Genomic DNA, 144179 nt, shown 5'->3' with positions numbered 1-144179 from the left:
TAATTTATAATAATTTATGTTCACTACTTCCTAAATTTTTCCACTGACTGTAATAATATAGACTCAAAGTCAGCAAGTGCTTAGATTATAAAAAACTTTATACAGGTTGAGTATTGCTTATTTAAAATACTTGGTATTAGCAGTGTTTCACATGTTAGCTTTCTCAGATTTTGGAATATTTGCATATACATAATGAGATAACTTTGAGGTGGGACCCAAGTCTAAACAAAAAAAATTTTCTTGGATGTGTACCATATACATGTAACCTACTAGTAATTTTATATGATATTCTTAACAACTTCATACCTGAAGCAAAGTTTCATGATGTGGAATTTTCTAGTTATTGTTTCATGTTGGTGTCCAAACATTTTCAGACTTTGGATCATTTGAGATTTTAAGTTTTCAAATTAAGTTTGCTAAACTTATAATTTCATTTGGGACTCATTCAATATAATGCCAAATCAACTGATATAGCCAATTGTCCATTCAGATTAATTCTCTGAATCAAAGAGTAGTTTAATCTTACAGAGACACAACTATAACCTTTGAAATTACCATTTGGTGTCATTCCATTGGGCCATGAGGGTTTTTGTAATTATAGAACTAGCAGAGTAGACATTGATTGCCTGTATTTTCAGAAAAGGAAAATAAACTTCTGTGTAGCTTAAGGTATTGTTACTTTTGGTTTTCATTTGTGGATGAATCTAATCTTAACTCTTTTATGAAGGGAAAAGAGAGGGGAAAATACATTGATTTATATTGAGCATTTACTCTTGCTCTAGATGGGTTTATTAGAGTTGATTACTATAGCACTTGGTGTGTTAGCTATTGCTAGCCTTACCCAGAAAGATTAACTATCATTCCCAAATACTTAAATAGGGCATGACCACGCTTAGCTTTGACCCGGTTAACTGACTGCAAACCACATTGTGTAAAACAGCACTGCTTCACAGACACTATTAATAGTTGGTCATTTCCAAGGAATTCAGAGTCATTTCCCTGTCCGCAGTATCTGCAATTTGCTTCATAGCTGACCTTAGCAACTTCAATAGAAAATGTTTTACCACTTAAGAGATTCTTGATTCAGAACAATATTACACTCCAGTCAAAATACACAGCATGTTAATTTAAAAATACTAAATTCTGCATCAAAAATAGGCATGTCTCTTCTTTCAGTCTCTTTTGGAGAATAAACCTGTAGTGAAATTTAGCAGAAAATTTATAACCAAATTTGTCATCTGATTGACAGGTCAAAGTGACTAACTTGTGCTTGTCCAATCATTGTCTTTACCTTTTTGTTAGTGTAAAAGTTTTCTATCCTCAGCGCTTTGGTTCAGGACTATTTCATGTATTTTCTTTTATAGTTGAAGGATTTGTCAAGATTTATTTTAGGTTCTTACCTTCTCTCAGCCTTTAAAAATTATTCCTTTCTATTCCAGCAGTCTCAGATGAATTGCCCAGCACTATTAACATACTATAATAAGAGAGTTAGACTATATTGGGTTACAAGAGAACACCATGAATTCCAAAAGGAGCCTTCAGAAGATAGAGCTACGGAATGATACAGGATGTGCAGGTTATCTTCTGACCCACTGGCCTTTCCATTGATGTTCAGACACCTGGCTTTATGCGATTTGTACTTTGACCTACAAGCATCCAATTATTTTCAATTTAGATGTAGTTATTGGCACCTTTGCTTTTTAACCCCTGAGCACGGGTATCCTAAGTTTGAAAAGAAATGCAATATTGAAAAGGATAAGATGATTGTAGATATTTGACTCCTTTCCTTCAAATTCCACAAATCATAGAAGCTTAAATTCTGTCAGGGTAGATGGAGCATAAAGTTTACTACAGAAGAATAGCAAAGGTACCACAGGTTCATTGAGAATGAGACAGACAATGATGTCATTCACAATCTCTTCCTCTCCCCAATTTTCACATTTCTACCATCAAACACAGACTCTTCATCCCAGAAAGAATTTTTTAATTTTCTTTTTCCTCACCAATGCTGCAACCTTGCTCCAGAAATGTCAATAATAAAATTTTTCAACTCTGGTGGTCAGACTGGTTAGCCGGTATTTGAATAATTAATAATGGTTCAGTTTAGCTGATCATGTGTGTCCAGCCAACATCTGTTTATTGCCCAGTTGAATGAGCTGAAAGTTTCAATTCTTCAGGGTATCATATAAAAAAGTATTGCTAGATATCACATGTGAACTTATTCAAGGAATAGTTCAGATTTTATTGATACCTGAATTTTAATGGTCCAATTAGTCAAAATCATAATATTTTCACATAAGTACTTTGTGTACCGTGGTTCTGTATCTTATGAGTCTTCCCCTAAGGACCATGGGAAAGTTCAAGTGTGCATAAGGGAGATATTTAGAAGTCCTCTACAGAATTGTGTTACTTTCTCCAAAAGCTCTTTGATTTAGAACTGGCAGTTCAAGTGTGATTATAAATTGTTAAGTAAATCATGATGAGAAACGGAAATAAATATTTTACCTAAGGGTTTGCACAATGCTCTCTAGATACTAGAAAACTTTAAATGAGCTCCTCTTACTTATTTTCTGTCCTCTATAGAATGTTGGCCAAAGTTGCAAGGCTTTGATGAAGCATTTCTAAGTATTTATCAAAAATGTCTACATAGCTATGTACAAAAACTACTTATTCTTTTTATATAAATTCAAAGATAAGGATTAGAATCTGTCACCCTTTTACTAAAAAAGAAATCATTACAATTTTAATGAGTTAAAATTAGTTAAGATTATTTTAGAAAAGCCCTTTTTTCAAGCCATTGAAGATATAAATTGCTATTTTTCCATTTATTAATGTTGGAAAAATACGCTGTGCAAAAGAAGATGCCTCAAGTTAAGTCAGGACACAGATGTGACTGACTGCTCCCATGTGGAGTGGTGCCAGAACAGAATGTTTATTGCTGTTGTTGGTTAGGTAGTTCGTAACTGCAGCTAGATTGCACTTGCTTAATGGAAGCCCATCTAAATGAATCTGTGATAAACCACTGTTCCTGCTGCCATTTTCATGAGCCACTAGAGAAGGACAGTGGTGTTTTGGGAGAGAATCTGACTTAAATATGTGAAGCAGGTCATCTAGTTATTAAAACATATTCTGAGGTGTGTGAGTTTTTACATGAATTCACATGGAACACAAATGTCTTCATATATTAAGCCCCAAATGAAAAATAAAACACTTTCCTGACTTACTTTTTACTGTTTACAATCATTCTTATAACACACTGATGATGAATCCAATCCTTAAACTACAGATCATTGTTGATCTGTATCCCTTGTCATTTCTCCTTGCAGAAGAAAATGAACAAAGAGGTGTACTGCTCGATTTTGCCTACCACAAAATATCTCTTTACTACTGATCTTGAGGTCCTCCTCTGAATAAAGTTACAGTTTAAGTTCTGAATTTTTTTCAGGTGGTTCCAACATTTTGTACAAAAATACTTGTAATCAGGTCTGAATATTTTTCTTCCTTAGTTACAAGGAACCCACTTCCCCATGGTGCCACAGGAGAAGTAAGGAGAGAAAAAATGTACTAGAAATAGAAAAATTCTGTGACTGTGTGGATCATACAACACCCAGACTAAAATCAGTATCCCCCAGCTAGTATCTTGGTGACGTCTTGCTCCATAATCATGTATTTTCTCTCTGATAGAGACCAGTAGCAAACAACAGCTGTTTCACAAAAGGAGAATATACAGGAAGAGGCAAAACTTTTAATGAGTTACATTGTGTACCAAATTGTTTACTTTCACCTACAAAAAGTTATCAAAGGCTCTATACAATATCCCTTCTGCCAGTGATCCTTCAAAGCACCACTGGAATACTAAGTCATATGGCCCAAGATCCAGGATATCTTTCACTGTTACTTGAATTTGTTACAAAATTATCTCATACTCTGAGCCCCATTCAAAGCTGATATTACATTTACCAGAAAACTGATAAATGGGTTGGCTCAAAATGCCAAAATTAGTTAATTGTTACCTCAAAACTCCAAAGAATATAACTGGGCTTTTTTTTTTTCTTTCATACCAGTAAAAGGATCCAAATGCACCTATTTTCTGTTACTTTGGGAAGGATAAGTTAACATGCTGAGGATATTAGATCCTTATAAATTTTACCAAGGAAGTACAACTAAAGTTCTGTGGGAGTTAATTCCCACCCTCTGGTACTCTTGTGCCTTACTAAGGTTTCTAGTATAACTGTACCTTCCTACTCATAAAGGCCAAAGAACATATTTTCATCATCCCAGTGATACAGTATGAGATACTATGTAAAAGGTGCCTATGGATAGAACCAGGGGTAACAAACTATGAGCCATGAACTAAATCTGACCTGTCGCTTGCTTTTTATATGACTTACTTTCACATTTTTAAACAGTTTTGAAAGAATTTAAAAAATTAAACAGAGACTATATGGACTATAAATATAAATATGTATTATCTGATTATTTACTTGATAAATAATATTGTAAAGGTCTGCATAGCTAAAATAGGAAAGTATAGGTATACAGTTGGCCCTGCCAGGTGAAGAAAAACTGTATCTGGGAATCATTAATAACACGTATAGAGAAAGAAAATTTCAAAGACCACTAACTTCATATTAGGTGCTCTAAGATATATTGATTTGCTTAATTTATATCATGACCAGCTTACATCTACAGTAATCTCTTATTGTTCTTTAAAATCTGTATTTCTTTTGCATGAGTAAAATAGGAAATTTAATAGGGACTATGACAGGTGTCCTTGATAGTGACTATAAATCTCTGATATTCTTCCATAAATGCAATATAGCTCTTAGATTCCTATTTTGGAAAAGTAAAAGCAATACTGTGACTTTTATGGCCTTTATCCTCACTCCAAAGTTGAAACAATATAAACCATCGGTTATTAAGTGTGTCTATTCATGCTCTTCATTTTGAAAGAGAAAAAATAGCCACAGATCAAGCTAAAGGACCCACTTTGTTCATTGTGAGATCAACATGAATCAAAACTTCATTAATTAATTACTTGGCTTCTATAAATCTCTACTGTGCCTGTGAGACCACGGTGAGATCAGAGACTCCAGAAATAATGTCAGTCAGAGTCAGTGTCCAGTAATCCCTGAAATGTCTGTATAATTCCCCTTTCCCCATACACAGTTATGTTGTTCAATTATCACTGGTCCCTTGTGGCAGTACAAGAAAAAAAATCAAATAAGTTTCCTTCCTCATGGTGGTTGGACAGCTTATCCATTTAGAAGGTAATAGTTGAGGAACCATGATTATTATTGTTAACAAACCTAAGCTCTACTGAATATGTAAGTATGGAAGACTTTTGCAGACTCTTCATTATTTCATTTCTAGAGACACAACAGTTGCCCAAAACCAAAGATCTTGGAAGGTCAAACACTTTTACTTACTTTTTTTTTTTTTGCTGCATAGCAGGGTTACCAGTCCACCTTGTTACTAAGATTTCCTTGCCCCACTTGGCTTCTGTCACTCAATGAACCCATATTCAAGGGTCTGGTTCTATAAGAGTGTTGGCACTTGCAATTTTGGCCTAAAGAGAATAGCTACCTAAGAAGTCTTCAAGACTGACAATGTTCTTCTTAGCAAGTATCTTCTATTAAATTGAGAGAATGGAAACTAGTGTCTTCTGGAACTTCCAAGTATAGCACAGTAACATAGAGACGAATGAGGAAGTCTTATGTAAATATTCACTAATCACCTCTATTAAACTAGGCCTTCAGTAACCTTTCTCATCACTATATAAAAGAAGTTCTAGATTCTTGGCTTCATTCAACATAGGCAACTCAATCAGCTTTCAGTCACAAATTCTGCTAACTGATGGTCACTCTCAGCCTCTTGTGCTACCATATTGAATCTAGGCTTTCTACTTAGTATCTCCCCTTTTTTTGTTGTTTATTTATTCATATGTGCATACATTGTTTGGATTATTTCTCCACCCTTTTCCCCTCCCCTCCTCCCCCCCCCCCCAGTTCCAGGCAGGTCCTGTTCTGCCCTTATCACTAATTTTGTTGAAGAAAAGACATAACTTTTCTCTTGGTTAAACTTTATATATCTTCCACTAGGAAGCAATACTTTGATGGACAAATACCCTAACCCTTTTCCAAGTCTTGGCTAATATAAATTGACACCATTTTACAATTCTGTTCGTATATATACTTTCTAGCCTGGGGTCTCAAAAAGTTGATTATGGTTTTAGGTTCAGAGGCAATGAGAGAAAATGGTTAGGAATAATCCAGAATAAGATCATAAGAACCCTGAAGACAATGAAATGAGAGCAGTTCTCTTATAGATTATTTGGGGGGAAAGCAGGCTTATCTCTTTGGCCAGAGGAAGAATAGATGCTTCTACTGGCAAAGAAGGCTTAGCAGAATTTAAAGTCAAATGACTCAGCTTATTGGAATATGCCCTTGAATTTTTTACTTCCCTCTATTCTTCAAAAATTCCCTGATTTTAACTTGGGACCCTTAAAAGTTGTGAATTCAGTTTGGACTGTTTTTCAGCCCACTTCAAGATTAGCTTTTGGATTTGCTCTCCAGAAATCTTAACCTTAATGAGCCATAAAATTTTATCTTACGGGAATCAGATAAGATTTTTGGTTCCTTCTCTAGACCTTAAGCTGGGAATTTAAAATCCTGAATTTGTTTACTTTATTCAGGTTATCTTTTGCAAGCAAAAGTTCAAATTGGCATATATGCTTTATTTTCATTAAAGAATTCTTTACCAGACACTTTCCCAAAGTCTGGCATCTATGAACCTTGACTCCATCTGGTTATCTATAATAATCTAATTATCTATAATAATCTTTCTTATTCCATGCCATGGACTACCGATGTCCCGTTCATCAGTAACATTAAGTCTTTAATATTTGTTTTTATATCTAGTCAAATCAGAGAAACAATTGCATATTTAAGGTTCTGTTCCCATAGGACCACTTCTAGGAGTTGCATTAGTTAGGGTTCACTCACAGAAGCAAAGTGACATTCCCCTAATATCTGAAATAGCAAGTATGTTCACTCACCAATGAAACCACAAAGAGTAAGGAGGCTCACAAAAGTATTATAGGACAGCTATTGCCTCTAGTACCTACTACCTTTAAAGGCCTGCAGTCAAGCCTATCATGGGAGCCCTCTGGTTACTTTTAAGAAGCAAAGCTTCAGGGCACCAGTGGCTTATGCCTGTAATCCTAGCTATTCAGGAAGCAGAGATCAGGAGGATTGCCATTCAAAGCCAGCTTGGGCAAATAGTTCAAAAGACCCTATCTCAAATAAGACCATCATAAAAAAGAGCTGGTGAAGTGGCTCAAGGTGTAGGTCCTGAGTTCAAACCCCAGTAGCACAAAAACAAAAGAAGCAAAGCCACAGTAAGAAAGATGATCTGAATGCAAAGTAGAGGACAAAAACAAAAGCTAGTACTAGAAATCATACCAACCCTTTGTCTCTTCATCACATGTCCGACTGTGACAACCTTCTGAGAATAATGCCAACTGCTTTACTTCTGTTTCTGTAGCTCAGCAATTTCCTGTTTTGGTCAAGCCAGCTCAGAACCACACAAAGAAAGTCACCATGGGATATATGGTCCCCACCTTTTCCAAGTGGATGATAACACACTCCAGCCCTGGAGGTTCAATAGAAAGAATGAAAAGAACAGCTCTCTTTGGGGGTCTGCAAATTTCTAGCTGCACAGTTTTAAGAAAGACATTTCATTTTCTTGGCTTTACTTTGTTTTTCCATACATTGGAAACAGTTCTATCTCACATGTGTGAATGAACATAAAAATATTATTTGGAAATAAAATTCAAAGTATATCAAGGAAAATATTTTCTTCTTTGTCAACTGTCTTGTATTAATTCTTATACCATGCAAGACCCACCCAAACTACCTGCATCCTAAAACATATTTCATAATTATAGGCTGTACTATAGAGAACAAGCAAAGAAAATAAATAGATTTTTGAGGCTAGATATGAAAATGAGTATTGACTCAAACTTACTAGTCATTTAATCTTGATCAACTTGCCAAATCTCTCTAAGTCTCAGTGCTCTAAAATGTAAAATTGGCTAATAACAACTACCCCTTAATAATATTCTGGGGAATAGAGATGACATATTGGATGTATACCATTAGTTACCTCTGAGACACTCACCCGAGCACTTAGTAAACATTTGAACTTGTCCAGGTGTGTTTGTTTTCAACACCAAGCACTTCTCTCAGAGAATTTATAATTTATTCCCCACATTTTTTATTGTTGTGCTGAGTAGGGGTACATTGTGGCATTTACAAAAGTTCTTACAATATATCAAATACATCATTCTTGAATTCACGTCCTCCACAGATTTGTTTTGCTTTAAATGTCTAGTGCATAATATACGGCTTGACTTATCCTAAACCTTCACTAACAGTCTGTAGAACAGGGCATTTGGATTCTTGACACATATTAGTAAGCTGCCACTTTTCCTACTTTAAAAATCTCTCCATGAGAGATCTCCAATTCAATGTTTGGAAAATCTGCACTCTACTATTTAGAATACAAGGCATGGTACATCTGGTCTATAAGACTTCAAAATGAATAAAGAGTAGCCAAAAGAAATCTGTTCCCTAGTAGCCTAGTTCTATAACTGAGGAAAGAGAGTTTGCTTATGATTATTCATTGTTTTATGTACTTTAATTCTGTAAAGGACAACATCCTCTAAAAGAAATGCACACTACAGCTTAGAAGGCCTTCTCTTTAACCAATATCAAGCCAAAGGACCCATCTCATGAATAGCTGTCTGAGCTTGTCAGGGAATAATATGGAATTGGAGATGGGCATGAATTGAAAAGAGATGCTTTGAATTAAAAACTGGTGGGCTGATTTTTTTTTATTAGAATGAGTTAAGGGGGCTAGGCCACAAATACTGAAAGGCATGGAAACTTTTTCATTTGTCCTTGTAAAGATTTTAAAGAACACTTCTCAAAAGCAAAGTATATTTGCTCAAAGTGTTATCGCTCCAGCATTGCATTTTGCCCAAGATGCCTCTGATTGAGAGCTTAAAGGGTTGAGATGGAGTTATAATTATGGGATGTGCTATATGATTCATTGGACTTCCTTTAAAGGGTTTTTCTTATTTTAAAGATACTTTCTAACATTTAAGAATTGTGTAAGTATCAACTTTGTAAGGATTGCTGTTTGTTTTCATAATGCTTTTAATGATACTATTTATTATACTGCTTCTTCTTTAGAAGAATAGATAAAAATGTTTCTTGGTCTCATCATTAATGATAACTATACTTTTTATTTAAAAAATTTACACTTAAAGGCAAAAGCCAAAATCTGAATTCATTTTTTAATGTTTTATTAGCATATAATAGCTATACAGGCAGTTTTGCTGTGACGTTTTCATGTATGCGTACAGTGTACCACAGTTTGGTTCATCCCTTCCATTATTCTCCATCCTTCCCCTCCCACTTCTTAAAATAATTTAGACAGGTTTTGATGTTCCATATTCATACATGTGTAGAAAGTACATCGACCATATTCACTTTCCTTTACCCTCTTCATTTAGTTCCCTTAACAGGACCTGTTGTACATTCTTGTTCTTCATTGTTCTTCACATTTTACTAGTAAATATATTGTAGTTTAATCTACCTAACAACCTCTACTACTCTTCCTCATGTTTTTTCTTCTACCCCATATTGTTCAACAGTTTTCAGTGCATTTTGTTGTGTCTTCTTGTGATATATTTCAACATTATTCACTCTCTATTGTTCTCCTCTTCTTCCCCTCTTCCCCTAGTCTCCACTTAAAATCTCCTCTAACAGTCCCACTATATTGTTTTCAATATTCTCTCTCTACATATATATGATATATTATAATATATGAATGAATATGTATTTATACATTAAACTTTTATATATGTGATAAGCTTTATCAAAATCTGAATTCTGAGGTTCCTTTTAGGAATGCAAACACTGATACTTGAAGAACAATTAAATTATACTCCTACAAAGTATACTTTTAGTAAGTCACTGCTGTATTTATATTTATCAGTACATTTAATTTTTCACTAACATTTTAAGTAGTATTTTTTCTGTATCTTGTATAAGATAATGCCAGAATGTGCACAGGATAAATAAAATACCCAAGAAAATTTCACTTACTGAAATACCAGTCAGCAAGTGGAAAAGGCAAATAACCAACTACATTTTCTGATTCAAGGAGTATTTAAGCCCTGTCCTAGTATTCCATTCTTAAAAGCATTGAAAATTGTTCACACTAAGTTCTTTGTCTTCCTGGGCATTTAAGTCAGAAACCAAATACTTTAGAAAATGAAATTGTGCATTTATGAAGTGAAAGTTGAGGCTTGTTTGTTCTCCTGCATGGTCCACCCTGATCTCTGCATTATTCTGAGCAGGGTGCTAGAAATTCATTTAAAAGTTTGTGTCTCCAGCAGTCAAAGGTGCATTTACTTTCCCATGTTAACTTAAATCATCTGACCTAGAGGCAACAAACAGGTTAAGTTGTTGACTTGAAAAAATGACCATGATTTTTCTTTCTGGTAGGAACATTATGAGTTGCTAGAACTCCATGTAATGGATGTAAAAGTCAACAAATGAAAGGTCTTAACTAGTAAAGACTCTGATTTCTGCCAAAGCAAATACTATCCCTAATGCAGCATTGAAAGATGCTCTTATCAGACACAAGCCAGACAGATAGAAAATCCAATTACACAAGGAATATATTCTCAACAGGAGAAATTGCAACACTGGTGAGTCATGGTCTCATGAGCTAGATGTGAAATGACAATATGACTCACAGCTGCTGGTACATCATACTCCAAACTAGTTTTAGCATGACCCCCATGTAAGGAACATCCACTGTATGACAGTGGAAGTCAGCATCAATCTGCTCGAATTTCAATACATCTTATAACAAAATCCACCTCTATTTTGTCTTCCTTCCCCACAGTTTTCCACAGTAATCAAAAGCTCACTTAAAAATATTTACATGTCATTCTTCTGTTTGTAATCCCACAATAGCACACTCTGGCTGCCTATGTCCTTACTTCCCTGGTTATACCTTCTACTCCACCCATTACACTATACTACTACACCCCAGATCACTGGTCTTTTTTCTGGTCTGAGAAAGAAGCTTCTTCTTACCTCTTTGGTTATGAAATGAATGTTTTGCCTTCCAGAAATGACCTCTCAAATTTTCCCTACTGCCTATTTTCTCCTTGTATTTCACTCTCAACTTAAATGTCATCTCCCCAGAGAGAACTTCACTAACAATTATATCAAAGCAATCACCAATTCTATGCAATTTACTCAATATAATTTCCTTCAAAGATTTTTATCACTCCAAAATTATTTTATTTATGGACTTGTTTACTGATATACCTACTTATTTTTGTTCTCCATCAGTAGATATAAGTTCTATAAGAAGAAAGAACATATCCTTCTTGTTTATACCTATACTCCCTACACTAAGTAGTAGTTCTTAGTGCCTAGCACTAAGAACAAGATGTGATGAACTATGAAAGGTAGTAAGATGGATAATACATAGTGTAGGAATCTATGGCTTATCAAAAGTTAGAACAATACCTTGGCAGCCTTGATAGCCTCCATACCTCTTTCCCCTGCATAGGACAATTTATTGTGGGCAGTGAACAGGAAGAATCCATTAGAACTTCTACCTCTGATTCTGCTATTCATTAAAAAGTCAATAACTCCCAGGTCACCCATCAAAACCAAAACTAATTCACTGCAAGAACTGACATTATCCAAACTGATTTACCCATCTGCATCTCTCCACACCCAAAATCACTTCTCTGAGCTTTGGGGATATGTGATCCATGGTTAGCAAAATTCCTTTGATCTACATCCATGTGACTGTTTCCTTCATTTTCTTACACTGCTAAAACCTGCTTACCCCTTGAGAACACTTCCTTCCATTAGCCATCTCACTTGGTAGCTGTATTCATTCCTCCATTTGTCTGGAGGAAGAATAGATGTACTCTATTTTTTAGTTGGCTCACTGCCACTTTCTTAAACTCTATTGACATTAAAATTTCTACAATGCTAATGTCAATAGCAATAAACATTGACTTCTTTGTTCCTTGAATAGCTCACCTCTAAGAATTTATATTCTTTAATCTCAGTATCCCATTTATGGGGTTATAATCTAGGCCTTGTTATTACCAACAATTTACACCATCTCCATAATCTCCATCCAATGGCTCGGATCCTTCCTTCTCACTTCTTTAAGAACACAGAGGATCTTACATTGAGTGGATCTTCCTACCTTCCACTGCCCATCATGCATCATTTCTGATTTCCTTATTTGGTCAATCTAGATTATATGATCTAACAGTGTTTCCCAAAATGTATTGTCTGACTTGTAGCTTTAGTATCACCTAAAAACTTATTAGAAATGAAAATTTCACAGGTTCTGTCACCACCAAATATTTATTTTAAACACTTGACTCAGGGCTGGCAGAGTGGCTCAAGTAGTAGAGCACTGCCTGGCAAGTGTGAGGCCCTAAGTTCAAGCCCCATTACCAAAAAAAAAAAAAAAAAAAAAAGAATCAGTTAAACACTTCACTCCATGGTTTAAGAATCTTAAGTAATTCTCCATAGCCAACAACCCCTCTCAAACCTTTGGGAGTAAAGTACTCATTTTTGCCCAAATTAATTCTAGATTGACATTTTTATAAAACATGATTAAAAATAGATGAAAACACAAGAATCTAAAAATAGGGCCCAAGTTTGTTGCTTTATTCAATAGGCACAAAATTATATTTTTGATCATATAATCAGAATAAAAAACTAAAGGAAATGAAAGGAGGGAGGTGGGGCAAGATGACAGATTAGAAGTGTCTACCACTTTAGGTCTTTGAATGAGAAGAGTCAGATAACACAGGACACACTATATTCTGAAGAGAAAGAGAACATCAGGAATAATGAAAGAGGTAACAGGACAGAAGAAAAGCACAAAATTGAGGCAACAGAGAAAAGCAGCAGTTTCAAGTCCATCCCTGGTTTCTTAGAAAAGAAGCTGAAGATGCCATCAAAAGGAGACATCCCTAGCAATGGACTGCATTTTAGCTGCAAGAAAATCCCACACTTCCCACTTTTAAACACAGTGCAGGGATTTATAAGACAATAACTGTTCCAGTCTCAAGGGTCATAGCAAGGCAGCTTCTTGAGAGAAGACCTACTGTTAGGGACTATTTACTCTGAGGGCCAGAAAACAAGGAACAGAGGATCTTAGGACACCTTGCCACAGAGTCTGGGTGGGAAAACAACCAAAAGTGGTAGTTGAGACAGGGAGAGTGTCTGACATGGTCCCATAGAGATGTTCAAATTTCCTGAAATTCCACTAGCAGCAAACAGTGCTGGTAGTTACAGATCCTCCCCTCTCTGGCCAGAAGTAAGTCCAATAGCCTGAGGCTTATGTAGAAATAAAGAACCTAGCCTGAGCCTGTGGCTGGCTTAGTATACAGACTCCTGGTTGTTTGTGTTGATTGCTAGGCACCCAAAGCCTCCAAAGTAACATGATACCTATAGGAACCTACCCTCACAGGGAGATTAATTGTGAGGCAGGACCTGAAAGCACTGAGACCGTCCCTGGGAATGGCATCATGACATGTGTTTTCTGACATCCAGGACTGAGAGTACAGAGTCTGATCTTTCTGAATCACAAAGTCTCCACAGCTTCCACCTCCACACTGGGAATTGAACACTGAATGGGCTCTGCAAGCACTGAGACCATCAGGAAGAGCAAACAGGTCCCTCATCTATCCCCCAGGCAGTGCCAAGCTCAGTGCTCAGTTGCATTTAGGAGACACCCTAAGATTGCACACTTGCTGCCCTTAGGGGTACAAACTGTAAGACATGTGGGAACATGCCCAGCACATATGCTGTAAAACTACCTATAGCCAACAACTACTTCTAGTACACAAAGAAAGGAACCATCTATATTGAAAACAGTATAGAAGTGGACAAGTGAACCTTGTACAGAAGACTACAGATAGTTTACCTTGATCTGAGCAATGCTGGAAATTACACCCAGTAATTTCCATGTAGACAAATGCATGAAGACAAATGCTTAGATTCTGAGCCATACCCCACAATCTAGTGCTAAGAAAAATACTACAATCCAGTCATTATACTGTCTTGCCTGAATATCAAGATTATTTCACCTGAAAGATTAAAGGTAATTAAAACTTCCAACCAAGAAGTTGGCCTCATATGTGTCAATCCCAACAGAAACACATAAATAATATATAGAAACAAGGAAACATATTTCTTCCAAAAGTAAAAAGAAAAAAAAAATCCACAAAAAAGGACATTAATGATTGTGAAGCAGATGACATTTCAAACAATGAACTGGAAAGAATAATAATAAGACTGAAGAGAACATGACAAAACACCTGAATAAATTCAAAGATGATACAAATAAATAGCTGAAGGAACTCAAAGAAAATTCAAATAAATAGCTGAATGGCATTAAGAAAAAAATTCAGGGTATGAAAGAGGAATTCAATAATAATATGAAAATACTGAATAAAAAGAAAACACTGAAATACTGCAAATGAAAATCTAAATGACCCAATAAAAAACTCATTTGAAAACCTTATAGAGAATGGAAGAAGTTGAAAATAGAGTTGCAGGGGTTGAAGATAAAAATATAAAAGCTAGATAAATCATACACAAACAATGAAAAATAGTAAGAAAATATGAACAGAACATATTGATTGTATTGATACAATCAATACACCAAAACTAAGAATCATGGGTATAGAAGAAAGAGATAAGGTACAAGCTAAAAACACAGATAGTATACTCAATAAAATAATAGCACAAAACTTCCCCAGTATTGAGAGAGGGTAATCCAGGCACAGGAGACTTTCAGAACACCAAACAGGCAAAATCAGAAAAGAACACCTCTGGACATATTATAGTTAAAACACTAAATATTCAGGAAAAAAAAGAAATATTGAAAGCTTCAAGACAGAAGCAACACGTCATATATAAAGGCAAATGTATAAACGCTAAAGCAAGAAGGTCATGGACTGACATATTCCAACCCATGAAAGAAAATAACTGTCAGCCTAGACTAATTTATCCAGTAAAGCTATCCTTCATAATTGAAAAAGAGATAAAATTTCCTATGCTAAACAAAAACTAAAGGAATTCATGACAACTAAGCTATTATTGCAGACAATACTTAAAGGAGTTCTTACACAGAAGCAGAAGATACAAGTAACCAAGAAAATTCAAGAAAAAATAAATCCCACTAGACAAATAAATTAGAAAATGAGGATTAGTAAAGAATGAATTATCACCAAAATACCAAAATGAAAAAAAAAATACCCAAAGCCTTTCAATATTAACTCCCAGTTCTCTAATTAAATTACATAAAATGGTGGATTGGATTAAAAAGAAACACCTGACAATTTGTTGCCTACAAGAAATGCATCTCATCAACAAAGACTTGGGTCTTAGGGTGAAAGAATGAAAAAACATTTTCCAAATACATGAAACCATAAAAAGACAGGAATACCTATCCTCATACTTGATAAAACAGACTTCTAACCAAAATTGGAAGAGACAATATTAATAAAGAGAATAATCCATCAAAAGAATATAACAATTATTAACTTACATGCAGCAAATATTGGCATACCCAATTTCATTTAACCATCACTACTAGACTTTCAAGTACAGAGAGACCGCCAACACATTAAAAATGGGGAAATCCAATACTCAATTTTCACCAGTAGATATGTCATCAGATCAAAAATCTTCATGATTAATCAACACTATAAACCAAATACCCTTAACAGACATCAATAGAATTCATCCAGCTGTTGCACAATACAAAGTCTTCCCAAAAGCCCATGAAACTTTTTCCAAAAAGATCAAATTTTAAGACACAAAGCAATTTTTAACAAATATAGCCTGCTGTATTCTATCAGAACAAATGGAATAAAACTAGAGGTCAACAAAAAAAGAAACTTCAGAAAAAATTTAAACACTGAACTATCCATTGATGAAGACCAGTGATTCATCAAATAAATAAGGAAGAAATTTTAAAATTTCTAAAAATCTATTGAAAATGTAAACAAAACTTTCTAGAACCACTGTGACACAGCGATGGCAGTGCTAGATAAAAGTTTATAGCTATGATAGTCCAAAACAAAAAAACAGAAATCACAAATAAATACCTGAATGTTTCACCTCTAGCTCGTAGAAAAATAAGAACAAGCCAAACTCGAAATTAAAAAGTGGAAAGAAAGAAGAAATAATGGAGCAGAAATTTATGAAATTCAGACAAAAAATACAAAGTACCATAAAAAAGTGGGATTTTGAAAAGAAAGATTAGATAAACCTTTAGCCATACTAACCAAAAGAAGGTGGGAAAGTCCCAAATTAATAAAATTAGAGATAAAAAAGGGAGCTGTCACAGCAAATACCAATGAAATCCAGAAAGTCATTAGGAAATACTTTAAAAATTTGTATTCTAATAAACTAGAAAATCTAAAAGAAATTGATAAATTTCTGTATATATGTATATATATATATATATATGCCCTACCAAAATTGAACCAAGAAGATATAAATCACCTACAAAAAACAATAATAGGCAATGAGACTTAAGCTGTAATAGTTTTCCAACAAAAAAGCCCAGGACCCAATGGATTCATTGCTGAATTCAGACCTTTAAAGAAGAACTAACACCAATACTCATCAAACATTTCCATGAAATAGAAAGGGAAGAAATGCTACCAAACTGATTGTATGAAGCCAGTACTAATCTGATACCAAAATCTGATGAGGACATGACTAAAAAAGAAAAGTATAGACCAATTTCCTTGATAAACATAGATGTAAAAATTCTCAATAAAATGCTTGCAAATCAAATTTAGCAATATATTTAAAATTTCATATGCTATAATCAAGTTGTTTTTATTCTAGGGATCCAAGGATGGTTCAATGTATGCAAAGCAATAAATGTAATACTGCATATAGAATCAAGGACACCAAGCATGTTATCATCTCAGTAGATTCAGAAAAAACCTTTGACAAAATGCAACCTCTTTTCCAGGTGAAAGTTCTGAAGAAACTTGGAATAGAAGGAAAGTACATCAACATAATAAGGGCTCTTTGATAAACCTTTAGCCGCCATCATGCTAAATGAGGAAAACTGAAATCATTTCCTCTAAAGTCAGAAACAATACAAGAATGGCCACTCTCCCCACTCTTATGCAATATAGTACTGGAACTCCTAAGCAGAGCAATAAAGCAAGAAAAATAAATGAATGGGATTAAAATAGGGAAGGAAGAAGTCTAATTATCTTTATTTGCATATAATATTATCTTATGACCATAAAGATTCCACCAAGCCCACCCACCCCCAAACAAACACATAGACTCCTAGATCTGATAACCACTTTGGGCAATAGAACAGGACATAACATTAACATATAAATGCAGTAGCCTTTCTATATTCCAACAATGAGCAGGCTAAGAAAGAAATCAGGAAAACAAAATAAAATACCTAGATTAAACATAGTAGGTGAAAGACCTTTAAAATGAAAAATATAAAACCTTGGAGAAAAAAATTGAAGATACCAGAAGATGAAAGACTTCCCATATTTATGGATTCACAGAATTGATGCTATGAAAATAGCTATCTAAAACAGTCTATGTGTTCAATGGAAAGCTCATCAAAATCTCAATTTCATTCTTCACAAAATAGAAAGTCAATTATCAAATTCATGTGGAAACATAAAAGACACTGAATATTCAAAGTAATCCTGAGCAAAAAGACCAATGATGGAGGTATCACAATACCAGATTTTAAATTACAATACAGAGCCATAGGAAAAACAAACAAACAAAAATGGTATTGACTCAAAAACAGACATGAAGACCAATGGAACAGAACTGAAGTCCAGAACATAAACCCACACAGTTATAGTCTTCTGAGTTTTGATAAAGATGTCAAAAACACACATTGGAGAACATACATTCAAATAATGGTGGTGGGGAACTGTTTTATCCACATGGGGGGAGACTGAAACTAAATCCCTGTGTCTTATCCTGTACAAAAATAAATTCAAAATGGACCAAAGACCTGAAACCTTGAAATTATTTTGGGAAAACCCTGAAAGATACAGGCATAGGCAATTATTTTCTCATAAGGATTCCATTTACCCAGGAAATAAGAACAAGAATTGACAAATGGGACAGCATCAAATTAAAAAGCCTCTGCTCATCAAAGGAAACAATTGCCAGAATGGTGAGACAACCCAGAGAAAGGAAGAAAATCTTTGCCAGCTATGCAATAGATAAAGGATTAATTTTTAGAATATAGATAGAGTTCAAAAGTTAAACATCAAAAAACAAATAATCCAATGAATAAATGGATACATGAATTAAATAGACAATTCTCAGAAGTACAAATGGGGGCTGGCAAAGTGGCTCAAGTGGTAGAGCACCTGCCTTGCAAGTGTGAGGCCCTGAGTTCGAATCCCAGTACCAAAAAAGGAAGTACAAATGGTTAATAAATATATGAAGAAATGTTCATCATCTTTAGCTATAAAGTAAATGCAAATCGTGACAACATTGAGATTCCATCTCACTCTAGTCAGAACGGCTATCATCAAGAAAACAGACAATAAATGCTGGAAATGATGTAAGGGATAAAGAGCCCTCATACATTGTTGGTGGCAGTGTTAACTAGAGTACCTGCTATGGAAATCAGTATGGAGGTTCATCAAATAACTAAAAATGACCAACCTATGACCCTGCTATATCACTCTTAGGAATATATCAGAAGTAGTATAAATCAACATACAAGACATTCCTGCACACTCAGGTTTATTACAGCATTACTCACAGTAGCAAAGCTGTGGACTCAGCCTAGGTGCCTACCAACCAATGAATAGATAAGAAAATATGCTGTACATAAACAACACTCAGTCAAACAAGAATAAAATCATGTCATTTGCAGGAAAATGCATGGAACTAGAAATTATCATGTCCAGTGAGATAAACCAAACCCAAAAAGCCCAACTATCATGTGTTCACTCATATGTGGAACCTAAACCTTAAATGATAAGTAATAATAACAACTATAATAATAAAAAGACTTTAAAAGAGACACTACCAGGGAGGATCAGTAGATGGGGAGGAAGAACAGAGAGTATACTGGAAGATGAACAGGATCAAAGTACACACACACATAAGAAGATGGAATAATGAAACCCACAAAATACTATTTGACAATGTTCAAGAAGGAAGAGAATGCATGTTTTTTTTTCAATTATAAATTTTTATTATGATATATTCATTATACAGTTGGGGGATTTTTAGTGACAATTCTGATTAGGATAATATTGTTTTTTTTTATATTGCCCCCATTGTCTCTCCCCCTCAGCCCCTTCCCAACCCCACTTAAAGCAATTGCAAGAGATTTTTTATTTCTCCTTCATATAGGTATATGAAGTCCATCAACCATATACCATATATTCTTCCCTCACCATGCCTCCTCCCACTAATAAACCCCCCCATACACACATATACACATACACACACACACACTGTGCCTATTGCACAGTCCTGGTTTTCATTATTAAAATTTAAGTTGACATTCAAAGGGGAGTCTCAAGGTATGACTACTGTGGATGAGCTTTACTTTGGTCTGTTCAATCCCTTCAAATACTCTCCCTTATCCCTTTAACTCCTACCTCCCATTTTTCAACAACTTTCAACACACATCCTTATAACCTCTACCTTCACATCTTGTGGTATGAAATACTACTTATGCTCTGTCACTCTCATTTCCTTTCCCTCTTTCTCCAAGTTCCACAGAGTAGTTCCACTGTTATAAACATGCTCTATTTTTGAGTTTGTATATGATCATGCTTGTTTCTGTGTATATGTATATCTTTGGATCTATCTTCGGATCTATCTTCCACATATGAGAGAAAACATGTGCCTTTTGTGTTTCTGATCCTGGCTAACTTCACTTAACATGACACCCTCCAATTGTGTCCATTTAACTTCAAACCCCATGTAATTATTCCTTGTAGCTGAACAATACTCCACTGTGCATGTATTTCACAGTTTCATCTTCCATTCATCAGCTGTAGGGCATTTGGGTTGTTTCCAGAACTTAGCTATTGTGAACAGTGCTGCAATGAACATCAGTGTACAGGTGTCTCTACTGTATCCTGCCTTACTTTCTTTTGGGTAGATGCCCGGGAGTGGTATCACTGGATCATATGGCAGTTCTAGCTCTAGTTTTTTGAGGAACTTCCATACTGCTTTCCACAGTGGTTGTACGAATTTGCATTCTCACTAGCATTTTCTAAGGGTTCCTGTTTCGCCATCCTCACCAGCATTTTTGTTGTTATTACCCTTGATTATGGCTATTCTAACTGGGGTGAGATGAAATCTAAGTGTTGTTTTGATTTGCATCTCTTTTATAACCAGGGAAGTTGAACACTTCTTCATGTATTTACTGGCCATTTGAATTTCTTCATTTGAGAATTCCCTGTTTAATTCATGTACCCATTTCTTCTTTGGGATGTTGATTCTTTAGGGGCTGAGATTTTGAGTTCCTTGGATTCTGGAAATTAGTCCCTTATTGGATGAGTAGCTAGCAAAAATTTTCTCCCATTCTGTGGGGTGGGTGACTGTTTCCTTTGCTGTGCAGAAGCTCTTTAGTTTGATGCAGTCCCATTTGTTCATTGTTTCTCTTAGAGCTGAGCCTTTTGAGTTCTGTTTAGGAAGTTGTTCCCTATACCTAGCTGTTCCAGTGTATTTCTTACTGCTTCTTGAAGTTGTTTCAAAGTTTCAGGCTTTATGTTATAGTCTTTGATCCACTTTGAGTTGATTTTGGTACAGGGTGAAAGATAGGGATCTACTTTCAGTCTTCTGCATGTGGATATCCAGTTTTCCCAGGAGCATTTGTTGAAGGGTCTACCTTTTCTCCATTGTGTGTTTTGTGCTCCTTTGTTGAAGATCAGTTGGCTATAGATGCTTGGGTTTATGTCTGGATCTTCTGTCCTGATCCACTGGTCTTCCTGTCTTTTTTTGTGCCAATACCATGCTGTTTTTATTGTTGCAGTTCTATAGTATAGTTTGAGGCTATGTATTGTGATGCCTCTAGCATTGGACTTTTTGCTCAGAATTGCTTTGGCTATTCCAGGATTTTGTGTTTCCATATGTATTTCGCCATTATTTTTCCTATTTCTGTGCAGAATGTCATTGGAATTTTGATAGGGATTGTATTGAACATGCAGATTGCTTTTGATAGTATGGCGATTTCACAATGTTGATGCTACCCATCCATGAGCATGGAAGGTCTTTCCATCTTCTGATCTCTTCTTCATTTTCTCTCTTCATTAGTTTATAGTTTTCATTAAAAAGGTCTTTGGATTTTTCATTAAATTTATTCCAAGGCACTTCATTGTTTTTGAAGCTGTTGTAAATGGGCTGTTTCCCTGACTCCTTTCTCCATCAGTTATGTTGTTGATATTTAGAAAAACTACTGATTTCTGTTTATTAATTTTGTATCCTGCTACTTTGCCAAAAGAGTTTATGATTTCTAGTAGTATTTTGCTAAAGTTTTTGGGGTCTCTTAGGAATAGGATCATGTCATCTGCATATATGGATAGTTTGGCTTTTTCCTTCCCTATTTAAATTCTTTTTATTTCTTGCTCTTGTCTTATTGTTGTGGCTAGGAATTCCAAAACTATATTGAGTAGGAGTGGAGAAAGTGGACAGCCCTGTCTCATTCCTGACATTAAGGGGAATGGTTTCAGTTGTTCTCTATTGGTGACAATGAGTTATTCAGGTCTCCCACTATCACTGTCTTAGTGTCTCTCATTGCTGTTAGGGTCATTAGAGTTGTTTTTTTTTTTTTAATGTAGATGGGTGCCCCTATGTTTGGTGCATATATGTTAATGATTGATATTTCCTCTTGATGAATTATTCCTTTCATTAATGTAATGTGACCTGCATTGCTTCTTCTGATTGATTTTAGTATGAAGTCTACTTTTTCATATATGAGTATAGTTACTCCTGCATTTTTCTGGGGTCCATTTGCCTGGAAAAATTTTTTCCACCCTTTGACTCTAAGCCAGTGTTTATTTTTTTCAGTGAGATGAGTCTCTTGTAAGCAACACATGGTTGGGTCTTGCTTTTTTGTGTGTGTAAGAATGTCTTTTTTTTCTTTTATTCATATGTGCATACAATGTTTGGGTCACTTCTCCCCCCTTCCCCCCACCCCCTCCCTTTCCCTGCTGCTCCCTTCCTCTCTCCCCTACCCCCTTGCTACCAAGTAGAAACTATTTTGCCCTTATCTCTAATTTTGTTGAAGAGAGAGTATAAGCAATAATAGGAAGGACCAAGGGTTTTTGCTAGCTGAGATAAGGATAGCAATACAAGAAATTGACTTACATTGCTTTCCTATACATGTGTGTTACCTTCTAAATTAATTCTTCTCAAACTAACCTTTTCTCTAGTTCCTGGTACCCTTCTCCTATTGGCCTCTGTCACTTTAAAGTATCTGCTTTAGTTCCTCTACATTGAGGGCAACAAATGCTACCTAGTTTTTTGGTGTCTTACCTATCCTCATATCTCCCTGTGTGCTCTCTCTTTATTATATGATCAGAGTCCTGTCCCTTTGTTGTGTTTACCCTTGATCTAATGTCCTCATATGAGGGAGAACATATGATTTTTGGTCTTTTGGGATGGGCTAACCTCACTCAGAATGATGTTCTCCAGTTCCATCCATTTACTTGTGAATGATAAGATTTCATTCTTCTTCATGGCTGCATAAAATTCCATTGTGCATAAATACCACATTTTCTTAATCCATTCATCAGTAGTGGGGCATCTTGGCTGTTCCCATAGCTTGGCTATTGTGAACAGTGCTGCAATAAACATGGGTGTGCAGGTGCCTCTGGAGTAACCTGTGTCAGACTCTTTTGGGTATATCCCCAAGAGTGGGATTGCTAGATCATACAGCAGATCTATGTTTAGATTTTTAAGAAGCCTCCAGATTTTTTTCCAGAGTGGTTGTACTAGTTTGCATTCCCACCAGCAGTGTAAAAGGGTTCCTTCCCCCACCCCCCCACATCCTCGCCAACACATGTTGTTGGTGGTGTTGCTAATGATGGCTATTCTAACAGGGGTGAGGTGGAATCTTAGTGTGGTTTTAATTTGCATTTCCTTTATGGCTAGAGATGGTGAGCATTTTTTCATGTGTTTTTCTGGCCATTTGAATTTCTTCTTTTGAGAAAGTTCTGTTTAGTTCACTTGCCCATTTCTTTATTGGTTCATTAATTTTGGGAGAACTTAGTTTTTTAAGTTCCCTGTATATTCTGGTTATCAGACCTTTGTCTGATGTGTAGCTGGCTAATATTTTCTCCCACTCTGTGGGTGTTCTCTTCAGTTTAGATACCATTTCTTTTGTTGAGCAGAAGCTTTTTAGTTTTATGAAGTCCCATTTATCTATGCTATCTCTTAGTTGCTGAGCTGCTGGGGTTCCATTGAGAAAGTCCTTGCCTATACCTATTAGTTCCAAGGTATTTCCTACTCTTTCCTGTACCAACTTTAGAGTTTGGAGTCTGATATTAAGATCCTTGATCATTTTGAGTTAATATTGGTATAGGGTGATATACATGGATCTATTTTCAGTTTTTTGTAGACAGCTAACCAGTTTTCCCAGCAATTTTTGTTGAAGATGCTGTCTTTTCTCCATCGTATATTTTTAGCACCTTTGTCAAAGACAAGTTGGTTATAGTTGTGTGGCTTCATATCCAGGTCCTCTATTTTGTTCCACTTGTCTTCATGTCTGTTTTTTGCCAATGCCATGCTGTTTTTATTGCTATTGCTTTGTAATATAGTTTGAAGTCGGGTATTGTGGTACCTCCAGTGTTGTTCTTTTTACTGAGTATTGCCTTGGCTATTTGTGGCCTCTTGTGTTTCCAAATAAATTTAATGGTTGATTTTTCAATCTCTTTGATGAATGTCATTGGGATTTTGCTGGGAATTGCATTAAACATATAGATTGCTTTTGGAGTATAGACATTTTTACTATGTTGATTCTACCAATCCATGAGCATGGGAGATCTCTCCACTTTCTATAGTCTTTCTCAATCTCTTTCTTCAGAAGTTTATAGTTTTCCTTGTAGAGGTCATTCACATCCTTTGTTAAGTTTACTAGGTATTTGATTTTTTTTTGAGGCTAAGGTAAATGAAATTGTTTTCATATATTCTTTCTCAGTTTGTTCATTGTTAGTGTATAGAAATGCTAATGATTTTATATCCTGCTACCTTCCTATAGCTGTTGATGGTGTATAGGAGCTTTTGAGTAGAGTTTTTTGGGTCTTTATCATCTACAAATAGGGTTATTTTGACAGTTTCTTTACCTATTTGTATTCCTTTTATTCCTTCATCTTGCCTAGTTGCTCTGGCTAGGAATTCCAGTACTATGTTGAATAAGAGTGGAGATAGTGGGCATCCTTGTCTAGTTCCTGATTTTAGAGGGAATGGTTTCAGTTTTTCTCCATTAAGTATAATGCTGGCTGTAGGTTTGTCATATATAGCTTTTATAATGTTGAGGTACTTCCCTTCTATTCCTAGTTTTCTTACAGCTTTTATCATGAAATGGTGTTGGATCTTATCAAAGGCTTTTTCTGCATCTATTGAGATGCTCAAGTGGTTTTTGTCTTTGCTTCTGTTAATGTGGTTTATTACGTTTATTGATTTTCATATGTTGAACCACCCCTGCATTCCTGGGGTGAAGCCTACTTGGTCGTGGTGAATGATCTTTTTGATGTGATGTTGAATTTGGTTTGCTATTATTTTATTGAGGATTTTTGAATCAATGTTCATTAAGAAGATTGGCCTATAGTTTTCCTTTTTGGAGGTGTCTTTTCCTGGTTTAGGGATAAGTGTAATACTGGCTTTATACAATGTTTTGTTGTTGAGCTCTAGTTTTACTGCATTGTGATCAGATAGAATACATAGTATAATTTCTATTTTTTTATATTTGCTGAGGCTTGCTTTGTGCCCTAGGATATGATCTATTTTGGAGAAGCTTCTGTGGCTACTGAGAAGAATGTATATTGTGTAGAAATTGAATGAAATGTTCTGTAGACATCAACTAGGTCCATTTGATCTATGGTATGTTTTAGATCTAGGATTTATTTAGTGATTTTTGTTTGGATGACCTATCTATTGATGATAGTGAGGTATTAGAGTCTCCCACTACCACTGTATTGGAGTTAACATATGCTTTTAGGTCTTTCTTTGTATGTTTGATGAAATTGGGTGCACTGACATTGGGTGCATATAGAATGATAATTGTTACTTCCTTTTGGTCTATTTCCCTTTTTATTAATATGGGATGTCCTTCTTTTTCTCCTTTGCTCATTGTAGGTTTGAAGTCTACTTTGCCCAAGATAAGTATTGCTACTCCTGTCTGTTTTCGGGGGCCATTGGCTGGGTAAATCTTCTTCCAGCCTTTCATCCCAAGCCTATGCTTATTTCTATCCATGAGATGGGTCTCCTGTAAGCAACAAATTGTTGGACCTTCCTTTTAAATCCAGTTTGTCAAGTAGTGACTTTTGATGGGTGAATTAAGTCCGTTAACATTAAGTGTTAGTACTGATAGGTATGGGGTGATTCCTGTCATTTAGTTGTCTTAGTTGTTTGAGGGTTTGATTGTGTGTAGCTAAATCGATGTTACTCTCTACTGTCTTGCCTTTTCTTCTCCTGTGGTTTTTTACTGCCTGCCCTTTCATGGTTATGTTAGGTTTCACTTTCTGTGTGCAGAATCCCTTGAAGAATCTTTTGTAGTGGTGGCTTTGTGGTCATATATTGTTTTAGTTTCTGCTCATCATGGAAGATTTTTATTGCTCCATCTATTTTGAATGATAATTGTGCTAGGTAGAGTATCCTAGGGTTGAAGTTATTTTCATTCAGTACCCAGAAGACCTCACCCTAAGCTCTTTCTTATTTCTGTTGAGAAGTCTGTTGTGATTTTGCATGTTATTTGTTTTTCTCTCTTACAGTCTTCAATATTCTTTCTCTAGTCTCTGTACTTGTTGTTTTAATGATAATATGTCTTGGGGTAGTTCTATTTTGGTTCAGTCTGTGTGGTGTTCTGGAGGCTTCCTTTACCTGGGTGGGCATAGTTTTCTCTAGATTTGGGAAATTTTCTGTTATTATTTTGTTGAATATATTACACATTCCTTTTGCTTGCATCTCTTCTCTTTCTTCAATGCCCATGATTCTCAAATTTGGTCTTTTGATGGAGTCAGTAAGTTCTTGCATTTTCTTTTTACAGGTCTTGAGTTGTTTAACTGAAAGTTCTTTGTTTTTTCCTTTAGTTACCATTTTACCTTCGAGTTCTGAGATTCTGTCTTCTGCTTGTTCTAGTCTGCTGGATTGGCCTTCCATTTTGTTTTGCATTACTGTTTCATTCTTTTTTCTGAGGTTTTCCATATCCTGAGTCCCTTACTCTTTAATATTGTCTATTTTCACCTTGAGATCATTTATCTCTTTATTTATCATGTTCTTTGTTTCACTTTGGTGTTTACACAGTGCTTCTATAGCTTCTTTTATTGATTCTTGTGCTTTCTCAAATTCTGTATTTTTGTTGTCCTGGAATTTCTTGAGTGTCTCCTGTACATTTTGGTTGACCATATCCAATATCATCTTTATAAAATTCTCATTGATTACTTGCAGGATTTCTTCTTTCGGTTGTTCTTGTGGGCTTCATTGTGTTCTTGGCATAGTTTATCTTCGTTTTGTTGGCATTAGACACAGAAAAAGGAAAAAAAATCCCCAAGTTCAAATGCAATAAAGTTTTGGTCTTAATAATTTTGGTGTTTGTCCTTCAGCCTCCAGTCCTGGTGTTGGTGTCTGTGAAATAGTTCTGTTGTTGTCTCATCAAAAGGGAAAAAACAAATAAACAAAAATCCCAAGTTCAAATGCAATACAGTGTCAGTTAGTCCTTCAGCATCCAGTCCTAGTTCTGTTGTTGCCTCATCAAAGGAAGAGAGAGAGAAAAATAAAAGAGTCTGGAGACAGCTTTGTGAATGTCTATCTGAGGCTGCTGCTCACCTGCCACCTACTGTCAGCCAGCTGCTGTTGCAGGCTTTATTTGTTGTAGATCTCAGGAATGAGCTTTACACTCACCTAGCCCCACAGGCTTTGTTTATTTAGAGTTCTCCTGGACACATGCTCCTTTTGTTTTCTCCAGTATACAGCCCTACTCACAACTGCAGTCTTTTTTTTTTTATTTAGTATTCGTGTGGGGACATGCCCTTTCCCCACTCTCTGGTGGAGCGTGCCACACTCTATCCACTGGTACAAGCCTTCCCCTCTCCAAGCACACTGGGGGAGGTGGTGCCACACCCACCTTCTCTGGATGGCTTATTTATTTACAGTTCACTTAAGGGAGTGCCTCTCCCCCCCACTCTGGTGGTGCTTTCCACACAACAGCCTCTGTTACAAGCTTTCCCCTCTCCAAGGTTTCTGGGTGGTTGCTGCCCCTCCTGCCTTCTCTGGCCGGCTTGTTTATTTACAGTTCGAGTGGGGAGTGCCCCTCCCCATTCCCTGGAGCTCAGGGTGCCCTGCCCTCTTTGCTATGTGTCTTTTTTTTTTCAGCTGCTTGCTTATTATTCAGTTTGGGTTTTTTTCTCTTTTTTCCCTGGGTGGGAGTCAGTCTGTCCAGGGGGCTATGCTGATTTGTTCCAGGGTTGTCTGTGGGAGTACCATGTGCCACTTAGCTCACCTGGTAGTCTACTTCTCCCAAGCAGGATAGGAGCTGGCCTCTGGTGGCATGGGAGCCCTCCTGGTTTCTCCATTTAACGTGGATTGGGGATACCATGCATGGGCTGGTGGTGTGGAGGTGTCAAAGTTTTTTGCCTCTTCTTGATGGTTTTTCCTGCAAAGCCTATTTCCAGCATCTCTCCAAGATTTTACTTTAGGAATCACACTTTCTGCTTCCTCCCTCTAGTCACCATCTTCAAGAATTTCCTGGGTCTTGCTTTTTAACCCAATTTGCTATTCTAAGTCTTTTGATTGGGGCATTGAGGCCATTAACATTCAGTGTTAATATTGACAGGTGCTTATTTTTTCCAGTCATTTTTGTTCCTTTGTTGTTAAGTTTTACCTATTCATTGTTTACTGTTCTGCTTGTGTGAACAGATTTATTATTTCTTGAGTCTTGTCTCACTCCAGTTTCTCCTTCTATAAGTAAAAGTCCTTTAAGTATCTACTGTAGTACTGACTCGGTAGTCACAAATTCCTTTAGTTTTTCTTTGTTGTGGAAGGTTTTAGTTTATCCTTCAGTCAGGAAGGATAGTTTTGTTGGGTAGACTAGTCTAGGTTGACACTTGCTTTCTTTCAGGGCCTGAATTCTGTCTTTTCATGACCTTCTTGCATTTAGAATTTAAGTTGAGAAATCTGTTATTCTAATGGGTTTGCCTTCATATGTGACTTGTCTTTTCTCTTTTGCAGCTTTCAGAAGTCTTTCTTTTTTTCTGTGTACTCAGTAGTTTGATTGTGATGTGCTTGGGGGTGTTTCTCTTTTGGTTCTGATGGTTTGGCATTCTATAAGTTTCCTGAACTTGTAAGAGTCTGTTTTTCTCAAGGTTAGGGAGGTTTTCTGCTATTATTCTATTGACTAGATTGTCAATGTCCTCAGTTTGCATCTTCTGTCCTTCTAAATCATGATTTATAGGTTGGGTCTTTTCATGGTGTCCCAGTTTTCTTACATGTTCCATTTGTATTTTCTTAGCATTCCTTCATGATCTTTTACTGTTTGGTCTAATTCCTCTACTTTGTCTTTTGTTCCTGATACTCTATTTTCAACTTGCTCCACTGTATTCACCAAACTTTGAATTGTGATATTTATTTGAGACATTGAGTTGTTTGTTTCAGATTGATTATTTGTCAGGGTTTCCATATCTTTATTGATTTCCTCTTTCATATTCTGGATAGTCTTCTTAATTTTATTGATCTGTTTGCATTCTCTTTGAGCTTGTTTAATTGTTTATTCACATCCCCTTTGATGTCAAATACTAACTTTTGTGTTTCTTCTTTGAGGTCATTAATCAATTCTACTCTTGTTTTTTGGAATTCATTACTTGATAGCTCTTCCTCTATGCAGGTGTTTGGATCCTTACTGGTGGAACTGGCTTTTGATGGAGAGAGGTTGTCTTGCTGTTTCATTCTGCATTGATATTTATACATCTGTAGTTGTTTTAGGTTAGGGTTTTAACCCCTTGTGTCACTGTAGTTGAGGTTTTGAGGGTTTTTTTTTTCTCTTGGAGCTCCAGCAGTGTTCCTCAGAGAGGAACTTTTCAGGGTTCTTGTTGTGGTGCCAATTACTTCTTTTCTCCCCTTGGTGAGGGGGCTGCTGTTCCTGCCCTTTGGTGGGGGTTCAGGGACTCTCCTGCAGTCACAACAGGGAGTGCTGATCTCTGTGCACTGTGGGGAACAGGCATCCTAGTACCAGCAGAGAAGCAGATTCCCACTTAGTGAAAGCAGCTGGGATTCCAGGTCTTGGACAGGAAACACATAACACTTGTGCAGGGAGGTTCAGTGTCATGTGCCGGGCTTCTGTGTACTTCGGGGAAACTTGGCTTCTGGTGCTGCCTGCAGAGTAACAGGTTATTCTTTTCCTTTTGTCAGTGGGGAATCTGATGTTCTTGCTCTTTGATGGGGAAGTGAGGAGGGCTCTCTTGCTGTCAGGGCCAGTGGGGCCTCTTCTCTTTGTGGGAGAGAAGCACCAGCAGAATAGCAAGGCCTGGAGCCTGGGGTTCACAAAGGTATGTGGCAGGCTACTGGCACTGAGTAGCAAGTTAAGGGTGCCCATGGGGAAGCAAATACAGTGGGTTTGAATCATCTGGTGCCCACAAGGCAGCAGTTGCTGCAGGTGTGAAGGACCCAAGTCTGCATGCAGCAAGAACCCAGCTGGTGCTGGGCAACCTGGAGCCATGGCAGCTGATGGATGCATAGGGGAACCAAATCTTTGGACAGCAGGATTTCTGGGGTCTACTTTCCAGGCGTGGACTCCAGGAGGGTAGTTCAATAGTGCTGCAAACACAGGGGAACCAAGCCTTTGGGTATCAGAGCGCTGGGGCCTGATTTCCCACACAGGCTTTGGGAAGCACAGTTCAGTGGCACTGCTGCTGGTTTGGGAAAACCAAATCTGTGGGCAACAGGAGTGCTGAGGCCTGATTTCCCACATGGCCTTCAGGGAGCACAGGTCAGTGGTCCTGCTGCTGGCTCAGGAGAACCAAGCCTGGGGCAGTGAGAGTTCTGGGACCTGATTGCTGCATGGGCCTCAGGGAGCACAGTACAGTGGTGCTGCTGCCAGTATGGTGGAGCCCATCCTGCTGGCTTGCGCCTTCTGTTACCCAGAGAGCAGCAGGGGCTGTGGGTCATACTTACACAAGGGCGCTGGTTTCCCTGGCATTTCAGGATGAAGGTAGCAGGTCATGTAGTTGGGGGGAGTGTGAAGCATGGAGTTCTTGTGTGTGCTGGGAAGCAGGACTTACCACAGAGTGAGCACCGAGTAATGGAGCCTGGCAACTTCAGGGGTGGAGGATCAGGAATGTTAACCTATGAATTGTTCTTCCCATTCTACCCATGGTTACTTGTTTCTCTTTTTGCAGATTTGGAGAGGGTTTTTCTTCTCACTGGTTATGGAACCCTGTGGGTGTCTTTTCGAGTCCTCTAATCTTCCTTTTTCCAGGGTAATTAGTTGCTGCTGGGATATAGGGATGTCAACAATCTGCCATCTTACACTCCTTCTCAAGAATGGGGTTAAGAGAATGTAATGGAGAGAGTGAATTTGTCCAAAGTACACTGAATGCCTGTGTAGAATTGTCACAATAAAAATCCTGCACTATTAATGTATGCTAATAAAAAATCCAAAAAAAGAAATAAATTTCAATAGCTACATTTCAATCACTGTAATTACTAAGTATAGATACTATATACAGAAAATCTTTATTATATTCATAAACTTCTATTGTTCTCTAATCAAAATAAACAAAGTAAAGGGAATAGCAAGCCCGGTATTGAATGCTTTTAATCAGTACCCATGCATGTCAATATTTGAAGTTGTGCCTGTGATTAAATGTGAGCTTGCTTGTTGCTTGATAATTTTCATCTAATCCAGACTGCACTGTTCTCAACCTTACCTGCAGGAGGAAATATATATCTAAATTATTTTTAAGCTTTGTTTTACCAACAGTTATAAGAGAAAACAGACTTATACTATAGTCACAGGACTTGGAGAAAATATATTAAAGTCATCTAAGAAAATTAAATTTTCTTTCATTCAAAATGAAGCAATAATGAAGTATCATAAACATTCATCTTCAACTCTTTGCCAGGAGCAAATTCTAACAATTTAGCCTACAAAACAACAGACATATTTAAATTTTCTCTTGATGAAGAAAAATTCTGGGCCCATAAATTTTCAATGTATCATTCAAAATGATTTAAAACTTTCCATTGACTTATAAGTTGTGCTGTTGTAACCTTTCATAGATATGAACTATCAAGGCCATTAACTTTTCAGTAGAAATCATTGTTAAATTATGAAACATGTTAAAACATTCTGTAGAAACTCTGTTTTTACAAGCTTCTAGTGTTTGCTCATACCCTTCAATCATACCTTTCATTTGCATGAGACTATTATGATTAATTTAAAATACCGAAGATCTGAGAGAAATAAGCAAGTCTGGTTGTCTGAATAACATCTTTAGAAATGTTGTGGCCAGACTCATTACTTCTTTCCCACAAACTTTAAAAATTCATTTTATAGCTCAAATTTCTGCAACTCAAGAATTTTCTCTTCATATACATCAAACTTCAGTGCACAATACTTGCTCATGATCAATTTCCATATCATCCTGTAATAATGAGAATACTAGTGAAATTGGCTGCACTAACTTTTGTGTTACCCACAATTTTTACTACAGTACTAAGTCACCATTTAGTTCAGCAGACTTTTTTTTCATAGCAGAACATTCTCAATGAAGGAAGTACTGTATCAATTTACTTTCAGACACAAGCTCCTTTGTCTATGTCACACCTCAATAATGTTTTTCTTGCACTGAAATGGTGTCACCAGGTGAAGGTACTATTACACAAAATAAGTACAAAACAGCACTTGCCAATACAAACCACAGACTTGGATGTTGACACAATGTGAGTTGAGGATAAAACTTCATGACTGTTTACCTGCAGTGTCTGTACATACTCATCACAGACTGTGGACCAGAAGTTGAGTTTGCATACACATCTAGAGTATCTCTTAAAAGTCAAGTTTTACATCTTCTCCTTTCCTCTCTACTCCCAACAGTTCACTGTGCTTTTTGTTTTACTTGAAATACTGACACAATCAAAAGAGAATGCCAGTCTTCAACTATTCTGTGTACCAACAACCAGCATCTCCCCTATTGCACACATTGTGCTCATGTACCTCATGCTGTCACATAAGCCAAGAAAAGCTTCTAAACACCTAAGCAGAAAAACTTTACAAATCCTACAGTAAAATAGCCTCCATGACCCTAAATGATCTTTGCTCCCCCCTCTGCACCTTCCTAATCTTGTTTTTCCTTCTACTTTCTTCCTATCTCAAGCACTTTCAGCCCCACAAACCATATATCAGCCATATACTCTCTGTGGGATATTTCCTCTGCTAATTTCTTCATTTTACTTAAGTATTAATTCAAATATTATCTAACCAATTTTTAAAATATTGGCTCTTATTCATCCTCCCCAGGCATTCTATTCACAGTTAACAAATACATCATTTTTTATTTATTATTTATTTGCTTTCTTTCTCCCCAATAGAATTTAACCCTATAAAGGGCAGAGGTTATTCCTATTTTCACTCAGAGATACATTTAATGTGGCTAAAATGGAAATTGTTATATAGTAGGAATCCAAAACTTTTTGACTAGATGAATAAGTGAGTGAACAATTAATGAAGAATTGAATCCCTCACATGACACTTGAAACTGAAAGGACCCACTGAAAGCTTATAAAAATAATAAAATGATTATGCTGGGTATTGAGGGGGTGGGGGGGAGAGGAAGGGGGTGGAGTGGGTGGTAAGGGAGGGGATGGGTGCAGGGGGGAGAAATTACCCAAGCCTTGTATGCACATATGAATAATAAAACAATTAAAATAATAATAATAATAATAATAATAAAATGAGGCTACACCTAGGAAACTTAGAAAATTATTTATATAAGGATAAATACTAGAACTCAACAACATAAACAACAGTAAAAACCATGCAAACAGTTGGAAGCTGAATAACACATTGCTCAATGATAAATGGGTCATTGATGAAATAAAAGAGGAAATTAAAAGGTTCCTGGAAGTTAATGAAAAGGAAAACACTACCCACCAGAACCTATGGGACATAGCAAAGGCAGTTCTGAGAGGAAAGTTTATAACCATGAGTGCATATATTAAAAGGACAGAAAGATCTCAAAACAAAGACTTAATGCTTCATCTCAAACTCCTAGAAAAACAAGAACAAGCAAATCCCAAGACAAGAAGGAGAGAAATAATAAAAATAAGGGTTCAAATCAAAGAAATAGAAACAAAAAAACCCATACAAAGAATCAATGAAACAAAAAGTTGGTTCTTTGAAAAAACAAATAAGATTGACAGACCCCTGGCAAACCTGACTAAAAGGAGGAGAATAAAACCCAAATCAATAAAATCAGAAATGCAAAAGGGAAGATAACAACCAACACCATGGAAATCCAGGAATTCATCAGAGACTACTTTGACAACCTAAATACTAATAAATTTGAAAATCTTGAAGAAATAGACAGATTTATAGATACTTATGATCATCCAAAATTGAACCAAGAGGATATCAATCACCTGAATAGATCTATAACACAAAATAAAATTGAAGCAGCAACAAAGAGTCTCCCAAAAAAGAAAAGTCCGGAACCTGATGGATTCTCTTTCTATCAGACCTTTAAAGAAGAACTAATACCAACCCTCCTTAAATTGTTCCATGAAATAGAAAGGGAAGGAAAACTGCCTAACTCATTTTATGAAGCTAGTATTACATTCATCCCCAAACCAGACAAAGACACCTCCAAAAAGGAGAACTATAGGCCAAACTCCTTAATGAACATCAGTGCAAAAATCCTCAATAAAATAATGGCAAACTGAACCCAACAACACATTAGAAAGATCATTCACCACAACCAAGTATGCTTCATCCCAGGGATGCAGGGGTGGTTTAACATACATAAATCTATAAATGTAATACAGCACATTAATAGAAGCAAAGAAAAAAACCACTTGATCATCTCAAAAGATGCAGAAAAAGCCTTTGACAAGGTCTAACACCTCTTCATGATTAAAGGTCTAAGAAAACTAGAAATAGAAGGAAAGCACCTCAACATTGTAAAGGTTATATATGACAAACCTACAGCCAACAGGTGTTGGCGAGGATGTGGGGGAAAAGGAACCCTCTTACACTTCTGGTGGGAATGCAAGCTAGTGCAACCACCTTGGAAAAAAATTTGGAGGCTTCTTAAAAATCTAAACATAGATCTACCATATGATCCAGCAATCCCACCTCTGAGGATATACCCAAAGGAATGCGACACAGGTTACTCCAGAGGCACCTGCACACCCATGTTTATTATGGCACTATTCACAATTGCCCTGTTATGGAAACAACCAAGGTGCCCCACTACTGATGAATGGATTAAGAAAATGTGGTATCTATACACAATGGAATTCTACTGAGCCATGAAGGAGAATGAAAGCTTATCATTTGCAAGTAAATGGGTGGAACTGGAGAACATCATTCTGAGCAAGGTTAGCCAGGCTCAGAAGACCAAAAGTTGTATCTTCTCCCTCATATGTAGACTTTAGATCTAGGGCAAATACAGTAATGTTGTTGGACTTGGGTCACATGATAAGGGGAGAGCACACACATGAGATATGGGGATAGGTAAGAAACCCAAAATATGAAAGTATTTGATGTCTCCACTGCAGAGGAACTAATACAGAAACCTTGAAGTGACAGAGGTCAATATGAGAAAGGGATCAGGAACTAGTGAAAAGGTCAGTTAGAGATGAATAAGCTTGGGTTGTAACACATTTGTACATGGAAGCAATGCTAGGAATCTTTCTGTATAGCTATCCTTATCTCAACTAGCAAAAACCCTTTGTCTTTCTTATTATTGCTTCTGTTTTCTCTTCAACAAAATTAGAGATAAGGGCAGAACAGATTCTGCCTGAAGCGAGGGGTGTTGGGGGGGAGAGGGAGAGGGTGGGGGTGGAGGGAGGAGAAATGGCCCAAACAATGTATTGCACATGTGAATAAATGAATAAAAAAGGGATAAATATAAAGCTATAATTTGTAGGAAGCAAATAGATATCATGGAGGATGGAGAAACAAAATGTCTTCTGTAAAGAAAGTAGAGACAAATTGACAAGGTGAAGAGTGCCCTCAATGCCTGAGGAGGGTAACTATTGTCTTAAGCAAACTATTATTCAAATATGAGAAAATATATAGATCATTTTAAACAGGATGACATATATTTGTATCCATCACACCATTTCTTGAGAAGTCAATTAAAAGTAGTCTATTATAAATTATAGTGAACAATATCAGAGCAAGATCTATGAATAAACATAGATCTACAGGATAAGGGTGGAAGGAAACCAGAGGAGAGTTTCAGTCCAGGTCAGAGAAGGATGATAGATGGTTCCAGCCAATGAGTTGATCTCCAGGAAACAAAAAGAGTTACATTTGACATGCTTAAAGAAGAGAAGGATGCAAAAGTAGGAAATGATCATTGGAATCTGTAGGAAATACAAACAGAAATATAAAAGAAAAAAAATCAAATAATCACATATTACTTGATTCTACATGGAATAAATTTGTTTCCAAAAATCTTTAAAACTATTATTTAGTTTTTCACTTCTAGTCAGTCTATAGAAGTTGAAGAAAATTTTATTATGAAATTGCACAAGGGATTGTAGAGCTTATCAACAATATTGGCAATACAAAAGCAAAAATTAAATAATAGAGCCTGGAAGGTGCAGGAGCATGACAGGTGCAATAAGAGAGGTACAAATTAAGGAGTCAAGAAATATAAAAAGTAGATAATTTCTATGAAAAGCAGGTCAAACTGAGGGAAGGTAACATACAAGAGAGGGAGGGTAAAAGAAGGAACTTAACAAGGTGAATACGGTTGATGTACTTTCTACACAAGAATGAATACAGAATTTTTAAGCCTGCTGAATCACCATAAGAAAGGGACTAATGTAAAAAAAACAAAAATAGAGGAGATGAAACAATTTGGATTATAATGCATATGTACATGAAAATATCATAAACTCCTTGTGTAGCTATCTTAACAATCAAAAATGTCATCTTTTTTCTTTTACAAAATCAGAGAACAGGAAGGCTAAACATGTCTTGTTGAAGGGGGTTGGTGCCAGTGGGTGGGGGGCAGGAGGTGGGGAAAGGGTGTAGGGGTGAATATGGTATAAATACACAGTATGTATGTAAATGGACAAATGATACCTGATGAACCTATTCCAGGAATGGGGGGAGAGGGAGATAAAAGAGATTAGTGGAGGGGTTGAGTTCAAATATATATTGTAAGAACTTTTCCAAATGCCATAATGTACTCCACCCAGTACAACAAAAAAAAACAAAAGAAATAGACAATTTCATGAGAAATAGATAATGGCAAATCAACAAAAAAGCCCCAAATATTACAACTCAAGAAATAGCCACCAAAATATAACTGAAAGATGTGGCAGTGACCTCTAAAAGAATAACATGGTGAAGAGAAGAAAGGACAACCTCAAAGCACAGAACTGGGGATTGACCCAAGATGTTTGTTTCATTCATGTGCTGTTCTGGAAACATCCATGTGTTAAAGTGCATGTAGCTACTCTTTGCCTCTGGCTGCCGTATGAAATGGCCCTTTGATATTGCTAGAATGAAAAGAAATACAAAACTCCAGCATTCCTGCATTATGTAATTTAATCATCTATCTTTGTTATGAAAATAAACATTTCCAAAATTAAATTTAAAGACTACATAACAATACTTTGAATTATGGGCATTGCACCCAATTGGGTATGTAACCGTCATCTTTACAGAGTCAATTCTTTGTCCCCTGTATGTTTATGGAGCATTATCTGTCTTCCAGAACTTAGTATCCACCTGACAGGACTAGGCACCATTATTAGAATCACTTAGATGCTTGAGAAATATGTACAATAAATGCATTTTTCTAATATGCTATTTTTCCCTTTTCAAGAGTCTCAAAAATTTGTAATTTCTCTATCAAAACACATATGTATCTCTTTGATTTTCAGAATTCTGAGTGTACTATAAACCCTATACTTAGAAATCCTGATTTTCCTTTACTATCTCGCACATAATGAACCCTTGGTAAATATCTGTAGGATGAAACAATGCTAAATAATTTTTGTCTGTGTGTGACAACAGGTTATTTTCTGTAGCTTCCACTGATAAAGCTCACTTGCCTAATGGAGACTGTAAATGACAAAGGCCAATTCCATCCTGATTTAGAAAGAACATGCTTAAAAATTTGAGGAAATGATATCACCAGGACAGCCTGCAGATCATTCTGCCATGATGGTAACTGTAATAAACGATAATGGTGATGGGATCTGTAGCTCACTTTTTGAAAGTGTACACTCTGTGATAGGTGTGATTATGAGCTTTTTCACTCACCTCTCTCACTCATTTGACTCACAAGCACCCAATGAAGTAGAGAAACTTTCTAAATTGTTACAGAAGGGGAAAGTATTAAGTAACTTGCTCAAAGCTATAAGCTAGGATATGGCAGAGAAAGACACAGACCCCAAACAATCTGACCACACTATGTGAAACAAAAGGCTTAAGATAACATAATCCTGGGAAAGTTATCACTGTATTAATCTGTTTCATGCTTCATCCTAGACATGTGAACGGATAGGAATTTCCAAATTGATAATATCCCCAAGAGTGTCTGCTATTTGAAAAGATTCTTTGGCATTGCTATAAACAAAGAAACTGTGGGTCTGCGGAACTTTGGAATCCCACTCCAAAGGGTAGGTGTTAGGTCATCCTAACCACCAGTCCCTTAGTGTCTCTGAGCAGCATATTCATGTTCACGTCCTCAAATGATCTTTTAAAATTTTGGAAACTATGTTTTCACAATCCTCCTAGCCCATTAATACAATAATGAATGTTAATATTCACCTAGCCATGATTTTCCTACATCTACACTTCAGCCCAAATTAAAGACAACTTCTCAAAATTCAGAAACTGCTTGAAAAAAATTAGAAAACAAACAAACTCACCTTAGAAAGATAAACAATAAAGTCAAGTAGCTGACAGCACAAAAATATCAAAATGCACTACATGCAAGTATGGAAATATCACAGTGAAATCCCTTTGTAGAATTAATACATGTTAATAAAACTGTATAATTAATATATGTTAATAAAATAAACAAAATAAAAATATTTCCACATATACTGCTCAATAAAAGATGTACTGAGGGAGGCAGGAGTGCTAAAATTATTAAGTAGAATTAGAGGCTTTATACAATTCAGTGAGAAGAAAATCAATTGATTGAATGAATGACCCAGACATATACCCAGGTAAAATCATTACATTGAAATGTTACGAGGATTTCTTCTATAATTTCTCTTTTACTCTTTTCCTTCTGAATCCCCTCAATCAATAGCCAGAGCTCTGGGATTGTTGATAAATTTTCTACATAGGAAAAATAGGACTACTGAGGTGTCCTTCAAACCCTAGGACTCATTATTAAGGTGACCCAAATCTATGATTTTGTTCTAAGCGTCAGTTATCAAGTGTCATAGGCCTTCTTAAGGGAAGTGTGCATCAGCCACTAAGCACTATCCTGTAGTCCTTTGTGTAAAGTGTCAGCAGTTCATGAGAGGGAACAGAAGTCATCTCTGTCCTGGATCTCATCATGCCTGGTTATCTGAGTGCTTGTGGACAGTGCTCTTTGAGGTACTATAGGTGACAGAAACCTCTGGCCCTTATCTGCTCTCAAAACAAATAACTCATGTCATTATCTTTCTAGCTGATGTGAGAAAATGAGCGAAAAGAAATAAAGAGCTAAAACCTTCTTTAAGAATGTAGAAACTTCATTAACTTGTTTGTTTATTTTCCTTGTTAACATGGAAATGACCATTTTTGGGGGGGGGTTGAAAATATTAAGATGATGGTATTTCTACAAGTTATATGACATCATCAACGATCACTTTCAAGAATTGATCAGATTTTGCTCATGAACAAACTAAATTATTTACTTGTTTCTTGCATAAATGTTTAACTCACTATAAACGTATTCCTGAAATGGTACATCCTATCTAGTTATAGGTAGCAGAGACCTTGTAATATGCACATGCAGTCAGACACAACCCAGTTTTACAATCAAATAGAAAACATGTTTTTAAAATTGTACTGAACATGTACATATTTTTCTTATCATTATTCCCTAAATAATATGGATAATAACTATGTGCATAACATTTGTATTCCATTAGGTATAACAGATCATATAGAGATGACTTTAAGTATATGAAGATATATGTAGTTTCTGTGCAAATACAATGGTATCTTACATAAGGAACTTGTGCATCCAGCATTTTAGCATTCAAGAGGAGTCCTGGAACCAACTCCCCATGGATATCAAGGGATGAATATGTGCAAGGGCTGGAGAATGGTAACCTAGAAGTAAGATCCTAGAGCTTCCCACTGGTGTGGACCCATAGCCTGGGCTTTCTCTTCTTAATGTTAACATGTCAGTCCTCTTCTCTCCCTGCTCCAAGAAAGGTGGTGAGATCACAACTTGTACAGTTTGAGATGATTTATAGCTTCAGCTACTTTACTCTTTGATTTTTCTTTCTTTTTTTTTTTTTTTGGACACCTGACCAAAGGGTCTTTCATTTTTAAGTCATTGTTAGGAGGACAACTCTGTCATAGTTGCTTTTGCATTTTAATTAATTTTGACCAATAGTCAAATTAATCAGAGGTGAAATAGGGCATCTTTACCAGTGAAAAACAATGCAGGGTGAGGACAGCCTCACACTTACATTTAAGGGAGCATATCAGAGCACAAATTGGGTCATCTCAGGAAATATAAAAGCATTATTCCTCTGAGATTTGAAAGGGAAAAAAATGTAATTACTTCTTCCACCAAGCATGATTCTTTTCAATACCCTTCATTTTTTTGTCCCCTGGAAATGAAAAGAGGTTTACATTAAAAAGTTATTTCCTCTGACTCCCTGTCCTTGAGCTGCACAAATGTAAACCATTCCCTCCCTCCTCCTTTTGAAGAAAAAGGGGGCTTCAATCTTTCCTTCTGAACACGGTCCATTTAAATAAGGAGATGGAGTCCCATCTTTTCGATCAGCCCCATTGTTTGACTTGTCAGTAATAACACTTGAGCTGAAATTGTACAGGCGTCCTGCTAATTTAGTAATTATTGACAAGGTGCTGAGCAGGAAATGATAGCAAACAGAAGGAACTGTTAAGGAGAAATGAAATAAAAGATGTTCATATCATTGTTGAATAATGGTTGAGATCATTTTGTGCTTTAAGTAGGCCCAAGACACCTTTTTCCATTTTCCTGACACATTTATAATTTATGCTTTGTAATAGTTCCAAATATTTTTAGGACACTGGACTTTGTTTGAGAATCTTGCTGAACTGAATGAGAATCACGAAACACACACACAGATGAGTGGGTGATGTGACCTGCAGCAGCTTTTCATCTAAGCTACAGCCCCTTTCTCTCTAGTGTGTCTTTCCTCTTAATGCTTTTCTTCCTTCTTTTTCCTTTTTAAATTTGCATTCCTCTTCATCACCATCTGAGCTCTAACTAATATCTCTGTTGCTAGAATAGGCTATGCAATCCATGCAGTACATGAATAGATGGTGATTTCATTGATTTAATAATATTTAAATCTGGAGGCTTTGCTTAGTTATAAGAAGTTCCCCCACAAAGTTTAATAAGTATGGATATGTACAGCTCATTTAAAGGAAGCTGCATAGGTTTGCATTAATATAAATGTAATGGAGTCAAGGACATGTGTATATATTAATGTGCTTGGGTGATGATAGACTGATCATAAAAAAGTTGAGTATACAAGTGTGAAAATTATGATGGAAGAATATAAATATTGACTTTGTAAAAATACACTGCATCTGTTTCTCATCCTGACACTGGGAAATAAGAGTGACACCTTTTGTATAGATCACTATATTATATGCTATTTATTGTTATATAATGATTTCATATCCTAGCATCACAAATGATTAGCATAACAAACACATTGCAGTAACATTATTGTGTTATATTTTCTTTAGTGTACCTATAATCAAATCACCAAAATTTTAAATGGCATTAGCAACTTTTATCTGAAGACACATCAACATTAACTATTAAAACCTTCACCAGAAAGGATGCAGTGTATTCAAAATGTATATTAAAAATAGATACAGCAAGAAAGTTTAGAAAGAAACAAACTAACATCTTACAGAGCTGAATGACTGAAGATTATGATGACAATGACAGCAGTAACATTCGTCCTTACCGAGAGTGCAGTCAGCTATGTTCATCATGCTAGTGTACCAGGTGCCACCCGCACCAATTTAATGGAAAAACTTATTTATTTCTCCCAAGCAAACAAATCATTCATATCTTACCAAGGTATAAACTGAAGATCAGAAGGGAGCTTTCCTTTTTTTCCCCAAGTTCTGATAATGGATTTGTAATTACTGGCTACTGACCTTGGTGATTCCTGAAACAGAGTTTTTAGACATTACATTACCCTATATTGCATCTTTTAATTTTCTTCTCTTCTTACATTTGCTACTTTTGTATAATTAAAATTATTACTGTAATGACTCAACAAATACATGAACAATTTTTAAAAGGCACAGCATGAATTTAGACAACAGGTCACCTGATGTTTTATAAATACATTCTATTGGCCAGTTCTCATATACTAGGAGTATTTCTTTTCTGCAGCCTTCACATTTAAAAAAAAACTCCATTGTATGTCTAAATATTAGCGACAGTGGAAGAATAGTGCAAGTCTGAAAGTGTGAAACCAATGAGAATGTGCCATGGACACACACAGAAAAGATTTGACTGATACGTGAGAAAACAGCTTCCTCTTAGAAACAAAAAAAAAAGTTACAAAATTAAATACTGTTTGAAGAATTGCATCATATATGTGCACAGACAATTTTAAGATATTTACACATTTTATTGAAAAAAACTTAAAAATTCATTATACTAGATTCCGATCAGTTGGTGGGTGATGTAGTCAGTCAGCACAGAAGATTATACAGTGGTTTTCATTTGTCTGTACTGCTAAATAGAGAAGTTTCTCTGCCCAATTTGTGTACCAGTTGTAGTTAGAACACTTTTAAATGCAGGAGCACTCTATTAAGAATTCTAAAATCAACTAGGTATAGTAGATATACACTAATCCCAGATACTTCTGAGATAGATATCAGGAGCATCACAGCTCCAGGCCATCTTGGGTAAAAAAGTTTGAGATGCCCTATGTCAATCAGAAAAGGATGGGCATGGTGGCATACCTGTCATCCTAGCTACATGAGTAGCATAAATAGGACAGTCATGGTCCAGGTTGCCTGGGAGATAAATGCAAGACCCTATTTGAAAAATGATTAAAGAGAAAAGGTCTGGGGAGGGGGTATAACTCAAGTAGTAGAGAGCAGTAAGACCCAACACTTAAACCCCATACTACAGAAATAAAAAAGAAAAGAATCCAAAATCCAATTGGTTAGCCCCATTCATGCTAGCCCAATATTCCTCCTTTCTCTATGAAGTATATTTTATGTGCTGTAGACAAACTATATATACATTGTTAGATGTTACCACTGTTACCATCTGTGTTCACTGAATGAAGATCCATCTGTACCTTTTCGTTAATCTTCATACTCCAGATAAAAACAATAATTTCTTCACCTTCCTACTCTACTTATTTATATCTCATGATATGTGATTTACCTGCAGTGTACTAGAATTGATGAAAAAATAAGCCAAAATATAGTATAATCCCAAGCAATTACTGACATACAATAAGTGGTTTAAGAGACCCATAATACAAGGTCTAATGATAGTCACAAGACAAAACTCATGCAACAAAGCCAATCTAATGATAGTCACAAGACAAAACTCATGCAACAAAGCCAAGGTCAACATTCTACTGGACTAATTGATAATTCCAACCTATTCGTATTAGGAAAAATCCCATCATTTTCATTATTTCTATTTCAGTGGATGTGATTTAATGAAAAATGTTTTAAAATTGTAAGCATTTTCTAAGAGCAAATAAAAATGACTTTCAAATTGTGTCAGGAATTCAAGGATTCTAAAAGAGACCAGTTTTGAAGAAAATCAGTGATCCATGTGAAATCTAGTCTCTTGTTGGGTGGAGCTCATATCCATGTGATTTCTTATTAAAAATTTGATATTCCTGTAATCATTGAAGATAGGTCTGATGTCTCATTCTGCCTACATGTTTTACAGACTCTCTGAACCCTTGTATCCTCTCAGTTATGAGGCAAAATGACCCAAAATCACAGATTCTGAGTAATTATTGCTGTTTGAGTGTGAATTCCATAGAATTTTGTACATATTTCACAGTGTACATGCTATGGGGACACTTGTGAAAAATGAATTATAAATATAAACCATATTTTATGTTTGATTCTCTAAGTCTAGTATCTTGATTAGCTCCTAATGACTCCTCCCTTACTGGGAACTCCTGAAGAACTAAGATCATGTTCTTTGTGTGCAGAAGTGAATCAATAAAGGAACAACTTCATGTGGAAGATGAAGGAGAGCTGTTATTAACAAGAGAAAATAATTTGAGGATGACAGAAGTACTGGTCCATTCATAATTTTAACACATGCAAGTTTTATTCAGAACCCAACTTGAAAAGACAGAAGTGTCTTATAAGCTTGCAGTTAATTGTTTTGACATCATGTCTTATGTTTGGAGCTTTGAAAGACTGGCTTATGCGGGAATCAAAGGAGAGGAATAGAATGCAGGATTTCTCACTGTTACTGCTGCTTCTCTACCCTAGTGCTGTTCTCCTTCCCTGTGGCTTTATATTATCCTCTGACAAGTACCTGTCACCTGCCCAGAATATCTACAGCTGATTGGTCCAAGTGTGGAAAGCAACTATGGCAGATGCATCCACTGGTTAGAAACCTATTCATTGTGTGCACATATGAATAAAAGAAAAAAAACTATTGCCTGAAATCCACAATAAGGACTGTGATAGTCAATTAAATCTGTGAGAGAACGAAGTAGATAGACTGGAGCATAGTGGCAGGCATCAGAAAGTGAAATTGTTACGAAATTCAGGATCATGTATATTAGCCCTCTTTAGACAGGATGCTATGACTGACTCATGAAAACTTAATGTGTCAAACACAAAGGAAGTTAATTTCCACTCATGAAATAGTCTAGTAGATGATTCTGGTTAGTAGATGGTCCAGAACCTCCCTCCTTTGTGGTTCTACTATCCCTTATCAACTTTGACCTTTGTGCTCTGTCCATTCCTTAGAGAGAAAGAGCATACTCGAGAGATATGTGCTCAAAAGCTTCAACCTTGATGCTACAGCTTCCCTTTAGATTGTGTAGGTGAACACAAGCCACATCTAACTGCAAGGTACACTGGGAAATTAGTAAAGACAATCTGACATCTCGTGCAAGGAGACATAAATAGATTGCCCAGTTGCTCAGGAAAGCAAAAAACTGAAACAAAAGTCCTAAGAGAAAGCAAGACCTTGAAACTGCCTTGATTTCTTTTCTCCCTTGTCTTTTTTCCCTAAAATTCTCACATTATTTCCTAGTATGGCCTTACTCTTCACCACCTGTTAATTGAGCTGGCACAAGTGGGTCTCATTTATACTTTTTCTAAGTCTGTTCATGTAATCTGCACTTTTCCTGGATAGGAAAACTGGAATTGAAAATCCAGACTAGGATGCTATACTGAAATGAGAATTCCTTCCATGATCCCCTTAGTAGAATGTAGTGAAATGAAAAACTAGCTGAGAAGATACATGTAATTCATCTTTGATTTCAATCTTTTTCCTCAAAACAATCGCTATGTTTAGGATCTCTGTAATTTACCTACTGTTAGCAGTTTACTTTGGTGGTCTCCTGGGCCAGTGCAGCAGCACTATGTCGTGAATGTGAGCCTAGTTTAAATAGCAAGGGGAGAGATGAGTTCTGAAGCACTTTTCTCCTTCCCTCAAGCTGGAGAGGAATATTTCCACTCCAAGAACAGCTCCACTCGCCTTATTGCATCTCTTACATGCAACGTGAACAGCAGAAAGGACTCAATCACACATCCCCCTGAGGCTGGCAACAATTAAAACTAACTGCTATGAGACAGTATTTACAGATCTTTACAACAAATTGGTGCTTTTCTTTGAGGTAGGCAAAGCATGCTCACATTTCCTAGGACTCAAAGATAACAGCCCCCTTCAATGTCTAATATCTTTGAAATGAGCGAGGCTGTTAATATGAGCAATGTCTTCAATGCCATTCAGTCAGATTCACTATTCACAGCTTTTCATTTTTTCCCTTCTAGGCACTACAAGTCAGCTAGGCCCCTTGATCCATTTAGTAGAAGTTGGGGGATGCACAATGTTTGGGAAGAGAGATCATAATTTAAGGCAAAACCCTCAGAGGAATGAAATACCATGTATTCCCACTTACAAACATTCTCACGCTTGCTCCTTTTGCAGAACCTCCTCTCCCTTTCCTTCCCCTGTTCCTATAACATTGCATCAGATATTCAGAAATGCTTCAGTGCTAAATGTTTTTTCTTTTTTCCTGTATCTGTTTTCTAACCAATCTGATATTTCAAGGCAGCAAATAGGAAATGGCTTTGTTATTGAATTGGGAACAAAAGATACAGCGGAGAAGCATATTAAAATGTTCAGAAAGTCCTAAACTGAAATCTGTTTACTAAGCCACCAGCTGTCACTTCTTCTCCTGGCTGCCACCTATCCGGAATGGCTGCCTGGTACCAATTGTCCCAACTCTATGGTATATCTGCTCTGATGTTTCTAAAATCACATCTAAACATACCATACATGTATTGTCATTCTTAATTAAATTCAATATTAATCAATTTTAAAATGGATGTTTATAAGGAACAGCAGGATTGTCAATCTACTCAATACTAAAAGTCAAAGAATTAAAAACTACCTGCTTCAAATTTGCGGGAGGCATAGGTGAAACTGAGAATGCTGGTTTTGGCATGTACAGTTCAATGGTAATTTTAAAATAGAATGCAGGATTTGAGGTTAAGAATTCTCTTCCAAATGATAAGTAGCTATTTCTGGCATGGAAAATTATTTTCTAATACTGATGCAATTTTAAAATTGAGGTTTTTCAGGAGGAAAAAGTCTTTTTACAAAACCATTAATGGTCCGCATATCTTCACAACCCCACACACCTACTCCACTTCACTGTTGGGACATCTGACACCTTTTTGGTATGCTTGGGAGAGAGGAGACAAAGACTTAAATGGGCCCTGGACACCCAGATTTCTTTTAACCTCTCAACTCACGTCCCAGAAGCAAATGTGCTTTGTGAATTCCTGAGTCTGGCTCTGAGGGACTAGGAGTTGCGATAGGGTTGTTCATAGCTGAACAATGTCCTGCTTCAAAGTGGCGACTTCACTTCTTCCGCTACTACTTGGCTGCATCTATTCCTTGCATATGTGATTCCTATTACAATTTGATTTTCTTAAAGCAATGAGGGTTTCTGCCTAGAGAATAGGAAAGATGACTTTCAGAACCCTGGAGCACTTACTGCTAGATACATTCACTGAATCTTCTACCAGCAAACAGGCCTTCTTGGCAAAGGAGAGAAATGTGCAAACTTCATGCAGCATTAATCAAACCTGAAACGTTATTTTTAAGGTGTCACGAAATCCACATTGACTGACTGGTCCTTTTAATCTTAATTTTGAACAGTTGCTACTCCAATTAAATTCTACCACCTAGCATTTTCAAACAGCTCCTGGTTGTTTCCACAAACTCCGTTAATGGACAGCTGTTTCTGACAGCTCCTCTGATTTGCCAGTGCTGTGTCTGCTGCCAGAGCAGGAGGCCCCGTTCTGTATTCTGCTGCTGGCACCGGGGGATATGCAAATGAACACATGAATCAGTTGTCACCACCAACAGACACCATGCAATCAGGATGTGTGGGGAGCTTCCTTGGCTGCTAGTAAGGGGAGGAAGGGTGGAGGGAGAGAAAAGCTTCAATTTCTTCAAGTGAGTTTTCTTTCCTTTTCTCTTTCTTTTTTCAAGTGTCTCCAATTTATTTTCACTTTGTGGTAATCATTAGATTCCAGTTCAGGAAAATGTAGTCTGTTCCTCACCAAACACAACAGAAACCTGAACATTTCAGAATGATAGAAACATTTTAGATAAACGCCAGTAGAACTGGTATACCACAGCAGTATTATGTACACCGATTTTACAAATACTTTCTCTTCCAAGAGGGGAGGGTAAATGAAACAAAACTTTTGTTGTTCATAGGGAGATGCTTGAGAAACTTTTGCTTAGGTTCCAAGGCCTGATTGTAAGCAAATTATTTCCAAAAAAGAAATTTGAGTTGCTCCACCAGCTGAGTCAAATGCTCAAATACAGAATATAAATAAGTTAAATCAAGAACTCATTGAGTGGACACTGTCCTCAAGACTTTCCTGATACACTAAATATTGAAGAAATATTTTTGCCATTATACTATTAAGGCTTCAATCAGGGAAATCTTGCCACTCTGAGACATTCAGAGTATGGGAGTCATTACGAGATTGGATCGTCTACAATTGTAGTATCTGGTGATTGGATTGGTCACTAATGGAACAGCAGGGTCATTGACTGAGAAGAACATCGATATACAAAATGAGGAGAGGAGGGCAAGTTGAAATTCATGAAGACCAATTGGAACCCATGGAGAATGAAGATATCTCTTCAACCTCCTAATTTTTTATTTATTTTTACACTGAAGGCACAAATTGTCTGTGAGTACAAACTGGTCCAGTTTTGCCCTCTCACTCTCTGAAACCTTGACAGCACAGGTGGTGATGCGAAGAAGGAGCTAACCCCTTTGACCACATATCTGTACATGAACTTGGCTTAAGATTTAACAGACAAAGGGAAGAGATGGGGTCCAGATGCCAACCACCAGAAGCAAAGACAGACAGTGGTCAGGGACAATACAAAGTGAGGTATATTGGGGCTAGGAATGTCACTCCAATTTTCTGAGTATAATGACTGCTATTTCATCTCATTTTCCCAGTCATACACAGATTTCTCTGTGGCCAACTCTAACTCTAACCATAACAGGAAGGCAAAATTTTCAGCTCTACTGAGTCAACCCTAAAAAGCATCACATCTCTATGCCCACTTCCACTCTGCCTTGACTCTGATCTGACATAACTTTCTATGGACTCTATCCATAAGTATTAGTAGAAGACACATTACTCAGAGCATGGGGAAGAGGACAGAAGTGCCAGAGTTAGGATGGAGTCAAGTAGTTAAGTTATAAAATGGTGCGGTATGAAAGAAAAAGTATCACGGCTCAGGGATCAGGAAGCAAATCAATATCATATAATAGTTTTACTTGAATAATCTTAGAAGTCCTACACTGTGGGGAAGGCTCTCCACGATTATCTTCAGTACATGCACATAGAGTAAGAAAGACAAAATATTATGATTTCAATTGCTTCTAGCAAACAGATTTTATATAGGACTTTATTTGCCTTCCATCTAAAAAGAAATAAAGTCAGTAGGTTGAAGAGATATCTTCACTCTCATGATTTTAGCTGCATTATTCCAAGATATAGAATCTATGTAAATATTTATCAACAGATAAATAGGTAAAGGGAATATGGTATATATGTGCAATGCAATACTATTCCACCTTTAAAAAAAAGGAAATCTGTCATTTGGGAAAATATGGATAACATTTTGTTAAGTGACATAAACTAGACACAAAGATAAATACCACATATTTTCACTTACATGTGGAATCTAAGGTCGATCTCATAGAAGTGCGAAAATAGAACAGTGGTTAATAGGGAATGGAGGAAGAAAAGATGAGGATATATCAGTCAAAAGACATCATTACAGTTAGATAGGAAGAAAAAATTTCAAGAGATCTAATGAACAGCCAGGTGATCATAGTGAATGACTATTCTATTCGTGAAAAGCATAAAATAAAAACGTCAATGTTATGTGCTCTCTTGGGAAAAATGACAACTGTGTCACTCAAAATGCCCCTGTACTGCTGTAGTGTGGATTCCCCAAAGGCCTGTATGTAAAAGGCTTTGTTCCAGCCTGTGGCATGAAGAGGTGGTAGAACCTATAGGATGTGGAGCCTGGAGGAAGAAGTTGGGGTCACTAGAGATGTGCCTTCAAAGGGGACATTGGAACCTGAGCCCCTCCTTTTCCACTCTTGTGAGCTAGCTGCCATGAGATAAACAGCCTCCTCTGCCACGGGCTCCCGCCATGACTTACTACCTTGCCACAAGCCCCAAAGCAACAAGGTCAAGAGAGCATAAACTGAAACCTCTTCCTTGAGTGCTACACGGCAGTATCAAATAAGATTTCCCAATTTCAAATATTAAGGATTTCATTCAGGGCCATAAAAGTGCTTCAGAAACAGCTAATTAGGGTAACTGCTTGACACGGACTTCATAATTAGTATTGCTCCACAAAGAAGAATGCTTAGTTCTCTATCTATAAGGAATGCTGTCTTGTATGTATAATGTCTAGATTCTTTATGTGGTCATCCCTTCATGCAAAACTTCCATCTCTCTTGGCTAGAATACTCCTTCCTGAGGAACATCTCACAGAACAATATGAAAGCAGACAAGTTGCAGTCCTCGTCAATCTATTTCTTGCCTGAAGTGAGGAGGTGGATTTGCATTTACTCTCTTTTTACTCTTTTTACTTTGTCATCAGTAAATCTTCCTTCAAATTTTGCACTCTGTTGTGTCCTGGTCATGTTCTAATTGTCGTGTAGAGAATTAGAACTTCAAATCAATCAGGTGCTTAACATAATTCAGCCCAATAACTCTGCTCTGCCTGGGAGATCCAATAACTTGTGTAAGGTGTGTTTTGTTGTGAAAGGCCACACCTCTTGAGTAGTCTCCTTCTTATCAAAACCCAAGGACAACAGAATATGAAAATATGAGACCAATCCAAGTAGTACCTCTAGTATTCAAAAATGAGCCTGTAAATCTTAAGGATGCAACTTGGATTCATGTGACATCTTCTAAACTTCATTATAATGTCATATTTTCATAGTTGCCTATAATTCTGGAACAATAATCTTCATCACGTCTGTGTTGCTGTTGTCTGTCTATATGTCAGTCTGTACTGTAAGCTACTTGCTTATCCCAGACAATGATGAAGGAGAGAAAAGCTGGAAGGAGAAGAAGGAAAGAAGCAAAGAAGGGAGGGAGGGAGGAAAGGAAGGAGGAAAGAAAGCAAAGGCAAAAATGAAGGAAGATTCTTGGAGGCTATAGAAAGTTAAAATTTGAATAGAATCAAAAGAAATTATTTTATGTGCATATAGATGTGTAGATGTATAGGTCTAAATGTACCAATCACTGTAGCATCCTGCAAGCTACTAACATTATTTAGTCCATGCCAAAATACAATGGTTTTACAGAATACTAGGTATGACTCAGAGGACTGAATGGTTTTACCTAAAAATAAGGGTTTTTCATCAGCTCACCTGATGTACTCTTGAAGGGAGCTAACAGACGTGGCTGTTCTTCAATAAGAAGTCACAGATGTGCCCCACTTGAGTGGTCATCTCCTTAACCTAGCACCTAAGCAGTTGCCTTCATCCAGTAGGTTCTCAGTTTGTAAAGAGAATGAATGTGTATCTCAGAAGGAGTCTCACAACTGCCTTTATTAACCAGAGACTTTCTACCTTGTGTTGTTTGCTTTTGTTTGTGTTGTCATTGTTTCTGGGCTAGGGACCAAACCCAAGGCCTTGTACATGCTAGAAGAGTACTCTAACTCGGAGCTCTGCCCTAGACCACTGCCTTGTGTTTTTGCTTGTTTGTTTGTTGGTACTGTGGTTTGAACTTGATACGTAAATGCTGTACCACTTGAATCATGCCCCAGCCCTGCTTGCTTTCACTGTTTCTCTGATAGACTCTCAGAGTACTCGCCAAGGCCTGGCCTTAGACTGCCACCCTTCTACTCTTGCTTCCCTTGTAGATTACACACACTCAACATCATACCTGCCTTGTTCTTTGAGAGAAGATCTTGCTAACTTTTTTCCCAGGCTGGCCTCACACCAAATAGCTGGGATCACAGGCATGAATCCCCCAGTGTCTACTGTTTAAACAATATATGACACTAACAATAAAAATAAAAGAAAATGTAGAAATAGAATATTAGAAACCCTAAATTAAAGAACATCAATATTTCAAAGAAAACTAAAAGAGGGTAAAAAGTGGCATGATACCAACAGAGATGGTCACAGAAACAAACGTAGATAGCCAGGGGAGAATGACATTGGATGAGATGAGAACAGCGTGGTTGCCTGAATTTATTAGCATTTTTTTATTTTACTTTACTCTTCTTAGACTCACTTGCTTTGTTTAATAACCCTGTAGCTTTTCATGTTTTTCTTTAATTTCCTTTAAATTATTAATATATTCTATGAGAGGAATCAAACATGACTTTATCTTTCCATATCCATCTACCACAGGATATGACATAGAGTAGTCACTCTAAAATATGAGATTGTTTATGAATAAATGACTAGTAAATATTACTGACTAATTTGTATAACAGTTGGTGTTTGCACAGCATTGCTTAGAAAATATTCCAATTGATAACATCTAGCTATTCATTTGGTTAAGATGATGTACATGTTGCAGGTTGCTTTATCATTGTAAATGAATGTGTTTCGCAATATGAATTAGTTTGTTATAAGCACACCTATATTTCCTGATAATTTGGAAGGCTATGTAAGGATGAAATAGTGTTTCAGAGTGTTAAAAGACAAGGCTATTTGGCACTTTTTTGTTTTTTGAGTGCAGGGGAGCAGATTCATGCCATTCTGTTTTATTTCCATATCACACTTCATTTTACTCAAAGAAGAATTTGAAAAGGGCTTAGGAACTTGACAAACAGAAAGTATAATGATGGCTCATATTTTCTATGTCACAAATGGTGAGGCTTTGGAGAGCACCCTAGCCGAGTTCTGTTCTTCTTTGTAAGATATAAAACAATAAGATGCAGACATATCAATGGTCCATGAGCACCTGTAAGCCACAATGAAACACTGGAACCAGCAGACACTTACAGGGAATTAGGATCAGGAGGCAGACCTAATGTATGCAGTGGATCCTTCCCTTAATAACTCCAAAATTTAAATAGTAGATTAAATCTTCTGGAATTTAATTTTCCACTGTACACATAGGCATTATAGTATTTTCCTCTTAAGTGTTTATTGTGGTGGTTCTGGGGTTTGAACTCAGGGTCTCACACTTGCTAGGCAGGCACTGTACCACACGAGCCACTCTGCCAGCCCTACTTGTGTTAGGTATTTTCAAGACAAGGTCTCGCAAACTATTTATCCCAGCTGACCTTGAACTGCAATCCTCCTGACCTTTGCCTCCTGAGTAGTTTTTGAAAGCCAGGTCAATGAAGTAGGTCATTTAATGAATAATAACACATGTAATCAGTATGTACTGATCCTGAAGGTATTTATTGACAGAAATTTAAAGGAGGATGAGAACTTCTGATCTCTGACACGTAGACCAGTCCAATGTCAAGACAGGGCAGCTTTCTAAAGCATTATGTTTTCTAAACCAAAAATGAGAAGAAGTAAGGCAATCACTTGGATATCATTATTCTTACTTTACAGATGAGGCAACTGACACCCACAAAGTTTCATGAAACTGTATCAAAATGGGGATGGAGAACAAGGCAGCTCCTATTGCTGTCTCACACTATATGCACTCATCTTCTCATTCTACAGATGAGAAAACCAAGGCCAAGAGCAGTCAGCTAGGATGGGATGAATGAGGAGAGGAATGTCCATCAAGTCAGGGAGGCTTGCGTTTTCCATCCTGCTTCTGCCCTTTGCAGGCAGTGTAAACTCTGACAAAAACAATTAACCTCTCTAAACCTCCATAGATTACAAATGCTATATTTTTAATTGGCTTGTTTAGCGTTTCCTAAAAATACATCCCTTTGGAACACTCATTCCATCAGATGTTTAAAAGTGTTATAAAATTGTTTCAGTGGTCCAATAAGTCTTGGAAATACTAGTTTAAAATAACATTAAACAAATTCCTATATTTCAAAATCCTCAGAGACTCTACAATGCTAATTGCATCAAAATATCCAAGGGAATCAGGGAGCAGATAAGAAAAAATTTTCATAGAAAATAGCTTGGAAAGTCTATTTTCCAAGCTTGTGTTCTATTCCATTGTATTGTTATTTTTTTAAATTGGTCATTATTACAGTTTATATCTGCGGTGTGCCCCAAAGGCACATGTGTTGCAGGCTTAGTCACCCACATAGCACTATTGGGAAGTAATGGGAATTTTAAGAGATCCAACTAGAGGCAGGGTGTTCTGTTGAGAGGAACCCCAGCCTTTTGACTTTTCTTTTTTCTGCTAACAGTCTTGTGACAAGATGACCTTCTTTTCTCTACTACATGTTCCCCTCTACAATATGTTCCCCTGCCACAGGCCCAAAAGCAATGGGGCCAATGGATCACTAAAACCTCTGAAACTGGGAATAACAATAAACTCTTTCTCTTTAAAAGTTGGTGATCTCAGGTATTTGTTATAGTAATGAAAATCTGACCAACACAGATATTTTAAAACTTCCATCAATATTTTTTCATTTAGAACTACTAAATAGATCAAGACTTCGAACAGTCTCCAAAATGTTCCCACCTACCCTCTTCCCGTCAGCTTCCCCAGAGAAACCACTATTCTGACTACAGTCACCTTTGGTTATCTTTGTCTACTCAAGAACTTATATAAGAGTCATAGTGCCCAGATTCCTTAATTCCATGTCTCTTTGTTGTTTGATTTATTACTGTTGTTATTATAGATTTTTGGTGTTTTAACTTCTTTATTGAGAGGTACAATCAACGTACAACAAGCTACATTATTGAAAGTGTACCACTTTATATTTTGACAAATATATACCATACTCAAGTCAATGAACACATCTATACACCAAGAGTTTTCTTCTGTCCTTACCTGCTCTTCTCTTGTATTTTTCCCTGACTAACCCTGATCTCCATTCTGCTATGACAGATTTCATTACATTTTCGAGACTTCCATATAAGTTTAATGATTTCACACACACTCTTTTGTCTGGTTTCTTTCCTTCAGCAAAATTATTTTGAGTTTTATTCTTGTCTCTAAGGTATTATTAATTCATTCATTTTTTGTTCAGTAGTAATCCACTGTATGGCTACCCCATGATTTGTATATTCACTCACCTGTTAATGGATATGTGAAATGTTTCCAATTACATAAACATCCATGTACACATTCCTGAATGGGGGATTTCTTTTATTACTTTGGTTAATATCTAAGAAAGGAATGGTTGAACCATGGTATCTGTATGGTAAATATATGTTTTACTTCTTTAAAATGAACTGTCAATGTGGGGACCATCATGGTGAGGTATGGCTGCAATCCAGCTATGTAGAAAGCATAGGTATGAGATTCACAGTCAAAAGTTGGCCTGAAAATAAGTGGGAGACCCTATACAAAAATTAAATAAAGCAAAAAGGGCTGGACATGTGATTCAAGTGGTAGACTACCTGACTAGCAAACTTAAGGCCCTGAATCCAAACTCCAATGCTGGAAAAAGAAAACAAAACTCTGCAATGAGTTTTACAAAGTGCTTAAACCACTTTACATTCCCACCAGCAATGAATGAGCATGCCAGTATTTCACATCCTCTCTAAGACTTTGAGCAATCAATCTTTTTTAACTTCAGTTTTTCTAACAGATGTGTAGAGGTATATCTTTGTGTGTTTCGTTTGCATTTTCCTAATGACGGTAAGCATCTTTTTGTGTGCCTATTAGCCAAATCTAATCTGGTAAGGTGTCTGTTCAAATTTTCTGCCCATATTTTATTACACTCTTCCTTGTGGTTGAGTTTTGAGGATTCTGTATATATTCTGGATGCAAGTCCTTTATGAGATCTATGAGTTGTGATAATTTTCTTCCAGTCTTTGCTTTATTTCCTCAATCTCTTAATACTGTATTTTGAGAGGCAAACTATTTCCATTCTAATGAAGCCCATTTCATCAATTCATTTTTTTAAAAAAATAGGTCATGCTTTTGATGTTGTAGCTAAGAAATATTTGGGAAACTCAAGGCTATAAATATTTATACTAAGCCAGGCATTGTGGCACATTGCTGTAATCCAAGCTACTCAGGAGACAGAGGCAGCAGGACTAGGCATCAGGACTACAAATTCAAGGCCAGTCTACAAAATATTAGAAAGACCCTGTCTCAAAAACAAAATAAGAACAAACAGGACCAGAGCACGGCTTAATGGCTCAAATGGTAGTGTACTTGGCTCAAGGTTCATCCTCAGTGCCACAAAAGAAAGATTAGAAAGATTTATTTTATATTTTCTTTCAGAAATTTCAAGGTTTTAGGTTGCACATTTAGGTCTATGACTTGTTTTGAGTTAATTCTTATATAGTGCCTGGTATGGATAGGATTTCATTTTTTGCTTATGGATATCCAAAGGTTCTAGTGCTATTTATTAAAAAGATTTCCCTTTCTATATAAAACAAATTGTCTTTGCAACTTTGCCAATGATCATTTATACATATTATTTGGGTAATAATTCCTGAACTTGATTTTCTGCCATTGATTTGTTAGTATTTCTTTATATCAGGAGCATACTGTTTAGATTGCCATGTTCTCCTAAGTTTTGAAGTCAGATATTACTAGTTCTCCAGCTGTGTTCTGCTTCCAATTGTTTTGGCTCTTCTAAGTCTTGAATTTCAATGTGAATTTTAGAACCATGTCAAGTCCTACAAATATCCCATTGAAATGTTGAAAGGAATGGTGATAAACTTATTGACCAATTTTGAAAAACTTGAGATCTTAGAAACATTGAGTCCTTTGCCATATTATCATGATATTTTTCTCCATTTATGCATGCCTTAATTAGTTTATCTCTGCTATATAAATTTTAATTTTCATTGTGTATATTTTTCACATTTTTTTCATTTTTATAACTACTTCATATTTATATTATTGCAAATGATATTGTTAATTTCAATAGAATTGATCTCTGAATATTCCATAATCTTGCTTAACTCACTTGTTATTCTGCTGAATACCACCAGATGTTACACACTGGTACTCATCTTCTGTGAAAAAAGCTGGGTTTATACATTGCTTTCTAAAGACTGACCATTGTTATTTGCAGCAATATGGAAGTGTTTCAAAATTATTATGCTGAAAGAAAGAAGCCAGAACTACAATAATAAAAGAGTATATAGATCCCATTTGTATAAAATTCAAGAAATTGTGAACTTACCTATAATTATTGTGACCAGAGAAGGGTGGTGCAAGAAGAAACAGTGGGCTAGTTGCCTTTCTGTAACAAAACACCTGAGCAATGAACTTATAAAGAGAAAGGTTTATTTTTATTCACAGTTTTGGAATTCTCAGTTTGTGATCAGTTGGTCTTGTTGCCTTTTGGACTGTAGCAAGGCAGCAAACATGGAGTATGCTGCACAGCGAAATCACTCATCTCATGAAAGTGAAAGCGTGGAAGAGGAAGGGGCTGGAGTCCCACTGGGCACACTCACAGTTATCCAGAAACCTTCCACTAGACCCTACCTCTTAAAGTTTTTACCACCTCCCAGTAAGGTCAAGCAGGAGACCATGTCTCTAACACAAGAACCTTTGGGGGAGACCTAAATGCAAAGTATAGCAAACAAGAAAGAGAAATAATTAAGGTCAGAAGGAAACTTTGCCAGTATATACATAAAGCCAAACCTACAAATTTATGTTAAAGGTATATGATTTATTATATGCTAATAAGACTTTTCAAAAGTGAAGTGGTGTGGGAGGGAGCTCATTAGCCCAAAGAGGATTTGTATTTTCTTTCAGGCCTTTGGGAATGCTAAAATTATGGGTCCACTGTACTTTGAAACAGATCTTCAGTTTGATTTGAAAAGCACAGAAATAAATGTAATTCTGCCTTACACACTACTGCTTGAAAATGTTCCCATTTCGTGGTTCCAGCATTCAAGCAGCTTCCTGCCCTGTTTTCTCTGTCTCATTCTTCCACCCTTGTTTCTGAGGCATCAGCTTTGCAAAGCCAAAGAAGCCTATGTGTCTGCTGAGAGAAGATTTCTCCTGAAAGTAGAGCAAGTGATTGTGAAAACTGTGTTGACAGCCGAGCATTGGTATTGATATTTTCTTGGTTTATTTCTTTCTCTTAACATTTTATTGTTGAATAGCAAGTTGAGATAATGGAAATAGCTGGCTACTTAATCTCACTTTTTGAAATAACACTGACTTTGAGGCCCAGTGTACTAATGCAGGAAGACCAGGTTACAAAACTGAGTGAATAGAGGGTGAGGAAAGAAAGAACCCATCGTTTGTATGAGCATTTTTATCACTTTTTAGAAGATGTTCTTTGCTGCTGGGTGTGTTGCCCACACTTGTAATCCTTGCTACTTGGGAGGTAGAGATCAAGAGTATCACAGCTCAAGTCTAGTCTGGGCAAAAAAATTAGTGAGATTCCATCTCAACAATGAAGTTTGTCAGTGGTGGTTCACGTCTGTAAACCCAGTTATGAGCATAGGTAGGTGATTCAAAGTCCAAAGTTTGGCCCAGAAAAAAGCATGAGACCTTATCTGCAAAATGTAAAGCAAAAAGGGGTATGGGTGTGCTCAAATGGTAGAGCACCTACCTACCAAGCTCAAGGCCCTGAGTTCAACACAGTACCACCAAAAAAAATATTCTGCAAAGATCATTGCATCTCTGACTTTAGAACACTTATTACTCCTCAGTCATTTTCATATTAAGAGGTTGTAATTCAAAACAATGATGTACTTCTTATGTATTTCCTTAAAAATAGCAATCTTCATAGGGAATGACAGTGAACAAAAGATATTATATAAGAGTATAGTCTTCTGCCTCATTAAATATATGCAATTTCAATTTTAAGTGAGAATAATAATACATTTGAAATCCAGTCATGAGAATTTGTTTTATCATCCAAAAATATTTTAGTAATATACTGATATTTCAAGTATAAGTTTTGATCAAAACCCATAGAAAATTGCAGTGTTAAGTGTTCAATTAATACTTTTTAAAGAAGGTATGGTAATTTATTGCCTGTAATTCCAGCACTTAGGAGGCTGAGGCAGGAGGATCATGATTTAAGGCCAACATGGGCCACATAGTCAGGGCTACTTTTAAGTTAATGAATTAATAACAACTGTATTAAGACAAATAAAACAGAAAAACTTGATGGTGGAAAGGCCCTTATATGGAACATCTAGGGAAAGACTGAGTAGTCTTTATAGAATTTAATTAAGATTTGTTTCTGTCTTTACAACACATGGTTCTGGGAGACTGGGGATAAGCAGATATGAAAGATGTCCTTAACCTGGAGTTGTCATTTGATAGAACATACAACTCAAATTCACATTTTCTACCTCTGACTTTCCATTCCCCATTGTTTGTCTTTTATTCTTTAAAATTTATGGATTTTTTTCTTTATACATCTTTTATTCCTTGAAATATCATCATATTTCCATATATGATATCATTATCTGTATTTTCCTCGGAAGTTAATAATCAAGTCACAATTTTGTATGGCCCATCAGGAAAACGGGTAGCCAAATCTTGGGAGTGAGATTCATTGGTCTCTTTAATGTGTATGTGGGATTCCCCTAGCAGTTCTTCAAACGACAAGGGGCAGGTATCACCCTTTATGTGCTCCTCACAGACATGCTCTATACTAGCTCTGCTACACCTTCTTTCTATTTCTCTCCTCTACTTTTTTTCAGCTGATTTGTATTTTTTGGCAGTATTTTTATGTGATTTGATTTTAGTTTAACTGTGCATGTGTATTATCTTGATGAAAAAGAAAAGTCCAAACATATAGATAGCACAAGAAAGGATACTCTTACAGAATGAGACCTTTGGAAGCAGATGTGGAACTGACATGAAGCAAAGTATCTCATTCATTCCAGGTTACACATTACCATGGGAGAAGTTTAGAAGGACAGCAGTTTCTTCTATGCAAAACTCAAAGTTTTATATGCCAAGGTGCAATGTGTCAACATGAATAAATGGATTGAAGGACATACAAAGATGGAAGGATGGCAGCAGATTTGAACCTGCCCGTGGTTTCTACCCTGCTCATATTTCCTCCTGATGATCTCCCGTTCACATTTCAGACTTTCTTACACATTCCCCATAATTACACAAGCCAAGTTCTTGAAATTTCCCTACTTATCTATCTATCACCTATCCATCTTGTATCATCTATCTGTCAATCAAATGTCCTTGTAGTTCAAATGCAGAGAATATGTAAAGGGTGGTTGCTTTGCAGAGTGCCTGTTAAATATTAGGTGCTCTACAATGGTATTTACGTGTATTATCTTTTTTTGTCTTAACACTACATATATTATTTTAAAGATAAGTTTTCCAAACTTCAGGATGGTCAAATAACTTCCCAGTCCTCAGAAAATGTTAGGGTCAGAAATATACTGTGAGCCTATGAACCAATGAATCCATGGCAGACTACAAAGTCCATAGTCTATATGCATAGTTGGCACCTTCAAAATTAAGATATTTTGCCAAAGAGATAGCTAAACCACTTGAGATTCTTAGAATTCTTGCTTTGCTCAAGCCATCTTATTCATCAGTCTCTTCTTACATTATATGTATGTTAATCCTTGTAGTTTATATGTCTGCTCACCTTTATGCTGGTAAGATAGACTTTGAGCACAATGGGGCAGAAACATAAAACATAAAACTGTGCTCCTCTTTACTTATAACTGGTCTATATAGATTGGAGATCTATTTTTAAAATTATCTGTTTGGAAAAATGTATCTTAACTAACAGAATAGGTAGGTAACCTTCCTAAACGATGGGTATTAAAAACAAACTGGGAGATATTTATATTTTCTCACTGAGAAACAAAACAGATAAATTTTGTTATGTACTTACCTGTGTCCATCACTGGACTATCAATCACTTCACATGCTTATTCTCACCCAGACTTCACATAAATTCTATAGGATATTTTCCACATCATCTTTGACCTCAGATGCAAACACTAAACACATGCAAGTTCCTGATTTGGAAGACTTACATGATTGATCATTAAGGAAGGCCCAAAGTTGGCTCAGCATCATTGAAGGGAAAGAGGGAATCAAAACATTCCAAGAAAGGATGACTGGAGCAAAGAATTTCCAAATCCTAGACTCTAGGTCATAAATAGAGCACTGTGCACAGCAGTGTCAAGAATATACTTCTTTTTCTGAAAAAGTTAGGGATTTCTAGAAATATCTTCTATCTAATAGTTGTATGATTTTCAAATGATCAACTCTAACTTCCTTTCTTGCATATATTAATTTATTAGGGAAGTTGTAGCAAGATACCACAAACTCAACTACTTCAAGAGGCTAGATGTTCAAAATCAGGTTGTCAGTATTGTTTTCCTCTGAGGACTGTAAAGAAGAATTTATTCTAGCATGTTCCTCTGCTTTCTGACAAACAGTTTTGCCTCCAGAAATTTGTCCTCCATGATTCTGGAAAATCATGGCATCACAATGTCATGTTTGGAGAAGGGCCTAATGAATCAATTAATTCTTTTTTTTTTTAATGTGCTAGGGTTTAGACTTAGGGCTTCACACTTGCTAGGTACTCTACCACTTGAGCCAGTCCACCAGCCCATTTTTTTTTATGTGTTTGGTGTTTTTGAGATAGGATGTCGCCTTTTGCCAGGACTATCCTGGAACTGTAATCCTCCTGATTTGTACTTCCTGAGTAGCTGATATTACAGGTTTGAGCTACAGGCACCTGGCTGGACCAAATAAAACACAAAGTGGATCTTAGAAAAGCACATATTCAAGCAGAAAATCTTTATGATCTAATGACCTATCAAGTTACTTAATTAAATTGGAAAATTAGAATAAAGACTAACCATTGTTTTGACACATGAAGATAGATCATAGCCATCCTTCCCAGGCCAGTGGTAGACATCTACCCAACTTGGGATAATCAGTATCACTCATGTGTTACTGGATTAAAGATTCAAGGTTATATGTGGGGTCTAGTAAACACCTGAATTATAATGTCATATAAAATTAGAACTGGGATGTGCTTAAATGCACAGCATGCAGAACAGATTGGGAAAAGGGGCTATGGAAGTAAAGAAGAAAGTAGGTAGGAAAGAAAAGCAGAGAAAAGAGAGCATATAACCATCCTCATTGGGGAAGAGACTTCATTCCTGATGTTGTCACCAATCCTAGCCTTCATTAGAGCAGCTAGTCCATGTCCTATGTTCCACAGCATCTGTGGTTCCCATAAGTAAATTCCCCTCTTCTGTTCTATTGGTTTGGTGATGTTTGCATGATTTCCAAGTGAAAGAGACCATCAGACACAGACATGTAAATTAAATCCCTAACTTAACTTTACAAAAATATCTATTAAGTGTCTATTGCAAATCAAACATATCCTGTTAGCTAAAGGAGCCTTAGGAGTTTCCAGAACCAATTACACCTATGATCACAGAACCATGGTCAATTCTATGAAGCCATAGAAGGGGCTATGTATGCATAGAGAAGGAACATTTCATTGCATTCAAGACTTGAAATGGGACATCTAAGAAAGCAATGTTTTATTGTAGATCATGGTTTGGGCTTCAAAGATTTTTTATTGGTCTTTTACTTTGAAAATAAGTAGGAAATTGCTCAGTCTTGGCAAAGGAAAACTTAGGAAGAGTAAACTCTCAAAATGAAGGAAAGAACTGCAGGCAGTTCTGAAGGGCACTGTGCAAGGGGGAGAATGACCTGAAAAGAGAAATGGCAATGATGTGAACTCTCTCCCAAAACTAAGGGTGTGCTGGGGATTTCCAATACTTTGTGTTCTACTATGAGATGACCAGATTTGCAATTTAAGAAGGTTATTTTGGCAGTGTGTAGGGGGTCATTTTCAAGGGCCATGCTGGAGGAAATGAGACAAGTTGAGAGGCTGACCCAGTCACCCAGGTGGGAAATGATGCAAGCCTGAACTAAAAGAATGGCAAAAGGAATAGAAAAGGTGATAGATATGAGACAATAAAGAAGACAATTTCTAAGACATGTTGATTGATTATATGTATGGGTTTAGGAAGAGGAAAGAATGTTGAATGATGCCTGGATATCCTCCTTAGATGACACTTCTGAAGATAAAGAAACAGCTACCTCCTCCTTGTCACAACCCCACAAATCCAGATATCCATTCATACTCCTCCACTTACAATGGGGTCCTCAGGCTAAAGAGTAACTTGTGACTGATTTCAAGTCAATCATGGATAACCCATTCTCCAGTAGACAGTGACTTAGGAGTAACCCCTTAATTCAGGTAGTCAGTATGTAACATTGTTATGCTGACAGGACTCTAAAGAAATGAATGTGCCATTATTTTTTTCTTCTTCTTTCCCCTCTACAATTTGTTTCAAGGATGCTTTTGAGTTTGTAATCAGGGCAACCCTTGTTATAAGTTCAGAAATCTATACTATACATACTTAATATTTGTATTGTCAAAGGGACTGAAGTGCTTGTTGCATTGTTTCTAGAGTGAAGGAGAAAAGTTAGTACATCTCATATGGATTCCCTGCTACTTAATATCTAGAAAAGTCTCTTACTGAATGTATCAGTTCTCTCCAGCGGTGACTACTCCTAACAAATATCAGTAGGTTAGATATGTGTTAGGCCAGGAAGGTAGTATGAGAATAATGATGAGGGGGGAATGCGGGGATGGAAATAACCAGGGATCAGCATGTACAAGAAGAAAAAAAGTAAGCAAATTGATTTTTCCTCTCTCTGCTTTTCCTATCTTCCATTGCAATAAAAACAAAAGACATATAGATAAAAAGAATTCTTCCATCAGCTCAAAAGATGCTATTACATTCATAGGAATATACTCTAAATGTCAAGAAAGGTCAAATGAGGGCTACTGGTCCCCATCCTCCTTACATGGAAAAAGAATCAACTGCTTCCACCTAGCCTTGGTAAAAGCAGCAAGCTTTCAATTTTAAAGACTATAAAACACGCAGTACATAATACCCCAGTAAAAATGCATTCTTGTTGTTGTGGATACTTGTTTTGATTGTGTTTATTTATTGCAATCATGAACACCCTCAACCTACCTGCCCTCTGTAGACCATAGCATAGAGAAGCTGCTGTCCCTGAAGATATCTGTGGCACCCAGAACGATGAACAAAATGTGAAATTCAAAGTATTGAAGTTAAAACCACAAAGAGATACAAAGGAATAGGCAGGCATTAAAAAATTCACTGCCGGGAGTTGAAAGCAAGCAAGAAGGGGACAAAAATCTATTACAACAAAATAATAAAGTCTTTTTTAAAGTTTAAGGGGAAAATCATCTTGTTTTGTGAAAAGATGGCGAGACATGTTTATTGATCTTTTTAAGAGACAACAAAAAATTGGCCGTCAACTGAATAAAAGAAAATGAAGTTCCATTAATACAATCTGTCGAAAGACAACTCAGATAAATTGATCAATGCAGTACAAATCATTTCTAACCTTTCCCCCTATTTAGAGAGGATGTTTTTCAAGAGTGTAAACAACATACATCATCAACTTCAAGTGCTTTTTAGATGGCTTTTCCTGCAATAATGGAAATGGAGAATTTCTGGAACTAAGCATGTAATGCTTTTTTTTTTCAGTCTGAAGAATATCAATACATTTGGAGAGATTTGGACATGATTTTTTTTTTTGGTGAGTTTGCGTTATAGTTTCTTCTTTGATTTGTCCTTTAGACTACTGTTTAGAAAATATTAATGTATAGGTCACAGTAGCTCCATTAGCCACATGGTCCAGGATGCACCATTAAAAAGACCATTTGTTTGAAAAGATAATCACATAGTTTATAGGTGTCTGTATTAAAACATTTAAACAAGTTATGTTTTTGTGTCAACACTTTTGCTTCTCAATTTGAAGAAGAAGTAAAGAAAAAGGAAATAGTTTTATTGGTGTCTCTTTCCCCTTTCCAACCAACTAAAAGACAACTTGCATACATCCTCCAATTTAAAACACCCACCCTTATAAGGGTGGGGTATATCTCAATGGTAGAGTGCTTGCCTAGCATGTGTGAAGACCTGAGATCAATCCCCAGCATTGTAAAAAATGGAAGAAAACAAAAGAAGGAAGGAAGGAAAGATGAAAGAAGAAGAAAAGTAATAAGGAAAGAAAATAAAGATAAAATAATTAAAAATAAACTTGTACAAGGCAGGGGATGTACTCGTGGTAGAGTTTGTGCTTAACATGCGTGAGGTGTTGGTTTGATTCCCAGCTTAGATAAGTAAATAAATAAACAAACAAACAAATAGAACAATCTGTACTATATAGACAATAGATAGATAGATAGATAGATAGATAGATAGATAGATAGATAGATAGTCTAAGATACCTTTCTAGTAACTTATGGTAAAATTTACTGATTTATTTTTAACACACAAGTTACTGGGTATTTTTTATTATAAGCTAGAAAATTCAGATAGCTCAATTATTACTTAGATATCTATTTCATACAATGTATTTTGGATGAGTGACTACTTCTTTAAAAAGAAGAATTTCAGAAAACAAACTACACTTACAAAATGCGAATTCATTTTTAAATTATATTTTTATTCTCAAGTTGTCAGATTGGCAGGTAATTAAAGTAATGCTTTCCATATTTCCAAACCAAAATAATAACATTGGCATTGTTTCTAGATGTTAGTTTTCCTATAGACAGAAAAGCCTGTGAAGTACAACTTTAAGTTTTGTGTTTTCTAAATGTGTTCTGGGTGATTTGTGAAGGATCCATTCAGTTTCATATTAAGTGAGCAGACATTTCTTTCCAGAGACTCACTTGCTCCACCCAAACCCCAGAGAATTATCAAAATTAACATATTCATGAGCACATAGGGGAGGGGCAAGGAAGACAGTACTGGGAACTCAGCAGGTGGCATCAACTGTAATGCTGTTCTCCCAGGTCCTAATGAAATTCCTCTATAGGATACAACTCTTATTATTTAGAAAGGAGTTGGAAGTTTCATTGCTACTTTCTAGAATTCAGCATTCTCAGTCTCATAAGCAAGAATTGCTCTAGACACCAAATTGCCCCTTTCTATGGAGAAAGATTGATTATGGCAACAGTTACCTGCAGATCAGTGAATGAGGTGCATGGATCATTTGTTCTGTTAGTGATTTTCTAACATCCACTTTAACAACTTGCTAAACATTTCTAGATCACGAGTTTTGCTTTTACTTTCTCTCTCTTTCTTGCTCTCATTGTTTTCCTTTTTTGTTGAGGAAATAAGAGGAAAATAAAAGTCACAAAGATATAAAGATACATAGAAAAATCAAAGAAAGATATGATTTATATATTTTTTTATTATTCCCAGAAATATATACCAGGGAACCATGAAGATTCAATCTTTTCATAGAAAGACTTTTTCAGGTTGGCTAGTCTTCTGAGGTAGATTGTTGTCCAAGATAAAGTTTGGACAGTATTTCAGATGATGACATTTTCTTTTAATGCTATGGCAAGAAACCTTTAGAACTCATATTCCAGATGTCCTGGAATGCCAACATCCTGTGTGAAATATTGTTTTCTTTTCCCTTGTGGAAGTGTTTTACACATAGGAAAAGGCTAAGACTTCTCACCCAGTTGATTCAGAAAGGTAGAAATGACAAAAAAAAATTTAACTTTGTATTGTTGAGAGTAGTATGCTAAATACATTTGAAGCTTTTAGTTAATGAATCAGAAAAAAATATAATAGGAAAGGATCAATATTAAATTAAGGACTTTCTTGATTTTCTGGTCTTTGGTTTATAAACTATGGAATAAAGTTCTCTCCTGACTAGCATCTGGACCCTGGTTAGCAGACCACAATTCATGCTCTGCCTGTCAGAGCTTTCCCCCCTCCTGTGTCCACCTTAAGATTTTGCATTATGACAACACCCTAAAGGCATTTCCATGAAGACACAACTCAATATACTGTGAAACATGTTTATCTGGTTACTTATCTGGGAAACACACATACTCTTACTTGATACTGTTTTTAGATTTGGTCATAAAACCTAATAAAATATTTCAACCACAAATAGATGCCTGAGGATTTGTATAATTTATTCCATTTCCTTTTATTTATTTATTTTGCTTGGAAGGAGTAAGTTACCAAATTTATGTATCTGTCACATCTCAGTTAAAGTTGTAGCACTTACAAGAAAAGCATGTGCGTAGAAACATGGCTCTGGAAGATTCACATTCAATGACCATGTGTTTTTATAAAGCTGAGCAGGACTTAAGTAGAGAATAACCTAAACCCAGAAGGTTCTGCAGGAAAAATGAGGATTATTATGTATTTAACATCTACATAGCAAGTATTCAACCCAAGGAACCATGGGAGGCACTATATATTGACTGAAGTATTTAATCTTTTTCCACTCCTATGAATTAGGCTTGATCCCTTTTTTAAAGATAAACCAATTCAACTTCATTGCAGTTAAATCACATCTTTAAACAGAGAGGTGCTGGTACGGCCCAAGTTTGAACCAAGTATATCCAATGCCACTGTGGGAGCTAAGAATACTGGCAGCCTGTCTTTACTTGCACACGAGATAATTTTTTTTAATTCACAATAAACCACATATTCTAGAACTATCAAAAAATAACAAAATTTTGCCACATCATGAATGCATAAATATATGGAGATAAGTCTATTTTATCATTTACTACCAGAAAAAATGCGTGAGTCTATTATAAAAAGTTATACTTTTTCTAAATTTACACACAAACACCTGCAGACTATACATGACACCATTCACCCTATCACAGTATACCAATTACTCTAATGAAGAATTCTTTAATATGACTATAGAATAAAAATCCTACCACCATACTTCCACAAAGTCTGGAACTTTCACCAAACTTTGAGAAAATTAATTTATTCTCTAAATTTCTAACCTACAGTAGGTCTTAACCGGAAAGATACACAGAATGACTTAAGAACTAAATTTCTAAGATAATATGCAAACTATTTAGACATATTAAAATATCTATGCTTTTCCTAAAAATGAGTTTCCTATTTAATATAATGCAAAGCTAGCCATGTTTATATAAAACACAAAATATTTCCCCAGAATTTTCAGTAGAAATTTACATTTCTTTACTTGAAATAACAATACTTAGAAGTCATTGTGCTCAGAATATTGTTGGCTAAGTTCTTTGAAAAGCAGTCACAAGAAGAGGATTAGTTGGCAGGAAGTTATTTGAGAGTATTTTTTAGGATCAACATACGTGAATAGGAAAATTAGAAGCAGGATTGGACAGAGAGAAATTAGACTGTAATCATATCCCCAGCTAACCCTATATGAAGAGCTAAAGCTAATATGTCTCCTCAAGTGTACCAAATTGGACAAAAATAGTCAGGTTTTCCATTTCCATTCTGAACAATAATTTGATGTGAGTTTCCCCAAAAAGGGAGTGTGACCTTGGCTGAGGACACCACCATCAGTTGAGCAGTTTCTGAAGAGGGCTGTCAGCTAAGAGCAGCCTGGGACAGGTAATTCTGCAGATTGGAAAATATATAATACCTGGATGAAGAAATAAGTGTCATATTATAGAATCCACTACAGTCAAGCACTTGATTGTTTGTATTCACTTCTTCATGGAAGTTGTAGAAGTAGAACTTCTAGAATCCTGCTGACAGGATTCTGGTGAGCTTCTGTGCCTGGGGGGAATTTATCAAAGGAAGACTTGTGGGACAAGCTTCAGGCCACAATGTTAGAGCTGCTCTTCTGGTTGTTGAGAGATACTGATTGCCTTCCTTTCTTATTCCCAGTAGATTACTAATTTTAGGTTATAGATTATTGAGTTATCAGTCCTAGTAGCTTACATGGTATCATCACACAGATTTATTCCTAAGGGGTATGAGTGCTGTTCACTGTGTCCTTCTAAATTTGGGGTTACTGATATCAAAACTAGACGAGAAAGCACCAATAAGCATCTAACCGGGTCACCTATTTGTTAGTCACATTCCTAGTTGTGCTCAATAGCACTTCTCTTGTTGATTCCAGGGTTAATACTAGTCCACTTCTTTGCCACAAGTATCTCCAAATTCTTAGACAGTGGCCTGACTTTGGTGAGATTCTTTCTGTCTCCCCCATTGGAATCCACAGTATCTAAACACAGAGCCTAAATCTTTGGAACTACCAACGGTACGTTTCCTAAGTGAATCATTATGGACTACTATGACTTCCAGCATTTAATTCTTAGGCCCGTGGCTACTCCTACTGGAGAAAAGCACCCTTTAAAGATCATTTACTAATATTCTATTGTGCACCCTGGAGTATGGGTCTCCATACTCCATCACCTACAAATTGTTGCTTCAGCTACTCCTTCAATTGTCATTCCATCTCTCAATCAAAGGGAACCTGTGAGGTACACAGTGTGATGTGATCCATGGATCCCAGAGTCATATACTCACTCCTGCAACCCTTTTGATGAAAATGCGTCCTTTGGTGTTACAATATTATGGCTTTGGATGACATACTAAAAAGAGTATAAGATTCAGACAGGGCTTAGGGTATAACTTCAGTGTTGTATGGCGCTGTAGTCAGAAAAAGACAACTCATAGCAAGAACATGTGCCTATCCTTACCCCTTTGCCTTAGACTCTAGTCTACCAGAAAAAAATATGGTGGTATGGTGGACATGCTATCTTAAACAGCAGAAGTTAATTTTATAGAAGCTGGAAGTCCTAAATGAGGGTGCCAATAAAGTTGCATTCTAGTGAGAACTCTTTTTTTGGCTTGCAGATAGCTACTTCTTGTGGAGACAGGAAGATGTCTCTTTTTCCACTTCTTAAAAAATTTGATAAAATATGATTCCTTTCAGATCAGGACTCTAGCCTTATAACTTCATTGAACTTTACCTTCTAAAAGTCTTTCAAATACTGTTACTCAAGGTTTATAGTTTCAACATGTTAATTTGGAAAGAACATAATTCAATCCATAGTATTCTGTCTCCAGTCCCTTAAAATCCATACCTATCATGCATGCAAAATGCACTTATTCCATTCCAGCAGCCCCAAAGCCTTAATCGATTCTAGTGTAAATTCTAAAGTGCAAAGTCTCATCTAAATATCATCTACATCACATATGGGTGAAGCTATAGGTACAGTTCATTCTGAGGCAAAATTTCTCTCCATCTGGGAACCTGTGAAACCTGACATGCTATGTGTTTCCAAAAATACAATGGTGGGGCAAGCACAAGACAGGCATTCCCATTCCAAAAGAAAAAAAAAATCAGAAGTAAAGAGGGGTGATATTTCTGAAGCAAAACCTAGCGAGGAGCATCTCACTGGGTTTTACAGTTCAAGAGTAATTCTCTGATGCAATACCCTTTACCCAGGCGTGTTGATGTAAAAGCATCACTCCTCACAACTTTAGGGCGAGGTCCTGTCCCCAGGGCTTGGGAAATCACACAGCCCACAGCTCAGAAGAGCAGCCCTGCCTGCACGGCCTTGAGTAGAGGAAGTCTGGCTTGTTGAATCAAGGTGAAGGTTCTGATGATTTCTAGATTTCCTTTGATCTAGTTTCTTCCTGCTCCTCCTCCTCCTCCTCCTCCTCTTTATTCTTCCTCCTCTTCCTCCTCCACATCTCCTTCTCCCTCCTACTCCTTCTTCTTCTAGAATAGCACGTCATGTGCCACCAAATAACTTTCTCTTCCCATACCTTCATCACATACCATTTTCACTCCCTCAAATTTAAATTGGCAGTGTTTGTATTCATACAACCCATAGATTTTTGAAGAGTAAGAATCTAGCCACTCCTTTAGCACTCTCTTCAGAACATAGTTCCTCAATTGTGGAAATATAGACTGACAACTTTCCAAATTTCCTAGTTCTAGCTATTTTTATTGTATACATGAAAAAAGGTGATCTTGGTGGGAAAGTGTTCTATAGAAGGCAGAAATTGGGTATTTAGCTAAGAAGATTTCTAAGCAAATTCTTGAAAGGACAGCTTGGTTCCTCTTATAGTAAAATGATGTGAGAGGAAAGAGATACAAATGAAGGAATTATTAAGCAAAAAGTAGCCAGAACTAGAAGATAGAAGATTTGGATCTCTTTCACATCATGCCACCAAGAAGATCACGTGTGTGTGTGTGTGTGTGTGTGTGTGTGTGTGTAATCAACTGAATTATCTACATTTCCCTTTAGTTCTGTTATCACTATTTTAGGGATCCATTATTGGTTGCATGTATTTTTATAGCTGTTGGATATTTCTGATGGATTGACCTTTTTGCCATTATTAAATATCTCTCTTTATCCCTAGCAATATTATGTGCTTTATTGTGCTATTTTATGATATTACATAGCAATTCCTGTTTGTTCATGGCTATATGTTGCAGGTTGTATCAAGTTGTTTATATATTTGCATCAAAAATAGGGGTCATATGGCTAAAATCTACCAATTTTTGCCTTTTGGTTGGACTGTATAATTCATTCATATTTAACGTTATTGCGTGGGATTTGCTTCTGATGTTTTCCTTTTTGTTTTCTATGAGTCTCATGTCTTTGTTTCCTCTTATCCTCTTTTATGTCTTCTCTTGTATTAAGGGAATATTTTCTAATGTAACACTTAAGTATTTCAATGACTTTAAGTTATATCTTCATATTATTTTCCTGGTGGTTGATCAAGGGATTACAACATATATCTCAATTTTATCATAATCTATTTCAGGTTAATATTAAGTTCTATTGAAACATCAAACTTTACTCTTACAAAACTCAATTCCTTCCTGCAATTTTTTTGTTTGTTTATTTTTGCTGGAACTGTGGTTTGAACTCAGGGCTTCATGCTTGCAAAGCAGGCAATCTACCACTTGAAACTCACCTCCAGTCCATTTTGTTCTTGCAATTTTAGAGATGGAGTCTTGAGAACTATTTGTCCAGGCTAGCCTCAAACCACTATTCTTTCAATCTCAGCCTCCCAAGTAGTTCAGATCACAGGTGTGAGCCACTGGCACTTGATTCCTGCAGCTTTTTTTTTTTAACCATTGCTTCTGTACAAATCATTTCTTTATATACTGAAAATACCAAAATACATTGACAAAATCATTATAGTATCTTCTTTTAAAGCATCTTGGAGAAGAGAAAGTGTGTATTTGTAGATTTGCTATATTAATTTTCTTATTTACCTTTTTCTATTCATTTCTTCTTGTCTATTTGACTCATTACTCTAATAAAACTTTATTTTCACTTACTTCTTTTTTATTGTTGTTAAGTACACTATGATTCTATATGTTGTAGGCTCAACAGTATAATTTTTTAAATGTTTTCAGTGATTTCTTTTTAAATTACTTAAGAGAAGAAACAGGCAATTATCCTGTCATTTGTAGTTGCCTACATAATTACATTTTTGAGAGCTCTGTCTTGCTTTGTTTTGTCTAGTATTTTTCTTAGATTACTGACTAGTTTAACTTATTTTCAATCCAAAGATTTTCCTTTACTTTTCCCCACAAAGCAGTTCTAGTAGAACAATTATCTTGGGTTTTGTTTAGCTTTTAAGGTAATACCGTCTAAGATATTCACCTTCATCTTTTAAAAGTAGTCTTGTTGGATATGTGATGCTGTGTCTTATTATTTCTATTTTCAATGTGATGAACATGTCATCCCACAGTCTCTGACCTCCATTATGTCTAGTGGGAAGTCAGCTGTTAATCTTAAACGGACCCCAAACACATACTCACACACACATACAGACACACACAATCACACACACACCCCTTCCATGTGTACGAGTCAGATTTTGCTTACTGTTCCAGAATTTCAGTATTTTTCTTTGGCTTTTAACATTTGACTGTGGTGTGTCAGGGTGTTGATGGATCTCTTTACAATCATTTTATTTATTTTGAATTTTTTCTTGACCTTCCTGGATGTTTAGATAATGTCTACTCAATTTTGTAAATGTTCTAGTCTATTCCTATCTCTCTTATACTTCTGGTATCTTCATGTGTGTGTTAGTGCATTCATTATTATTCCACATGGTTCTGAGGTTGTATTAATTCATTTCTCTTTTTTATCACTTTTTAGGTTGCATTAATCAACTGAACCCATTGAACCTATTTACAAGTTTGCTGATTTTTATTGCTACATTCTCATATCCACTTAGGAGCACTGTCAATAATTTTTTTGAGTTATTATTCTTTTTTATGTCATAATTTTAATGTTATTCTTCTCAGTAATTTCTATATTTTTCTTTCTATACACTATTTGATAAGACATGGTATTCTTCTTTGAATTATTGAGGCATGGTTTTCTTTAGTCTTTGAACATATTCATAAAATTCCCTTTTAATTAAACAACTTAAAAGAAATTTAATTTAATCTGCTAAGACTGCCATGTTCTTCTAAGCAATTTCTTTTGTACACCTTCTTTCTTAAGTGTGAGTAACACTTTCCTGTGTCTTTGTAGATCTCATTGTTGTGATCGAAAGCTATAAATTATAAAGAATATATTCTAGCAATTTCACACACTAGTTCTCCCATCCAGACAGCCCAGAAGTTGTTGTTTCTGTTTTTCTGGTAAATTATTTACATTTGTTTAGTGACTTTGTCAAACTATTTCTAACCAACTCTATTTCCTGTGTAGCATGATATCCATGCTCATATTTTAACTTTTATCTTGTCACCTGGAGAGCCTGGTGTTGCCCCTATATCTACATAAGGCTATATTTGGACACTGTAAGCCGGTTATACTTTTCCCCTTTGTCCCCAGCTGTCTATGTGCTTTAAAGGCTAATATCACACAGTTCAGAACATTTATGTTTTGTTTTGTTATTTGTTTTTTACCTATGTTCAGTGACTAGATGTTTGGAAGAATCCTTTCTGGGCCCTTAAGAGAACACAGTTTGATGAGACAGTTTTATAGATTGTCAGGGATGACTATGATATCATCTTCACATCTTGATTTCTAGGAGTTGCCTTTGGATCAGAAGTTACTTGCTCACTCCGTATTTAAGCCTGTTGTGCCAGTGAGGCTCTGTGTTAATGGTCCTGTGTGTGATTTGAGGATAGCTTTCATGGGATGTCTTCTCTTTTGGAGAACACTGGTCCAAAGTAGAGCACTAGACATAGATATTCTCTAATGTAGAGATTAGAGAGGGAGCTAGGTGGTAGAGAATTTAATGTCATAGATTCTCACTCTGCTTTAGGAGATTCAATTGATTTTCTTGAATGAATATCACTCTTTTTTTGTATGACCTTAGAACAGTTTCCATAAACAACAAACAAATGCATTTCTTACAAATTTTCATGCATTGAGTTGTTGTTTTTCTGGAGAGATGCTCCAACAAGCTTCTCACTCCAATACGATGGAGTGGAAACTCCAGACTAATACTCAGTAAGGCAGTGGTCACCAAAGCTAGTTTCAGGTTACACTTATGTGAACAATGAGGACTAACCACAGACTGAATCTTTGCTTTATGAACATCTGTCCATAATTTATTAAACTTGCTGTAAGAAGAATACAGGAGAACTATCTCAGACATGGTCATTGTTATTCTCTAAGAAGTGTCCAAATCAGTACTTCAGTGAGTCAGTCATTAATTGCTTGAACTCTGTATGTCAAAAGAAAGAAAACCTTCCACCTAATGACTGGAGTATGAGTATTCCGAGATAACTTGATATGAAATTTTGACAATAGTGGCATCCTTTTTTGGGATGCTGCCAGAACTACCAATCAAGTCCGTTGTTTGTGAAGTTAAAATGCTGGGTAAGGGAGAAAAGGTAGAGATCTTGAACATAGTTTGTAACCTGAAAAGTACTTAGCCATTTTCCAGCTTCTTCATGATACCTTTACACCTGATTCTTTGAAGCAGTGAAACCCAAAGTGGCTACAAGATAGCATTTTGTGCTAAATAACATCCTAATGTATTCTTTCAATAAACATCTATTACTAAAGGCAATCTCTGTGTGTGTCTTCCTTGGAACCTTAAAGAGCCTGGCTATAGATCTTGCATTTCCTACAGAGAATTATCACCAAATATCTATGTATTTTGTACAAGATGAAATCTTCCTTCTAAATACAAGTGAGTTTGCATTGCTCAGGTTGTATAGCTAACTTATGGTTCCATGACTCACTTTTTTTTTAGTTTTTTGGTTGAATTTAATAGAAAATCTAATTATCATGTAAATATAAATGCAGCGTAATTGCTGCAAACAAGTAAGCACAACAATCAACTACAAAGTTTGGGGAGTTAAAGGATGTATGAGGTATAATTGATAGAAACAGTTCAGAGAAAGGTTTTTAACCATTTCCCCCCAAGACAATGTTAAAGTTTTCACTTTTAGACCATTTAATTTATGCATGTCAGTGAAGAAAGGTAGCTTTGGAAGGAAAATATTGCAAATTCATTTTCCTCCTTTTACAGACTTATTAAAGACAAGTAGCTACAAATGTCATTATTTAAAATATTTCCATCTAAAATGTTCCCAGCAGATGTTTATATACAGAAAATGCTAGCTCTCTCTGGCAAGACACAGGAGCAACATTTCTTGAGGGTTCTCATTGAAAATTTGTTTTTGGCATCATGACTTTAAACATCTGCATGAGCAAAAATAATCTGTATTATGGCTAGGAGAAAGCAAAGTATACAGCCGCTTAATTTTTGAAATATTCTTCAGTAGAATAACAAAGAAGAGAGTTCAATTTATTTTCTTTCAGTAGAAAACCTGACCCTTCAACTCTGAGTTACAGTAACAGCTTCTTTAAAAATTAGTAATGTACATGAGTAATGAGAAGCTAGCAAACATGAACTAAAATTTCTGCTTTCTCTCAAAATCACTGATTTTCTGAAGTTTGACCCTATGTATTCTATCATTGTCACAGTACACCACCATTTGGGAAATTCAAGGTTCAATGAAAAAAATGTACTAGACTAGTTGAGGGGAACATTTCTAATATCCAGGGTCAATTTTTTTTATTTGAATTGTTTTCTTCATTGTTTATGCATCCAAATACTTTCAGTTTCCAAGACCATAGCAGAGTTTGATTGAGTATCTTAAAAGAAAGGTGGGTACAGGGTGTAAAGCTCAAGGTAATTGTTGCTTCTTATACACTTGCCTTTTAAGCAAAAATTCCATTTCTCAGGATATGATTTTTCTTTGTTTTCCTATTTTGGTGTCATGATCAAAGTGTTCTAAAAGTAACAATCTGTACCTCTTTATTTTTTTCCTCCTTAATTTTCTCAAAGACCAGTGATATGGTTTGATTATAAAATGCCTTCCATGGACTCATGTGTTCAAGGTTTGGCTCCCATGCTGGTGGCACTCTTTTGGGAGGTGGTGGAAACTTTAGGAGGTTGCTGGGGGCATGAAGGTTATAACTAGTTTCTAGTCCCTTCCTCTCTTTCTACTTCCTGGCCACCATGGTATGGGCTACTCCACCATGCCTTCCCACCATGATGGACTGAAAACCCTAAAACTGTGAACTAAAGTAAATTTTCCCCTTTTATGCTGTTATGTCAGATATTTTGTCACAGCAACACAAGGTTCGACTAATACATCAAATTTCCTGTATTAACCTGCAGCTAAGGTTGATTCATAGCTGTGCTGTTTGCTCTGAGGACTTTAAACTACTTTTTAGGTATAATCAAAGTAGATCCAAGATTTTTTGTTTTTCACATAGTGTCTTACTGTACTTTTGAAGTAAAAGCTGTATCAGTTCCAGATTCCTAGAGGTGAGAGTGAAAAGTTTACTGCAACCACAAATTTATAGTTCAGGTTTCATTGTGTGAATTATTTTACTCACCCATGTAACTCCATTTTGGCATTAGGAGGGAAAGAGATAAGATGAATGGTTCATTTGTTTTGCTGAAATATGTGCTGAAATAAAAAATCCTTAAAATTTGGCTTTTTCAATTCAATGGGTAATAGTAATAAAGTTTTAGTGTTTTCTTAGAAAAATATATGTAAATGTTTTACTTCTAAATCTAATGGGAAAATGCTAATAAATATTAGAAAACAGAGAAAAGATAAAGAAGACAGTAAACGTTTCTTCTCCATCAACCACAGGTAATTACCCAATAATACTGTATACTTCTGAGCATTTTCATTATATATATACTTTCATATACATACAAACATACATATGTGTATATATAAGCATATATATGTATACATAACAGGCAAAATGAAATAATGCTATTTATTTAAAATTATATATGGAAAAATATCCTGCTTCAAAGAATGCTTCACAAAAATGCATTTATTTGTTGGCTAAACCTTTTATACAGTTTTATATAAATTGTGAACAAGTTTTGCTCTCATAAAAATGGCACTATAGTTGATATTATATATATATATATATAAAGTTTACATACGTACATATAAGAATATATATATGTTTTACTTATAAAGCTCTATATAATACATGTATAATAAACATATTCTATTATTTTATTTATTTTTCTCTAATTGGAAACATTTAATCAATTATTGAAGAGATGCCTTTTATATGCAAATTTTCAGATTCACATGGACTGTTGAATGTCTTGTTCATTGATATTTAGTAAATCTTTAAGTATAATTATATTAATTATGTCTTTGTTGTAAACATGTTTCCTGTTTTGTCATTGGTATCATCTTTTCCTTAGGGTTATATAAAACATAAAAGCTTTTAAGTTAATTCCTATCTGTAATTTCCTCATTAATTTTATACTTAAGAAATTCTTTTTCAACCAGGAGGTTAAATGACATAATTTTTCAATATTTAGTGGAATAATTATTTTTTGTATGGCTGTAATACAAATAATTAACTTACTTTTGAAAATAGTGTTAAAATGATATACTAAATAGCTATTTCATGTATTTGAAATGCTTTCAACATAATATGTAGGTTGAAATATAAACACATATCATATGTAGGTTGTATATATATATGTATATATCTTTATATACAGAGAAATACATCTACTTTAGGATTACAAATGCTTTTCTTTTACAACTTCAAATCATATATTCCCTGGTGGCATTCTGGTTTAATTTAGTTTTATGTTTTGACATATTTCAGAGTAAGTGTGTGTCCATTGTAATGCATTTATCAAATATATATTACATATTATTAACTATTTAGAAGTCATTTTTCTCAACTTTAGAATGATTTTACAAGTTTTAAAACATTTCACTGAAAATTGCAAGAAACAGACAAATAACTAAAATAATTCTCCTTTTTCTAATTATTATTTCCCTTATTCAAGCACAGGAATATAGTAATATAGTATCTACATATATGCACATACATATATAAACACAGACTCAGATGTAAATAAATTAAAATATGATATTTTTCAAAGCTTTTCTCTTTCTCTGAAAGATTCTTTGGTTTAGTCATGTACACATTTATTTCTAGTTAGTTTAATTCTAACAATTTTATGTGTTTTTCATGGCTATGTAATATTTATTTTCATTTTTGGTGAGCTTTGGATTCTCACCGATCACTTATAGGAAAGCTATTGATTGGCGTTTTTTTGTTGTTTTTATAAGCTATCCTTTCACTTTATAATGTGATATTAGTTCTTCGTGCTTCAATTCATTTCCATGGAATTACTAGATTTATAATCAAATCATTTTGAAGCAACAAGGACCTTTTGGCACTTTGTACCTTATAACCCTTCTGTTTAATATGTTGTCACCTTGACTAAACATTACAAAAATATTACACAATTAACCAGTGGTAGGTATTATAGTCACATTTCTGACCCTAAGAGAAATTTTCATAATTTTCTCCATTTTGGTGTGTAGTATTGGCTGACATTTGTATGCTTTTATGTTTAAAAGGAAATTATTATGACTGTTGTTTTGCATTTGTTTTTGGTTTTTATTGTTGTTGTTTTGCATCTTTGGGAACAAAACCCAGGTCTTTGCTGATCCTAGGCAGGCCCTCAGCCACTGAACTGGCACTGTTTGTTGGAGGTATTTTTGTTGTTGTTTTGTGTAGTTCTAGATTTTGAACAAGAGTTTGTCTTGTTTTCTTTTTTATAATTTTTTGTTAATATTGGTAATGAAATCCATTGGTTTGGGGCATATGTTAGAGATTTCATTGTTTTTATATGTTCTTTAAGTATATATGTGTGTTTACAGTATTCAATCTCTTATCTATGCATGGTGTGGGTGTTTGGGAGTCAAGAATGATTATTTTAAGACATTGATATTTTTAATTTCTTTGGCACTTGATAAATCACTGTGAAGATTCTTAAGTCTGCCACTTACTAGTTTTGTAACCTGTCATGGCTGGTTTAATGTTGTGAAACTTTAGTTCATCTTCTGTAAAATGGAAATAATGGGTCTACCCATTTTCACCACTCAAATCATTCCTAACTCAGTGCATGTCACAAAACAAGAATACAATATACCATGTAACAATGATAGTAATAACAGTAGCAGAGCAAGCTTTGGTCTTGGAATTTATGCAGCTTGATTTTTTACCAGATATAAGAATTCATAGTTTTAATTTGTGTCCTCTCCCTCAGGTTTGATAGCAGGCCCATGGTAGCTTCAGGAATCAGATTAGAGTCATTTCAAATTTTTCCAAATCTCATAACGATAACTTACAGAATATGGACATTACAGATTCCATAGATAGCTGAAATAAATTACTGGTAGAAATATACAATCCTAGGATTTCTTTGAGGTAAATTTCAAAATGTTTCTGTAAAAATTCCTATGTTTACTAGTCTTTTCAGTTTATTGTAGATCTGTTTAAGTACTGATTAATTTTTTGATTCCCCAATGAACCTGTATTATAGACTGTTTCTTCAATTATTTTTTTATCTGTGATTGTACTTTGAAAGTCCTTGTATTTATTTGTAGGTGGCTTATATGTCTATACTTTGTTTTGCTTATATTTGCATCTATTTTTACTTTCTTCCTATTGTTTGGTTGATTTCCTATAAAAATTTTATACATTCTGATTCTCTTTTTTATTGAAGAATTGAAGCAGTTATTGCTATGCTTTACCCATGAGTTTGGCTTTGGTCATATGCCATGATTATGTTTTGCCAAACCCTGCTGGCGATGCATCTGGTTTAATACTTTTCTTCTCGATGACAATTTTGGAGATGGGGCTCAGATGGAATGCATCTGAGCCTCTGTTGAGAATATTGTTACTTACCCTTTTGACACAATAGGACATACAGATAACACTCTCCCTGTAAAGAGAATACTTATGACACACAGACTTAAACATAGTTAGAATTTTAACTCCCCTCACTTTCATCTATGTCTCTTCGTACTCAGAAATTATTACATGTTGGGATAGGTCATGGAGTATAGGACTGAATGGTACCCAGCTTCTGCCATTAGGTAGCTCACAGTCTAACAGAGGGCACCAACAAGTGAATACTTTGGGGTGCTAGTTATCCTCATTGAGTGTATTAGTATGCTCTTGCTGCTGAAAAAAATTATCACAAATGTACAAATGTAGTGACTTCAGATAACACAAATTTATTATCTGAGAGTTTTGGAGGTGGGAAGTCTAAAGTAGGGCTCATTAGCTAAAGTCAAGGTACTGGAGTATGCATTCCTTTCCCAAGGACAATCTGTGTCCTTGGCTTTCCTGGCTTGTAGGGGCTGGCCTTATGCTTTGGCTGTGCCCTCCCCCCATCCACTTTCAAATCCAGCATTGCTGATCAGATATTTGTCATGATGCCATTTCCCTGGTTCTTACTCTTCCTCCTCCCTCTTCACAGTTTAAGAACTCCAGTTACAGAGAAGGATCCAAGATGGCGACTAGAGTGCAGAAGCAACAGTGTGAGCACCGTAAATCAAAAATTTTGCTGAGACACAGGAGCCACATTTAGCAGGAAAAAAGTACCAAGAAGAATCAAAACTTTGACACCCTGAACCCCCAGCCTGTACAAAGCTTCTCTATGTGATGTTACACTGAGAAAACAGGAGAGCTCCTGTGCCACCAGACACTGGCTCCAAACCTGCCTGGGAGAAATCCAGCAGACCAAAAGGATGGCTGATGGGCCACAGAGCTGATCTCTGGAAACTGAGGACAAGCCACACCTCACTGAGGTAGTAGCTGACTAAACAGCTGCTGCTGAGCGACAGGAAAGAAAACTGGCAAGTCTCCCCAACCACCTGGTGAGACTAAGATGGAGCTTCTGCTTAAATACCAACAACAGGACTGGATGCTGAGGAAGTAACATCAGAACTACTAAGACCGAAATTCTATTGCTCCTGGACCTGGAAATTTTTAATGTATTTGTTTGTTTGTTTGTTTGTTTTGTTCCCTGTTTGTTTATCCACCACCTCTCCCAGATGATTTCTTTGGTTTTTTTTCTTCTCTTTTTTTTTTCTTGCTTTCTTTGTTTCATTAGTTTTACTACTGTAAATTAGCTAATACTAAATTACACACAGACCTGGGACAGAAACAGCACCAAGTGGAGTGATGGGAAGATGAAAAAGGGTTGAAAACCATTCTCCCCACAAAAAAAAAATTAATACAGAAATCAGAGGGAAATGAAGAAAATAGATACCCAGATCCAGACTCCAACAAAACAAAGATAAACTATGCTAAGGAAGCCCAAAAGAACTCTCTGAAAGAAGAAATCCTGCAAGTAATCACTGAGAATTTCATGGAAATGTTACTAGACATGGTCAACCAAAATGTATAAGAGGTACTCAAGAAATTCCAAGAAAACAAAAATAAAGAATATAAGAAGACACAAAAACAAATAAATGAACTCTTAGGAGCCTAAATAAACACCAAAGTGAAACATAGAACACTGTAAATAGAAAGATAAATAAGGATGAAAATTCAAAATACTAAAGAGGAAGTGACCCATGATATGGAAAACCTCAGAAAAAAAGAGTGAAACCAAAATACAAAACACAATGGAAGGCCACTCCAGCAGACTAGAACAAGCAGAAGACAGACTCTCAGAACTTGGAGATGAAATAGAAATTAAAGGAAAAATTGAAGAGCTATTAGTCAAACAACTCAAGACCTGTGAAAGGAATATGCAGGAACTCACTGACTCCATCAAAGGACCAAACCTGAGAATCATGGGCATTGAAGAAGGGGAAAAGTTGTAAACAAAAGAAATTCATAATATATTCAACAAAATGATAACAGAAAATTTCCCAAATCTAGAGAAAACTATGCCCATTCAGGTACAGGAAGCCTCCAGGACACTAAACAGACTTGACCAAAATAGAACTATCCCACAACATACTATCATTAAAACAAATAGCACAGAGAATAGAGAAAGAATACTGAAGGCTGTAACAGAGAGAAACCAAATAACATAAAAATGTAAACCCATCAAAATCACAACAGATTTCTCAACAGAAAGCTTAAAAGCAAGAAGAAGATGGAGTGAGGTCTTCCATGCACTGAATGAAAATAACTTCAACCCTAGGATACTCTACCCAGCAAAACTATCATTCAAAACAGATGGAGCAATAAAAGTCTTCCATAATAAGCAGAAACTAAAAACATATATGACTACCAAGCCACCGCTAGAAAAGATTCTTCAAGGAATTCTGCACACAGAAAATGAAAGCAAACAAAACCATAAAATGACAGGAAATACCAAACCACAGGAAAAGAAAAGACAAGAAAGTAGAGAGTAACATTGATTCAGCAGACAATCAAACCCTTAAACAACCAAAACAACTAAATGACAGGAATCACCACATAACTATCAATACTAAAACTGAATATTAATGGGCTTAACTCCCCCATCAAAAGACACCATTTGGTAAACTGGATTAAAAAGGAAGATCCAACAATCTGTTGCTTACAGGAGATGCATCTCATCAACAGAAACAAGCACTGGCTTAGGGTGAAAGGCTGGAAGAAGATTTACCAAGCCTATGGCCCCCTAAAACAGGTAGGAGTAGCAATACTTATCTTGGACAAAGTAGACTTAAAACTTACATTGATCAAACAAGATAAAGAAGGACACTCTATACTAATAAAAGGGGAAATAAATGAAAAGGAAATAACAATTATCAACCTATGTGCACCCAATGTCAGTGCACCCAATTTCATCAAACACGTTCTGAAGGACCTAAAAACATATATGGACTCCAACACAGAGGTAGTGGGAGATTCTAATACCCCCTATCACCAATAGATAGGTCATCCAAACAAAAAATCAATAAAGAAATTCTAGAACTAAATCACACCATAGATCAAATGAACCTAGCTGATGTCTATAGAATATTTCATCCAACTTCTGTACAATATATGTTCTTCTCAACAGCCCATGGAACCTTCTCCAAAATTGATCACATCTTAGGGCACAAAGCAAGCCTCAGCAAATATAAGAAAATGGAAATACCATGCATTCTATCTGATCACAATGCATTAAAACTAGAAATCAACAACAAAAACAACAATAAAAAACATGCAAACAATTGGAAGCTGAAAAACACATTGTTCAATGATCAATGGGTCATTGATAAAATAAAAGAGGAAATTAAAAGGTTCCTGGAAGCTAATGAAAATGAAAACATGGCCTACCAGAACCTATGGGACATAGCAAAGGCAATCCTAAGAGGAAAGTTTATAGCCATGAGTGCATATATTAAAAAGACTAAAAGTTCTTGAATCATCTCAAACTCCTAGAAAAACAAGAACAAGCAAATCCCAAAATACGCAGAAGGAGAGAAATGATAAAAATAAGGGCCAAAATTAATGAAATAGAAACAAACAAACAAAAAGTATAATGAATCAATGAAACAAAAAAGCTGGTTCTTTGAAAAAATAAACAAGATTGACAGACCCCTGGCAAACCTGACTAAAAGGAGAAGAGAAAAAAACACAAATCAGTAAAATCACAAATGCAAAAGGGGAGATAAGAACCAACACCATGGAAATCCAGGAATTCATCAGAGACTACTTTGACAACCTATATTCTAATAAATTTGAAAATTGTGGAGAAATGGACAGATTTCTAGATATTTATGACCATCCAAAATTGAACCAAGAGGATATTAAACGCCTTAATAGATCTACAACACAAAATGAATTTGAAGCAACAATAGAGTCTCCCAAGATCCAGCACTACTTCATGATAAAAGTTCTCAGAAAACTAGGAATAGAAGGAAAGTACATCAATATTATAAAGACTATATATGACAAACCTACAGCCAACATCATACTTAATGGTGAAAAACTGAATCCATACCCCCTAAAATCAGGAAAGAGACCAGGGTGCCCATTATCCCCACTCCTATTCAACATAGTACTGGAGTTCCTAGCCAGAGCAATTAGGCAAGAAGAAAAAATAAAAGGAATACATAGGTAAAGAAACTGTCAAAATATCCCTATTTGCAGAAAATATGATCCTATGCCTTAAAATCCGAAAAACTCTACCCCAAAACTCCTAGACACCATAAACAGATAAAGCAATGTGGCAGGATACAAAATCAACTTACAAAAATCATTAGCTTTTCTATACACCAATAACAAACAAACTGAGAAAGAATATATGGAAACAATTTCATTTACAATAGCCCCCCCAAAATATCAAATACCTAGGAGTAAACTTAAAGGATGTGAATGACCTCTACAAGGAGAACTACAAACCCCTGAAGAAAGAGATTGAGGAAGACTGCAGAAGATGGAAAGTTCTCCCGTGCTCATGGATTGGGAGAATCAACATAGTAAAAATGGCTATACTACCGAAAGTAATCTACATGTTTAATGCAATTCCCATCAAAATCCCAATGACTTTCATCACAGAGATTGAAAAATCGACCCTAAAGTTTGTTTGGAAACACAAGAGACTGCGAATAGCCAAGGCAATACTCAGCAAAAAGAGCAATGCTGGAGGTATCACAATACCCGAGTTCAAACTATATTACAAAGCCATAGCAATAAAAACAGCATGGCATTGGCAAAAAACAGACATGAGGACCAGTGGAACTGAATAGAGGACCCAGATATGAATTCTCACAGCTATGCCCACCTTATTTTTGACAGAGGCGCCAAAAACATATGATGCAGAAAAGACAGCCTCTTCAAAAAATTTTCCTAGGAAACATTGTTATCCATCTGCAAAAAAGTGAACTAGATCCATGTCTATCACCTTATAATAATATCAACTCAAAATAGATCAAAGACCTTATATCAGACACGAAACTCTGAAGTTAGTACAGGAAAGAGCAGGGAACACTGGGGAACTAATAGGTATAGGCAAGGACTTCCTCAATAGAACCTCAGCAGCTCAGCAACTAAGAGAAAGGATGGACAAATGGGACTTCATAAAATTAAAAAGCTTCTGCACAACAAAAGAAATGGTCTCTAAACTGAAGAGACCACCCACAGAGTGGGAGAAAATATTTGCTATCTATACATCAGACAAGGGACTGATAACCAGAATATACAGGGAAGTTAAGAAACTAAACTCTCCCAAAATCAATGACCCAATAAAGAAATGGGCAACTGAATTAAACAGAACTTTCTCAAAAGAAGAAATTCAAGTGACAAAAAAACACATGAAACAATGCTCTCTATCTCTCATAAAGTAAATGCAAATCAAAACCTCACTAAGATTCCACCTCACCCCTGTTAGAATAGCCATCACCAAAAACACCACCAACAACAGGTGTTGGTGAGGATGTGGGGAAAAAGGAACCCTTTTACACTTCTGGTGGGAATTCAAGCTAGTACAACCACTCTGGAAAAAAATATGGAGGCTTCTTAAAAATCTAAACATAGATCTGCCATATAATCCAGCAATCCCACTCCTAGGGATATACCCAAAGAAATGTGATTCAGGTTAATCCAGAGACACCTGCACACCCATGTTTATTGCAGCGCTATTCACAATTGCCAAGTTATGAAAACAGCCAAAATGCCCCACTACTGATGAATGGGTTAAGAAAATGTGGTATTTATACACAATGGAATTTTACTCAGCCATGAAGAAGAATGAAATCTTATCATTCACAAGTAAATGGATGGAACTGGAGAACATCATTCTGAGCAAGGTTAGCCAGGCTCAGAAGACCAAAAATCATATGTTCTCCCTCATATGTGGACTTTAGATCTAGAGTAAATACAGCAATGTTGTTGGACTTGGGTCATATGCTAAGGGGAGATCACATGTGGGAGGTATAGGGATAGGTAGGAAACCCAAAACGTGAAAGTGATGTCCCCACTGCAGAGGAGGTAATACAGAAAGCTTAAAGTGACAGTGGTCAATATGGGAAGGTGATCAGGAACTAGAGAAAAGGTCTGGTAGAGATGAATCAATTCGGGTTGAAACACACTTGTCCATGGAAGCAATGCTAGGAATCTCTCTGTATAGCTATCCTTATCTCAACTAGCAAAAACACTTTGTCTTTCTTATTATTTCTGTCTTCTCTTCAACAAAATTGGAGAAAAGGGCAGAACAGGTTCTGCCTGGAAGCAAGAGGGGTTGGGGAGAGGGGTCAGGGGGAGAAATGGCCCAAACAATGTATGCACATGTGAATAAATGAATAAAAAAAAATAAAAAGAACTCTGGTTACATTGATCCCATTCTGAAAATCCAGAATAATTTCCTTATTTTAAAATCAACTAACAACCTTCATTCCATATTCTGCCTTAATTTTACATTTTCCACAGGTCAGGATCCAGATTTCTTGTTGATGGCGGTAGAGTGGACATGATTCTTTCTACTACTCACAGGCAGAGTCAAGTATTCAATAAGAGGTTGTTAAGGTAAAGAAGAATACATACACAATGATTACATGTGAAATAATTCTAAGAATAAGTAGGAGTTAATGAGGTTTTAAACAGCACGAAAGAGTATTTCAAATAGAAAGAATAGTATGTGCAAAGACATGAAGCAGAGAAATGTCACATCTGGGATCTTGACTTAGGTCTAAATGATTTTACAACTACAAAATAATATTCTCTTTGATTCACAGCATTTTCCCAGAGCTCTGGTTCTGAACTCATGGATTTATCCTTGGTACTGCTTTGGGTCTTCTGTTTCATTCCATTCCCTTAATTTCCTCCAGATGGGAAGTTCTCAATTAGTGTTACAAGAAGACAGGGGCTTGAATGTTACATATCAGAAGTAAGGCTACATAGAAAAAGGCTGCCAACTGCATTTATGGAAAACCTTTGGAAACTTCTGTCAGCTCAGCTGTGGCTGGAGTGTGTATGTCTTTGTCATAGATGCAAGTTGTATAAAGGCAACGAGGACAAAAAAATCACCATTACGAAAGGAAGCCACACAGGTGACAATAAAAGGACACACACACAGAGTAATGTATACAGATATTTAGTAAGAGCTATTAAGAATAATATGGCATCTGGGGAAATATTTTTCAAATCTGGGTAACACTGCATAGCTCACTCTCACTTAACCCATGTTAAGAGGCTTTCATTTATGCTTCAAACTCCACAGTAAACATATTATTCTTAAATTTCACTTGAGATATGATCCCCACCATCACCCATTCCCTAAGCTAAGACATTCTGAGAATGAAGAGCAGAGAGTCCATGTAAAGACTATCTGAAAATTTAATAAGGTGAGTAATGCCATATTTGTTGCATCAGGAAGAATGGGGTGGGGAAGCAGTTATCTGTGTCACAACTGTTTATACAAAAAACAAAAGTGAAGAAGTGCAGGTAAAATGAGAACGAGCCCCATGGAATACAAATTCTGGTTATCTCAGACTGGTCCTGCAGTTTTGTTTCTTATTTTCCTATGATCATTACTTTTCATTGTTAATTGAGCTTCGCGTTTCCTGATCATTGAGTCCTTATAACCACTTATTGTCTCCCATTCTATTGGATTCCTTTGTAACTTCCTAACGGTGACCAAATCCTGTCACCATGTAGTGACTTTGCTTTTTATCTACTACCATTGTTCCAGCCGTGGAAGTGAAGCCAGGAACAATCCCAGCTTAGTGTAGCCATGAATGACCCTTTCTGACTCCTCTAAGTGCCAGAACCCCCAGGTAAAATGAAAATCCCTGGCATTTAATTGACTTTCTGGGGTATTCTCTGTTTTTTGTAATCAACTCTGTTTGACAATCTGTTTGACTGATTTAAAAACACTTTTGTCCATGTTAATATTATGTTACTGCATGTAATCCAAAAACATAAAAATTTGTTTTCTAGAAAAAAATTACAGACAAACCCCACTCTCCTTTTCACTTGTCCCAACCTTCCCTTATTTCCTTCTTCCTCTTGTTCCCGTTGCTAAGTCTATTGTGCCACACACAACATGATATAACCGAGGATATGCACAGATGGATAGGACAGAGAAATTGTAGTCAGGGATCAGCTTTTGGAATTTTTATAATTGCAGAACCTACAGACAGAAAGGCAAAGAACCCAAGAGACTGGGAGAAGGGAAAGAAAGGGAGCAACTCTGGTGTCTTTTCAGAGAAGACAGGTGATGAAAGGGGATTTTTAAAACTGTTTCCAAATATCCCATTTTCTAATCTCCTTTATGTAAAATACTTCTTTAAAAACCTAGGTTATACTGTTAAACTTTTTCACATTGTTTATCTGTGAGACTACTAGATCTATGAATGCATAGAAGATATAACTAAAATAAAAGTATCTGGGCAGTCTACATAACCCGTCTATTGCTTCATATAATTCTTTTTGAACAAATGTACTCAGAACAAACAACATCCTTTTATCATTATCAATTGCTTGACATTTTTCAAGATGTAACTTCATTGCTTTTTTAATAAATGCTTGTTAAGATTGTTTGCTCTGTTGCACCTATATATACGACATATTTCCTAAGTATCATTCCTGTATATAGCATACAAGCACCATGTGTGTATGAGAGAGAAAGAGAGAGAGAGAGAGAGAGAGCCTGAGGGGGTGGGAATTGTAGTCTCAAAATCAAGATATAGGGGAAATGTTAACTTTCTCAACATATAAAATATTTGGTCTCTGCTGGTGGAGTGGCTCAAGAGTTAGAGCATGAGGTCCTGAGTTCAAACCCCAGTATCACAAAAGAAATAAAATAAATAGCATGTGATCTCAAGTTTTCTCATAATAACTTTTAAAAAACATGTATATGTATATATGAGAAGGGGACCAGGAACTAGAGAAAAGGTTAGGAAATCACACACAGGAAATCAATGTGAGTCAATGCCCTGTATAGCTATCCTTATCTCATCCAGCAAAAACCCTTGTTCCTTCCTATTATTGCTGATATTCTCTCTTCAACAAAATTAGAGATAAGGGCAGAATAGTTTCTGCTTGATAGCGAGGGGTAACAGGAAGTAAGGGAGGGGGTGTGGGGAAGGGGGGAGAAATGACACAAACATTGTATGCACATATGAATAAAACAAAAAATTTTTTTAAAACGCATATATATGTCTTTACCCCCTTTTAAAGAGACAGTGATACTAAAACCCAAGGTTCCTCTTTCAGAGTTATTTTTCCTAAGGTTTCTTTGAAAAACTAAAACAAAAAACCATCTGGCTCCACTTCACCAATCTATTTCATTGTTTCTCTTCCCTCTTTCTAGTCTCAAATTATTATACCATCTTTCTAGTTAGAACCAATAAAAATGGACTTAAGGACTGAAATTCTTAGAGGTAAAGGCATTGTGTACAAATAAAAACTCACACACAGTAGGTTACTGGGCTCTACTATTCCTTCAACTTAAGCAACAGTAATTCTTCCCACTGTGCTACTTCTGCCTCCCCTGGGTGACAATGATCCCCTGTTCATTTTGGTCCTGCATTAAAGATAGGGTTCTTCTCAACCTAGATGGGGCCCAAGACAATCTCAGAGGGTGGGCGAGCTTTCTTTTGCTGGAGCAGCCCCACACAGAAGACCCCCCTTCCTGGGAAGAGGCTGAAGAGCACATCCCTGGGAACAAATGTGCCTTTCAAAGGTGCAAAGGTCTGGCTGAGGGAGAAAGTGAGGGAGGGGTCAATATTGGAAACAATGTATTTTTCCTTCCCTGTCAATCACTTTGTCCTGACTTTTCTCACCCATTGCATCAATGGCAGTAATTGTTTCAGGAGCATGGCAAATGCCATCTGGTACAAAGAAGTTATTGCTCAGCTTGAATTTCAAACTCACTTTTAAAAAAAAAGTCTATGGTCTTAAAAGCCTAGCTTTGTTGAACCCCATGAAAGATTTCTAAATTCCAAAAACGTCCTTCTACATATCCCTAGTGAAACTCAGAGGTCTGATTATAGAGGTTTACTGTAAGCCTCTGAAAGTGAAGAAAATCCTGGTAAACAGATGGGAAAGCTCGCTGGGTTTGGTGGAACTTGGAGAAATTTACAAGCACAAGTCTAGGGCTAAGACATTTATGAGTCCTTTCAGATCATAGGAATACCATGTCTACAATGATAGGACTAGAGTCTGGGAAGCAAGAAATAGAAATTCCAGATATGGCAATGATGCTGCTACAAAGAGAAGTGACAGGTAGGAGGTCCTCTATTTGGAGCTTAGAATTATTGCAGGAGAATAAAAATGCCAATGGGGAAATTTAGAAAGAATGAGCTTGTATAGTGTCAACTGACTCCCACAGCCTGTTCTTATTTAGAAAATATTGACTTGATGTGGCTGGAGTATAGTGATAGATTAGGGTATGCATAATGAGCATGAAGAGTCATCACCATTCTCAAAAGTTTCACCATCTATTCTCTCTTTCAGGATGATCTTTTCTCATTTCCATGTTTTAAGTCTCCTCTATTTACAGAAGACACCCACTTTTATATCTCCAAAGTACCTCACAAAAGATCCAAACTCATGTACATATATTATATCTATAGCTAGACAGATAGATAGATAGATAGATAATTTGCCTGTACACATCTCAACTGAGATATATCATAGGCATCTCAAGGTTAATGTGTTTAAAATTGAATTTTAATTTTTCTGTGAGATAGTTCTCAGTCTCTAAGTCATATCTAAAAAGGACACCTGTATTCTCTGCTGTCCAAGTCAAAATCCTTACATCCTTTCTTGACTCTTCTTCAATTTCCTCTCATCTCAGCCATTAACAGTTCTTGACTTGGTTACTATAAGCAAACAAACCTTAAGGAGACCCTAAATAATGGCAGGGAAAGCAAAATGGAGTCTGTGTTAGACCTTGCTGACTACATGTGAAGGATCAGGGAGAAAGAGGAGTCAAAGGCACAGGTTGTCAAGGTGGATACAACAATCACACCTTGAATACAAGGGGAGAACCTGCTTTGGAATATGTCAAAAGTGATGAGTCTAAATTACACTCAGACACAGGCATTATCAAGTAGCCAGGAAGCCAGACAGCCATACCTGAGGTAGAGGGGGAAGGTGGAGCTAAAAAATTTAGATCTTTTTAAAAGCTCTTGGCAGCTTAAGAGATGCAAATAGATTTTAACCAAGATACCCAGAACTGGGGACACCACAAAAACATAGATTCCTACTAGGCCCATGACCTAGAGATTCTTTCTTAGCAGGTCAGGTGAGGTGGGTAGGAATCTGAAGAGCTGGAAAGTACCCTAAGGAACTCTGGTGTGCCAGACCACCTGGCAGAGGGTATTTAGAGAAGAGTAAATCACAAAATCACTTCTTTGTGGAACTCCACATTAAGAGGGCAAACCTGGACTCAGAAGAGCTCACAAAGAAGACTAAAGGAATGATGAGGCAGGTTGATGGGGCAGCCACTAAGAGAGATGTCAGAGAATGGGCCTCTTTATCTCCTTTGTAGCATGATTCACAGCTACATTATCATTTTCCCAATATTATTTTCTCAAAGCTAAAAATGTTCCTTTTCTATAGACTACTTCTCTATAGACTATTTTTTATGGTACTCTATTGAGTGGGAAAAAAGCATTTTATTAAAAGCAGTAATTTGTTACTGTTCTAAATGATCTTTTATAGTTTCTAAAACACAGTGTCTTCTTGATAAAGAAGGTCTGAGAGTGAATTATTAGGCTACTGGAAATCCTTGCCAATGAACAAAGACATAAAATCTAATGTGCCTGAGTCTGCTAATGCAAAGTAACTGTGCGTATTTGCTCATTAGCATGCTGCTGTTAGCACCTTTCACCTTATTTTTTTTGTTTCTTTGGAAGGTTTCTTCTTGAAAAAAATAAATTACTTGCCAAAAAAATTTTGAGATTCAAAATAAAGCAGATACCTTTGTGTAGGCAGAATTTATACAGAGGTGGGGTGAGACATCTTCCCTTGTCTCCCACACGGAGATGCTAACCGAATGAACGTAAGCTTAGGCCACTGAAAGAATCTCAGCGCATGAATGATTAGGTGTTGTAATTTTACCCTTTCCCACTTTCTCTGGCCATATCTGGATCCTTGTTGCTAATGTCTTCTGAAAGAGAGGGAAGAGAAGGTTTTGGACTTAAACCCTCAACTGCTTCCACACTGGGTTTGCACACACCAGAGTTAGGATGCTCTCACATACCTGTCCTTCCTGTTAAAGACATCTGAGAGAGACTCTGGAGGACCACAAAAGGCTGTAATATGTTGTTGTTGAAAACCTGTTAGGAATTTCACAGCTGACAGTGGTGCATCTAATTACTGAATTATTAAAATGTAAGTCCTCTGCCGAAAAAGCAACAACCTGTCACTCAAAAAGATAAATTCAAGTGAAAAGCAGAGGCACAATGAGGTCATCCTACTCACTTTTGCAGATAAATTTGAAAGATTCAAAGTTGAGGGCAAGGAAAATTAATTGCCTCTGGTACATGCTTTAAAATATGAAACCAACTACGTTTTCTGCTGGGGACAAGTCTCAGCCTTTGGCTATTTCGCATTTTTTGTTTCTGGTCCAAAGACCTTTTGTTAAACTTAGACTCATTCTCTTTTCAATGACTCACCCATACAACAATCATATCTGAGAAATTTCAACAGGGGAATAAGGGTGGCAGGTCTCAGGTCAGAGACTAAGGATGAACACAATGACGAGCTTATGAACAAGCTTTATGTTTGAACCCATATTTTTCTTGCAGTTTTGGGACCAGATTGTAGAAATTTTTCAGTCTGTCTTGGTTTTCCTGGAACAAAGGCCAATAGCTAATATATTTTTCTGGGTTTGTGTTTATGTCCTCAAAAGACATTTCCATTTAATAACAGTAACAATAAAGTAGACAATCAAATTATTGAGTTCTTAATGTTTGCTAGGCACTATACTTAGGAACTTTATTTTAATTAATTGTTTATTTATTCATTTGTTTTTCAGAACTGTGGATTCAATGCAGGGCCTCATGCATACAAGGCAAGCTCTCTACCACTGAGTCACATCCCCATTCATCTTTACTTTTTTCCATCATTTTAAACTACAGTATCTTTATGAGTCAAGTGAGTTAGATAAAAGTCATTAGTTTCAGACTGGGTTACAGATATGTTACAGGATTTATATGCTCAAAGTAACAATGGCTAGAAGATGGATGAGCCAGGACTTAAACCAAGAAAAAAGTCTTTGATTTATGACTGTTCAATTTAAGATTCTTTGACTTTACAATGGGGTGAAAACAACATACATTCATTAGAAGCCACACTTTGAAGTTTCTTTTTGCTCTTTTCCAGGCTAGCAATATGTGAAAGAATATTCTTGGGCCCAATGGTCAAGAAAGGAAACTACAGGTACTCCACAGTGTGCAGGTTCAGTGGATTAAGTGCACTTTCTACTTACCAATATTTTCATATCAGGATGGATATATCAGGATGTAATGCCAACCGATGGTAGGAGCACCCATACGTATTGATGGGCCATTTTACTCTTCTAAGCGAGTTTATAACTGGAGACTAGGAGAATGGTAACTTTGTAATTTTGCATTGAAAGGATGTTCACATTTTGGTAACTGAACAGAATGAGGACATCATCTTTGGTATCATCTCCTTAAAGGAATCTTTCCTCATTCCTACCCACCTGTCTTCACAGGCCCATCCCATCTTACCCATGTTACCTGTTGCTACATCTGCCTCTTCTACAAACGAGGCAAATAAAGGGGAGGAATCCTTTTTATTTGCTCTCATTTACCCAGATTAACAATCTTTAAGTTTGTATTAGACATGTTTTGAATCCAAACTGAATCCATTTCTTTCGACTATACGAATACATTCGAATAATGATTGACTTTGGTTTTGTGTTGCTTGTCATGTGCGAAAAGCATTTACTCGTGTGACTAACAGGCTACCTATGTCTCCAGACCAGGCAGGTAGACCCAAATCTTTATAATGAAGACCTGACTCTGCTGAGTCCATTGGGAAGTACCAGGTCATTCATTATTGCAGAAACATTGTTGCCAAACTTGATTCCTTTAAAATATTTGACATTCTTCCCTGTTTAAACAGAACCACCAACTCAGACTCCAGAACCCAAGAGCACAGAGGTTAGGAACACAGTATCTAATGCTCATTTTGATAGGTTCAGCTAGCTCAAAATAGCTTTGTGACTTTTGTGCTTCAGTTACCCAGTCTGTACCTTAGCAATATAGCCAAAAGTCAGATACTTACAATCCATTGATCTAAAATTAAACCATGTGTCACTACAAATCATATTCAATGTTAAATAATTTTTATAAGTCTATCTACCTGAGAACCTGAACCTCCTCTTATTTTATCTTTTTCTTTTTGGTACCTAATACAGTCAATAGCTCATAGTAGATGCTCAGTAAGTTTAGTGTTGTCAAATTTGATTATTGTCAAAAGTTTGGCCTACCATAAGGCAAATATCAAAATTCCAAAGAAATAACATCCTGTTTTACTGTAGGGAAGATATGTTCAAGCAGAAAGCAATGGTCAAAATTCAACTATTCATGAATTACATTTTATTCTAATATAAACAAAAGCATCAGTGGTATGTTGACGATAACCTAAAAGTCAGAAGTCAACAAACATGTGAAAAATGTTAGCATCACATTTTTAGAATTATTAGAAACAGCCTAAATAATTACATCAGTCAAATTACCGGTGGCTTTTGGCTTTTGCCCAGGATGAAAGGTCATAACCCAACATACCACGACTCTGCATGGCACCAGTGATTGACAGGAAGAGGAAGTAGATTGATACCTTTCACATGGGAATCATAGCTTGTTGCAAGTATAAGGAAAATGAGAGTCTGGATTTTTGTGGGGACAGTTAATTGTGATCTGATTCTTTGTTCTCAAAGTTTTAATTGTAATTATTTTATGTGTAGGCTTCTTTGTGTGTATAGAGAGAGACAGAGAGAGAGAGAGAGAAAGAGAGAGATTAAGAAAAGAGAGAGGTGAAAGAAACAGCAAGACAACTAAATATGGCAAAATACAGGTCACTCACTGTTGGTTAAAATTGTCATTGCATATACCTTTGTTTTTTCTTCACAGGAATATCTACTGGATATGTTGACTCCAAGCAGAAAAGAAATTACTTCTCAAATGGCTTTCCTTTTCATTGCCTATATGGGGAATTTTTAATCTCTGAGTTTCTAGGTAAATGTCTATAGTCAACCCAAGAAGAATATGGAAGGCAGTATCTCACATGACATTACTTAAGGAGTCTCCTATCAAGTCCTCTCCAAAGCCAGCAACAAAAGCATCAGTAGGTCTCCAATTCTGTGCTTATGTTCCAACAACTCCACACATGGGGAGTAAGTTTATTGTGTATAGTGAGTCTCTATTCAAGGGCAGATAATATATTTCTCAGCTTCAATTCCATGATGGTGGGAAAGCTTTAAGGATTCACAAGAAACTGAGAGCCCATTTATCAGCAGGATCAATTTTATTTCCAGAGTAATACATATGACAATTGGAAATTGTTTTGTTGCAAGGCAGAATTTATCAACCTCTACTGCCAATTAGAGTGGGGAACTTTTAAAAACCCAATCACATATCTGATCACGGTATGGGACCAGACGTCAGTAATTTATAGAGCAAGTATGTTATTCCAATATGTAACCAACACTAAGAACCCCTACTCATCATCATCTTTCAAATAAGCCCAATAATACTCTGCATAAGTTATTAATATTCTTTGTTGTTGTGCTTAGACTTTAAAAACATAAAAACTAGAATGCTGCACTTTCTCTTAAAGACTGAAAGGCTAAATTTAATGTGAAGAATACAATCTGAATATAGAAAATAGAATATAAATTCTATTTTGAACATAGAAAATCTCTGATCATACTCTTATCTGCATTTTGGGATGTACTTTTCATGCATTTTCTAATATGTAAGAGAGAAATCTTTAAGGAGATCCACCAGAGTGAGACTTTGGATCTCTGAATTCATTTGTATTCAATAAACACTTTTGAGTACTTTTTAATTTCCCAGTAATAAGTGCACCCAGAAAATCTCCTAAAACTAAAGGATTCATGATCAGTAGGAAAACCATTTGTGTGAACAAACAGCTTTTACAGGATGAGATCATTTCACTAGCAAGTTAAAATTAGTATAATCAGATACAATCAAGGTTTAATCAAATGAGTTTCAGGGTAGAAGCAACCTTTGTGTTGGTGCATGGAGGGTGATTAGGAGGATCCCCATGACAGTAGGAAGATAGGCATTCTGGACAAAGTCAAGAACAAATTCCTAGATAAAGGAAATTTATATCAGCTTTAGGATTGGAAAATGGGCTAACAGGTCTAGATCAATGAAGTTTTACTATCCAGCCTAGCGTGAAAGAGACTTACCTTCTCAGTGGCTTGAAAGACTCAGGAATGAGACTGTCTTAATTTCTTGTTTTTAAATTCACATGAAAACCAAATTAGAATAACTGCTGCTTGTCTGTATTTATATGTTTCCTTATTTTTTTAAATATGGCTAATTTTTTCTAATCATGATTATAACCATATAACAATACTTAGTACAGTTATGTTTTCTTGAATGGTTATATTGCACAAGGGTTAACAATCCTCAATGACTTGCGCCAATACAGTAGCTATTTGATCATAAATACCAAGTGGAAAAATTTGCTTTCCTAAACTTGTATTTAATTGCATGGACAGGTGTTTTGGTTTTGAAGAGGAAACTTTAAGTAAAAAGTATGATTAATTCTCATGCCATCTCCAAATGCCAGATAAGAGGTTTTGCCCAATTCTGGAAAGAATAGAGCACACAGATGTTTAGGTCATGATGACAGAAAAAAAAAAAGTGTTCCGACCTACACCAGTTTCCTTTCCTTTATTGTCAAAATGACCTCTCAATGGATTCCAGGATGGGCACCGGCTAGAGAGTTCCTCTTCATTTATATGGAGACCTGATCCTTTAGATGGACTCCATGTATTCTGTCCTATTTTGTTAAATATAACAAAATAGCCATGTTACCATAAAGACACCTGGAATTATTCAGGAGTTTTTACCCAAAGCCCGGAAATGGGATTCAGATCATCCACCAAATCCAATCTATAGTGAGGTTTCCAAGCAATCAATTGTGTATTTCAGACAAAGAAAAGAAATGTCTCCATGAGCGCAGTGAACACTGAAGTAGAAAGCAAGATACAAGCATTGAGGTTCTACCATTTACGAGCTAGGTGACCTTGGGGAGGTCATTCAATATTCAGTGATTGACACCATTGAATATCACATTCTTTAGTTGAGGATGGAAACAGTAATGCTTGATTTGTCACTCACAAAGTTGAGAGAATCAAATAAATGTGGAAGGATCTATATTGAGATCCTAAGATAGTTCTCAAAGGAGAACCACAGATGTTGTGCTTTTACTATTATTGTTTGGATCACACAGATTGTCAAAGCAAGCAGAGGAAAAAATGCTATTTATATTTACTTAAATAGAAATTTACAGAGAAGCAATGTAAAATTTGGGGTCAAGTCTCTCTGCATTATTTTTTACATGACTAGATCACAGTTTACAAATAAATTTATCAGAATTTTTCACTTATAAGTTATCAAAAGCACTTATATCTTTAAATTTTTTCCATAACTAAATACTACAGATGATTCCAGTTTATAGATGCTTTTTTATAATTTTTATATTTATGCATACCTTGACCTAGACTTCAGTTTTTTATCATAAATTCCCAATAAAACATCAGGTGCGATGGCATGTGCCTATAAAACCAGCTACTCAGTAGCTGAGTATTAGAAGAGTCAAGGTTGGAGGCTAGCCCAGGCAAAAAGGTTAGTGAGATTCCTCTCAAATAAGTCAGTCGTGGTGGAGCACATCTCTAATTCCACAGAAGACATAGATAGGAGGATCAAGATGCAAGGCCTGCCTCATGAAAAAAGGCAAGACTCTGGTCAAAAGAAATAGCTAAAGCCAAAAAAGTTGAGGGTGTGGTTCAAGTGGTAGAATGCCTGCCTAGCATGTACAAGAACTTGACTTCAAATCCTAGTACCTCACAAAAATCCCAAAACATTATTGTATCAAAAAACGTGTAAGTACCATCAGGCTTATAAACTGATATCTTGAACGCCTCATTAATTTACAACCAGACCATCCATTTGCCAATATACCTTAATAGGTATAATGCAAACTTACCAGCATTGTATGTTCCAGTGTTTGCATTTGCTGCTGTTTTGTTTCTCCCTTCTTTAGTGACTTGTGAAGCTGGACTCTATTTGAATTATTTATATTCTCCTTTGATGAGTTCCTTCATTTCTTTCCTATTTGCTTATTCATATTTTTCTTTATGGATTTGTATGGCTTTTGACATATTAAACCATTAGCTTTTAATTGTTTATACAAAACATTTTCTGTTAGTTTTTTTTACTTTGATTAGTTTTATATAATTTTTCACTGTAGAGAAAACTTTCCTCTTTATTGTATCAAAATGCTAGCACTTTTACTTGTGCTCTCTTCATTAGGAAACCATGTTATTGTTATTATTTGGAGTTGAGACAAAAACCTAAACCATCCGCATGTACAATTCTTCCTTAACTTCATCACATCAAGAGATTGAAATACCTGTCTATGCAAGACATATGAATTGATCTTTGCTGACCAAAACACAAATAATATATTTCTTATTTCCTGAGGGACATCAGATACAAATGTCACTTTCTGACTGGAAGGAGAGAAGGGCTTAAGACTAGAAAAGGAGTTCTTCACTTATAAAGTCATTGTATCAGCACTGTCAAAGTAATCAGTTTTTTTCTTTTATTCTGAAGGAAAAATTGTCACTATATAAAGTAAAAGAATTTAGAGTCACAGTGGTAAATACAAAATGAATTTTATGAGTAGATTTGTATTCGATGACTTCTGAGGCAGTTAGTAAAGACAATCATCATAAAACTGATACCACTTGGATTTTCTTAATCCAGGACTTTAAGAAACTAGATAAAAGGTTTCCAGTATAGCAAATATTTTATTGGTTACCCAGAATCCATATAACTTCTCTTTTTCTTAAGAATGCCTCCATGATGTACTTTGGGATTGTAATTTGTACAGACCCATGGTTGATCTGAACCATGATCAATCATTTGGTAGATGATGCTTATTTTTCAGTTTCTGTGAAAGTGGGGAATGCACAGGTCACCATTTCTGAGCAGTGAGGTATGCAGGGCAGTCTGAGAGGTTTCTGCAAAGAAGAATCTTCTGTGTTCCTACTCCATCCTTCTCTGCATAAAATACTGATGGACAGATGGAAAGATAAGATCGAGGCTGCCATCTTGAAATTGTGAGAGAAAAGCCAACAGAATTCCATAAGTGTCCAATCAAAGACTTGCCTCAATGTTTCAGTGGTGAAACTGCCCACCACCAAGAGTATGTCCAGTTCTTTAAGGTCTTAGATATTATGAGTTGATTCATAAAATCAAGAAAATAGGTAAAATAGATATGCAACTTATGTAATAATAAATTAAAATAAGCCACTAATAATAAAAAAATTAAAGACCTATGGGCAAAAGAAACACAAACATAAGTGACCATTTAGAGAAGAAAGTAGATGACAAGCCATAGCAGGAAGCTGTGTTTCCTCCAGAATGGAGAGTTGCCGCAGATCGGGAAATGTGCAGAAGTCTATCACAGAGGCTGGGCACAAAACGATGTTCACCAAACATTTGAGAAAGAGAAAGAGCAAATAGAAAACCTTATACTCAGAATAATAGAAGTAATAGGGAAAATGTACAAAAAAGAAAGACCTTAAAACAGAAACTGTGATAGGTGAGATGATGACTGTCCTTAAAACAAATTTAAAAAGAGAAGTTATAAGAAGAAACAAGTACAGGTAACCATGAGAAGAACAAAATAGAGATTTTGGAGTAATTTTTTAATAATTATTATATCTGTATAAATAAACACTGTACATGTGGTGAAGAGCAAATTCAATATTATTGAAGGGAAAATGTAAAGAGATAGAAGGTCAAACTGGGATATATTTTAGGACATAGCCCAAAGTTCTAAAGAGAACCAAGAATGTAAAATATGATCTGAGAATTTTTAAAATAGACCCAACTGATGAGTGGATAAATTAAACATAAACAGAGTGCTAGCTGACTACAGAAAGAATGAATTCTTTACATTGTGACAACATGGGACGAACCAGAGGGCATTATGGTAAGTGAAATAAGCCAGTCACAGAAAGACAAATCCAGCCTGCTCTTACTTACTTGTGGAGTCTGAAAGAAGTTGATCTCATAGAAGTTGGGAGTAAAATCATGGCTGAGGAGAGCAGGGGGGAAGGAGGAATGAAGAAAGGAAGGAGGAAGAAAGAAAGGAACGACTCTTTGATGGGTTCTAAGTTACAGTTACAGGGGGAAGTAAGTTCTGGTGTTTTGTTGTACAGTAGGGTGACTAAAATTATCTCTAAAAATCTAGGAGAAAGAATTTTGAATGTTTTCACCATACCACAAATAAATGATAAATGTTTGGGCAGTTCTTTATCATTGCTATAGTTAAGCATTTCACAATGGATTGAAAAATCACATGTACTTCATAAGTATGATCATTTTATGGGTCAGTTGTTACAAATTTTAAGAGATTCAAAGTTTCTAATGTAAAAAAAAAGTTTCTAATGTCCATCTGAACAGCATTTGCCTACTGGAATATTGAACACTGAGGTGAGGAACTAGCAAAAATGCAGTAAGAAATATTACAATTGTTATGTGAATAACAATAAATATGTACATACATAAATGGCATATGTCCTCTATTTGAATGACTACACAAATACTGAGTGGGCCAAGTTAAATAAAACAAACTGAAAACTCATATTGAGATACAATAAAATGAAATTTCATCATAATAACATTAGTAAAAATAATCTTAGAAGCCAAAGAAAAGAAAGGTTATTTACAGGGGACTGGAAAACAGGTTGAAAGCAGATTTCTCATCAGCAGTGTTGAATACAAGCACACGAAATCATCGTAGTTCTGAGAAGGAGTACTTTGAGCCCATAATTCTATACTTAACCAAACCAGTCAAATTGTAATATAAGATAAAAGAGTATAATACAGAAACCTCACAATTTACATAACTTCTCTGAAACAGCCACAACAGAATGTACTCAAAAGATAAAAATGGAAAACAGAAAAATTGAGAATTATTTTTTAAAAGACATATGTAAAACTATGTCAAGCTTTTATCAATTGTAAAATTTATTTCACAGTATTCTGAGAAGTAAAATACCTCTTGAAGGACTAGAAAGAGAAAGCAAAAAGAAAGAAAAGTTTGCTTAAATCTAAGATATGAATGCTGATAAATTCTAGACTGGACAATAACAATAAGACACTACAGACATCTAAATAGTTATGCAATATAATACAAAGTTCTGGAAGAATGTGTTCTGAACCCCTAAAAATAGTTCTATCTGGTGGAGAAGTTTGGAATACATTTTGAGGCAGAATTAAGAATATTAACTCAATTTAATTGGCTGCAAAGCTTTAGTTATTAAAAAGGAGCTAGATGCACTTGAATACAAAATAGTACTAAAAATTGAAAACAGTATGTATGCATGATAAGGCTTATGTAAGTCCAAAGAATAAAGAACTTTTTTACATCATCTATATCTTACCAGTTTAAAAAGAAGTCACTGACAGTTGGCAAGTATTTTCTTCAGGAGTCTTTCCATGTTTTTATTGAATTGTGATCACGATGATTGAAAACTATTGTCAGACTTTTCTAATTATTATTATAATATTAGCTTATATTTTTCATGGAATCTTGTTTTGTTTGCCAGTTTTGTCAGTAGTGGGGTTTGAACTCAGGGCATTGAGTTTGCTCGGCAAATGCTGTACCACTTATACCACATCCTAGCCCTTTCATGGTTTAGTTGTTTTTCAGGTAGGGTCTTGTGCTTTTTTCCCAGGACTGGCATTGTACAATGATCCTCCTACCTATGCCTACCAAGTAGCTGATCCATCATGCCAACTTGTTTTGTCTAGACTGGCCTCCAACTGTGATCCTTCAGATCTCTGGATCCTGAGTAGCTGGAGTTACAAGTGTGCATCATCACACCCAGCCCACTATCAATTTTAACACAGAAAATTTCCATCCTATGAAAGGTCACCATTTTCTGACTTCCCTTTTATCTCAAAATGCCCCAGTTTAGTTAGTTAGATCCTCATTGTATCTACTCCAGATTTTTTTCTCACCACCATTGGAAATCCTGCTGGACTTTTCTCCACCACTTCAGCTCAAACATAAGTCTCAGTTACCAATAACCTTGCATGGTCAATTCTAAGTTCTGAACCCCCATCTTAGTAGATGGCCTGCCAGCCTTTGGTATAAAGACTAATGGCTCCACCTCTAAACTGGATTTGCCTATGTAGCTACTTCCTCAGCAATTCATACCAAACTTAAGATGGTTGAAAACAATTTCTTGATTCCTATTCCCCATAAACTTAATCCTGCCTTACTTTTACTTTTCTCTGAAAATGGTTGCATCATTAACCTCATTGCATGGGACAAAACCTTACTATTTTAATGACTGCTCCCTCTTGCATCCATGTCCTGAGTGAAACTGCTCCAAAAGGACATGACATATGGCCCACCCAAGTCCCGTCCTTACTTGCCTGGAATGACAGGGAAACTGCAACCATGCCTCCTTCTATTTCTGTCTACTTGGTATCCATTTTCCATGCATCACAGTTCCTTTCAATATGAAAATGTTATGTCCCCCTCAATCTCTGCTAAAAATACTTCAATGGCTTTTAATTCCCAAGTCCAAAATACTTCTCTTGATGCTAAGCTTCTGTGTCATAGGAGCCCTGACTACCTCCACTCTTCATCACTTTCTTTCAGCCACACTTGTTGGCTTGCTGTACCTTAAGTGCACCATGCAAGATTCTCCCCTGCCAGTGACGTCACATCCAGTTAGGGGGCTTTTGCCTCAACCATTTCATTGCTGCATCTCCTCCTTTCTTTGGCCTCTTGACCAAATGTTACAACTTCAGGGAGTCCTCTCCTGACCCCAACATCTAAAACCAACCACCTACCCTCTCTACTCCTTACCTGCATTTTTAATGTTTGTAACTCTTGTTTGTGGTACTGAGGTTTGAACTAAGAGTCTTGCACTTGCTAGGCAGGCATTCTACCACTTGAGCTATACACCCAGGCTTTTTTGGTTTTAGTTGTTTTTCAGGTAGGGTCCTCATACTTTTTTTTTTTTTACTGGACATTGTATCATGATCTTCCTACCTGTACCTTATATATAGCTGGTATTAGAAGCATGGAACACCATACTTGGCCCTAATGTCTGCAACTCTGTATCTCTTAACAATATATAAAAATGCATTGATTCATGAAGAGCATATATTCTGAAAAGTGTGTGATGAGGTAATTTCATAGTTGTGCAAACGTCATAGAGTATATAGTCACAGACCCAGAAGGTCTAGTTCCATCACTTGCCATGGCCTATTGATGCCATCAAGAGACAGAGTAAACATGAGATGGATGAGGTGACTACTAGTGTAACATGGCATGGTTATTTATGGGAAAATCCTTTTCATAAGTAGTACATTCTAAAATAATGACAACATGTAGTATTGCAAACACACAAACGAGAAGCAGAGTTGTTAATCAATTATCATGCTCGGTCCATAATCTCCTTGCTATATTTTTACATGTCTGGCAGTGCAGTGGTTTGTTTACACCAACATTGGCACAAGCATGTGCAGAATGCAATGTGCTAAGGAGTTATGGGTATGACCCTACTAGAAAACAGGAATTTTACCCCATTATAATCTTAGGGGACTGCTGTCAACTGAAACATCGTCAGGTCACACATGACTGTACTTTATTTCCTCTATTTCTTCCCTCAAGTATAAATGGTTATTTAGAATACAGATGAAGAAACTGAGGTTTTGGGACCATTAGGACTATTTTGATATGAGACTCAAACCCAAGGATTTTATTTATTTAAGTTTTTTGTTGATACTGGACTTTGAAATCAGGGCTTCTGCCTGAGCCATAATACCTCAGCCTTTCTTTCTCTCTCTGATTAATTTTGAGATGAGGTCTTACAAACCTTTTGCTTGGCATAGAGCCATGATTCTTCCAATCTTAGCCTTCCAAGTAGCTAGGATTATAGCTGTGAGCCCCCTTTCCTAGCTAAAACACAAGATTTTCAAGTCAGGAGGTACTTATCATTACATTATGATGCTATGATTCTGGGGGCAGGGAAGAGAGAAAATGTTTAAGGATATTTATTTTTGATGTTTGAGAGTGGAGGACAAAGAATTCTTTTAATTATAAAATATAATCCTGTTTAGTGAGCAATGGAAAGTTTGAATGCTGCTTAACAACTGGTGCCAGGAATTGGCCACAGTTTGGTGTCACCATTTTAAGTGACTTCAGGTGTGACATAAAGGCAACAGAGAAACCAGGACAGAGTGGAGTTCACCCCATGGATTCTATAGTTTATTAAGGTAATTGGGGAGCTGAGCCAAGAAAGATGTGGTTTGCTGAACCCCAAATCCACAGGGAACAGGTAAACCCTTTGAAAATGGGCAAGGGCAAGTATGTCTTTGTCCTATTTGGAGAAAGGACAAAGCAGACTCAGCTGGACACAATTAAGTCTGCAAAAGTCCAGAGGGCCAGGAACAAGAAAGCAAACTAGGTAAAAGCTGACCTCTTCACCAACTCTAACACAAACCAGGGAGGGAAAAGAATGTGTTGTCAATTTGCATATTTCCAGAAGAAGAGGAAGTTTCTACCATACCAGTGTTCATTGAGCCATATGTTGAAGGAATTATCTGAAATAAGCTTTGTACCTCATTGAAGGGGCTGCAGACAGACTTGTGCTACATAGTGGATAAGGACCTCAGTTGCTGCCATGTCCCCAGTACCGATGCCAATGTCTGAGCGGAGGACGCCTCTCTGCTGTTTCCACCCGCCTGCTCATGGGTTTTCTCTAATCTGTCATTGCCCTTCCCTCACCACTAGTACCACTTTGATCCCAACCCAACTGAGTTCCTTCTTCCCAGGGAAAGAATCTGTGTCTTTCACAAGACATCCCCCAAATCTTTGCATGACTTTTGGCATATAAAACATACTCAAAAATTGTTGGCTCAAATGATTGGAAATGAATGAAAAATTCAAATGAAAAATTATTTCCCATTTTTATTTTATTACTTTTTAAATTTATTTTGGTGGTACTGCTACAAAAGGGCTCTACTACTTGAGAAACAACCCCAAACATTTTTTGCTTTAGTTATTTTTCAGATAAGGTCTCAAATTTTGCCCAGGGTTTGTGGGTCCTCTTACCCACAATCTCCTGAGTAGCTGGAATTATAGGAAAAGCCACTGTGCCTGACTTTAATTCCAATCTTAAAAATCAAATATTGGTTCTGTTCATTTGAATAAGATATAATTGTGGTCTCTGAAGTAACAGTGTGCCCATGATTATATGTATGCTACGCTCACTGTCCAAGACAGGGTCTATACTGTGCAAATGATTTGGGTACCTGTAACTCACATGTACAAGGTCAAAGAAAGATGCGTCCACAAATGAATGACATGAAAGAGGAAATGGCCATCTCAACTTTGTGTCCAAAAGAGGTTCTTTGTAGATGTACAAATAAGATGGAAAAGTATTGTGAATTAGAGAATTATGATCAGAAAAGGTTCTTTTTAAAACACACTATTTTAATTCCATTTCAGTTAATGAAGACTTAAAGGAAAAGGAGGAAGAGAAATTTACTTTCAAAAACTTATAGTCACATTCAGAGGCAAGAACTCTTAAAAGGTTGCTATGTTGCCATCTACTAAGGCAAATGATATAAATATAGGGCTCTACCACTTGAGCCCTATGTGTATATTTATGTTCATAATTTTTCTCCTCTTTAAAAAATCTGAGAATTTTTAAATCCCATATTTTAAAACAAAAAATTTGGGATTGAATCTATGAATAAATAATGTTAACTTTCAGGATCCAGGCATGGTGGTTCACTCCTATAATCCCAGGTACTCAGGAGGTAGATCACAGTCCAAGGCTAGCTCCATACAAAAGCACAAGAGTTAATCTGAAAAATAAACTAAAGCAAAAAAAAAACTGGAGATGTGGTTCAAGTGGTAGAATGCTCTCCTAGCAAGCATGAGGCCCTCCTGAGCTCAAACCCTAGTATTACCAAACAAAAATGTTACTTTTAATTTATCATTCTCAGTCTAGGTTACCTACAATTCTGTAATGAGAATAATAATAGTATGCATTAATTTTAAGCATTTACTATGATGTTTGCAAGTGTGTTCCCCAATATATTAACTATTTTCATTGTATAATTGGAAGCATATTACAAATTGTTTTTTTAACCTATGCTTTTCCACAAAACATCTTGCCACTAAAAGTACTTAAGAACATGATGATTTTAAAGTCCTTGTTTAGGTTTTCAACACATGGATTTGTCATAGTATCATGTTATCTTTGAAATTTTACAGTGTTCTCAATATTTTACTATCACAAATAGCATGGTAAGGGGAAATCATTTTGTCCACAATCCTGGAATATGTGTCATGCATGAAGTGATACAGTGGCCCCTGGAACAAAGGATGCAGATACAATTACTCGCTTCAAGGCATTTGTAGAAATTAAATAAGCATTTTTGAAAGTTTGATGTCAAAGTGAAGTAGATGATATCATAGGACTGTCTATGTATAATTAGGGGTCAAGAAGTCTTCTAGGAGGAAGTTAGGGATAAATGGAAACCTGTAGATTGAACGGAAATTTCCTGCATGGACCAGAGGAGGTAGAGAAAAGTTGGGTTGTCCCAATTAAAGAGAAGATGTGTAGATACAAGAGTGCATAGTACAAATTAGAAACAAACACATGCAGATATATGTTCAGCTGATTTTTGACAAGGGTGTTAAGAATACACAATGAGGAAAAGGGAGTCTTTTGAACAAATGTTATTAGGAAAACTGGACATCTACACACACAAAAAAAGAAACTATGCCCAATCTCATATTTAATCTCAAAATGGATTACATATTACAAAGAAAATTCCTAAACCAGGCGCTCATGGTCACGCCTGTGATCCTAGCAACTCAGGAGGGTCAAGGTTTGAAGCCAGCCTAGGCAAATAGTTTGTGAGACCCTATCTAGAAAATACAAAACACAAAACAGGACTGGCAGAATGGCTTAAGTGATAGAGCACCTTCCTAACAAACATGAGGCCCAGGGTTCAAACTCCAGTACCCCCCCCAACAAAAAAAAAGAAAATTCCTTAGACCAATTAGAGTTTATTTGAGAAAAAAAGCAAAACTGATTTGCAAATTGAGCTACTCACAAAACAAGAGGAGGTTCTGAGAACTCCAACCAACAATGTAATCTGACAGTATTTATAGAAAATGTAAGTGAGTTAAAGAGACAATTTTATTGCTTACAGCTTAGTGGATCAATTGATTACAGGGCCTCCTTCAATTAACCAAAGCTCAGCTAACATGATTAAATTCTGCATTGGGTTACTCTGCTGGTGCTCAGTACAGAATCCAGTCCAAATCAATAATCTCCCACAAATTTTATATAACAGACTTAAATGTAAGACCTGAAGTTGCAAAACTCTTAGAGGAAAACAGAAGAGGTGCTTCATAACATTGGTCTTGGCAATGATTTAACGTATATGACACCAAAAGCACAGGCAATAAAGGTAAATGTAGACAAATGGAATTATGTCCAACTAAAAGAGTTGTAGATTGCAAAGGAAATAATCAGAAGGGTAAAAAGACAAAGCATAAGATGGGGAAAATATTTTTAAACCATCTATTTGAAAAGGAGTTAATATACAAAATATACAGGGAACTTCTACAGCATAATAGAAAAAAATGCTCAATGAAAAACTGAGAAAATGACTTTAATAGACATTTATCTAATGAAGGCACACACATGACCAAAGAGTATATGACAAGGTGCTCATCATCACTACCCATCAGAATATAAAACTCAAAACCTCAATGAGACATCACCTCATACCTGTAAGAGCAGCTATTATGAAATCAATCAATCAATAAAATACTGGTGAGGCCATATGGAGAAATTACTCAACCTGACTTACAATAAGACAAATACAAATTTTCACTAGATGGACAGCTCACCAAAGCTTTGACATTAGACACAGTAGGGAAAACAGAGGATTGACTTCCATTTTCCTGGGTTAGTGGGGGAAATCTGAAATGGAACTTGTAGAAAAACTTGACCATATCTAGCAAGATGGCATGTACAATTTCTTTTGGGCTGTCTAATCTCAATTGTAGAACTCCATCCCAGCTTTACCTAGCAAAATTAAGAGATAATTTAGGCATAAGATTTTATTTGTGGCATTATGTTAACAAACAAAAGACTGAAAACAATCCAAATACCCTTTCATAGGGTACTGTTTGGATAAACCATGGTACATTAATACATATCAACTAAAATGATATTTTTAAGAAAACATGGGAAGTTTAAATATATACTAGGTACTAAATTACAGCAATGGGCTATTGATATTTATGTAAGATATAACTATACCATTATGGTTATATAAGGGAATATCCCTCTTTCTTCTAAAAGTAGATTAACATTGATGTATGTAAAATGAAATGACGTAATGTCTGTGATTTTCTTTAACAATTTAGAATGGTTGGCCAAATATTTAACAATGGTTGTACATGACAATTGTGATTAACAGTGATCTATCTACAGAGGTAGAGTAAAAGAATGTTTTTAAGTATTCTTTAGATGAGTTATTGCAAATAACATCACAGCCATTTGCAAAACATAAAGACATTATCTACTATGCCAATATTGAATACATTGTTAAAGAATATTCTTTCAATTCAGATTTTAACATTTGAAGACATGAATCAATGTTGATAGCACAATGCTCACTTGTGTACTCAGAATCATAGAATTGCACCCTGGGACGATCTATTTTCCTTCGGATGCCTGGCTGAGTCAAGCAATTATCCATTCACATACATCTAGAAACTGAGAACTTACTTACTCAGGAGAGAACTCATTTCACCCTTGAATAGCTCTGTGAGACACTGTCTTCCTTTTAGTGATTCAGAAAAACTTTCCACGGAGCTTTTAAGTTTTAAATTAATGTCTTCTAAAAGGAAAAAATAAATAAATTGATTAATTAATTAATGTCTTCTGTCCCTAGTGACACAAGTACATTGTATGAAGTGAGAGGTTAAGGGCTCAAGAAAGGACTAAGGTGACAACTGGTAAATCTAATCAGGATCCCCTCTCAGGTGTCTCTAACCCTCATTTGGTCTCTTCATGGAGACTAGTCACTTTTGGTTGTAGTGAAGTGACTAAATTTCGCCCTTAAATTCTGGTTCCTGTAATATCCTTCTGCTGATGCACCATTGAATATTTTGCATGTATCCAAGTCCAGAACAACTGGTCAGTTCCTGCATCCTCCTCTCCCTTCCTACAGTTTCAGATAAGCTTGTTTAACATCATCTTAAGTGAAGTTAGCCAGGCTCAGAAGGCTAAAAGCCATATGTTCTCTCTCATATGTGGAATATAGACCTAATATAAACACAGCAATATTATGAAAAACTCATCATGCACAGAAGGGGCAGGGTAAGAGAAAGAAACTAAAAACTTGAATATGCATGATATACTTTCTATACAAGAATGAATATAGAAATCTTAAACCGGCTGAAACCACCATAAGAAAGGACTAAGGTGGAATATAGATAATTAAAGGTGATGAACCGATTGGGGGTATAACACATATATGCATTGAAAGATCACAAGAAAACTACCTGGGTAGTTATCTTTATCTCAAACTAGCAAAATTGTCATGTTTTTCTTTTTATATTTTCTCTTTTCTCTTCTGCAAAATCAGAGAACAGGAGGACAGAACAGGTCCTGCCCGCGTGGAGGGTTGACACCAGTGGGAAGGGATAGGTGGTGGGTAAAGGGGGTAGGAGGGTGAATACAGTGTAGAAAATGTGTACACATGTATGTAAATGCAAAAATGATACCTGATAAGACTATTCCAGGAATAATCGGAGGGCGGGGATAAAGGAGAATGATGGAGGGGGTGAATTCAACTATGATATATTTGACACATTGTAAGAACCTTTGTAAATGCCACAATGTCCCCCCACCAAGCACAACAATAAAAAAACTAAATAAAAATAAATAGAAAAGAAATGTGTTCTGTGAACAGAAAGCTGATGGTTTCTTGCCAGTTGTCCTATAGGAGAGATTTGAAGTTTCCTAGCTATCCCCACAATCGCCTAACATAGGCCAATTCCTTGCACTGAAATCTCTCCCCCTCTACTTTTTATTTTCGTTGCAGTGCTGAGGATGGAGCCCAGGGTCTTGTGCATGGTATACAGTACTCTACCACTGACCTACATCCCCAGCTTGTTTTTTTTTTTTTTTTGAGACAAGGTCTCTGCTGTGGAGCCCAATCTTGCCTTGAACTTGGGATCCTCCTTCCTTAGCCTCCAGAGTATTAGGGTTGCAGGTGTGTGCCAGCACACCCAGCGCTCTCTCTCTCTCTCTTTCTCTCTCTCTCTCTCCTTCTCTTTCTACACACCCACACTCACACATGCACATCTTTTGTTTGTGTTAGAACACTGATGGATATCATCAATATCTGTAAGCACCAAACATACACCTATATCCCTGTAATGATTTCTCAACTATTTTGGTCCTGAACACAAATCAGAACAGAAGGCTAAGAAGATCTTTCAAAATACAGTTCTAGAGTATGAAGTGCTCACTTGTCGATTAGTCAGTTGTCACAAAAATGTATTGTATGTCCCCACCAGCCTGCAGCTGCAGGTCTCCCATCCTGGCTCTGTTCCAATAGGCAGGAAGAAGAGTCTGCATTGTTAATCTCCAAAGTTTCAGAGCTGAGGAAAACTGAAAAACAGGACTCAGTAAAGTATGGTCATGAGGAAGGAGGAAATTTAGGACACTACTCTTTTTATCTACCTTGCTTTGATATTGTTTTCTGGTGATCATAAGGGAACAAAAGTCAGAATGAAATCATGACTAGGTAGGTACCTACTGGCATTGCCTGCTGCCGGCAAATGCTTCTGAGAGCTTCCTGAGTGTTTCCTATCTCTTCAGGAGAGATTCCCTAACAATCCTGTACACAGACAGCAATAACTCACATTTCTAGTTAGACTTGAAGGCCGCTTTAAGAAATATGACCTGAGAGGATTTATTAATGATTGGAGTGAGGCCCTTTGTCCATTATTTATTTTTTACTTTTGATTACCGAATTGACTCCCACCTCCCAAAAAGAAAGCTTCATCTCTACTCATTCCTTTAAATATCATAACAGTAATCTCATAGATATAAAAATATGTATTAAATATATATGTTTATCATGTTTAATTACTTGATAGGTATCTTTTGCTGCATCTTTACACAGTACTGGGGTTTGAGGTCAGGGCTTACTAAGGTGGTGTTCTACCACTGGATCCACACCTCCAGTCCTTTTTGCTTTAGTTATTTTTCATATGGGGCCTCACATATTTCGCCTACTGCCAGCTTTGGACTGTGATCTTCCTTCTAATGGCCCCCACATAGATGCAATTGCAAGACACATGTTACCATGCCCATGTTTATTTGATATGAGGTCTCACTAACAATTTGCCAGTGCTAACCTCAAACCACAATCCTCCTGATCTCTGCCTCCTGACTACCTGGAATTACAGAGTTGAACTATCATGCCTGGGTTATCTATACTTTTTATATTCTCTTATTTTCCAATTTGGCCAGGAAAAAAATATAAAACACAAGCAAATTCTAAGAGCTAACTGAAATTTAGCAATCATTTACAAATAACAAATAGTTGTTAGAGGGGTAGTAGTTTAAGGGGGAAAAAAAAGCATTTATTTCTAAAAACATTTTGGCATCGCTCTTTATCTCAAGACCTGGGAAGACTGTTCTTGAGAAAATGAGCTAGAGCACTGAGGCCACATTTCCTGCTACATAATCCCTTATCTACAGTTCTTCAACTATCTCTACTTTCATATTTTAAAGGCCATTTCATAATTAAAGCTTAATAGTATTTGAGAATTACACTTTTTAAACTTTACTTAAATGTTTCACTTTCTGGAAAATAAGCATAGCTTTTCCACAACTGAAATATAAATCTTCTTTTAATTAGCTCCAAAAGCATCTTTGATTGAAATTTAAAATCAAATAAGGTGCGAAATGAAATCCTATAATGTTTAACATCACTGAGCCATTCCTAAAATTCTAAGCCCTAGCAAAATAAAACCATCACTAGATCCATTTTGATTGTATGACACACCATGTTTATTATTTTTGGCTTAAGGAAACATAAATACATATATATATATATATATATATATATATATATATATATATATATGAATCTTCATGTATACAAAAAAGAATATATAATGAAAAGTCTTCTGTACATGTAACAGGCACTTAACCGATTTTACCGAAAAATACTGACTCTACCTGGGCTCACTAATTAACTAAAAACAAAAGAAAAGCTTAGTACCTCTGTCTCCATTCTTTTTACTGCCAGGGTTTGAACTCAGGGCTTGTCACTTTCTAGTCTAGTACTCTACCACTTGAGCTATGACTCTAGTCAGTTTTTCTCTGGTTATTTTGGACATAGTGTCTCATTTTTTGCCCAGACCCACCGAGACTGTGATCCTTCCATTTTAGGCTTCCTGCTGTAATTGGGATGACAGGAGTACACCACCACACTGTTTTTTTCCATTGAGATAGGTTCTTGCAAACTTATTGCCTGGGCTGTCCGAGAACTGTGATCCTCACAATCTCAGCCTCCCAAGTAGGTAGGATCACAGGCATGAGCCACCATGCAGGGATTCTAGGAATCCAGGAAGGACAGGACTGATAACTGGTTTGCAAGGAAGGATGGAGAAGACAGCCCCCAAGAAAAGGAGCAATACAGTCTCCTCAGGACAGCCCACATGCCAGGAAGCCATGATTGACGATAAAACTTCTCAGGAACCCCGCCAAAAACAAGGACTAAGATAATGATCCACTGGCACACACCTGTGACTAGGACTTTTTTATAACGTGCATCTCATTCCAGCCTCAAATTCTACTTAAACCTACAGATCATGTCTCTACCCTGAAGATGGCTAAAGTGCTTACTGTGCCTCTGGAGTGTCCCAGACTTTGTTTCTGCTTTTCACCATTCCTGTATCTGTCTCTATATTAAGATGGGGCAAGTAGCTGGACCTGACATGTGGAACCCAAAAGTCTGGGCCTTGGGCCTAAAGCAGCTCTGGCTTCATGTGGTAACACCTACATATTCTACACAGAGACAAAGCTAGACATTTTGCATGTTTGAATACTCAAGCCTTGCACAAGCCCAAGGCTCTGAGTTCAAACCCCAGTATTCCACCCCACTCATCAGAAAAGAGATGTCATCATTACTGTCAGAACTTTTCCAATTGGATGGATTTGAAATCACTTTCAATGCTTTATAAAAGACACTCAAATAGTACAAGTAAGGGATCGTTCTCAGAGTGCGCATGGGTTCCTTACAAATGATCAGATATTAAACCTTATATACGCTCTCAATATTATTTAAACTTTACAAATAACTCTTGCAAACTTTGTTATTTAACTAATATTTCATAAGTATTTCAGAAAGAACTTAGAATGGGTTCTGAGACCAGTGACCTCACATCTTATTCATTCCAGTTCAGCCAAGATATTCCAGTTGGGATTATTGCTCAGAAGTAATTATTAACAGACTCCATTTATTCTCAAAACACTGACCATTTGCCTGATAAATTAACTCTCATCCCTCCTGAAAGGACCACATAACATAAACCAAGATAATACCCGTAAGAAAGGTGATAGGAAGGAAGGCTTAAATGGGTAATTATACCATTTCTTTCTCAGAAACAACAAGTATCCTTTTTAACAAACCAACTGCTTATATGTCCCAAGTAATATCTTTTCATTTCCTTCTTTTTTTTTTTTTAATGTGTGTTACTGGAGACTGAACCCAGGACCTACAAGCACTCTGTCACTGAGCTTTTCCCCAGCCCTTTTGTTTCTGTGTTTCATTTCTGAAATAAGATCTCCCTTACTTTTCCCAGACTGGCTTGGAACTCATGATCCTCCTGCCTCTGTCTCCCAGATTATAGTCATGTCCCATCATGCCCAGCTCAACAATAAATTCTCAACAAATTTCTCAAAGTGAGCAATTAGGCACTTTCACACTGGACACAATAAAATTACTAAACAAAAATCAAAATGTTAAGTAAGTTCCCCATCCACTTAGAAGTTAGAGTATACTCGTTCATAAAAAGTATGAATGGATTAGAGTGGAAATCAAAATAAGAGTTAAAAAACAATGCTAATAGTCTATTTTAGAGAAAGAAGCCGAGCGGCATGGCTCACACACGTAACCCCAGCAATTCAGGAGGTGGAGACTGGAAGAATTGTGTTTAGAGGCCAGACCAAGAAAAAAGGTAGTGAGACCCCATCTCGACAAATTAGCTAAGAATGATGGCTTGCACCTATCATACCAGTTATGTGAGAAGCCATAGGTTGGAGGATCTCTGTTTGAGGCTTCCTTGGGCAGAAATGCAAGACCCTATGAGGAAAATAACTAAAGCAAAAAGGGCTGAGGCTGTAGTTTGAGTGGCAGAACACCTGCCTAGCAAGGATGAGGCCCTGAATTTAAACACAACACCAAAACCAAAAAGAAATAATAATAAAGGACCCAGTTCTACCTGTGTTTAAAGTAAATTTCACTGTCTAAATTCTTTCATTATTCAGCAAAATAAACAAATAGAACACTTGATTTAAAACATTTTAATGAGAGCAAGTTGGTTTCTAAGGAAAGCAAAAGGGAATATGTAATATAAGTATTATATGTTAAATATATAATATTCTGTATACATTTACTGTATACTTAAGAAGAGTGAATTAGGAAGACAGTATTTTTAAATGGGACACTGAACAGATTAGCTTTTCCCTTTTAAAAATACCAACAAGGAATATATTGGCAAAAAAAAAAAAACCCTTATAATACATACAAATAGTATAAAACACAGTACAATCCCACTTGCTGAGAACATTTTATCATAAAAAACAATCACATGCAATTTTATTTTTAAAGAAATGTAGAAGTGAGGATGGACATTATAAAAAGTTTGGTAGTGAATATGAATGCCAAAATTTCACTAAAAAGAGAAAAAAGTGAATATGAATGCCAAAATTTCACTAAAAAGAGAAAAGATATTGAAAAAGTTGCCACTCCAGCCCTATTGCTCATTTTCAGATTTTTTTAACTCTTCCAAAATTTTCAGTCCTTAGACTTCAGATAATGTCAGTGCCCAAGGGACCCATCCAGGACATAAACAACGGAATTTTCCTCCATGTTTTTCCAAAGTATCAAAGACGGCAGCAGCCCTTGATATCAAAATTCTTAAAACAGATTAGTCATTTTAATTAATATACCATGATTAATTATAGCTTATTAGATAAATGTGAGGATGGTTCAAAATTAGGGATCCAAGTTAAATAATTCATAATTTCAAAAAATAAATCCCATGTGTCAATCTTGACATATGCCGAGAAGTTTATTTTGTAAAATCCTATATTCTTATCCAATTAAAAAAAAGAACTATTAAATACTGACATCACAAAATGCCTACATGATTTTTCTGTGAAACCAACCACAATCTTCATGCCTAACACAAAGTTTGAAGTGGATATTCATTAAAATCCAGGTCATGTCAAAAATCTATATGCACAAAAAGAGTCCCAAAGAAATGTTCTAAGTTGCTGTTGTAACTTTTAACTGCATCTTATATATAAATTTTAGCAGGAAAATAAATCCCAAGGTTTAAAATGGAGGCAGATGTAAAATGTATATCACAGAGTGTTTATAAGCAAGCAGCCAGTCACTAGGTATACCCAAGTACAGCGAGGTAGGATAAAATTGTGAAATACCTCTGTATAAGGGAGGTATCGCAATCCTCCAAGGTGCCCCACCCTGCAGCCAAATGGTTGGACCCCTTTTCTAGACCAATAACCTTCATCAGCAATTTAAGATTATTTTCCAGCCAATATGTAAGGGTGCCAAAGTAGTAACCAGAATTCTAAGCCAAAAGCCCAAGACTAGCGGTTCCTGCATGTCAGCTCAGGGCCACTCGTCCCAACATGGCAAATAAAGAGATGAGTAGTGGAGAAGGGCAAAGTAAGCACTTCAGCCCATCTTTGGGTACAGACATGAGCTTCAGTTTAAATAGAAGAGTGAGAAGTGCATGTAATTATTATAGTCCTGGTCACAGGTACAATCCAGTTGATCATAATTTCAGGATGATAAAGTGGCACTGGATCACGATAAGAAATATTTTCTGGGGGAACATTTCACCTTTTATCCCAAGATGTTATTAATCATTCCTGTCCTTCCTGGATTCCTAGGAGATTGCAGAGAGAACAGCTCAGAGCAAAGACAGATGCAAAATGGATACACAGATGTCAAGTGTCATATATTTATTTTTTTATGTGTTTAGCAGTATTAGAATTTGAACTCAGGCCTTTCATTTGCTAGGCAAGTGCTCTACTACATAAGCCATGCCTCCAGTCCTTTTTGCTTTAGTTATTTTCAGAGAGGATCAATTGTACTTTTTTGTAGTCTGGACCACAGTTCCGTAACCTATGCACCCTAAGTACCTAAGATTGCAGACATGTGCCATTGCACCCTGCCCTAGAGGTCATGAACCTATCCTGCTTTTAGTTACCCTTTGACATTTGCAGGCCCAAGTAATGGCCCAGTGTTTTTCGACTAAAGCAATTTCCAAAAGGCTGTTATAAATAGTGATCCTAGAAGGTCTTTTCCTGCCAGAAAGCCAGTATCTACTCTGAATGGTCCATAGGCCTCTGCAGTATCAGTTATTATGAAATCTGATCATCATGCCTATCTGTGCACAAGTCTCACATTTGGTTGTGAATTTCTCAGCAGTCATGAAATTGCATGACAGGAGCAGTTAGGTAATCCTAAGGATTTTTAAATAAAATGGAAGCCAAATGCCCTGCACAAAACTCTTCCTGATACAATAAAAGAAGTTGTCATTGTCTTGAGCCAACCAGAGCTCCTCACATGGAGATATCTAGCAATATAATCAACAAAGTCTGCCACAGCATCCCTGCTCTGTACTCAGAAGAATCATTAGAGAGCTGATTTTGTACAATACCCAATGGGGCCTGAGTAAAGTTCAAGTGGTTATTATCAAACCCTCCATCTTCATACTCTGGCTTGTGTCAGGGAACATTGACTATCTAGACATGAGAAAATGAGAATCCAGGTGATTCAAAAGTATCTTATTTCAGATACTTTCTATACATCAGGCACTTTCTATACACCATCCCTGGATTCTCCAACCACACCATGAGACAGGTAATATCAAGAACCATTTTATACTCTTTCTTTTATAAGAAACCATTATAACCATTTCTTTTATAAGAAAGGGTAGGCTTAGAGGTGCATGGCCAGACCAAGTGTCAAAAGTGACTTTCTAAACAAAATTTGCCTAACTTAAAAATTTTTATTCTTTCATATTCTAACCACAAGTTCTTCTGATCACCAACTCTGCTATCCTTCCTCTCTTAAGATGTGAATCTCAGTTCTGCCCTTAAAATGCCAGCTTGACTCTCCACACCTCTATGTAAAATCCTTTAAAACATGTCATAGGTGTAAGTCAAGATCTTCTAGCAGGGAGGGTGTTAGATAGATCAGTGTGATTCCAGCCTCTATTAGAAAATGGAACTTCTATGCTAACTACCTCTATCCACCTTTCTTCCCTGAGCTTACTTTTGAACAACCTCATGAGACACTCCTGTAAAAGGAGTCATAAAATGTAAAGGAGCCACAAGGGGAGAGGTATATGCATGCCACCATCATGAATTAGTAAAGGGTCTTCAGGAGCTACATCCTCTGCCATTTAACCTCAGCGATGCCAGCTGTGTCCTGGGCACAGAGAACAAAACTCCACCTTCTAGTCCCCCGTTATCAACAATGTTTGCCTGTCCTTTGGCGTCAGCTCCAAGATTGCTGGCTGTGATGTGCTTTTCACATCACATGAAAACATGAAACCTTTCATGTTTTCTTTCCAGTCATAATATTGCTTCAGTCATAACCTCGGCACTTTGAGGAATAATTGTTCCTGACAAGAGGGTGAATCACTGACAGAGAGTTGATAAGCATTACACACAGATGACAGAAGTCAGGACATATCGGATTACTGCTGTGAATATAATAAAAGAGACACTAAACACTTTGGCAGCTCAAAGACAAGCCATTTCATAACTCTCCAGTGAGGCTATTATCTTCCATTTACTGCCACCGATAACCAGGTTGTGACTGTCTCCCTACGATCTAGTTTCAATTCACTTAACACATTGCTGACCAGACATGGAGGAGGAGGCAGAGATGACAATCAGGACTTTTTTGGCATTTATTTTTAAAGTTTATCTTCTGCCATCCCTTCCAGCCTGATAAGGCTCTAAGTGAGAAAGCATTAAACCTTCCTGGGGAAGGCTGAGTATGGTCACACACTCTTTAATCTCTAAGTCCTGGTTTCCTTTGAAGTTGCTATATCCAGCTGAGGAAGTGACAATCCACTTTCTCCACTCCTCTGATATACCTGGGTCTAAGAGCCTGGTGCAATAAACAGCCAGGCTATTTTTACATTTAGGGGCTCCAAGAAGATAAGATTATTATTTTTTCTTCGCTAGTCTCAGCCACCTGAAAAGACACATCAAGGATTGGGTTATCTTTCAGTCACATGTGAAATGCATGTACAGAACTGGAGTACAGATGGTGTTTGTAGGAAATGGAAGAGGTTTTGTTTCTAAATATGTAGAAATAAATTTAATTTATCAGTATGTTGGACATAAAGTAATAACAAGAATAAAAACAATAACAGGGGAAGAAAGCATCAATCAGAAATTGTTCTACTCCTGCAGGTTGATTCAGTAGTGTCAGAATTGAATAAAAGGTTTTGTTCTGTAACATGCTCATTCTTAAATCATGTTGCCTCTCAGTGTCTTATAGTTTTGAGTGCATGGTGTGTTCTAAGATCTGAGAAATGCTTGGCATCTTCTTTGCTCTCATAGCTTTTGGTATGATACATTTGTTGTCTTTACTGTTGACATAAAATTATCTGTTTATTGGAAACACACATTGATAGAGTCATTAGATAAATTTATGTGGTTCTTGTGATAATTACAAGCTCAAGAAAAAGGCAAACATATTAGAGTAAGACACACTTGGAGAAAACTCAGAAACCATGCAGATCAGGCAGAGATGAGTATGAGAAAAACAGATCAGGTCCATGCAAAATGCCCATAGGGTTTGAAACTTTTAGATAGAATTTAAGTATGTGGGGGAAAATTCAGGAAATAGAGTGCCACTCAAAATTCTTTAGAAACAACTATGACCAAAGGTTACCAGACACTGGTTATAGCCAGTTGGATAACCGGGTATCATGGGGTAGGTTATACACTGCCCATCTTTAAGGAGTACCATTCACAAAACAGTATAGGAAAGACACATATTCACGTTGTACAACAACAGTGGTCTATACAATCATACTCAGTAGCTCCAGAAGAATACAAAAGCAAAATTCTGTTTTTAACAGAATTTATATTCTGAATTTATATTCTCTGGAATTTCTTAAAAGAATCATGCAGCCTATTAATTCAGAGACAAGATTGACAAGAAATAGGAAATAAACTGTATCTATCTGAAATAAGTTTTCACTCTGAGAGCCACAAAATGTTGATGGCAAGTTTGCTCAGAAACTTCCTGCCCCTAATCTGGAAGGCTCAGAAGCTGAGCAAGTCTTCAGGCATGGTGTTTTCTCAGTAGACATATTGCAGGCAAGATAAATTAGACTGAGACTGACAACAGTCAGATCCAATTGATGTGTAGTAAGAGGTTTTCAATTCTAAAACCACACAGCATCCTCTCAAAATTTACTTCCAAATTTCCTAGAAGCCTGAATCAATGTGAGGTGGCCACTGTGTAGCCAAAGTAGGGTTTTACCAACCAACATTACGAGCTCCAGTTCAGGCCACAACATTTTGAAAAGAGGCAATATCTGTGAATTATTTGTGTCATTCACTTGAGTTTTCTGTGTCAAGCATTTCATTGAGATGAGCCTTATGAACAAGTTATATGAAGTGAGTTTCTATAGCTTGTACTTCTTCTGTGTCCCAAATCCCAGAGCTAGGCTGTATCCACCTCAAATTACCTGTTTCTAGTACAGGGAACCCATCTACAAGAGTGTGCACCAGCTCAGTTCCCAATGGACATGGTCAGACCAAGAGAACCAGAATACTGGACAAGAAGGATGAGGACCAACATGATGGTGACCTTACCCTGTGCCAATCACAAAACATGCCATCCTCCAGCACCCCTCTGAGGTATTACTATCCCTGTTTTAAGAATGAAATCACTAAGATTCTGAGTTTGTTCAAGTCTCTCAATAAGAAAATGACAGATCCAAGTTGGAGCCCATGTATCTGACCGAAACCAATTCTTTCCACGTCTCTCAGCTAAGTCTTACTATATAAACTGGAGTCCATCAGCAACTTCTTTCCTGTTCCTCCACCTTCCAGTGAAAGGCCAAGCTATAGAGTAAAGAGAAAAGTCCATCCAGACCAGAAGGATAAAGGATGAGTAATACAATCAAATCAGAAATAAAAATTATTACAATTGTCTTCTCTTCAGAGAATGTGCAAACATTCATGTAAGCAGCCGAAAGCAGCAATTAGAGACATGGAACAAAAGACAACAAGTTCCTAGCTCATACACTCTAGACCTAAATCCTAGCTCTGCAGAACAGAGAGAGTGGTACAGTTCCACAAAATTCTCCAGGCAGAAATTCTGCCTCTAGGGATGTATGAGTAGGACTTATCTCTCCTCTGACAGGGGACATGGTTATGGGGGCAGTGAGGTCTAACTAAGGTCATAGGAAGACTGCTCAGAGGTGCTCTTAAAGCTGACCCAATTAAATGTCTATTTCTGATGTCCGCCTGAGACAGGATTAGTCCCAGCTCTTGGGTCGTACTTGAAGATGAAGGTCCTTTGTAAGTAAAGTAGTTTTGTACATAAATGGAGTCATGCAAGCTGATAGAATTTGTTTCTAGAGCATTTCTGTTAATTTTCCACATTCTTTGTATGTATTTCATACCTTACAGACAACTGACATGCAAATGAATATTCAGAGATGTTACACATTTCACAGTAAGACCAGCATCCATGAAAGATATTTCTGTTACCTCAAGGGCAGCTTTTGTTGGAGAAAGCCTGGCAGCATGTGATGGGTGGTTCAGGAACATGAATTCTACCATTGGATAGTCTCATTTCCACATGCAGCTCTCCACCAACTGCCCAGGGGACCATGGAGCAGTAATTTGAGATTCTTTTTCTCTCAGTTTCTCTCATATAACATGAGGACCATGACAGAGTTGTTATGAAATTGAATTAGGAATGTCATTGAAAATTGGCTTTCTAATAAACTCAGTAAGTATAGGGAGTTTCAATGATCGCTGTAAGTATTATAATGAGTTTGGATTCCCAAATATGGAATAGCCAGAGCATTTTCTGTGGATTTTCAAGTCAATAAGATGAATACTTAAAATACACTCAAAAAGCAGAATGAAACCCAAGTTACTAATTTTCAACTTTTACCATATTATTTACAAATGTAATTTTAAAGCACATAAAGCTATTTTCCTATGAAATGTTATATGCACATTTCTTAACAAATGAGCTATATAAATGTGGCTTTTTTCCTGTGTGCTGCCATGTAAGCTATTATTAGCTGAAATACACCTAGGCCTAGTATAGATTTACATTACAATAAGTAAAGAACACCTGAGAAAATGATTAATTTTTCATCATTAGGAACACATTCTTTTTAGAATGATCATGAAAGACAAAATATGTAGAATTCAGTTTTGAGCTATAAAACCATTGAACCAGGATTTTACAGAATAAAGTAAATACAAGTATGACTGAAAATGAATGCTAATTTATTTTTTAAAAAATTAAGAATTGGTTCTGTTTTGAATATGGAAAACTAAAGGGAATCTCAGTATTATTTTTAGAAATGCTTACTTACGAACTTTGATATAAGTTCTATCAATCAAACCTAAGAGTATTGGGGTAGAAATAGTTAAGAGGATTCTCATTATGTCCATAATTGTGAAAGGTTTCTGCACTCTAAAAACCATTTTCTTAATTATTTTAGGTTAACACTTATGCCCATAGCAGGGGGAGAAAAGGAGACATGTGTAATCTGAAACCCCAGATATGGTGCCTGCCCTGAATTGAGATAACATTAAAGATTTTACTGCTGATACATTATAAATTATTTCTATTACTGCTGTCCTGTGGGTATGGCATTGTCAGTGCACTCGTCTATTACCTCACTTAATGTTATTAACACACTTTGGGGTATAAAATTACACTTTTATCATGGAAACCTTAAACACTTACATCCAAAGTACTGAATCAAGTTATTATCTTTACTGGCCAGGCCCGTTTTATTGTCGCTTTATCACTCATAAAATCTGAGATTCAATTTGATTTAACTGTTAAGTAAAGCTTAGACTCCATGAGTTTAAACCCAGCCATAATATTAATATATTAATATATAAGATGACTTCATTTTATTAAAGGTGAGGTAACTTTGAAAACCTCTTTTAATGTCTTGCTGCTGCTAAGAAATTTAACCTGACCTGTTTGCACTTCTTTTTCGCTAACATTGACAGAAAATAAGATCATCTTTTTAGATGATGTTGCTTACTAACTCTAACCTTCTCTGGCCTGTGTCACATGCCTGGAATACATTAATCAAGCCACAGCACAGCATCATTTCTCAGTGTTGAAAGGCAACGTTCAATTCCAAACCATAAGGCACTTAAAATCCTCCATGTTAATGAAACATGATCCATGATTAACAAATGTAATCATTTTGGTGGCTTCTAAAAATTTTTTTTAAATGAGGACTGGATCCCAAAATGAAGTGATCATTCAGAAAATATAAAACTACAGATAAGAGCATAAATGATGCCAAAAGATTTTCTATAGGACAACCCTCCACCCAGTATGGTTTTAGATCTGTGCCTACACATTTGGAAGAAAGTTATTGTTGAGCCAATTTGAATGAATAATGCAATACTTATCTGGTTAGGTTAAATACCATCTTGATATTGTTCAAGGCCCTTAGAAATCATATTTGCCTAATCAATAGAAAGAAAGAATAGAAATGGATATTGTTTTATTAAACTCTAGCGTTTTGTTCTTACAAGGCTCCACTACTAGGAATTATTGTCCGATGGACCTGCCAATATTTTGCAGCTCTAAAGAGGAAGGACAGAGAGTAGGAATTTTGGTTGGCCAAATGACTAGTATTCTGAACTTTAATTGCAGCTCCTGTAAAGAAGAAATGACACCTCCCAGTGTTGCTGAGGGGTTTCACTATGAAAGTGTCTGGCACATAGAGGATGCTTGCTTAGCAATCATTCAATCACTCTCTCTATTCCTATAACATCATATCAGCATGAAACATGTACCTCAGAAGATAGCTGCCATTACACCTTCACCCCTGAAATCATAAATAGATGGGAAAGGCAGCCATGGGGGATGAAGGTCCTTAACACATGGGTTAGCATGTATGAAGGAATGGCATTGCTGTGTGTCTACCCTGTTCTTATGGGCAATGACTGAAAGTCATCCTACACTGGAAGCTGTAGGTTTTTTGTTTGTTTTATTTTGTTTGTTTGCTTGTTTGTTTTTACAGAAGTCTCTTTCCATTGGAGAAATACTCATGTTATATGAGTTAAAGACATTTATCAACATGGAACCTTGAGGAGAAATGTTAACACTTAGATAACAAGAGCCAGTAGGGACCAATACTGGTAAGCCAGAAAATTGAGAAAGTAGATAAATCTTTGAAATTTAATGAAAGCATGATGCCAACCATATCAAGCAGCTCACACATGGTAAAATTTTGTGAAAACTATGTTGAAGGAGTAGATGAGTTTCCCTGGAGATGGGATGATAAGTCAGGAATATGCTTCAGAGATCCTTAAATTCAACTCCTGCCTTCATAGACAAGAAAATGGAAACAAAGCAAGGTATGTGTAAGAATCTGCGCAAGGTATGTTTAAGAAAGTTACACAGCTATTTGATGGAAAGTCGGGACCCAACAGAAGCTCAAGCTTCCTCATCCTGAGCAAGTATAAACCAAGATACCTTTCTTCAGTCTTAGCTCTCTGTATTACTGCCAATTTCTTGCAAAAAACATGGATCCACTTCCTGCTGGATGAGAGGTGACCAAGACTTGCTCTCTGCTTGTCTGGTCAGAAAAACCAGGTTCAAATAGTGGGCTCCTCTTCCTTTGTGCATTATCTGTTGCAAGTGAGAATGTGTGATTGTATGTATGCATACATACATGCCTGTATATGTGGTTGCTATGGTCCTGTGCAGCAAATTCTGTCCTAGACTTGTAGTGTAAAATTTCACTACAATGTGTCCAGGTGGGATGGGGTGAACCTTTCAGTGTGGAACTGTGTTTCCTTGGTGAAGAGTAAGAGAACTTGCTCTCCTTGTCGTTTCAAGTATTGTACTACCTGCCTCCATCCAACTACCCCCTCATGCTACTTTTGAACTCCTTGGGAAAAGAAGTGGAGTTTTCTAGGTATGCACTGTATCTCTGTCACATTTCCACAACTGTTTATCATTCCTTTTTTCTCTCACACTATATTCTAATAGGACTTCTTTTTTTGTTTTTTGTTTTTTGGGTTTTTTGGTACTGCGGTTTTCAATCCAGTTTACTGTGCTTGCTAGGCAAGCAATCTACCTCTTGAGCTATACCTCCAGCCCCTTTTTTATACACCAGGTTATTTTTCAGGATCTCATGCTTTTGTCTGGGAAGGGCTTAGACCACCATCATCCTACTTACACCTCACATGTAGCTGTGATCATAGGTGTGAGTCACGTGCTCATCCCTGAGCAGAACTTCTTTATGATCATCTTTAGATCATGATTTCCTTTGACTTATGTCCTCTTGCCATAAGTTCTTTTCCTTAATGTTATGTTTTACCTCAATAATCAAAATTTAAATTTCTAAGATATATGGCTGACTGTGTTTTTGCCCACTTATCAGTTTTTAGCTCTCTCTGATAATATTAATTGAATATTAATTAACTGATATCTGTAGAGAAATACAACTATTTTCATATAACATTAGTAATATTTATATTCCTTTTAAGTATAATAATTATATTGTTTTAAGTGTTATTCAATTGGCTAACTCTATTTTCTCAGTTTCTTCCTTTTTATTTTCTTTCACATGATAAGGCTTCTAGGCATAATTACTTTCTTTTATAGAAAACAAACAGTATGATGAAAGAAGAAAACTACCTTTCTTTTCCCCTTCATACTGCCCCATCCCTTCCCAGGTCTAAGCAATACCTTCTTCTGGTTTTTTTTTTTTTTTTTTTTTTTTTTGGTGGCACTGGGGTTTGAACTCAGAGCCTCACATATGCTAAGCAGGTGCTTTTTACCTCTTGAGCTACTCCACCAGTCCCAATACCTTCTTCTTTGTTTAAAGAATCAATTTATTACTGTGTACATTCTATAAGTACTATAATATCAAATCTGTAAATGTTACATAAAGACCATACACACTTTCCTACACTTTTCTTCTTTTACTTACATGCTGAAAATCAAGCACATGGGGTATGAGCTACTTCTTCCTTCTCACAGCTTCACAGTGTCACACTACGCAGACATTCCTTAGGAGGTGATCAATCCACAAGGATTTAAATACTGGCTGTGACCATAAGCAAGTGATTTCACCTTGACAAATCATATTTTCAGGAAGAATATCTGGCTGATAGTAGGTGTTTAATAAGTGTTTGTTAAATAGATAAAGCAACCCTGGCTAGAAAACGATCATGATTGAAAAGAATTTAAATGTAAATGCATATAAAGGTCTTAGAATGATCACTACTCACTAGTATATAAAACATGCTCAATAAGTAACATTTGACATTATTACTGTTGGTTTTTTTTTTTTATCTATAACCTTTAATCAGCAGCAAAGAGTGCAGTGACTGAATCAGTGTGGTTTATACATTAATGTGATTATTTTTTCCCATCATTGGGAAATTTCATGTTTAGTTTTATAAGAGATCACTCACCTTTGCAGAAGAACTTAATTAGTTGATAAAGGCAAACAGGTGATCAGCTAGGATTTTTTAAGGGCTCTTGTTCTCTAGGGGGGATAATTCTAAGCTCAGTGAGAGCGCATAGGGAATTTAAAATAAAAGTGTAAGCACAAATTATACACATGCGCACACACATCTAGACAGTATGTGCTTCCTGATGAAAATATACACCACCATCACCTATAATGACTTTAACTGAATATGACCATTCAATAATTCAACAACCTGTTTACAGGAAATACCATACAGGCATGAGAGAACAAAGAGGAAATTAGCAAAGTTCAGAATATGAGAAATTCTATAGGAAAATAATATGAGGTTCATTACAAAGTTAATTGGAAGAAAAAATAGATGCAAAGAAATCTACAGATCAAAGAAGGCTGTGCAACTACCATTCTGCCTCCCCCCAGATCCTACCAACCATCACTTTACTCAGCTTCTGTATGTTTGATGGTTTTACATTTCTCACAGAACTGGTATCCACAGTATTTGTCCTTCTGTGATTGGCTTATTTTACTGCTTTCCTCAAGGTTTATCCATATTTTCACATCCTTACATGTAATGAATAAATTCTGGAGATCTATTTTACAACATTGTACCTATAGCTAATAACACTGTATTATACACTTAAAATATTGTTAAGAGAGTAGTTCTCAAATTTAAGTGCTCTTGTCAGAATTAGAACAAAAAGGAGAGTTTCTATAGCTGTGTGTTTTGGAGTGATATTATTTCAACCAGGCAACTTTAAAAAAATATGATGCCACCAGGTTCCAGTGGCTCGCGGCAGTAATCCTAGTTATTTGGCAGGATGAGATCAGGAGGATCCTGGTTTGAGGCCAGTCTAGGGTAAAAAGTTGTAAGACCCATCTCAAAGGAAAAAAAGCTGGATGAGGTGGCATGCACCTGTCATACTAGTAATAGCAGGAAGCTTAAAATAGGAAGATTGAGGTCTGAGCTGGTTTGGCCAAAAAAGCAAAACCTTATCACCAAAATTACCAAAACACAAAGGGTTGGAAGCATGGCTCAAGTGGTAGAATACCTGCCTAGCATGAAGCCCAGAGTTCAAATCCAAGTACCACATATATATATATATATATATATATATATATATATACACATACACCTAAATGTAGGTATATAGGCATACATATGTATATGCATGTATATAACATATATAGGTATGTATGTATATATGCATATATAATATATGCTAAATCTACTTATTGATAAATTGAGTCAATTATATTGTTTCATAGAGGTGATGATTAAGCTTATTTCCTACTTTGATTACTTTTCCAAAGATTTTCAGGTTTGACTATAGCACAATTTGAATTGAATCTCTAATGTAGGCAACCAGACTGGAAAGGGAAGGGGTGACCCGTTCTCTATGTCTTCCTTATTCTAGAACAGGAACAGAACTGTGAGGCTAGTGACTGGACCCTTCTCCATTTGCCAAGCTTACCACTGCTCTCCTTTCAAGGGACTCAACAGACACTTGCTTCATAACCTATAAAGTCACTTGATTGCTAACCAATCCTAGTTCATAGGAACTGATATATTAACCATCTTCATTTCTGAATGAGTTAGATACCCTTGCTTTTTAGACATTACTTTTACAATCTTCTCCAGAAAAACTAGGTTGTACCCATAATGCTTATCTATGCTTGGGTATGTAATGATGTGAGCTCCTGAAGATGGTTGAAAGGAGGACTAACACCAACAACTTAGAAGGAACTTGACGTCCAGAAAGCTTAGAACAAATAACTTAGTCACATATCCATACCAACAGCTTTCATACTTGGTAAGTTTTTTGTCTTTCAATATCTATCTATGATTTTATACCACCCTTTTCTGGTTCAACTATAAGCTTGTTTACATACCTCATCTTCAAAATCACCTCTAAACACCAATGGAAGCAGGTAGCATTAAACAAATAAATAATATCACTCCAACTTTATCCCTACCTAGCTATGCTGACATCAATGCGCCACCATTCTTCTTTGGGTACCTACTTTCCCTATTTTAAGAGAAGAAGTTAGAATCCTACTGGCTGAGTATAGCGTTCAGCCACTCATCACTGCTTAAGACATTGCTAATCACACACTTCACTCTTCCCAGCTGACTCAGAAAGCAACCAAACAATCCACAACCTAGCACTGTGAGCAACCACTACTAATCCGGAGATGAAACCTGGTTGATTCCACAGCCACCCACTGCAGCACTATGGAGTCCATGGCAGAGAGAAAGTACTTAGGCACAATCAATGGGTTTGAAATCTTCTTCCCACAGTGGCATGCCTTATTTTTTCTCATATTTCATCAGTCATAGGAAGTTACAAACCACCTCAAATTTCTCAGCATGTCCTCAGAAGGAAGGAGGACAGGAGATGTAAGATAGCACACAGTATTTATTCTTTCTCATATTCTTTCTTTAAATTTCCTAATTCCTAAAAGTAATAAAACAACATTTTCATTCCTATTCCCCAGATGGGGAAACTTGAGACTTAGATCTCTTCACAATGTAATAAACTGTGGACCTGGGACTCTACCTAAGTCCAGCTCACCTCAAACTACAGTTCCTGTTCCTATTATCTTCAAATTCACCCACTGCTTTGAAAGAGAATAGTACAAATTGGCATTTATAAGTAGATTTAATACATAAAAAATAATAATAAAGGAATTTTGGCTAAAAAATCTATCTCTAGTTAGATACTGAAATATTTTCAACAAATCTTTGTTCTTAGTGGTTATATATTAATAGACAAGATAGTAACAAATAATCAAGGACAGAATTACATAACTAACTAAAGTAAGGTCCATGAATTTTAGAAAGAACTATCAGAACAGTATGATGGAAAGAAAATTGTATTAGTCAGGAAAGGTACAGGTCATTCTTCAGTAACAATCACAGATGTGAGTATTACACATTCTTTCTCACTCACAGCACACCATGTGATCATTAAGTCTAGGCCCAGCTTCTCCTCTACCAACAACCAGATTAGAGAAAGCAACCTGTGCCTAGAACACCCACAGGCATAAGAATTATTCTGAGGATTAAATTACAAGTTCTTCAGTGCTTTCAAACAGAAAGGTAACTCTGCAAAGTGCGTAGGAGCTGTCTTTGCACAGCTAAAGACTGAGAAATCTGGAGCAAAATTAGTGACTGTAGTCATAGAGGGAGGACCATGTGGGATGATGTACCTGTTCTGCTTCCTTTCAATTTGCTCAATCTGTTCATTCAGTGTCATTGTATGCCAGATACCACAAACATAGAAAACAATCATAAGATAGAACTGCTTTTCTCAGTAAGAAGGCAATCTGGTCACAGAAAGATATCAAGTGTAAAATCAATTGTGTGACTTTTTCCCATACAGTGCTTGATTTGGGTTTTTTTTTTCCTCTGTTGGTTTGTTCAACTGAAGGGCAGAACAGACCAGGCCACAGATATTAAAGTTGATATATGTGAGTAGCATTCTCAAATTCCACAGGGAGACTCACAACACTGTGGAATATGAAAAAATACTCCTCAATAAAAAAATATTTTCAAATAGATTGTGGAATTGGGGGATAAAAAAAAGCTTTAGTTATTGGGGAAATGCAAATCAAAAAGACACTGAGATTCTATCTCACCCCAACCAGATTGCTATCATCAAGAAAACAAACAACAAAACAACAACCAATGCTTGTGAGGATGTGGGGTAAAAGGACACCTATACACTGTTGGTAGAAATGTAAATTAGTCCAGCCACTATGGAAATCAGCATGGATATTCCTTCAAAAATTAAAAATATGATTATCATTTGATGTAGATAGACCACTTCTGGGTATATACCCAAAATAATCAAAGGCAGCTTATTATAAAGATATCTGCACACCCATGTGTATCACAGCACTATTCACAATAGACAAGTTTCTGAATCATCCTAAGGATACATCCAGTGGATGAATAGATAAAAAATGTGGAATATGTACACTATGAAGTGTTATACAGCCATACAGAACAAAAGAAGTTGTTCAGTGGAAAATAGATGGAACCAGAGATCATCATGTTACAGGAAACAAACCAGACTCAGAAAGACAAGTATCGTGTGTTTTCTCTCATATGAGAAATTTAGGGGGAGAAAGAAGATAAAACTAAAAAGGGGGACTCTTAGGAATGTGGAAGAAGAAAAGGAAGAAAGGGAGCAGGATAACACGGTAAAGAAAGGAGTAAATATCAAAGTCTATTATTTGTGTGTATAGATATGTCATAATGAAATTTATAACTTACATATACTAAAAATAAATGTCCAGGCCAAAGGAATAACTCTACTTCAAGAAAGTAGCAATTTGCTGCTTTTAATTTTCCACAAAATGTAAATTTTACACTTAGGCCTCTGGTTTAGTGGGTAAGGGCTTGGAGACAGGGAAAATAATTACTGTACTCAGCATTTCAAAGAAACTGGAAACTGGATAATAATTGAACACTCATTGAAGGGCTCCATCCTCTCAGCAAAGACAATTTCCAGCACTTCTTTTTTTTATTGTTTTATTATTCATATGTGCATACAAGGCTTGGGTCATTTCTCCCCCTGCCCCCACCCCCTCCCTTACCACCCACTCCGCCCCCTCCCTCTCCCCCCCCTCAATACCCAGCAGAAACTATTTTGCCCTTATTTCTAATTTTGTTGTAGAGAGAGTACAAGCAATAACAGGAAGGAACAAGGGTTTTTGCTGGTTGAGATAAGGATAGCTATACAGGGAGTTGACTCACATTGATTTCCTGTGTGTGTGTGTTATCTTCTAGGTTAATTCTTTTTGATCTAACCTTTTCTCTAGTTCCTGGTCCCCTTTTCCTATTGGCCTTAGTTGCTTTTAAGGTATCTGCTTTAGTTTCTCTGCGTTAAGGGCAACAAATGCTAGCTAATTTTTTAGGTGTCTTACCTATCCTCACCCCTCCCTTGTGTGCCCTTGCTTTTATCGTGTGATCAAAGTCCAATCCCCTTGTTGTGTTTGCCCTTGATCTAATGTCCACATATGAGGGAGAACATACGATTTTTGGTCTTTTGGGCCAGGCTAACCTCACTCAGAATGATGTTCTCCAATTCCATCCATTTACCAGCAAATGATAGCATTTCATTCTTCTTCATGGCTGCATAAAATTCCATTGTGTATAGATACCAATTTCCAGCACTTCTAATGCCAGACTGGATGCCAGGAGCTCAGCCTGAAAGGTTTAACTCTTGCTTTTCATTTGTCCTCTAGGTGGCTCCTACTGTAGGGTTGTCCTGTATTTGTGAAGTCCCAGCCTGAAGCACTGTGTACTGAGAGACCTCTGGTCCCTTTACTTAACTACTTTTTGACTTAGTGGTGTTCCTTAGTAATACTGGGGAAACTAAAGAAGCAAGGCCAGTTCAGGGGGGTTCAAAATGTCCACAAGATGCTTAACTCTTGCATTCTGTGTCATGTAAGTCTCATCTGATTCATGAGAATCTTAAGAAGTTTCAGATAGAGACCTTGAACCAGCCACGTGTAGACTTAATAGAGAAGATGGCACTGCTTGCAGAGGCTATATTAGATTAACAATATTACCGAGAGTCTGTACGATATAAAGTAACCATCCTGCACTGGCACATGCACAAAACCCCCATAGCAACAGAGATGACAGCTTGGTAACAGCAGCTGCTGCTTAATTGAAAACATTAGAAAAATATTACATTATATCTGTATCCCCTGTTTTTATGTTTATTTTCATCACAAGTGAGAAAATACCCCAGGAAAAAAAATACAAAGGAAATATGAAACAAAGTTTCAAGACTAACAATGGTGATGGGTGACTGTTGCTTGAAATTTAATTTTCTGGAGACTTGTTCCACTTTTCATGTGAATGAGCAGTCTTTTTTGTGTTCTAAGACCCAGAAATTCCTCCCATGAATTTAGTTGCTAGTGAACCTTTGAAATTTGATTAACTCAGAGCAGAAATGCTGGATTTATGTGTCTTTGTGTATATCTATGGTTGTATGTCCGGAAACTTGTGTTCGGATTTGGAAGTGACTCTCTATACACAGACAGATTTGAGACCTTAATCCCACTAATGTGCATATTTTTAAACGATGACATGACCTAGCCCTAATAGAGTGGCCCATTCACATCAAAGCCAGCACCAATGTCCAGGCACAATTAGAAAAGGGTTAGTAAAAAGGAGGCTACCTATGGTTTTGTGCAAACATAGTGCATCAAACAATAAGCTAGTGTGGAGTCATTCACATCTAAAATCATGAAGTAGGAAAGAACTTTGGAGTTCGTGGAGCCTCCTCATTAACTAGAATCAAACCTTCAAAACTTTACACCAATGACTTAGAAAGCAATATAAAGGCAGGAGATGAATTCTATTTTTGGACAAAAACTTTATTTTTCCCTAAAATGATGCCAGAGGTAACAGTCCTAATGAATTTCATAGGCCCTAAATATTACCTGGCATGAAGTCAGGATCCATCTGGCCATTGGAAACCAGGCAGCCTCATATGCAAATGAGATTCCCAAATGCCAGCAATGCATGGAAAGTTTCTCATTGTCAAGTAAATATCGAATGTTCTATTGATAGTGATGAACTCACATGCACACACGAAATAATGCAAATGGTTAGGTCCAGACACTCTACTCTGTAATTACAACTGCCACAGGAATATTTTACCATAGAATTTGAGTTCTTTTCAAGATTAATTACCTTCCATGAAGGGAAAAATAAAAACATGCTGTAAGCTTCTTGAAGTCAAGAACCATGCCTTATTTGTTCTTGGGTCCCTCCACTGCGGCACAGAGTAAAAGCCTTTCATGTAGTGGACAATTTACAGACATGGCCATGCCTGAGAAGTGAAACTGAAGCCAGGAGCCAGTGGTTCACACTTGTAATCCTAGCTAACTGGGAGGCTGAGACTGAGAAGATTTTGGCTCAAGACCATGACCCCATCTCAAATAATAGCTGCACCTAGTCATCCCAAGCTTCACAGAAGGCTGAGAGAGCAATCCGGAGGACTGTGGTTCCGGATTAACTAAAGTTAAAAAAAAGGTTTGAGAGACCACATTTCACCTGATACCCCAGCAACATTGGGAAGCCTAAAATAGGAAGATTTCAAGCCAGACTGACCTGGGCAAAAAAGAAAACCCTAGTTCCATATTAGCCAGATCAAAAAGGACTAGGGACATGCTAGGCAAGCCTAAAGCCCTGAGTTCAAACACCAGCACCTCCAAAAAAAAAAAAAAAAAGGAAAAGATATGATGCTCTTGAAAGGTAAATGGAATGGTAGCTAAGACATTTTCTAATTACTCAAGTATTTTAGTATATTGTTCAATTTACTTGTTTCTTTATATGACATATAGGTAGTAAGCACTGCTTTGCCGTGAACTCAGATTCCACTCAACTGAGATATTGTTCTCTTGGGTAACAGCGGACGGGAAAACATTCTTCCTGCACTATTGACTCTACTTACCCAACTTCATTGTCAGTGACCAAGTTTTTGATTATATCAATGTTTTACCTGAATCCAATTAAGGTTAGCAGACAGCATCTAAAAGGAAAGGTAGAGGGCTGTACTGGGATTTGAACTCAGAGCCTTGTGCTTGTGAGGTAAATGCTCTCCTATCTATACTTCCCGAGTAGCTGGGATTATAGGTGTGTACCACCACTACCTGGCTTGTGCCACATAATTACACGCTACCATGGCTTGTTTGTTGAGGTGAGATCACACTAATTTTTGCATGGGCTAGCCTCAAATTTCAATCCTCCCAATTTTTGCTTCTCCTATTGCTGGGATCAGGCATGTGCCACTATACCTGGCTCTGCCAAATTTACCTTTATGCGATAGTTTCTGAATAAGAAAATGGCTTTTTTTTATTTAAAAAAGACATTTTCTTCCTTGTTTGACCTTTCTAAGGTGAACTTTTTATCTTTTTTTTTTTTTGAGACAGGCTATCTTAGCCCAGGCTGGTTTTTAACTCTTGATCCTTCTGCCTTAGCTTCCCAGCTGCTGGGATTTGTAGGACTGCACCACCACAGCCAGTCTCATTTGGCTTTCCAAGTTGAGGCAAAGTGTCCAGTTCAGAGAGGCTTATAACTGTCAAGAAAACTGAAAAACAGGACTATAAACTGACTACTGAAGGCTGCGGTAAAGTGTTAAGCAGATGGAGACTCAAAGGTATATTTAAGGAGTACTTAATGGTTAGCTCATTGATGGAAACTAGTCTTTGAGTAAATATATGCTCCTATAATGCAAAGAAAGTAATTAAACAGCAAATCTCAGAATTACATTGACAGCCATAAAAATAAACAAATCTTTGTAAAGGGTTTATTATTGATTTACTGTAAAAAGAGGAGTTTTCCCCACCCTATTTTAGGATTTATTATTACTGCCAAGTCAGAAAAATAAACGGAGAGTAAATATTTTTAAGCATACAATCTTCTTTTGGAAATCCAAATTAGTAATTTACAAAACTCATTGAAATCCTTGGAAAATGTTTTGAGAAACAAATCAGTGCAAGTGTTATTAAAAAATTGATCATGTAGATTGTATGTTGATTATGTATAGATTTACGATCTTAGAGTTGGAAGATTTCAGAAGCAATCTATAGGTTTTAAATATTCACCTGATTAACAATGTAGAAATTTCCTTTCTAATATTCTTGGTAAGTCATCATACAGTTTGTGATTATACATATCAAGAACCAAGAGTAAATGTCGGTAACTTGGCTTTAGTACAGATTATGTTTATGTTTTTCTAAACCCTCAAAGGTTTTAAGAAAAGCCTGCATTCTAGACTCATAGAAAGTCTAAAACATGACATCCTGAAGAGATAAAATACTACAAGTTTTGGAAAACCTCAAATTTGATCATAGTAAAAGACGTTATGTATATAAGGCTTATAGTGACAGGAGCTCTAGATTTCCTTGCCGTGCTGAGTTAGCACAATAATGATGGCCAATTACCTGATAAAAAGGAAGAAACAAGCTGTATGAGGCCCCAACTCCACTTCCCCTGCTCAGAAGAATCCACTTTGGCCTTTGGAGACAAGTTTCTTAAAGCTGCTGAAGTCAAATTCAACCACTTGCAAATGGGAGTTACAGCCCTTTCCTCCCATGCTTCCCACAAAGAATTAAAAAGATAATATTTATGAAAATCTACAGAATTATTCAGTTACTGATCAATGACTGAAACTCCAGAAACTTCAAAATCTCCCCGTGAATTTAATTCAATAGTTGGGGGAGGTCTCCTTGTTGTTATACCTGTATGGATAGAATTAGCAGAAAGGAAATTAACTTTTAATATGGAAAATTTAATTAAATATGATCAAAAATGTCTAAAATCAATAAGTGAAAATTGTTAAGTGTGAACTCTTCTCCAGTGGTAGTCATAACTTTTCTCTTTATAGCATAGTTAAATTATAATTTTGTATCAAATAGCTCTACATTTCTATCAATTACTGATTCTAGATCCATCATTGCCTAATATATATCAAAAATTATAATTGAAATAAGGCTTACCTCTTACAATATATGTGCAATGATATAGAATAAATAAGTAGTTTTTAAAAAGAATAAATTTTAAAAGCCATAAGACTTATGTTGGCTCATATAATTTGTATGTTGGCTACGTTGTGGAAATGCTAAAAATTCTTGATACAGCACATGAAGAAGTTCTGTTGGAAATCAAGTGAGCAGTGTATGTGTACATGTATATACATTTATACATAATAACACGTATATTATGGAGTAGGATAGGGTAAAAACATAGCATCACTTTACATTAGGTTACATTGATCACAGTGTTTCTAACACAGCTTTGCAATGAAAATCAGAAATAAGTATACTCTTGGTACACTTAGCAAAATGACCTTACCATTTACCTAGAGAGACAATATATTCATGTAGCACTCACTAGATTTAAAATAATTTTCAGCTGATAATAGATTGAAACATTGCAAAATTTAGCATCAAAAATAAAGCTGCTAAAGATTATGTATGCTGAATTATAATATGTTTGGGTATTAAAAATCTACTCAGATTTTACTGAGTATTAGAATTTCTCTTAATCCTGTTGATTAAAATTTCTTCAATCCAAGCATACAGAAAATAATCCTACATTAAGTCATTAAACCTCTTCCAGATAAATTATGCATGGGAATATGAGAATGTTTGAACATCCTGTAATCGCTGCACATTCCTTTCTAATAAGGGGTAATTTGAAGTGTAGTGATCCTTTTCCAGTTAGAGATTTTAGTTTGAGATCTCAGTGCTTATATTAATCCTAACATTTATGTGCAAGCATATTGATTCGTTTGTATGATGGCTGCTTTCAGAGACTTTTTATCAATCCGTAAAAAAAAAAAAAAAAAAAAAAAACCAACAGGCTGTGGAAATAATAAATATTGTTAGTTTGTCATTATACTATGCTGATTCCCTTCCAGTCAGAGATTAGAGATTTCAGAAGACTATGTGTTAAGAGTAAGCTAAATTCCTTTCAAAAGCTTTGACAAACTTCTGGTTGTTTGTTATTCACAGTGTTTTGGCAAGTTAAATTAAAAAATCTTTTGGAGTGAAGGAATATCTCTGATAAATTTGCAATCTTTAGCCTTTGGAGCTATAATATAGGACTTTCCCCAGGAGGGAGTAGGAAGGTAAGGAAAAGAAGAGTCTGGAAAGGGTAGAATCTGGGAAGAGGAGTGGGAGCAGAGTGGGCACCAGGAGGAGAGGGGATCCCTTTGCTAATCACCTATCACAAGCAATGAAATTCCTCAGGCAGGGAGCCAGCCAGGTACATTTCAAAGAGAAGTGTTGGAGGGAGAAAGTGTCACTCAAGGCAGATATTTATGAAAGATGACAGTTTGCAAATATATCAATCTTGGACAAGCCTGCTCCAGTGACACAGAGGAGTACAGCAAAATTGAAAGAGTCAGCAGCCAACATTTATTTCATCAGGACCTGTCCAATCTCCACTGATGTTTCATAGTCCAGGGAGAGCAGGCAACAGTGGGGCTCATTCTGTTGGATACGCACAGATACTTTTCATGGATCGGATCAGTCCAAAATGTTCTAATAAATATGTAAAGAAGGATAAAAAGAATTTAGCAAAGCTTTCTTTGCAGAACTAGCACATGATTGGATTCCCTTTTTAGCTATGCCAAAGAAGAAGCTTACTAATTACAGAAATATTGATTGTTGCTCCTGCAGTTGACAGCAAGATAGGTAGTGTCTTGCCAGAGTGGAGACCCTCATTCTGGTGCACACACCCTGTTGGTCCAGGAAACTAAAGAACAGATCCACTTAGACACCCTTTCCCTTGACAGCTGCCCTCCAGTACTTAATATACTGAGCACGGTGAACTTGGTTAGACATAGAAGTCTATATTTCTTTCCCAAGGGATAAAGTACTAGACACTGGCCTGTACAAACGCTAAAATAAATACCAAGAGGGAATTTTTCATAGTATTTCTATCAATCTGGAAAACTGCATGGATGTCAGAAAGAAATAGGCTTGCAGGGGCAAGCAGACTGATCTTGACATTACAGTCTATTAGACTGCTACCTGTTCAAACTTAACCAGCAGGTTTGATTAGTTTGATATTTGAAATGCTCATTCAAATTATATACATATTTGAATGCCAACATAAAAAATCAGGAGATTTTATGTTAAAAATTTTAATTTCATTCTTCCCGGGGGGAAAATGTGAGCTTAGACAACATAGGTGCACTTTGCAGGAATATTTTGAGCACAACCTGGAAGAGTAGATGCCAGGGCATTATACATCACACTTTTGATTTCCCTCAAAAAATCAATGCTGAGGACAAGCTGTTCTTGACCTTCAAATTTGTACCTTTTGCTTCTTACACAATGCTTTACTTCACTCATTTATATTACTTTTGTGTTTTATAAGCATTTGAGTTTTGAGCACAGAAAAGAAACACATTAGGTCTACCACTTGGGTAAATTACAGTCACTCAGGATCCTAGTCATCAAAATAAAGAGTAAGACTGGTTGTTTCACCTAGCTGTGGGTGAGGATTGGAGGTGTTGAGGGAAAGGACAATGTCAAACACACCAGGCATTCAAGAAGTGCTAGTTTCAATCATTCCTCCCCTCCCCTATCCCTATAGGTGGATTCATTAATAATGAAGAGTTACAGGTTACACCAGAGGCACCTGCACACCCATTTTATTGCAGCACTAGTCAAAATAGCCAAGAAGCCCCACTTCCAAAGAATGGATTAAGAAAATGTGGTATTTATACACAATGGAATTTTACTCAGCCACAAAGAAGAATGAAATTTTGTCATTCACAAGTAAATGGATGGAACTGGAGAATAGTTAGCCAGGCTCAGAAGGCCAAAAATCATATGTTCTCCTTCATATGCAGACTTTAGACCTAAAACAAATTTAGTAATATTATTGAACATGGGCTATATGCTAAGAGGAGAACACGGACAGGAGGAATAGGGAAAGGTAAGAAACCCAGAAGTTGGAAGTGTTTGATGTGCCTATGGTGGAGGAGCGAACAAAGTAATCTTAAACTGACAGAGTCCACTATAGGAAGGTGATCAGGAAGTAGTGAAGAGGTCTGATACATTAACCAATGTGGGTTGTAATATACATGTGCATGGAAGCAATGCTAGGAATCTCTCTGTATAACTATCTTTATCTCAAACTAGCAAAAATGCTATATCTTTCTTATTATTGCTTATGTCTTCTCTTCAACAAAATTGGAGAAGAGGGCAGATCAGGTTCTGCCTGGAAGCAACAGGGATAGGGGGAGAAAGAGAGAGATGGGGGCAGGGGGGAAAGATGGCCCAAACAATGTATGCACATATGAATAATGAATAAACAATAAAAAAATGAAGAGTTAAAAGAACACATCTCATCTTGAGGGGAAAATGTAGATAAGCAGATGTTTTATTTACATAGATGTGGTATTTTAGAAGTTGTCCACATGTTTTACTGAGTGGTAAGACACCCTAGCTCTTCTCCATTAAGCACTGTGCTACTGCATTGGTTCCCAGATTTAGCATCAACCAGAATCATCCAGAGGTCTCACTGTAGCAAGGAACCATTCTCCAGAGTTTCTGACTCAGTAGATCTATGGTAGAACCAAAGAGCTGGTATTTCTGATGAGTTTCCTGCTGAAGCAGATGCTATGAGAAGCACCAGGTTTCTTTAGCAGGAATTAAATTATAAAACCTGGAGAAAAGGCATGAGTTGTATCCATAGCTTCCAGCAAAGAGAAGTGAGGAACAATTCATTTGTTTTTGCATGTTTGTTATTAATAGTTCTAACAGTCTTGAATTATTTCAGTTCAAGAATTTTACTGTCTAGGTAATAATCTTACTAATGGTCATAAAATGAAATACTGTGAACTAGATAAATGCAAACCTATGGAAAGAGAAACCAGGAATTTCAAGCTCTAGTGAGCTTATGGCATCATTGCCAACATCTTTAAGAACAAGCCAAGGAGACACACTCAAATTCAGGTGATGTTTTATTCTGCCTGTTGTCAGTATTAGTTATTATTTTGGTTGAGATGATCATTGGATTCTCTCTATGAAGTGTTTCTCTGGAATTAGCCCTGTAACCTGTAACCTGTGCCTTTTGGAGACTATAGTGTGGTTAGCAATTCAGATATCCATTGTCCCAGCAACACATATCTCTCTAGCTGACAGACTAAGGATGCCGACCACCTCAGTGAAGTCAGCTGGAGTGGACATGGGCTTCCTTTACAGAACACACCAAGCTCTGACCCAACTTAGGCTTTCTGCAATTCTACTTAAAGAAATGTATCATTGAGTGCATTTGAGTGCTGTTTTCTTCTTTTACTTATAGTTTGCCTTTCTCAGAATCTTGATTAATGAAAAGTAAAATTGCTGCAATGCAAATTTCACTTCAATCATGTAAACTTTGGTTTCATTTTCATTGCTTTTGAACAATTCGGGGCCATCCTTGATTGCATGTAATTAAGCAAGAAGTGAGTTGTGAGTGTTCTCATCCACCTGAACTTACAGACTAAGCACAAACACACATGGGTGTAATATTTCCTTCATTCTGCCTCTCTTCAGCAAATTTGGAAGAGAAGGAATCTGGCTCACTTTATTGTTATTATTATTATTGCTTTCTACCTGGTCTCTACAAAGAAGCCCTTCTTCTTTGGAGTAAAAAAGTGGCGGCTTCTTCAGTTTCTGTGAAATATCATGCTTGAGATAATAGTAAAATATGCATAAATCTGTCCATGTTCTCAAAATAGAAATATAATTGTTTCAATTAATTGTTTAATGATGGAGAAAAAGACCAAGATGCTTAAAAATCTGAAAGAGAACATCAAATATTAACACTCTGAGGGTTAACAACTTGTAGAAGTGTCTGCAGGTAAAATACTCTTTTCTTGAACAAATACTGGATTTCCCTCTTCCTGCTTTCTCTCTCTACCCCTGTTCAAGTCAAGAGTATCAGTTAGGAAGAAGTTCTTATTTCAGGTAAATTTCAGTCTCCAAAATCAATTTCTTAGTATATGTGACCTTTGGTTAATAACCTAGCTTCCTAGGATGGATTTCATAAGATATGAAGTGGGAAAGTATGTGGTACCCATATTATAAAATTATCAGAAGATATCACTGAAATAATGGAGATGAAGCATCTAGTCTTTGAATTTCATAACAGTGTAACAATAGTAGTCTTGATATTTACTATAATCTTAGTTGGTTATAGATCTTCCTGAAATCTTAACTTCCCTGTAGACCTCCTTGTCTCCACTAAAGTCATCGTCACATCCCACAACAATCTGTCTTAGCCAATAAGCTTTTCATTGTCAGGACACAGTCATGATTAGCTCTGAAGTCTCTGTTCCTAGCATACCTCCCAGAATATGTCAGGTGCACTCTACCTATTTGGGAATCCGATAATGAATTCCAAAGAATCCATTGGAATATCCACTGCTTGGTTCCAGATTTCATCCAACTTTGCCAATAATCTCTTATTCTCCTGATTTCTCATTTGCATATCTCATATGAGGTCATTTATGCCTGGGATAATAAATTTTATTGGCCTCTGCTGAGAAGCTTGAATTATGAGTCACTAATATGGGTGATTCTTTTTAACTGAATAAGATGGAATTTTGACTACACTTTTCTACTAATGTATTGTGTACTTTCCTTGAATGTGGGCAGCATTTTTAATCTTAAAAGCCTCACTTTGCCTTTTAGAGTCAGTGTCTTTCAACTCAGCATTACCTAGTGTCATAGTCTGCTAACCCTTCCTTCCCCTCCGCCTCCCATTCCCCTTACTCTCTTTCTTCTTCTTGTTTCCTTCTCCTTCTGTTTCTTCTTCCTTCTCTTTCTCTTTCTCCTCCTCCTCCTCCTTCTCCTCTCCCTTCTCCTTCTTCTTCACAACACTGAGAATTGAACTCAGTGCTTCATGCTTGCAAAGCAAGTACTCTACCTCTTGATACAAGCGCCTGTCCTTTTGTTTTTAGTTTGTTTGTTTGTTTGTTTTTCCAAATAAAGCCTTTCTCTTTTTAGCCTAGGCTGAACAGGGACCAAGATCCTCATATCTTTGCCTCCCAAAAAGTTGGGGTAACAGACATGCTGCACCATACCTGATCCCAGTGTTTTAACTTCTTTACCAAAGCAACTAGAAGCAAGGGAGAAAAGGAGAACAGAGAAAGAAAGCAGAGCCAGCCTACATGGTGGTTGCCTAGAGGTATGGAGCCAAGTGATCTGTCATCTAAACCTGGAATGTATTTTAGGATGAAAGGGACATTATTAAGAGTTACACAGCAGGTAAAAAAGATCATATTGGGACATTCAGTATGTATGGTCTCCCAATATATGGGAAGGTAGAAAATGGAAAAGGGTGACATAAGAATCTGACTTGAGTTACTGTTGTTTGAAATCATTAATCTACAGTTGGAACACCATTCTCCAAGAAGCTCCAAATCCTAAGTCATGAAATGTAGGGAGCACAGCCACAATATCTCTTCTTTAGGAATTCTGAATTAATGTTAGTAAAGACTCTGAAGTCTTCACAGGAAAGGAATCTGAGATTCTAAAAACACACTATAATGTTTGTATACATCACACTTATTGAGTCTTGTTTGCTTGTTTAAATGCTTGTATGGGCCATTTATACAGTTTTTCCAAAGCAGCCAAAAGGACAGTATAAAATATGTTTGCATATTGTGTTCTCCTTTCAACCAGTTAGGTTAATACCTATATAGTCCTTATTTTATTAAGGGAGCTCCATTCACTCTGTCACTCACAGAAAAGCCATCTTCCAGTTCAAAATAGGTTGGCTTAATTGGATGAAGCCAGAGTGACGTAAAGAAGAGAGTGTACACTAATGCTGACTGTCAAGGAAGTTGGCTCCGTCTTATTTATCCTTCTCAGGTGAGTATTCCAGGTGAGAGAGCAGCACTGTTCCCACGAACATTCTAGAGCTAATGTTTCTTCCTATTGGTCCACCATTGTTTAGGAGCTTACAATCACCTGCGTCACTGAGGCATTGGCAATTGGAATCTAAACCTGGACAAGATACCTCAGTTCTTATGTCTCAGTTCCAGAAGCAGCTCACATCTCTCCAAGTCACTTTCCATGAGAAATAGCATAGTCAGATGGCCACAGAACCCTTGCTGTAAGACAGGCTAGTGTCTACACAGACAGGTGCATAGCTCAAACTGTATATCAATGGGAAAGGAGGGAAATGAATTTAAGGATAGCAGTCAGTCTCTCCTTTATAGATGAATAACCTTGAGAAATGGCAATCTCTCAAAAACCAAAGTGAGGTCGAATAAGTTCATACAACATCTTAGCATCCATGGTGAGGCTGAGGCCAATGACCTCTCCAACACAAAAATTAATTAACTCTTTAAAATAAATAGTACCATAAAGCAGTTTCCCTGGAACTGTGATCTGAGACTTTATTTTATCTTATTCCATCTGCTATTTGTTCTTGTCTCTGAGATTTTTGTCCATTCCTTTCTATTTCTGCTACTGCCCAATTACTTTAGGGTCTGAATCTTGTAACCATGGCTTTTTCCAGCATCTGGTGAGCCCAATAGCATTTGAAGTATTTCTTCCACACCACTAGTGTTTAGGAATGTGAAAAATGGTGATGGATATCATGAGTTTCAAGTTTTATTTTTATCATGTTTATCTCTTGCATAAAACGTCCCCAGGGGACTGATGTTTATAGATAACAAGTCAGGATCTACATTTCTCCATTCCAGGACAAAATCTACATTTCTCTACTCAATGTGTTTTTGAGGTTACTCCAGATCCTTCTCCAATATTCATGTTATATTCTGTTTGTCTTATACCATTTTTCTTGGTTGAAGAAGGTCAACCAAGAAAATCAGGTCTTAAGAGCTAATCCAAATAATATTCTCTTAAGTGTGCCCTCTTCACTGTAGCCAGGAATTACATTTTCCTCACTGTTTCATTCCTATTTCATTATACATCTGTAACAAGTATTCTTGATTCTCAAATTTATCAACATATAAATGAATTGACCCAAATTCTCAATATAATGCAATGATGCAGAGCTCTGAATATGCAGTCAGAGCAGTCAGTGTTTGAATTTCAATTCCACTGTTTATTAGCTATGTATCATTAGAAAAGTTAATCTCTTAACCCAATCCCCACATACATAAAGGAAGAAAATAATAGTACCTTGAGGAAAACTACAAATCAGCTGAGACTGTGCATGAATTATGGACCAATAGTAAACAACACACTTGATTATTGTTATTTATTACATATATCATCCATTACTCTCTCTTAATGTATAATTATATATACGTTTGTGTTTGATTATGGAAGTTGGTTATAACTCTTTCATTTTTCTTGCACTGAGGAATAATGAGCTTTAAATATTATTGGTTCAAAATAAGCCCAATACTATGACATTCTCTGTGATGCCTCCTAGCTGCCGTAAACACAATTCATGATACAGAGGCCTCTTAAAATAGCAAATATTCTGGATCATCATAGTGGTGCATGTCTGTAATACCAGCTACATGGGAGACATAGGTACAAAGATTATAGTCCAAGGCCTATCCAGGCAACAAGTAAGAGACCCTATCTGAAAAATGACTTTATAAGAAAAAAGGGCTGGAGGTATGGCTCAAGT

This window comes from Castor canadensis, chromosome 19 (assembly GCF_047511655.1).
Source record: "Castor canadensis chromosome 19, mCasCan1.hap1v2, whole genome shotgun sequence".
In the NCBI taxonomy this organism is placed as follows: domain Eukaryota; kingdom Metazoa; phylum Chordata; class Mammalia; order Rodentia; family Castoridae; genus Castor; species Castor canadensis.
Note: the sequence above shows the minus strand (reverse complement) of the source record.